The 140313-nt window shown below is 53.1% G+C and overlaps 2 protein-coding genes across 7 annotated transcripts; one reads left to right on the top strand and one right to left on the bottom strand.

The window, feature by feature from the left end:
* The first annotated feature begins 27653 nt into the window (after positions 1–27653).
* On the top strand, positions 27654–111283 carry EPN2 (epsin 2). Of its 6 annotated transcripts, XM_047708931.1 has the most exons (12): positions 27654–27823; positions 55254–55311; positions 64326–65090; positions 66865–67035; positions 87083–87195; positions 89008–89100; positions 90099–90273; positions 91107–91184; positions 103864–104037; positions 104633–104719; positions 106521–106736; positions 108443–111283. In XM_047708931.1, exons 3-12 carry the CDS (start codon positions 64496–64498, stop codon positions 108739–108741), a joined length of 2001 nt encoding a protein of 666 aa, XP_047564887.1. In that variant the 5' UTR covers positions 27654–27823; positions 55254–55311; positions 64326–64495; the 3' UTR covers positions 108742–111283. The 6 variants fall into 6 exon arrangements, with proteins under 6 accessions (XP_047564887.1, XP_047564886.1, XP_047564889.1 ...); XM_047708930.1 differs by lacking the exon at positions 55254–55311; XM_047708932.1 differs by lacking the exons at positions 27654–27823; positions 55254–55311 and adding an exon at positions 58032–58050.
* Positions 111284–115728: 4445 nt separating this feature from the next.
* On the bottom strand, positions 115729–128122 carry B9D1 (B9 domain containing 1). Its single transcript, XM_047708938.1, has 7 exons — positions 127930–128122; positions 126274–126342; positions 124608–124719; positions 120704–120800; positions 119958–120020; positions 116375–116442; positions 115729–116043 (listed from the first exon to the last, which is right to left on the bottom strand). Exons 1-7 carry the CDS (start codon positions 127990–127992, stop codon positions 115901–115903), a joined length of 615 nt encoding a protein of 204 aa, XP_047564894.1. The 5' UTR covers positions 127993–128122; the 3' UTR covers positions 115729–115900.
* Positions 128123–140313: the final 12191 nt, after the last annotated feature.

A 140313-nucleotide genomic window follows, 5' to 3' on the forward strand; every position in this document is an offset into this window, starting at 1 on the left:
ACTACCGGTTTGCATTCAGTACAGTGATTTTACAACTCACTAGAGTCACGATCCATAAGTGGAAATCCTCTGAGAAGATTTAAAATCACCCTAACACCATGCAGAAATTTCACCTGGACATAATCAACATATTGAAAGAGAACTAAGAAGGAAATGCTGTGGGGCAGCTGGGTGGCTCAGTTGGTTAAGCATCAGACTTCGGCTCAGATCATAATCTCAGGGTCCTGGGATCAAGCCCTGCATCAGGCTCTCTGCTTAGTGCAGAGTCTGTTTGAGATTCTCTCAATCCCCGCTCTGAAATAAATATAAAAATAAAAATTTTTAAAAGATTTTATTTATTTATTTGACACAGAGAGAGATCACAAGTAGGCAGAGAGGCAGGCAGAGAGAGAGGAGGAAGCAGGCTTCCCGCTGAGCAGAGAGCCCGATGTGTGGCTCCATCCCAGGACCCTGGGATCATGACCCGAGCCAAAGGCAGCCATTTAACGACTGAGCCATCCCGGTGCCCCAAACAAATAAAATCTTAAAAAGAAGAGGAAAAAGGAGAAGGAGGAAGAGGGGGAAAAGCTTTTCCACTATACTTGATTCTCACATCAAGAAGTGAAGACTAGGGGTGCCTGGGTGGCTCAGAGGGTTAAAGCTTCTGCCTTTGGCTCAGGTCATGGGGTCCTGGGATCGAGCCCCACATCGGGCTCTTTCCTTGGTGGGGAGCCTGCTTCCTCCTCTCTCTCTCTGCCTGCCTCTCTGCCTACTTGTGATCTCTCTCTGTCCAATAAATAAAAATCTTAAAAAAAAAGAAGAAGAAGAAGAAGAAGAAGAAGTGAAGACTATTTCCCCTCCCTTTAATCTGGGTTAGCCCAGACCAATGAAATGCACTAAAGTAATGTTGTTCTGGGTCTTTTTTTTTTTTTTTTTAATTAATCTCTACTCCCAACTTGAGATTCAAACTCACAACCCTGAGATCAAGAGTTGTGTGCTCCACCAACTAAGCCAGCCAGTGCCCCCAATGGGACCTCTGAGTCAAGACCTCAAGAGAACTAGAAGCTTCTGATTCCTTCCTCTTGGGATGCCCCCTTCTTGGCAAGAGCCACCACATTGTGGGGAAAGCCAAGAAGAAATATCCATGTGGAGGGAAACGGCCACTGTAAGCTAGCAGCCCCAGCCAGGACCAACTGCCAGCTCCATATTTCCCATATATGCTTCCCACATGAACACATTGCCAGATAAGTCACAGGACACCCAGGTAAGTTTGATTTTCAGAGAGACAATCGGTCATCTTTTAGTATATATATGGCTCAAATATTGCAAGGGATATACTTATGCTAAAAATTAGGGGCATCTGCTTGGCTCAGTAGGTTGAGCGTCTGCTTTCAGTTCAGGTCATGATCCTGGAGTCCTGGGATCGAGCCCTGAGCTGGGCTCCCTGCTCAGTGGGGGGCCTTCTTCTCCCTCTCCTCTGCCCCTCCCCACTGCTCATCCTCTCTCTCTCTCTCTTTCTCTCTTTCTCTCTCTGCTCTTTCTCAAATAAACAAATAAAATCTTTAAAAAAGATTATTCATTATTGGAGTGCCTGGCTGGCTTGGTCAGTGGAACGTGTGACTCTCTTGATCTTGGGGTTGTAAGTTCAAGCTCCATGGTGAGTAGAAAGACTACTTCAAAATAAAATCTTTTTTAAAAAGTTCTTCATTATTAACCTGTGGATCAAATGGAAGTGGGAGTCCTGTATTTTATCTGCTACAGGCACAACCCTATACCTCAAGGATCTGAGGGCTCTCTCTAGAGGCAAGAGAATGCCCCCCCCACCCCCTGCCACCACCACTACCACCACCACCCCCCGCCCCGGTGAAAGGCAAAGGGACAAACTTCAACCAATGAGGACAGATGGTACCCCTCACAGCCCTCGATGGGACCATTCTGAAATAGGCTCCACCATTTCTTGAGGCCCCTAGGGGCACAGAGAAGCACCTGTGTGCAATAGAGACCTGCTTCTTCTATGCTCTCCTCTTGTCCCCACTGCCCTCCCCCCACGCCTGCTGGTGCTCCCGAGGGTCATCGCCCAAAGAAACTCCTTGAACCCAGATTCTTGTCTCAGGGTCAGTTTTAGGAGAACCGGAACTGAGACAGTATGAACTCAATAGAGGTTAACTATAATAATAATAATGATAATAATAATAATAATAGAATTACTCAGACTTATTTTCTCTCACAGTGGGGGAACGTAACAGTCCCAGCTAACATTTCTTGAACAATTACTGGATACCTGCTCCAGGTGTGTTTTCTCACCAACACCCCTCTGAGGTGTCATTAAGTTGGTCTTACACCTGGGGGAAGCTGAGGCACGGAGTCATCAAGTGATTTACTCAACTTCTCACTGCTGGGATGCAACAGAAGCAGGTTTCCAGCCCAGGAGGCCCACTGCTACCCACACGACACCACAATGCCTCTCCAAGCCCCAGGATGAAACCCAAGCCCCTTGGCCTGGTCCTCTAGGCCTTTCCTGACCTGGTCCCTGCCTGACCTCCCTGCGGCTTGCACGCTCCTCTCCAGCCAACTTGAACCACCTGGAGGAACTCGTGCCTTTTCACCTCTATTCCTTCTGCGTTGAACACCCTTCCTCCTTGCAGCTGCCCCTTCCGAGTCTCCCTTCTGTATGCACCCACCCCAGGCTTGGTCAGGCTCCTCTGAGCTCCATGAGCTCTCAGTTGTCCCCATATGATCACACGGGCTGCTTCCATCTGAGGGCGGGGGTCCCCGTTGCTGAGTCCCCACACTGCCCAGCCCAGGGCTGGCATGAGGATGGGCAAACACCAGGGATACAGCAAACATTTGGACATGTGGGAGGAGGAGCAGACGGCTGAGGGAGAGGCACCATCCTGCCTGGCCCAGGACTGGAGCAGGGTGAGGGAGAGAGGGTGGGAGGTAACAGGGAGGCAGGATGTGGCATATTCATTGAGAAGCCAGCAAAGCTTAAGCCGCAGTCCCTTTCCTCTGCCAGGCCATCTACGGCACTGGCAGACGTCTTGAGATGGGATCCTGCTTTTTTTTTTTTTTTTTTTCAGTTTTCTTTATTTAAGTAATCTCTACACCCCGACATGGGGCTCGAACTCTCGACTCTGAGTTCAAGAGTCGCACGTTCCTCGGACTGAGCTAGCCAGGCACCCCGGTCACAGGCTTTTTGTAAAATCTGCCAAAGTAGGTTAAATGCCTCTTCTCACACTCTGTGTGTTAAAAAAAAAAGCCAATTTAAACATTTTCTGAGAGACATAGGTCAGTTACTGTGTTGCAATGTGTGTCACTCCACTTCCTAACGTTCAGCTGATTTACTGTATTTAATTCATTTTATCCTCTTGAGCAATGTTCCTGTTGAAATATAATATGCACACGGAAAGGGTCTCGTGTCGTAAGCGTCCAGCTCAATGAATTTTCACCAGATCGAAAACCAGAGGGGTGACCAGCTCCTGACACCCCGCAGGGGTGACCACTTAGCCCACCTTCTCACCACACAGACTAATTTGTCTGGTCTTGAACTTCACATGAGTGGACCTCACTAGTTCCTGTGGCGGCATCATTGTCTGTGGTATGAAAAAGCCACCATTCACCTCCTGTCCTCCGCTGGTGGGCATTTAGGCCGTTTCCAGTGTGGAGCTGACCAGAATAGTGTCAAGAACATTCTAGAACATGTTTCTCGGTACGCACACTTGCTCATTTCTTTTTTTTTTTTTTTAAAGATTTTATTTATTTATTTGACAGAGAGAGATCACAAGTAGACGGAGAGGCAGGCAGAGAGAGAGAGAGGGAAGCAGGCTCCCTGCCGAGCAGAGAGCCCAATGCGGGCCTCGATCCCAGGACCCTGAGATCATGACCTGAGCCTAAGGCAGCTGCTTAACCCACTGAGCCACCCAGGCGCCCACACTTGCTCATTTCTGTTGGTGCTGACACAGTGGAACAGCTGGCTCTGAGGGTGGCCATGGGTTCTCCCTCACGGGGTAGGATGGTGCTGCCAAGCTGTTTCCCAAAGTGCCCACACCAGACAAGGAAGCAGTATTGATCACAGCTGCTGAAGAACACTTCCTTCCATTCTGACTCTCCCTTCATCCCAGAGTCTCTCATTTTGTGCTTGTAGGGTTATATTATTTTTCTTTTCTTTATTTTTTAAAGATTGTATTTATTTATTTATTTTTTGAGAGAAAGAGAGAGCATGGGGGGGCAGAGGGAGAGAGAAGCAGGCTCCCCACTGAGCAGGGAGCCTGATGTGGGGCTTGATCCCAGGACCCTGGGATCACGATCTGAGCTGAAGGCAGGCGCTTCACCGACTGAAGCACCTGCCTTCAGCCCGAGGCACCCCTATATTCTTTCTCTTATAGATGGCTTCCTAACTTATGGAAACTTCAGGCCCCACAAAATCTTGCTCTCCCCCAAGTGATGGCTTTGTAGAAGATGGGAAGGTTCTGAGTGAGCTGGGAGCCGAGAGAGGGTCCTGAGCACAGTAGGGTCTGAGGTTTGGGGCACAGGTTGAGGGAAGGAGGCAGGTATGGGGGCACTGAGGATAGTATTTTAGGAATCATCAGGGCTTAGTTGGTACTCAAAGTCTCCAGATTGAGGCCACCCTGGGAGTTAGTGTAGACAGAAAAAAAGACCCAGGATGTGCCCAGGGGTGCCCCAACACTAATAAAGAAAGAAGGAGGAACGAGCCAAGGACCACCCCCCCTCCCCCACCCCCAGGGAATTGGGAGGAGAGACCACTGTAAGGAGGGCCAGCGTGTTGCACACCCATGCCATCCCACCACCGCCCGCTGGCTGGCCACTGATGTCTTCCCCTCCCTGTGAAGCCACCCCCACCCCATCCCACCCAAAGTATCACCTGCACCGCGCTGGGTCCCCCTCCCAGCTTACTTCTATAAAGCTCTATAACTGCCATTGCGCTCCGTATTTGTTTATTGTCTGTCCCCTCCGTGTCTGCTTCCTGAGGCAGTAACTTTCTCCTTGCTGTCACTGCTGTATCCAGCCCGGGATCTGAACTATCACAGGAGACAGGAACTGGTTGGGGAGTACACTTGGCAGAAGGGAGAAATAGGTGGAGACAGAAGGCGATTTGCCAGAGGTTACATGGAGAGGGCAGGGCAGGGATTCGGGTAAGGCCTGGCCTCCCAAGGTCGAGATCCCCCTGGCCCTCTTGCCCCGCTTCTGGACTTATTTGGTCCTTCTGGACTCCAGGATCCAAACTCCAGCCCAGAGGCGGGCTGGGTTCCAGGCGGGCGGAGACCGCGGCGCGATCTGGGAGCCGCCGCTAGAGGGCGCTGCCGACACGCGTCGGCGCCCCCGGAGGAGCCCGGTGGGCTGAACCCGTGGAGGAAAAGGGAGCAGAGGGGTACGGGTGGGGACGCCGTGGGGACAAGGAGGCCAGAGTGACGTTATGGGCGCTCCTGGGAAGAGCTTTACCGGCCTGTGGAGGGAAGCAGGATGATGACAGTCTTCCCACGAGATGAGTTTTTAACCCTATCCTGAAAAATATGTGGGAGGTGGAGTCTGAGAAGGACAGGGGGTTCCTGGTGGGGAGGGGACAGTAAAGACCCCTGCAGATCTCTAGCACCAGTTAAGTACAACTTGGTCAGGGGCCATGATCTGGTCAGGAAGGCATGAGCGGCCTCGATGGGTCTCTGGGCAGAGATACTAGAAATACAGAGTAAGGGCTGGGCAGGCTCCCCCAGCCCTGTTCACACACCAGGCCCCCTGGCACTTCCTGGGAGCATCAGCATTTAGACTTTTCTGGGTGCTCATGGTCTCTGTTGTGAGTGTGGGGACATTGGTGCCTCCCACAGAGCCTGGCAGGGGGGCAGACACCCTGGATGGCTTCACTGAGTGGCCAGGACCCAGGGGCTGCATCTACCCAAGCTTCAGTCTCCTCGCCTGTAGAATTGGGCTTAAGGTCTGAGGTCTGAGGCCCCCTCTAGGCCCTGGGTACAAGGTAAGCAGGAGGGATTGGCTCCTAGGGGCCCACTCCCAGCAAACTGTCCCTCTTGCTTCCTAATGCTAGAGTTTCTAGGTAAAATGTCAAGAATAATAAATAATAATAATAATGGCTTTGTTTGGTGTTTCTATATTGGGAGCTTTTCTTATTTTTTAAGTTCATTTGTTTATTCATTATTGAAGGATTTGCTTTATTCCTTTTTAAAAATTTTTATTTAATTTTTAGATTTTATTTATTTATTTGACAGAAAGAGATCACAGGTAGGCAGAGAGGCAGGCAGAGAGAGAGAGAGAGAAGGAAGCAGGCTCCCTGCGGAGCACAGAGTCCAATGCAGGGTTTGATTCCAGGACCCTGAGATCATGACCTGAGCTGAAGGCAGAGGCTTAACCCACTGAGCCACCCAGGTGCCCCCCAGGAACTTTTCTAAGTGATGTATGTATTTCTTCAATCAGTTAATGCCCCACAATACCCTGAGTAAGGAACGATTACCAATTTCCTTTAACAAATGAAACAGACTCAGAGAGGGACATGACTTATCCAAAGCCACACAGCTGGGAATGAGCAGTCTGGGTCCTTAAGGTCATTTGAGTGCCCCAGCCCCAAAGCAGGGATGAAGAGACCCCAAACTTCAGCCCTGCTCTGAGCATAGACACATATGCAGCTCTGGAGGTCTCCTCCCAGAGTGGGGCCCCCTTCATTCTGAGGACTGCTGAGCCCCAGAGCTCAGCTGGACATGTGTGGTCAGCCCTGGGTTGGGGGATGGTGGCTGTGTGGGTTAACATCCCAACTGACCACTCTCTGCTGTGTGATTCCAGGCAAGTCTCTTAGCGGCTCTGTGACTCAGTTTCCCCTTCTGTAAAATAAAGATAATAAGAGCACCTCCTTTATTTATTTATTTTTTTAAAGATTTTATTTATTGGGGCACCTGGGTGGCTCAGTGGGTTAAGCCGCTGCCTTCGGCTCGGGTCATGATCTCAGGGTCCTGGGATCGAGCCCCGCATCGGGCTCTCTGCTCAGCGGGGAGCCTGCTTCCTCCTCTCTCTCTGCCTGCCTCTCTGCCTGCTTGTGATCTCTGTCTGTCAAATAAATAAATAAATAAAATATTTTAAAAAAAAAGATTTTATTTATTTATTTATTTGATAGAGATCACAAGTAGGCAGAGAGGCAGGCAGAGAGAGAGAGAGCGGAGGAAGCAGGCTCCCTGCTGAGCAGAGAACCTGATGCGGGGCTCGATCCCAGGACCCTGAGATCATGACCTGAGCCGAAGGCAGAGGCTTTAACCCACTGAGCCACCCAGGCACCCCAAGAGCATCTCCTTTAGAAGATTGTTGTGAGGGGGTGCCTGGGTGGCTCAGTCAGTGATGCCAGTGACTCCTGATCTTGAGGTTATGGGTTCAAGTCCTAGAGTTTACTTAAAACAAAGGAGGGGGGTAATGGGAGGATAGAAAGTATAGGGAGTGGGCGCCTCGGGGGCTCAGTAGGTTAAGGGTCTGCCTTCAGCTCAGGGATCATGAATAAAATAATAATAAAATAATTAAAAGGGATCTTCTATGTGTTAACTCCCTGAATGAGGGCAGGAAGAGGGAAATAAATATGTTAACATGGGGGCTCGAACTCCAACACCATCAAGGGCAAGGCAAAGAAACATGAATGAGGGTGCCTGGGTGGCTCAGTGGGTTAAGACTCTGCCTTCGGCCCAGGTCATGATCTCAGGGTCCTAGGATTGAGTCCCGCATCAGGCTCTCTGCTCGGCAGGGAGACTGCTTCCTCCTCTTTCTCTCTCTGCCTGCCTCTCTGACTACTTTTGATCTCTCTCTGCCAAATAAATAAATAAAATCTTTAAAAAAAATGAATGAGTTGAGGCGCCTGGGTGGCTCAGTGGGTTAAAGCCTCTGCCTTCAGCTCAGGTCATGATCCCAGGGTCCTGGGATCGAGCCCCACATCGGGCTCTCTGCTCAGCAGGGAGCCTGCTTCCTCCTCTCTCTGACTGTCTCTCTGCCTGCTTGTAATCTCTGTCTGTCAAATAAATAAATAAAATCTTTAAAAAAAAAAATGAATGAGTGAAGCCATCGACTTTAGGAAGGGATAAGGGACTGCAGCAAACAGAGTCCTATTCTACCTAAAAGGGCAACCCTAATCAGAATCAACAGATTGTTGCCTTATGCAAGTGGGGGCCCTGAGAGGTCTGAGCTCCACTTTCCAAGGAGAAATGGGAATGTGGTGGCTGGTGGGAAAGGGGGGAGGTCAAGGCGACTGAGCCTGGCCTGGGAGTGTTGGAGCTAGGGAGAGGTTGGGGAGGAGTGGCAGACACACCAGCTGACCCATCTATCTGCCATTCCTAATCCCCCTCTCTGCTGTTGCCTTCCACTTCACAGAATGGAAAAGATACATGACTCACTTTCCCACTGTCCTTTGCAGCCAAGAGTGGTCATGTAACACAGCTCTGGCCAATAAGTCTTGTTGTGGGTGGGTGTGAGTTCTTCAGGATAAAAAGGGACAAATGCTTTCAATTAACCCTAAATTTAATCATCCCTCTTCCTTCTCATCTTAAATGTGAATGCTGATGAAATGTCAGGAGCCTTGGCAGCTATCTTGTAAAGAAGAGGGAAAAGCCAAGGTAATTGCAGAGACACCAGCCCTGACACCATCCACCTGGTAAAACAATGCCAGCCAGAGCTTATCTCCAAGCTCACACTCTTAACTTTACCGAGGATAGTTATTTGATAGAATTCAGAAGAGGAGAGAAAATGAGAGGCTGGACAGAAGTCAGTGGAAAGCAAAGGTCAAGGCAGAGACGTTTTGTTTGAAAGTAGATGTCTGAGCATGTTTTCATTATAACTAATACTTATTGAGTGCTCAGGAAGTGTGGGGCATAGGGATTCACACAGATAAACTTATTTCTCATCACAATCTTCTGAGCCAGGAGTGGCTTTATCCCCCATCATCCTCAGAGAACGCTGGCCCAGAGAGACAAAGCAAATTGTCCGAAGGTCCCAGAGCTACTAGGCAGGGGAGGTAGGATCTGAACTCAAGTACATGGAGTCCAGCCAAAAATGGAATCTTGGACTCAGTGGATCCAGTGAGCAAGGATCTGTTCCTCTTAGAGCCTCAGTCTCCCACTGTGTGAAATGGGGCTCATTGTCTCACCTTGTGTTGAGGCATCAGGAACCTGCCTTTCTGTGGGTGGCCCTGGTGTGGACCGAGGCAAGAGCGGATGGTGTTAGGGTGCGGGATGGGTGCTGAGCTGGGCCAGCAGGGTGGACTGGCATCAGGCAGCCCAGCAGGCCAGGGGTGGCAGGCTGCTGTCTGGTGCTGGGGGGTCAGTGAGGTCAGCGCCTCCCCTTCCAGCTCTGTCTCTGCCTCCCTCTGCCCCACCAGGAACCCTGCCAGGAGCAGCGGCCACCCACTGGGGTAGGAGTGTGTAGGCACCAACAGCTGGGGGCAGGGGACCTGGAGGGAGCAAGCTGGTCCTGCTCCAGGGTCAGCTGAAGTGCTGGAGGCTCTGTGACCCCGCTGGCCTTCTCTGGGCCTCAGTTTCCTCCTCTGTAAAATGGGGCTGGAACTGCACCTTCACCACCTGTTGAAGATTTACAGATCATTGCAAGGCCGCAGGGCGGTGCAGGGACAAGCGTGCAGGGAGCCCCAGAGCGGCCCGTGGGGAGGAGTGTGCGGGCTGTGCAGCGAAGGGGTCCCTCCCAGACCGATGTCACTCCGGGTCCGCCCCAGTTCCCGCCCGGAGCATTTCCGGGCGGCCTCAGGAAATACCAGACCCCCGCCCCACGCGGTCCCTGTGGGACCTCGCGTCACCCGCCCCCGAGCTGCCGGCCAGCTCCTCGCCCGCCCCTCCTCCACCTCCTTCCGGCACCGGCCTTTGCTCACATCTCCGTCCCAAGGGAATGCCAGCTTTCTTGGGCCCGGCGGGCCTCGAGAGTCGAGATTCGCCCGCTGCTGCCATCCGAGCCTTCTAGATGGTCTACATCTCCTCGTTCGTCCTCCTCCAACTCTTTACTCCCGCGCTGGGAGAAGGCAGGTGGAGGGCAGGGCCGGGGAGGGCTGGGGCGTGGGGACTGGGCTGCTACCCCCTCGAGGCAAGGCTGCTGTGATGCGGGGCGGGCGGGGGGAGTTGGGGACATTCTGGAAACCCAGAAGAGGAATCAGCGAAGTAATCGGGGAAGGCTACCTGGAGAAGGTGACCTTTAAGTCTGGATTGGAAGAGCAAAGCGTTAACCAAGGATAAGTGTTTCAGACAACAATTCATTTATTCAATAAGGATTTATTGAGCACCTATTTGTGAGGGTGCCGGGGGCGAGTCCCTGGGGTTTGGGCAGGAAGCATGATAGTTTTGTGCTCTTGTGGGTTTTGCACTGGGGGAGTCCAAGGAGGAAGGAAACTGGCCAAATGGGCACAGGGCTACTGAGGAAGATGACAGGGAGGGTTGGGGCCGGGGTGGAGGGGTTGCTTGTGCTAGTCTGAAGTAGGTGGTCAGAAGGGCTTCCTTTCCCTGAGGAAAAGGCATCAGAATGGCTGGAAGCATGAGCAAGGCTTAGCTAGGCAAAGAGGGAGGGTGGGGAGGCTTCAGATTAGGGGGGAGGTGGAGGAGGGGGAAGTGCAGGTTGGAGGTTGGGAAGATGTAGGAGCCAACACTGCCAGGTGGCGTCCGAAATAGTAGCTCCATTGGATCAACAAAGCCAATGGATCCAGGCAGTGAAGAGACTTGCCCAGCGTCACATGTGGTAGAGCCAGGATTTTGAGTCTGGAGTGCAGGGGCAGGAGCTGCTAACCACAGGGGGCCCTATGGCCCCTTGAAGCTGACCCACCACTGCACACCCCTCTGGGAGCCCCGGCCAGCCTCCCCTACCTGCCACCTAGGGCCCCCAGGGGCAGGTGCTGATGGAGGGGACAGCCAGCTGTTGATAGAAGACACTGCCCTGGGGGGCGCCTGGGTGGCTCAGTGGGTTAAAGCCTCTGCCTTCGGCTCGGGTCATGATCTCAGGGTCCTGGGATCGAGCCTGCATCAGGCTCTCTGCTTGGCAGGGAGCCTGCTTCCCTTCCTCTCTCTCTGCCTGCCTCTCTGCCTACTTGTGATCTCTGTCTGTCAGATAAATAAATAAATAAATCTTAAAAAAGAAGAAGAAGAAGAAGAAGAAGACACCGCCCTGGGACAGGCAGGGGCGGAAATCGCCGTGGGATGGTGGAGGCTGTGGTGGCCATGATGTGGTTTCTCCAGGGCCCCTGTGGTCACACTCAGGACCCTGTGCCTGCCTCCTGTGGCTTCTTCGCCCACAGAGAGTCCTCCCCAGGGCCTGTTCTGTTTCCCAGAGCTTGGGCTGGGAGTCTGGATGGGACCCTCTTCAGTCCCTGCAAGACCTCCCTCCCTTTCTTTCCTGGGAGGCTGGGATTGGTCTTCATGTTTTGTAGAAAAGGAAACTCGGCTTCAGAGAGAGACAGTGGCTGGGCTGGGGTCACACAGCCAAAGAGCTGAGCCAGAAGCCCTCAGCCATTGGCTCTTCCCCTCGCCCCCCACCCCCCCCTCCACCGGCAGTCTAGATTTCCAGCCTCCTAAAGGTGAGTCCTGGGATCTCATCCAAACAAAAGGCTTGAACTTGAATCCTTGCTCTGCGTGTTTCTGGGGATTCCAAATGAAGACATTCCATCAGTCTTCAAACATTTGAGCTCCTACTCCAAGCCCGGACCCCTTGCACAAAGGATGATCCCCTGAGAGTGTTATCTCTGGCCTCCATTCATAGATGGAGCGGGTAAGGACACAGAATTGGGGTTCACATACCTTCTACTGCCAGCTCGCTGTGCCCATTTCAACCTCCTATGCCTCAGTTCCCTCGTTGGTGAGATGGGATCATGACGGTGCCTTCCTCATTGGGTTGGTATGAAGGTTAAATGAGATAATATAGGGAAGTGCCTAGGAGAGGGACTGCTATGGTGTATGTCTGGGCTTTGCTGCTATTATTAGGCACCTACTGCATGCTGTGACCCTGCACAGACCTGCCCCATCCTTACAGTCACTCACTGATGAGGGCAGTATCTTCAAACCTCTAGTTCACAGATGGGAGATGGAGATCCCACAGGTGCTGAAGTTTGCCCAGAGTCTCGCAGCTGGTGAGACGTGGTGTCAGGACGGAAACCCAGGCTAGGCTGACTCAGACATCCCTGGGGCCCTCTGCCAACACGGCGGCTGTGACTCAAGTTTGCAGGAAGAGGGGGAGGAGGGTGGGGTAAGTGGGTGCCAAGGGGAATCCAAGGCCTCTGTTTTCTCAGAAGTAGAAGTATGTTTGGTGAGGTCTGGTGGAGCCAAGGAGAAGCCAGTAAGGGGCCCGGGAGTCTCCTTGACACAGCCAGCTTGACCAGGCTGCGGGTAAACGCGAGCTCCGTGCAGGGGCAGCTTTATTTCCACCTGGGCCTCTGAGGCCCGGACCTGGGCTCAGTCCCCAGCACCACGGAGGATGTCCAGGCCCGGGAGTCCCCAGCCCTCTTTGGCTCCACCCTAACCTGCTGGATGACTTCAGGCCCAGGCAAGATCTCTTAGGCTCCTCCAGTACCAGGAGAGGGAGCAGCTGCGAAAAGAGAGCCCCCGCTGGCCATCCTGCCCCTCTCAGAGGGGCGAGGGACGATAAACAAAGACATCAGTGTGTAACATAAGTCAAGTGGTGATGGATGGGGCGAAAGTCCGCACAAAGCAGGGAGGGGTGGGGGAGAGCGATGTGGGGGGTGGGGAGAGAAGGGCACCATCCTGGGGGTCCGGGAAGACTGACCGAGCACTGGACTGGAGGGAACGCAGGACAGGGCATGTGGGTAGACATCTGGGGGAGGGCATTCCAGGCAGAGGGAACAGCGAGGGGACAGCATCGTGGACACGGGTCTGCAGGGGGATGGCTGGGGTGGGGTGGGGCAGGATGGGCAGGGCCTTCTAGCCACGGGAGGGGCTGGGGATTGGATTCTAAGGGTCCTCCCAGTCCTTGGAGGGTTCGAAGGGGGTGGCGCGATCTCCTTTGGTCTTCCCAGCCACCTCCCGCTGCCAGCAAGGAACAGCACCCCCAACTGGAGGGAGGAATCCGAGCAAGTCTAAGGCCTTTTACCCAGGCTCCCGAATCCACTATCTGTGTTGGGGGAGGGGGCGAGCTACAAGCCCCTCCCCAGGGGACCACAGTCCATTAACCCGGGGCTTCTATCACTCAACAAACATATTTAGACACTACCCCTGTGGCCCGAGCCTTGCCGGGGCCAGTATCAGCCCTCCCTCAAGAAGCTGACAGACCACGGAGAGACAGGAACTGAACTGTGTCACCATCTGGGGCCAGGTACTAGGAGGGTCTGCAGCCCGAGAAGGCCCTGAGCAGGGCCCGTGGCCATCACGGAAGGCCTCTAAGGCAGGATGCCTACCGAATCCTAAAAGCCTATCAGCACTCAGCCAGGTCGACTGTTAGAAGGGGGCTGAGTGGTGGAGAGGGAATTCCAGGCAGGGGGAACAGCACACAGGGAAGCTCAGAGGCAAACATAAGCAACTCATCTTAAGGGACCCCAGATGACTGGTGGGCCTGTGATGTGGGATGGTGGGGGAGCCGTGATCACAGATGAGCCCAGACAGGGTAATGCCTTCCCCACTCTGGAGCTCAGTTTCCTAATCTGTTAGGATTAGGATCCTTCTGAGTGATCAGAAGGAAGCAGGAGACCAAGGATGGGAAGGGACCTCATGCTGGTTGGGCAGGTCCCAGCTGGCCCACTTGTCCCTCCTGCCTTTGTCTCAGTGTGTGGGAGGCTCTGATCCAGCAGCCTGGACCAAGAGAATGGAGATACAGTTTTATTCTCATCCTTCTGCTTGGGGCCTTCCAGCTAAGAACATTTACAAAAATTAATAGCAATATGGTTTTATGTCCTTAAGTTGCATTTCCTTTGGATTAAAGAAAGAAGTCTAGAGAAGAGAAGAAGGGAGGGAGGGAGGGAAGAAATAAGGACAAGGAGGCAGGAAAAAAAAAAGATTGGGAGATTTGGTGGTCCCTAGGACCACCCTGTTTCAGCCCCAACATCACACAGTCAGGGCTCAGAAAAGGAAGGTTGCCCCAGTGAGCGGAGATGAGGCGGGGAGAAGGCAGCAGGGAGATCCGGTCTGGAGATGCGGTCCACGGTGTCAGGATAGACTGGTAGATCCTGATATTCCACTTGGCCCAGCACTGAGGACTGCTCTCTTGGCATTCTTCCAACAACACTGACTTACGAGTTTCTGATTGCCTACTCTGTGCTGAGCCTTAGACTACATGCTTTCCATCTGTCACCTGAGCACAGAGAAGCAGGCATTATTGGCCCCATTTTATAGGTAAGGAAGCTCGAGGCTCAGAGAGGAGAAGTGACTTGTCCAAGTTCACCTAGCTGGCAAGTCACCGAGTTTGGATCCAAATCCAGGCATCTCTGTCCCCAGGACCTGTATTTTCAACCACTGACATGGCCCCTATAAAGAACCAGATTAGGGGCATGTCTTCGCAAAGAGAAGAGCATTCCCATGGAAAAGCTGGAGAACTTAAGCACTTCTCCCATGTATCGCAAAAGGTTATTCCTCTCTGCTTCTAAAACGTTCTGGATTCTCTTAGGGCTTCAATATGTTCATCTGTGAAATGGGCCAGTAACCTGGCCTGATGTGAGAATCCTGCCGGCAGGGCCCTGATTCCCTGGCAATCAGCCAAGTTCGGGGCTTCTGGGACCAGCTCTGTACAGCTCTGTGCAGAGCGCAGAGCCTGACGCAAGGCTCGATCCCACGATCGCAACAGGAGGCAAAATCAAGAGTCAAGGCCCACAACCAATGAAAGCCCCAGCACATTCATACACACGTATCCTTTGTAATCTTAGGTAGACAAAGCAGGCATTATCGCTATCCTGTCCACTTTGTAGTGAAGAAAACTGCAGCTCAGAAAGGTGGAGTGAGGGGGCACCTGGGTGGCTCAGTGGGTTAAGCCTCTGCCTTCGGCTCAGGTCATGATCTCAGGGTCCTAGGATCAAGCCCTGCATCAGGCTCTCTGCTCGGCGGGGAGCCTGCTTCCTCCTCTCTCTCTGCCTGCCTCTCTGCCTACTTGTGACCTCTGTCTGTCAAATAAATAAATAAAATCTTAAAAAAAAAGATATTAAAAAAAAAAAGGTGGAGTGAGGTATCTGAGCTCACACAGCTGCCAAGACCCTTGCACCCGGGTCTTAGGCATTCCAGATCTCTGTGGCTTCACCCACAGCACCATCATAGCACTTTTCTGCCAGCTTCACCACCGGCTCAGTTCCCTCTGCCCATTCCCGAATTCTCCAAGCTGCATCCTGTCCACTCAAGAGGGTCTGTTTTTCTTCTGGGGAACAAGGAAGGGGATCGGGACTCTGAAACTGGAGTGGAAAGCAAGGAACAGAGCAGAGCGGTCTGAGCACCTGTCCCCTTATCCTCGCGTGGGCTCTGGCAGATGTCTCATGACGCGTGTGGCACTCGGGTGAAAAACCCCTAGGACAGGAAAACTAAGATCCACAAGAAAGTGAAATAGGTGAACAAGTGCAGGAGTTAGGACTTGAACCCTGGCTTTCTGATTCCCAATGTCATGCCTTTAGTATTGGAGGGGGCTGCACCCAGAGGGTTGAAGGTCATCTGAGTCTTGATTTGGACTTTTCACCCGGAATGATTAGCTGATGGTGATAGAAGGCTCTGATGGCAGGCCAGGAGAGAGCAAGGGCAGGACATGAGTCTCGGGGCCATGATGTCGTCTATTTCTGCCTCTCCGTATGGAAGACAGCAGTTTTTTGGGGGATATAAGCAGCTAGTGGTTTGCTATTACACGTAGCTATTACACGTAGCAACTCTCATATGGTTGAGAGGGCACTAGATGATTACAACTCAGTTTTAAGCATAATTTTAACAAATTATTTATTCAGATCTGAATTGATATCATGAGTCATGGAGAGGCGCTCTGATTGAGTAAGTGTTGCCAAAGCTCTAAGAGGTTGGTTATGTTCCCTTCTTAATGATTTGAATGGAGGGAGGCCCAGGGTGGGGATGGCATTTCATGGATCTGGGATAGACAAGGTATCCCATAGGGAGTCTTTGGTCATAAGAAAAAAAAAAAAAAACGATTCTGGTTAACTAAAGAAAAAAGTGGAAGGAAATTTCTTGGAAGGAGATGGAGTAGCTCAGAGAGTCAAAGGCGAAGCTTGGAAAGACCACCACCCAAGGCAGCTCCAGGATCTTAGAAGGGAGAACTGATGGGCATGACACTGCTGTGGGGTGGTCCATGAAGGAAGGACAGATGCTGGGCTGTTACTCCAATGGAGGACCCCTTCAGGTGGCAAGGATGTTAGCTAATCTCATCCACATTCCCAAAGATGGCACCTGTAGCTGGCAGGTGGGACCAGACTGAACGAGAAGGCATTTTGCAAAGGTTAACTTCAAATTCTTCCTTGGCTCTGAGAACCCAATATAGGTTGGGGCTATCTGACGTCCCAATAACCTAGAGACAAGACTAGGGTTGCCTTTTCAGAGCCCCTGTAAGGAACCTGCAAATAAATTTGCACAGGAGTGCAAAGACAACGATGATCAAGGATACACATTAGCATTGTTTCTAGAAACAGAATGCAGGGGATAATATCCACCATTTCCCTAGGGACTGGTTAAATACACTAAGCCATTATGAGTGAGGAAGTTCTTTTTATGTTTATATGGAAGAATCACCAGGAGATATGCCAGTAAGTGAAGGGGGCACAACGCTGTGCGTAGAGGTAGTTGCCCTATGTGTAGAGTTTGGGGGGGGCAGTTTGCAGATACACAAGAACATGTAACTAGCGAGAGAATCCATATGACACGGTCACAGTAGTGGCCTCAAAGGAGGGGGACTGCAGGTCTGGGTAGACAGCAGGAGGAAGATTTGTTTTTCACTGTATATCCTGACAAACAGTTTGAAAATTTTCTGTGCATGTCTGCAAAAAGACCAACAACACCTTTTATGGCTTTTATGGCTGACTCAGAGGAGTGTGCGACCTTCGTCTCGGGGTCCTGAGTTTGAGCCCCACGTTGGGTGTAGAGATTACTTAAATAAATAAAAGTTGTTCTTTTCTTTCTCTTTCTTTCTTTCTTTCTTTCTTTCTTTCTTTCTTTCTTTCTTTCTTTCTTTCTTTCTTTCTTTCTTTTTTTTAAGATTTTATTTATTTGACAGAGAGAGAAGGAACACCAGCAGGGGGAGTGGGAGGGGGAGAAGCAGGTTCCTCGATGAGCAGGGAGCCAGATGCAGGGCTTGATCCCAGGACCCTGGGATCATCACCTGAAGCTGAAGGCAGACACTTAAATGACTGAGCCACCCAGGCCCCCCCCAATTTTTTAAAATAATAAATAAATAGACCCTTTTACTTGGACTGGTTTTATTTATTTAGTTAGTTATTTAAAGACTTCAATCTATTCACTTGACAGAGAGATCACAAAAGCAGGGGGAGCAGCAGAGGGAGAGGGAGAAGCAGGCTCTCAGCTGAGCAGGGAGCCCAACGCAGGGCTCGATCCTAGGACCTCCAGATCATGACCTGAGCATAAAGCAGACACCCAACCAACTGAGCCATGCAGCCTCCCCACTTGGACTGGTTTTAGATTTACAGAAAAGTTGCAGATACAGCAGAGACCATTCCCCTATACCTGTCACTCAGCTTTCCCCTAGTTACCATATATTACCCTTATCCATTTGTCAGAACTCAGAAATTAACATTTGGTACAATACCATTAACGAGTCACAGAAATTGTTTGGATTTCACCACTTTTCCACCCATCTCCCTTTTCTGTACTAGAATCCCATCTGGGATACCACATCACACTGAGCTGTCTTGTCTTCACAATCTCCCTTTCGTTGGTGAGAGTTTACTGGTCTCTCTTATGTTTCATGATTTTAACAATACTTTTGAAGAGTGCTGGTTAGATCTTTATAGGATTTGTGCACATACACTTTTAGGATTTTTTTCATTAAAAAATTAATTTATTGAGAGAGAGAGAAAGTGGGGGAGGGGCAGAAGTGGAGGGAGAGACAGTCTCAGGCAGACTCCTTACTGAACATGGAGCCTAACATGGGGCTCGATTTCTTGACACTGAGATCAGACCTAAGCTGAAATCAAGAGTCAGATGCTCAACCAACTGAGCCATCCAGGTGCCCCTAGGATGATGATGATGATGATGATGATGATGATTTTAAGATTTATTTATTTGAGGGGTGCCTGGGTGGCTCAGTGAGTTAAAGCCTCTGCCTTCAGCTCAGGTCATGGTTCCAGGGTCCTGGGATTGAGCCCTGCATTGGGCTCCCTGCTCAGCAGGGAGCCTGCTTTCCTTCCTCTCTCTCTGCCTGCCTCTCTGCCTACTTGTGATCTCTGTCTGTCAAATAAATAAATAAAATCTTTAAAAAAGAAGATTTATTTATTTGAGAGAGAGCTGAGGGGAGGGGCAGAGGAAGAGAGAAACTTAAGCAAAGTCCGTGCTGAGCACAGAGCCAATGCAAGGCTCGACCTCATGATCCTAAGATCATGACCTGAGCCCAAATCAAGAGTTGGGTGCCAAACCAACTGCACCACCCAGGCTCTTGCCCCCAAGATTATTTTTTTTTAAAGATATTTATTAAATACAAAAGAAAAAAAAGGAAGAAGAGAGAAACAGAAAAAAAGATAGGGAAAGAAAGAAAGGAAGAGAGAAAGAACGAATAAATGAAAGAAAGAAGAGAAAAGGGATAGAAAGACTTTGGGGTTTCTCTCCAAAGAAAATTTTGCTTGAGGCAACAGCGAATGTGCCAAGAAAGGCACAATGATGCCAGTCTGACCCAACAGCTCTAGTCACCTGGTTCCCAGGCTAGTCTGAACTGCTGTGTTAAGAATTGTCTCTGTGATACTGTTCATGATCATAGGTGCAAAAATCATCAACAAAATAGTAGTAAATCACATTTGCCAATACATTAAAAGGATCATACATCATGACCAAGTGAGATACATCATTTCAGGGATGCAAGGATTGTTTAAGCACCTCAAATCAATCACCATGATACCCCACCTTAACAAAACACAGGATAAAAATGATGTGATCATCTCAAGAGATGCAGAAAAAGCATTTGATAAAATTCAATGGCCATTTATGTTAAAAACTTTCAACAAGGTGAGTACAGAGGAAACACATTTCAGCATAATAGAGGCCACACATGACAAACCCACCACTAACATCATATTCAATGGTGAAAAGCTAAAAGCTCTTTTGGGTCACCTGGGTGGCTCAGTCGGTTGAACATCTGCTTTCGACTCAGGTCATGATCCCAGGGTCCTGGGATTGAATCCTGAGTAGGGCTTCTTGCTCAGCAGAGCCTGCTTCTCCCTCTGCCTGCTGCTTCCCCTGCTTGTGTTCTCTCTCTGACAAATGAATAAAATCTTAAAAAAAAAAAAAGCTAAAACCTTTGCACTAAGATAAGGAGCAGGGCAAGGATGCCCACCCTCACCACGTTTATTTCCATAGTATTGGAAGTCCTAGCAACGGCAGTTAGGTAAGAGAAAGAAGTAAAAGGGATCCAAATTTGTAAGGAACTAAAACTGTCACTATTCGCAGATAACATGATATTGTATATAGAAAACCCTGAAGATTCCTCCCAAAAAACTATTAGAACTAATAAATGAAGTTGCCAGTAAAGTTGCCAGATACAAAACTAATATATAGAAATCTATTGTTTTTCTATGCATTAGTAATGAACTGTCGGAAGAGAAATTAAGAAAAACTTCCATTTATAATTGCATCAAAAAAAGAATAAAATACCTGAGAATAAATTTAACCAAGGAGGTGAAAGACTGTATTTTGTTTGTTTTTAGGATTTTATTTATTTATTTGAGAGAGAGAGTGTGTGAGAGAAAAAGCATAAACGGGAGGAGCAGAAGAGGGAGAGGGAGAAGCAGATTCCCTCCTGAGCAGGGAGTCTGATATGGGACTCCATCCCAGGACCCTGGGATCATGACCTGAGCCAAAGGCAGATGCTCAACTCACTGAGCCACCCAGGGACCCCAGAAAGACCTGTATTTTGAAAACCATAAGGCACTGATGAAAGAATTTGAAGATGAAACAAACAAATGGAAAAATACACTATATTCATGGATTGGAAGAACTAGTATTGTTAAAATGTCCATTCCACCCAAAGCAGTCTACAGATTCAATGCAATCCCCATCAAAATATGAATGGGATTTTTTTCCCATAGAACTATAACAAAAATAGTCACAGGAAGGTACTGTACAACATAAGGAATAGAGTCAATAATGTTGTAATTACTTTGTTGATGACAGATAGTAACTGGACCTATCCTGGTGATCATTTTGTAGCATATAAAAACATTGACTCATGATCTTGTACACTTGAAATGAATATCATATTTCATATCAATTATATTTCCATTAAAAAAATAATTTTCTCTGTGGGATGACAAAGAGGGCTCCTGGCAGCTCCAGGCTTCCCCAGTCCTATTGTCCACAATCTCAGAAGCTGAGAGGGCCACTTTGTTGTTAATTTTAGGTAAAAATCCTGGGGAAAGTGCTCATTGGCTGGCTTGGGTCACATGCTCATCCCTGAACCAATCACTGTGGCCAGGGAGATGCAGCGCTCTCATTGCCCGGCCAGGGATAGGCCTGCCCCTGGACTGATACTGGGCAGGCGGGGGCGGTGCTCTCCACAAGCTGCGCCAGATAAAAGCACTTTTATCACTTTCTTTTGAGGGGCAAGAGTCCCGTGCTACCAGAAGCCAAGTAGCCAAGCTCTAACATTCCTAGCATGAGAATTCCTAGCATGAGAATCTAAGGGCTACTAGCGTCTACATGGAATCACAGGTGGCTGCTGTTATAGTTGGCTGACCTGTGTGCCTGCCATCATCAAGATCAAGCTCACCACACTGCATCCATTGAAAATTCCAGCCTCCACTCACCCCCGTGCCTCCAGCTCTCTGATTGACTTATTTCAATCAGCATAATACACTTACTTCCATCCACATTGTTGCAAATGGCAAGATTTCATTTTTAAAAATATTTATTTATTTATTTATTTGACAGAGATCACAAGTAGGCAGAGAGGCAGGCAGAGAGAGAGGAAGCGAAGCAGGCTCCCTACTGAGCAGAGAGCCCAATGTGGGGCTGGATCCTGGGACCCTGGGATCATGACCTGACCTGAAGGCAGAGGCTTTAACCCACTGAGCCACCCAGGTTCCCCAAGATTTCATTTCTTTTTTTTTTTTAAGATTTTATTTATTTATTTGACAGACAGAGATCACAAGTAGGCAGAGAGGCAGGCAGAGAGAGAGGAGGAAGCAGACTCCCTACTGAGCAGAAAGCCCCACGTGGGGCTCGATCCCAGGATCCTGGGATCATGACCCGAGCTGAAGGCAGAGGCCCCAACCCACTGAGCCACCCAGGCACCCCGATTTCATTTCTTTTGATGGCTGCGTAGTATTCCATTACATATATATGTAATGTAGATAGATAGATAGGTAGATAGATAGATATGTTATAGATAGATAGATAGATAGATATAGATATCTCACATTTTCTTTATCCATTCATCTGTTGATGGACACCTAGGCTCTTTCCTAGTCTGGCTGTTGTGGACATTGTTGCTATAAATATTCGGGTGCACGTGCCCCGTCGGATCACTACATTTATATCTTTAGGGTAAATACCCAGTAGTACAATTGCTGGGTCATAGGGTAGCTCTATTTTCAACTTTTTCAGGAACCTCCATACTGTTATCCAGTGTGGCTATACCAGCTTTCCCACCAACAGTGTGGGAGGGTTCCCCTTTCTCCGCATCCTTGCCAACATCTGTCATTTCCCGATTTGTTAATTTTAGCCATTCTGACTGGTGTGAGTGGTATCTCACTGTGGTTTTAATATGCATTTCCCTGATGCCGAGTGACATTGACCTGTGCCTCTATCTCTTCTCTGTGTCACACCCCTGCATACACAAAAATAAAAATAAAAGATTAAAAAACAGTGTCTTTTTTGTACTCTTCACCACTATAAAGGAAAAAGCCTGAAGATTAATAGCCAACAAGGAACAGAAATGTTGCCTCATAAGATCAGAAACTATATTTAAATGGATGCTATGTTTTTATTGTTGCGTATGATGCCCTAGGGAGGAAAACTGATGAAGGCCATTGAAACTTGTTTATGAGGTGTGATGAGAGCTTTGGAAAAAAGACATTGTGAAAAAAAAAAAAAAAGACATTGTGTAATCCCAAGCAGAATGATCAGTTTATTGATTGATTTAGTAAATAGTACAAGTATAAAAGCACAGAATTGTCAAAAATTTAAATGTGAACTGGAAATGAGGTTGTTGACCATTATTGTCGGGAATTTGGGTATGGAGTGATGAAAACCCAAGTCAACCCGCTGTAAGAGGAAAGGGAGTTTATTAGAGTGGTGAGCATTGCTGCATACCTCCCCAGCATCTGTTCCCCTCCCATGAGTGCCCCCTCCCCAGCTCTGGGGGTGAATTCCTCACCTCACGTTCCCCACAGTTGGCTTGCTCATCAGCAGGCAATCCAAGTTCTCCTGATCACAGCAAGCCTTGAGTATTGGTTTGCTGGTTGCAAGAAAGAGATTGTTTGCTTCTGGGTGGCAGGACTACAGATGTGAGACATTGACCCGCTACCACCAATTTAGAGCCAGTCAAGACACCAGCCAAGGAAAATAACAATATGCCTAGGGGGCATATGGCATATGTGAAAGAAATGGAGCCAGAACCTTGATCATACTGTACCAGAAGCCCTAACTCTGGAAATTTTAGTTAAATGAGCTAATTGATTCCAATTATTATTTAAGGCACTTTGAGTTTGGTTTTCTATCAAAATGGCTCCGACTGATGTATTGGCTTGTGTGCTAAAAAGTCCAGGGTGAAAGCTTCAGGAATGGCTGGTTCAAGGTGCTCAAATAATGTCAGTAGAAATCTATCTTTTCACTTATCTCTGTGCTACTTTCATTCTCAGGCTGAGTCTCACAGTGTGGAGCTGCTCCAGCCTTACATTCCACTAGTTCAGCAACGTATGGGAAGAGAAGTGTCCTTTCAGTGGCTTCTACAAAAATCCAGGGCTTGAGTCTTATTGGCCTGTTTTGAGTCATGTGCTGGTTTCTGAGCCAATCACTATGGCCAAGGAGGGATGCTCTGATTGGCTCAGCCTTTGTTATACACCCACTCCTGGAGCTGGAGGGTAGGAACAATCTCTCCCCTTAGCCTCTTCAAATTCCTCTCAAGAGGTTCGCTTTGGAATCAGGAGAACCTGGGTTTTCCAATACTGTTGCCTTTTAGTATTGTGGTCAAGGACAAATGGAATCTCATCTATAAAATGGGGATAAAGATGGTCTCAAACTCAATCAAAGCTGTTATTAAGAGGAAGTGAGATGATCTATGCAAAGCATTTCCACAGTGCTCACTGCTTTGTTGTTATTATTATTACTGTTTCCTAACTCCAGGACCTCCACTTCCAGGAAGGCTGCCCTGATTACTCCCTCCCAGGAGCTAAAGGAAACTTTCTCCCTGTGAGCTCTCACAGCTCTTCGTCTTGTGATTTTCTATGCGGTGTTTCAGTTTCTGCTCTTGTTCATGATTTCTCTTTGCCCTTTTAGACTTTCAGCTCCTAGAGGAGCAGAAGCTTCACCTCCACATCTTAATAAGAACTAATGCTAACATGCATCTAGGGCTGGTTAAAAAAAAAAAAAAATTCAACCGAGTAAGTTTTAAAGATCTACTGGACTTTTTAAAATGATTCATGAATTAAGCAGCACCTGACCTGGAAGCAGAGGAAAGCTCCAGAGCAGGTGTCCAAAATGGAAGGTTAAGTGGGAAGCATCATTCCCACTTCACAGATCAGGAAACTGAGGCCTTGGGGGACCAGTGAGATGGCTAAGGTCAAGCAGCATATCAGTGGTAAGAAGTCAGCTGTTTCTGTATTCCCAGAACAGGGCTCTTTCTGCTGGCCAAAGAGTTTTGAATCTAGAGTTCAAACCTTCGGTGAAGATCCCTGGGACCTCCTTCTGCACCTCTACAGGGTGACTGTTACAGGATTTCTTTTCCCTTTAGTCCCCTTCGTTCTTGGTCATACGCTTTGAAGAATGAAGAGGTAGACCAGATGAAGAGTGCTGGGCAACAAAGCAAGGTTTACTGATGGATGGCTATGGAGCAATAGCACAAATGTCCCAAAGAGGGAGGGGACCTGATTGGGTTGCCACCAAAGTTTCTAAGTCTAGGGGTTTGGGGGGGGTTGTTTTATTATGATTAACCCTCCCTGCTCCTATCATCCAGTTGGGTTTTTGTCATCTACCTATCAGAGGGGAAAGGGTGGAGGGTTCCTTCTAGATTGGTGTAAAATCCTTCTAAGGGTGGTTTCCTCTTAGGATGGGTGGGAGGGCAAAGGACCGTTGTCCCCGCCTGCCTTTCTTCCCACTACCCTGCATTAATTCTTTTCACTCAGCATGCCCTCCTTCCTAAGACATCCCTTGGCCTGCATGGCCATCTCGATGCTTTTGGAACACCACTCTGACCAGTGCCTCACTATGCATCTGGAACCAACCTCCAAATCCTAGTGAAAGAGGAATTTACCTCCATTTTGACCTCAAAGGTTCTAATTAAGTTCTTCTTTCCAGCTTCTCTTAAAAGACCCCGCAAAGCATCCCCTGGGGGAATGGAAGCTATCCCCTTCAAGCAATAAGAACACCCTGAGCCAGCAAGACCTCACCCACAGGTGATCTACTCCAAGACAGTGATGGACATATCTTTACTGCCCACCTGCGGGGACCCACTGACCTTTATCCCACATTTTCTTTGCATAAACCTGGAAGTATTTTCAGCACTTTGGAGACAGTTTTTGAGAAGCGAGTCCACTGTCTTCCTGGTTTGGCCTCAATAAATAAATTCCTTTCCTGCTTTAACTCTGCTTGTCTCTCTGCCTTTGGATTTTGTCAGTGGCAAGTGGTGGGACCTGGTCTGTTTGGGACTCCCAGAGCCAGGCACCCGTGTACCCCTGGGCCCTGGCTCCATGAGGAAGGGCGGATGAGCTCCACCCCTGTGCCCTGGGACTGCTTTGGGTTTAGGCACAGTGTCTGGCTTATCCTGTAGCCTCTTCTGTAAGACTGTTTCCATGCTCTGGACCAGAACCTGGGTCTGAATCGCAGCATGGCTGTCTGCTGCTTCTGTTTCCTCATCTGGAACTAGGGGGACTAGGACTGCTGACCTTAAGGGTTCACAGTGAAGGTGTATTCAGAGAGGGACCATGAAAGACAGTGAGATGCTTCACATCTCAAAGCAGTTCGGGAAGGAGACACCTCTTGGAGGAATGCAGGAATGTTCCCTCTGACCTTGCACTTGGGTTGTGGTCTTTCGGCTTCAGAGGGCCCTGCTCCACTCCCCAGCCTGGCTCTTTCTCCTGCTCTCCAATTTCCTTCCTGGGCTGTACTTAAGATCACTCTCTCTCTCCCTCTTTTTTTTTTTTTAAGTCTATTTATTTATTTGTTATTTATATATGTGATCTCTACACCCAACGTGGGGCTCGAACTCAACCCCAAGATCGAGCGTTGCATTGCTTCTCTAACTGAGCCAGCCATGCACCCTGCACCCCATGGTCTCTTTATCTGTATCCAGGTCTCTCCCCAGAATTTGCATGTTTATCTCTGCGGCTAGGCAGACTTGTTAGAGGGGGGCAGAAGGCAATGGGCTCTACACGCGGAAAAACTGGCCTTGATGACCAAGTCCTGGCATCTCTCCAAACCTCAAATTCTCATCTGTAAGATGTGGACAATAAGACTGCTCACCTTGTGGGGCTGTGGTGAGGTTTAGGGCGGCCGCTGTTCAGTGTGGTCCAGCATCCAGCCGTACGTGGCTATTTAAGTTCATTAATTAAAGTTAAATAAGGTCTTAAAGATTCAGCTCCTTGGGTCACATTAGCCACATCCCAAGTGCTCATATGTGGATGGCACAGCTAGAGAACATTTCCATCATTGCAGGAAGCACTACGGGGCAGCTCTATCTAGGGAAAGCCCTCGAGCCCGCACCGGGCACCCACAGGGTGAATGTGTAATTCATAGGAAGCTACAAACTCTGGGGACAGGACCATGGTTTCATGGAAAGCTCTCCTCTTCCAGAAGGCCAGTAAAGAGTGAGTTGCAGCTTACGGGGAGCGTTGGACTGGTTGAGGGCCTTCTCCAGGAGAGGGGTGGGCCAAGTTCAAAACAGGGAGCTTGGGTTCCTGCCACGAGGCTAATTCACTATCCCAGTGGAGAAGGGACATTGAGCAGTGGGAGGAGGTTGCAAACCCCGGGGAGGAATTTCTAACATCTGGAACCACCAGTGTTGGGCTTTGTAGAGGAAAAATGGCCACGTGACTTCACAACTGCATTAGTCTCTGCGTTTCTCTCTCCTCATCCCCCTCTCCTCCCCTCTCTCTCCTTCCCCTCCCTCTCCTTTCTTTCCTCCCCTTCCCTCTGTTTCTCTCTCTCTTCTCCCCTTTCCTTTTGCTCTTATACTTTTCCCTGAGAAAGGAAGTCTAGATTTCAGCTTGGAAGAACAGAAGGGAGGTCTTCATCCATTGGACTTCTTCATAGAGAGGAGGAATAAAAAGCTCAGAGAAGTGCAATGACTTGTCTAAGGTCTCTTAGTAACTGAGGGCAGAATGGGACTCAGAGACACAGCTTCCCTGAAAGCCAGAGCTTGGCAGAGTGTTGATGTCACCTGGGCCTCCTTGGAACACAGGCAACAGGGATGGTGCTGTCTGCCAACCCAGCGAACTCTGAACCACACCCCAGAATCTGCTCTGAGGGGTTTCTGCTGACCCCACCCTGTCTGGAGTGGGTTAGTCAGCCGTGAGGTCCCAGGAACCTCTCCAAGGTCTGCCTCTTGTCCAGCTTCGTCTTCGACTCCTTTTGAGCCTTGCACAGAGCCTGGTGCCTCATGGGCACTGGATGAACCAGATGGAAGGGGCAGCTGTGTTGCTTTTGTGAGTTTCAGGTTCGTGTAAATTCCTCATGTGAGGTTGACGGTGAGCCAAGGGCTCCCCATTTTTAGTGTTAAGGATCCCTCTGGCTGTCTAGCAAAGCCAATGCATCCCTTCTCAAATTTTTGAGTGTGTTTGAAGAATTAACACACGTACGGAAAAGGGCACACACATGAAATGTACATCAGTGAATTTTCACAAAGTGAACACACCTGTGACAACGGCACTCAGCTCAAGAAACTCAAAGTGACCAGCGCCCCTGGCCCCTTCCAGGCTCCACCTCCTGAGAGAAGCCCCTGTGGGAATAATGTTTTCAAGTGCACACTGTAAGGTTCAGAACCGAGTTTCCGCGCTGGTGGAGGGCTCCGTGTGCGTGCCTTAGGGTGGTGAGATGCTTGTAGAGTATGGGTGGGGGGTTTTGTGGAGAGGTGTCTGAGTGCGTGGGTTCGGGTATGAATTCGCGAGGGTTTGTGGGCGATTGTGGGGGGTCCTCGAGATGCATGCGTGGAGTTTGGAGGGACGCTTGAGGGATTTGGGCGTAGGTCGAGGGGTGCGGCGGGAGCGTTCGGCACTCTGCGCGGGGTCTTGGGTATGTGGGGGGAGGTCGCGGGGGCGGGGCCTCGGCGGGCGCGGGGCCTCGGCAGGGTGGAGGGGCGGGGCCGGCGGGCGCGCGCACGCCGCCGGCGCGCCCCCTCCCGGCCGCCATGTTGGCTGGTGTGTGGGTGTCAAACGGAGCTAGACGCGGCGGCGGCGGCGGCGGCTGCGGCAGCGGCGGCGGCTGCGGCGGCTCCGCGGGCTCCGGTCGCTCCCGCCTCACCAGCGCTACCCGCGGCCGCAGCCGCGCACCCAGGCAGGCTCGGAGGAGCGGAGGTGAGCCGGGGCCCCCGAGCCTCGGGGGGCGGGAGCGGGGCCCCGGGGCGCGGACCCTCCCCTCCCCAGGGCACGGACTCCCTCACGGCGCCGCTCCCCTCCAGCCAGCCCCCCAGAGCATGTACCCAGGTGCCCCAGCTGGGTCCCCACCTCAGGTGGGATCCCTTTCTTTCCCACCAGGCCCCGCCCCACGGGTTGGAGCATGGCCCCCTCCCCATCTGGATCCCTCTTTTCGCTGCAAGGAGTCCCCCCCCCCCCCCCCCCATTTTCCTATCTGGGAGCTCTTCCTTTTACATCCTCCGGAGTCTGGGGCTCTCCTCTTACTCCCACCCCAGATCCAGGATCCTCCTCAGGCCCTCATCCTCTACCTTTCAGCTTGGAACAACCCCGCCCCACCTCCCCAGAGCACTTTCCTCCCCTCCTCGGGCCAGGCGCCTCTTTCCTCCGGAGCCGAGCGCGATCTCCCTCCCGCCCCCGTGCACAGCCCAGCCCCGTTTCCTTCAGGAATCGGGGGAGGGGTCCTCTCTGTCCTAGGATCCGGTCCCGTCCCCCCTCGCCTTCGGGCTGGAGCGGGGCCCTTTTCCCTCCGCAGGGACCAGGTTCTACCTCCCCACCCCCGACCCCCACAGCACAGCGGGGACGGGGGCGGCAGAGCCTGGTTCCAGCTGCCTTTTGTTCCGCGTGGGATGGCAGAGACCCCGCCCGACCGTCCTGTTCGGCTAATCCGGGTGGGTGAATGGGTGCGTGGGGGCCGGCCTCTTCAAGGAGACCCTTCCTCTCTCTGCCCGTGGGGCGGCTCCCCCTGAACCGAGCGCGTTCGGAGAGGCTGGCCTTTCCTAGAGGACTCTGTGCCAACAGGTTTTTGTTTGCGACTGAAGTTGGCCCAGTGGCTTTGCGGGGCGGGTTGGGGAGGATGGGGGCAGCTTGCTCTCCCCAGAAACCCCAGCAGGGGCCTGTGAAAGTCCATTCCGCCGCCCAGGGGCATGGCCTGGGGTCCCTTCACTGATTTGGCCCGGAGATGCATCTGAAGTCTGCGCTTTAAGAGAGGATGGGGCCTGACCATGCGGGGCTTCAGGTGGGGGAAACTGAGGCCCAGAGATGTGGTGATTTGCCCAAGGTCATGCGGTGATACCGTGTCACTGCCGGAACTGGAAGCTTGGTCTCCGGGGTGCTCTCTCCACACATTTGAGAATTTTTTTTTAAGAGAGATCTTCAGGATAACACCCCCTCCTCCTTTTTATTTTTAACATTCACACAAGATAATGGGCTGGGAAAGATGTGAAGTATGAGTTCTTCCTTTCTACCGCCAAAAAATGCCCTGTGAAAGAAGAGGTTGGAACAGGGGATTAAAATAATTGAAAAAGGTGAATTTTAATTACCCCCCTCCCAATTACGTAAGATAATGAGGATTTGGCAGAAAACATGTACATCTTGTAGCTCTAGATACCAGATGATAGGTGCTGGCAAAATCATATACTGAATGCTGCACAGCAGTGATTGAGTTCGTACTGATAATTAAGTTTTCATCTGTATTTAAATGAACATCAGAAGGGACTACAGGTTTTTTTTTTTTTTTTTTTCTGACTTGTTCTTGCTCCAGTGATTGTATTTGGGATCCGTGATGGTGTCAGAGAAGCCACCAAGATCTGCTCTTTTCTCTATTTGTATTTTTGCTTTTATATTTTTAAAGCTTACTAGTTTCTTTAGTTTTAATATGGGCTTGGTCATGTTACCACTGGGCTTTCTTCTGTAAGCGTTGCATGAGATAATAGTGGCCAGTAAAGAGTTAGGGAAAGTGCAAATTATTGTTAAGACACGATTCAGGATTGCATCCCACAGGGCCCTGGACCTGGAGCAAGTTTGGATGGTCCTGTGGGATGTACTGATCTCTCCCCCTTTACGCAAGCTTTTTGCCTCCTTGAACCTTGAGTTTGACAGGTGGGTGGTTTGATGGAGAACTCTGTCCCAGCAAGGTGTGTTGTGTCAAACACGGTAGCCGATGTGCAGAGATGTAACTTGCAAGTGATGATACCTAGCTTGGTGTATGCAGCCTTGGAAATGGCCCATCCCTTGTAAAAAAAAAAAAAAAAAAAGCCTTTGTAGAAGTATAATTGATGCCTCCTAACATAACTGTCTTCCCTGGTAAGGTGCGAATTTCCCAAGTTGGGATTCTGATAAGAGTCCTCCAAAAGTAGATGGAGGGTTTTTAGGACTTTGATTTGTTTTAATGGCTTGATTTGTTTTAATGGCTTCCAGAACTTAAAAGTGGGCTCCCCCCTCCCCCACCGCCGAAGATTGCATTAGGATGAGGGTAACTTCCAGTTCTTTGTGGACTAAAGGGCCAAGAAATTTTCATGCATGGAACTGTCCTTTCATACTCTTGGGAAGTGCATTAAAGTTTTTAAGGCTTTTTGGCAGTTGTTCCTCCTGTCCCCCAGAACCTTCCTATCATACTGACGGATCATAGATGACTGTGGTGTTTGTCCTTTCATGGCCTGAGTATCTGGTGACCCTGAGCCTTGCAGAAATGAAAGGGCTTGGATCACCTGGGTGGCTTAGTGGGTTAAGCCTCTGCCTTTGGCTCAGGTCATGATCTTAGGGTCCTGGGATCGAGCCCCACATCGCATGGGGCTCTCTGCTCAGCGGGGAGCCTGCTTCCTCCTCTCTCTCTGCCTGCCTTTCTGCCTATTTGTGATCTCTGTCAAATAAATAAAATCTTAAAAAAAAAATGGAAAGGCTTGCATTTGGGGAACTTGAGGTTGGGGGATATGAGGAATTTTCTAGTTCAGACCCTGCCCCCATCTGTCTGCTGAACTCTCTTCATCTGTTCAGTTTAAACGAACGTCTTCTGTGTAGCCTTTGCCAGCCAGCTCCATCATTGCTTCTCTCCAAGCCTCAGTGCCCCCCCCCCCCCAACAGTCTTTGGAGCGAGCACATAACCACTTGGTCTCTGTACCTGGGGCTCTTGTGGCACTGTGACATCTTTAAGGCCAGTCTTGCTCTGCTTCTCCAGCCCCACTCCCAGTCTCTGACACATGGTAGATGCTCAGTAAATGTCTGAGATGTGAATGAGTTGTCCTGGGCGGGGGCGGAGGAGCAACCTTTTATTGATCCCCTACTACAGGGTTCACGGTTATCTCTTGCTCTTGCAAAAACCACTACTGTTGGTCTAGCTGTCATATGTCATATGGGTCTGTCATGTTACGTGACACATGGGTGTCATCAGCCACAGGCATATTATCCAGCTTCTGCAGTTGAGGAAGCTGAGTGAGGCTCAGAGGCTTAAGCCATGTGCTCAAGGTCACACAGCTAGTAAGTGATGGGGCCTGGATTCGAACGGGTTTGTTGGATTCGGAGATATTCTTATACTTGCTTTCTCATTTGAGAAGCCGAGTATCACAGAGATGAGAAACCTGCGTCAAGGCCTACTGCAAGTTGATGGCGGACTGAGTCCTGTGGGACGATGCAACTAAGATTGAGGAGGGTGGGAGAGAGCACATTTTGTTTTTGTCAGCTGCACTGTGAAATGACTGTTTATGTCCATCTGTTGAGTTGTTGAAAATTGACATGCTTTCTGATCACTTTGTCAGTGGAATTTTCTTTGGTCTGATTGAGCTTATTCGCGGTGTCTAAGAATGGAAACTTACAAAAACAAATAGAGTGAAGTAAGTGTCGGCCCTTAAGTGAGTGTATTGAGTGTAACCCATCTATGGACTTTTTGACTAGATCTATTTTCCTGTCATGTGGTTAAGTTTTTTATGTCTTGAAATGCAAAGTTGTGTCAGCAGACTTTTTTAACGTAATTTCATTTTGTCTTCACATCAACATAGAAATAGGATGACAAAAAGGGGCACCTGCACAGCTCAGCCTGTTAAGTGTCCTTTTCTTATCTTAGCTCAGATCTTTAAGTGACCTATTCTTGATCTCAGCGAGATCTTGATATCAGGATTGTGAGTTCAAGCCCTCTATTGGGCTCCAGCTGGCCAGGAAGCCTTCTTTAAAAAAACGACAAAAACCAAACAACCATATAAGATGGGATTACCCCACCCATCTTCGAGTGGAGATAGAGACCCAGAGAGGTTAAGTAACTTGTGGGGAACTGGCACAGCTGGGAGTCAAACCAAGGTCTGGGTGATTCCCAAACCTGGCTTCCTACCCCACCAGCCCCTCGTGTTAGGTATGCTTATCTAAATTATGGCATACACTTGTGATCTTGAAAATCACCACCAAGTCAATGTAGAAGGCTGGGAATGGCGAATGAGAGGACTTTTTCCTAACCTAGGATCTGTGAAAGCCCTGTGGGTTGAATGTCAAGAGTTTAATGAACCACTTGAACTGATAGAGGCCAGATTTAGGATTAGATTAAAAAAAAAGGCCTGTGTCCTTTGAACCAGATCGGCAACATTGTTAAAATGCTTGGTGTACATGCATTGGATTCTTTCTGGTGACTCATTCCCAGCATCCCCAGGTGCTGGAACCTTTGTGCTTGGGCACCGACAAGCCTTCCTGTCGGTCAAGGCTGCACTTCAAGCGCTCTGGAGACAGAACAGGTAACTTCTCTTTCTGTTCAAAGCAGTGCTAGGCAGCGGGTGCACAGAGGGCTGTAAATGAAGGGACCAACCCCCCCTTCTTTTCATGGCAACCCCGCTGATAAATGGAACAGGGAAAAGCAGGCTCGTCCTGAGGGATGGCTGACCGTCTAAGGCTGATGCATGATGTGGATTTAAAAGCATCTATAATTAATCACTTCTGAGTGCAGGCTTCAGCCTTCCTCTCACTCCTACCCCTCTTAAGCTAATGTCATCGTCGCATCACGGTGGCTCAGTAGCGGAGGGCACCAAATGGTACAGACAATTTGACTACAAAGGCCATGTGAGAAATAGCTTTGGATTCAGACGTGGGTACAAATTGGTCTCCTGGCTGGGTGGCTTTGAGCACTCTAATCACTGAGTTGTGTTTTCCTCCTCTCCCAAGTAGGGCTAATAATAACCATCTTGCAGAAGAGACTGGCGTTTCTCAGACTCCAAGCGTGCATTGGAATCACCCAGAAGTCCTGTTAGACACATTGCTGGGCTCCACCCCCAGAGTGTCTGAGTCAGTAGGTTTGGGGTGAAGTCTGAGAAAGTGCATTTTCAGCCAGTTTCCAGGTGCTGCGCATGTTCCTGGCCCCGGACCCAGATCTGGGGACCCTGGCCCAGAGGACTGAATACGAAGGGGGTGCCTGACTGCTGGGACACTCAAACACAGCGGTGCTTTTCTGCCTCTGAAATGTGCCTGAATCGCCCACAAGATGATGGCATGACCCTTGAGAAGGGAGTTTCGTTTGTCAAAGAGATGTTTTCACTTTTGTTCTTCTGTGATCAGAACCGGGACTGTGGGCCCAGGCATCATCACTGTGTGAGTTAGTTGGGGAGTGTTCGTTCATGTGAAGGGGCTGTAAGACATCAGTGCCCTTCGGAGGGGCAGTAAATCTAGGATTCTGTTAGAAAAGCCAGTTCATCGTTCCCACACATCAACAAGACGTTCACTGTCAAGGCTTTTTAGAAATGCAGCTGAGAAAGGGCAGGGCACCAGGAGACTCCCACGGGGCCATTAGGGATGGCCACTGGTGTTAATGGAAGTCAATCCTCCTCCCTCCAACGGTTCAGATTGATTTAATATTCTTCAGTGTTTAGAGTTTGGTGGGGGGGATTGTTTTCCTCCAATAGTAATTATCAGCTTGTCCATCAAAACCAAACCTGTGTGTGTGTGTGAGAAAGAGAGCCCTGACAGTTTTTGAATGTCTTCTATGTGCCAGGCCCTATGCTACTCCTCTTATGCACAATATTGAATTTCTGTCATCCTGCAGGGTCATTATTTCTCTTTTTGCATATGCAAAAACTAAGGCTCAGAGGGGTTCAGCTGCCTGCCTCAGGCCACACAGCCAGTTAAGTTACCCCAGCTGGTATTTGCTGCCACCTGTGTCAGAGTCAAAACCACATTATTTCCACTCCCTCACTCTACAGCCCTGCCAGGTGCTCCCACTGCCTCGCTGTACCTGGGAGGTACGCGTTTCACAACAGATGAGCAGACTGTGGCTCAGAGGGGTCAGGCTTGTTCCTGTGCCCCCAGTCAGTCTCATACCTATCCGTCTGGTTTTGGAGCCTCACGAAGCTGTTTCTATGACAACCCCTCACCTCCCTGTCCGGGGCCATGGGAAGTAAATTCAAAGACCTCTGTCTGCCTGGTGGCATACAGCAGGGACCTGGGAGGACCCCAGCTGGGTTGGCTGGGAGGAAATCTGTGTGGGCTGGTAAGGGTTTTTGTGTTTGCAAAACTGTGTTAAAATAATTGCCCAAATTGCTCTGAGGAAAGGGCTCATTTCTTTTTTACTCTGTAATCCTAAAGCTCTGCACATTGGCTCTGTAAACATGACACATGGGGATTAAGGACTAAAAAAAAGTCTCCTGGTTAATGCCGGTTGTTAAAACGTGATCGGGTTCCTGTAGAAGAACTCGATAGTCTTAAAAAGTTCTACAATTAAAAATATAAAGTGTCTCCTTCCTCAGCGGGCAATTAACTGGGTGATTTTTCTGGTCTTAACAGTGTATGTGGAGGTTGGGGTGTGATCGCTTTCCCAAGGTTTGAAAATGGCCTGCAGCTCCCAAGCCAAGGAATGGTAAACAGCTATGTGTCAGTACCTGCCCTGTGCTCTCGGGAGGCCCAGGAGGTTTGGACTCAAATTTGTTGTTTTGTAAACTCTCTGAGGCTGAGGTGAATAAATCGTGAGAGCTAGAAGCTGGGCTGTTCAGAGTCTGCACCCTTCCCCTCCCTCCCCCCAAAAGTCATAGTGGAGGAATAGTGACAGCCTGAAAAGTCACATTTTTACTTGAAAGCAACCTCTCCATGAGCACCTGTTTGATATCCGTTGCTGTCCTGGGGTACAGTGACTGTACTTTGGGTCCAAAAATTTGGGAAACAGAGGACAGGGGAAGAATTTTGATGCTGCTTTATGAGAAGCAGTCCAGTTGATGTAGACGTATGGGCATCAAGTCAAGGACAATTTCATGACATTAGAGCAGAATATTTGAGGTCGGCGTCGGCCTGGAAAATATGCAGCATGTGGTCTCTAGTCAAAATGATGGGTGTAAATGAAAGGCCATGTTTCCTGCCACTGATTGAGAAGACAAAGTTAACGTTTGTGAGACAATTAGAAGCTGGTGGTTTGCTGAGCCATGATTTTGATTTTTTGTCAGGGCATCGAGAATGGAGAAGAGTCTGGAAGGGTCAGGGAAGACATCAGGGAGAAGGTGGGATTTGAGGTGGACCTCAGAGGACAGGGGACAGGGTCCAGGTTCAGAAGACAGATGGGAAGTCATTTCAGATGGAGGGAACAGCAGGGGGCAGAGCTTGGGATGGATTGGGGCACCCCACATTCACAGAGGCAGTTCTGCTCTGTGGATGCCTGCTGGGAACAGTGAGGACTAAGGTGGCCGGATGGCCATAGACTCTGATGAGGCAGTGGCCCCGGGATTCGGTGCTGTTAGCAGTAGGGAGTTCAAGTCTTTGGGGGAGGGACCCTGGGGCAGGGCCTGACTGGGCAGGTTGGTGAAACTGGATGGGTCGCAGTTCCAGAGAGAGCACAAGGTATGTGTCAGCACAAAGGGAGGTCCTGGAGCCCTGGTGTGTTCGGGGAGAGGCAGGGGCCCTGGAGGCCTTGGTGCTGGCTGGGAAGTGTGGATGGGACAGCCTGCAAGCCCGAAGTTTTCCTCCTTGGCTGTACCTGCAGATCACATGGCCTGGGAACCTTTTTTAAAATGCCTGTGCTGGGGCCCCACCCCAGACCCGGGAGGGAGAGCCAGGAGGTTTTTTAGAAGTGCCCTAGATGATTTTCATGGTTTGCGTGGGCTGACGAGATGAACTGTGTGCTCAGGGGAGCCTCTGGGAACGTCAGGGATTAGAAGTGGGAGAACATTGGAGCCAGAAGCCTGTGCAGCGAGGAGATGTGGGGTGCTGGGCCCTGAGCTACTGTGGAGGAGCTGAGGACCGGCTGCGGGAAAGAGGGAGGGGGCGGCAGAGAAGGTGGAATCGTGCCAGGGACAGATGACTCCCTGGGCTGCTGGAGTTTGCCTTTGAGCTGCTTTGCCAGCAGGAGCTGGTGTATAGCCAAGACGGTAAACCCCGGTGAGGGTAGGAGAAAAGATTGGGCCCCACCTGTTTGCTGATCCTAAAGATAGTTGTGGTTCAGAGTACCCGACTGAGGCAGATTCACTTTTTTTTAATTTTTAATTTTTAATTTTTTTTTAAAGATTTTATTTATTTGACAGAGAGAGATCACAAGTGGGCAGAGAGGTAAGCAGAGAGAGAGAGGGAGGAGGAAGCAGGCTCCCTGCAGAGCAGAGAGCCCGACTCGGGACTCGATCCCAGGACCCTGAGATCATGACCTGAGCTGAAGGCAGAGGCTTAACCACTGAACCACCCAGGTGCCCCGGCAGATTCACTTTTATCAGTGGAAGATCAGAAGGGAGATTTTACCTGGTGCATCTGATGCATGTCACCATATTGTAACTTGGATGTTTCCAGAAAAAAATTAGTTTGTGGTCCATTCCATCTTTAGTGTTTATTGAGCACATATATACTGTGCACCGTAGGATGGGAATGCATCCGTGAAGAGCTGTGTGTTCCTGACTCGAGTAGCTCATGTTCTGCAGAGAGCTGCTCCTGATGGAGAGAAAGTAATGGCAGCCCAGGGAGGGAGGAATGGAAAAAGTGGTATCAGACCCCGAGAGTGAATCTGGGTGTCCCAGAAGGCTTCAGAGGAGATGTTAGGTAGGAAGGAAAAGTGGGAGCTCTGGGGCACACCAATGAGAGGCCTCTGGGCCAGAGAACTGCGCTGCCGAGGGCCTGAAGGGCGGCTCTAGCCTGGCTGAGCAGGGCGGGCGGGGAGGAGGAAGGGCTGGATATGCGGCAGGGTGCGCTGAGTCGCAGTGGCTTTCGCACAACCTTTCGGTGGTTGAGTGGGCAGTGCTCTGGGTCCTCCACTTTGCCTCTGATCAGAGCAGCTCTGCGCCGCTCTGAACGTGGGAAACTAAAAAGAGCTCCTTTGAAAAGTGTTCCTCTGCTGTTTAAAAAAAACCCAAAGTGATCTCATTGCTGTCGGTGCCGGGGAGTCACTGAGCCAGAGGGTGCCCTGTGGGTGGCTGGCGGTGGGGCCTGGAGGCTTCCCCAGGGAGCTGCACAGCCCTCCCTTCTCCATGCTTGCAGGAGAGGGCAGAGTTGAAAAGGGTTCTCAGCCCGTCCACGATACTGTAGGCCAGTGTCTCAGGTCCTAGGTGGGGTCTGGGCATGTGTCTGCGTTGCTTATGGCTAGCAGGTCCGCTGGGAATGGAGCTCCCGATGCTTACACTCGAGCAGCTTTGATTTTTTGTTTTTTTTGGTGAGTAAGCTTTATGCCCAAATGAAGCTTGAACTCGTGGTCCCGAGAGCAAGAATTGCATGCTCTACCCACTGAGCCAGCTAGGTGCCCCAGGCAGCTCTGTTTCTCCAGAAATCCCTGGAGAATTTTGTGGGTGGGTTTGAAGGTAAGGGACCTAGTGGTTAACCCTGGGATGCGTGTCAGAGAGCTCCTGGGCCAGGCGCTGTGCAAAGTACCCAGGAGATTCCCAGCCTTCAACTCTTCCTTGGAGTAGACTGGACGGAAGTGGTTCATGGGCCCCATTCAGCCCACAGATGTGTTTTGTTGGGGCTGTACTGTCCTTTTTTTAAAAATGAAATTTGGTTGTTGTATTAGTTTCCCATGGCTGCTATAACAAATGATCACAAATGCAGTGGCTTAAAATGGTCATCCTGCGAGTTAGACTTCCAACACAGGCCTCAGGGGGGTAAAATCATGGTGTAGCCTGGACTGTGTTCCTTCTCGGAGGCTTTTGGAGAAGATCTGTTTCCTTGCCTTTTCCAGCTTTTACAGGGTGTCCATGTTCCTTGGTTCATGGGCCCTTTTGTCTTCAAAGCCAGCAGTAGCTGGTCCTGTCCTCATACCGCATCACTCTGACACTGACCTCTGCCTCCCACTTCTGCTTTTAAGGATCCTTGCCATTATATTGGGCCCACTGGATAATCCGGGCTCCTGTCCCTGTTTTGAGGTCTGTCCCTGTTTTGAGGTCGGCCGATTAGAAACCTTAATCCCATCAGCTATCTTAATTCCTCTTTGCCGTGTAACTGGGATTAGGATGTGGACATCTTTGGGAGGCCATTATTCTGTCTACCAGAGTCGCCAACATGAAATCAGGAGATCTTACATAGCCATCCAAACTTGGAGCTTCATTGACAAATCAGAACACTTGGCAGCCAGGGGCCTGCACTGTTGCCTGGCAACAGTGGGTCAGCGCCAATGTCGGCGCCATCTCTGGATGGGGTTTCGTGTGCCCGTTCTCCACAGCCCCCACCCCTCCCATGATGCCTCCTCATTTCCCTTCGTTCCCTGGGCCCTGCTCTGGAGACCAGGGCCTTACACAGCGTTGGTCATGGACGTGTCTTGGGTTCAGGGTGGTAGAGCTCGCCAGCCTCCCTGTTCGATGCCTTCCTCCTTGCCCTCCCTGCTTTAGACGTTTGCCTCGCACCCTCCTCTGCCTGGCACACAGCCACCCCTCCTCTCCATGCCCCCCTCTCTGTGACCCAGGGCTCTACATTCCAGAGCATCTCTGATGCTATTTTCGGTGGTATTGTTTGTACCATAACCCCTTGTCTCCTGTCTTCTCCTTTTCTGGCACCCAACACTGGTACATTCTGGTGCCTCCCATTTGATGTCTTGCACTGGCATTTGTGAATAGCTAGTCTTTATGATGCACCTTTAGAACAGTATCCATCAGAAGTCAGGATCAGACAACATTTAGTCGAGCACCTACTACAGGCCACGCACTTTCCTAGGTACTGGGAAGACAACAGGGAGGGAGGGAGGGATACCTGCCTGGCCTCCCACCCCTCATCTAGTTCTGGAAGATGAAGGAGAGGGAGGAGAAGCAAGTGGATAGGCAATTGAAATTTTAGCCTCCTGTTGTAGCATCCTGAGATGAGATGAGAGCCTGGCAGCATCCTGCTTCCTCGGTGCTGGGAGGCGAGCTCTGTCTGCAGCGGTGGGGGTTCCATAGCTCTGTTAAAGGCATTCCAGTGAAAGATTTTCCTGTTTCCTGACTGTAGCTGATAGCTGAATTAGCTGATAGCTGGATTCGGGGCAGGTATCTTGGAAGTCTAGATAATGTATCGATTTGCAGGTTGAAGGACTAGGTCAGATGAGTCCATGTGTTGCTGCCTGGCAGTGTGAACTGGGGCTCTGGTTCTTTACCGGGGAGCCCTGTATGTGGCCTCTTGTGGGTGGGCCTGCCCCGGTGACCCTAAACTGTAGAGCACAGGGGAAGGACCCCAGGTAGAGCCACCAAAACTTGACAGCCTTGGAGCATCTAGTTCTTTTTACCTCTGTAGAGCATTATCCAGGATATGAAAGATTCGGGAATTGCTTGAAAACAAAGCACAACTTACCATTATGGAGAATTTCAATCATATAAGTATAGAATATTTGAGTGTGCTCATCTAGGATCCTGCCCCCTCCTCCGTCTTCGATTATTTTCAAAGCAAATCCCAGACTTACATCATGGATAAGTGCCTTGATACACATCGCAAGCAGATAGATACGGGCTCTTTGGAAACTTGTTTTTAAGAGAAGACTGATCACCTGCCATCCTAATTTTGATTTTTGAATGCTCTGGGATTGAAGCTGACTTTCTGCACATGTGGAATAATGATGCACTTTTTTAAAAAGATTTTATTTATTTATTTGGCAGAGAGAGACACAGCAAGAGAGGGAACACAAGCAGGGGGAGTGTCAGAGGGAGAAGCAGGCTTCCCGCTGAGCAGGGTGCCTGATGTGGGGCTCGATCCTAGGACCCCGGGATCATGACACGAGCCAAAGGCAGCCACTTAACAACTGAGCCACCCAGGCGCCCCAGTGATACATCTTTATACAAAATCTTAATGTGGGTTGAGTTTTTTAAGCACTTCTATTAGAGCAAAACAACGATTTTTATTTTTATTTATTTATTTATTTTAAAGATTTTATTTATTTATTTGACAGAGAGAGAGATCACAAGTAGGCAGAGAGTCAGGCAGAGAGAGAGAGAAGCAGGCTCCCCGCTAAGCAAAGAGCCCGATGCGGGGCTCGATCCCAGGACACTGAGATCATGACCTGAGCCGAAGGCAGCGGCTTAATCCACTGAGCCACCCAGGCGCCCCCAAACAATGATTTTTAAAAAAAGATTTTATTTATCTATTTGAGAGAGCAAGGGAATGGGCACACACAGCACAGGGATGGGGCAGAGGAAGAGGGAGAGAGAGAATCCTAAGTAGACTCCATGCTGAGCATGGAGCCCAACGAGGGGCTTGATCCCACAACCCTGAGAACATGACCTGAGCCGAAATCAAGAGTTGGATGCTTAACCGACTGAGCCACCCAAGCGCCCCAGAACAATGAGAATTTTCCCATTTTAATTTTTTTATTGTAAAATACATGTGACACAAAATTTACCCTGGTAGCCATTTCAAAGCGTTAAGGATTCAGGGGTATTAAGTATATTTACGCTGTTGGGCAGTCATTACCACAGCGTCGTTCACAGACTTTTTTCATCACCCCGGAAGGAAACCCGTACCCTTTAAGCAGTTGCTCCTGATCCTCCCATCACCCAGCCCCTGGAAAGGACTGATCTGCTTTCTGTCCCTAGGATTTGCCTGTGCTGGGCATTTCACATGCATGGCATCCTCCATACGTGACTGTCTATGTCTGGCTTCTGTCACTTAGCCGAGTTTTCCAGGTTCAGCCCTGGGGTCACGTGTGTCATTCCTTTTTATAGCTGAATAGTATTCCATTGTGTAGTTCGACCACAGAGCATCTGCCCGTCCGCTGGTGGACACTGGGGTTGTTTCTGCCTTTGGTGATTGTGAGTAGTCACCGCTCTAACTTGTCAGTGCTCACTTTGAAACGTGGTGATGCAGTGCACGGACCAAAAGAAAACGTCACGAATAAGGGGTAGGAGGGCGGTCACTTCTTGAATCCTTTGATTTTAACACATTTATAGAGAACTTCTTCCCGAGGTATATCATACATAACAGCAAAGTATATGATGTGTAAGGGACTCGGAGGCCTCTGTTATTTTTTGATTTTGGTGGCCGTGAGGCCTGCTTATGGCCTGCCAGTCTTGGGAGCTCTGAGAGCTGAGAGATCCCAGCAGTGGGTCTGAGGGTGAGCAGTGGCCTTTCTCTGCATTGGCACTGAGAGAAAGGCTTGCTCTTTCCGCTCCTGTGTTATGGGGACAGTCTCAGTGTTCTTGGTGTTTTCATGAGTCACTTCCTTTATTTCTCTACTTCAGTAAACAGCGTCTGTGCTCTTCTGTTGTCATGACAAGGCGCTGGAGTTCAGGGGAGCAGGCTAGGTATGTCGTGGTCAGGAAGACAGAGTGAACTTGGTGGCATATTTTATGTGTGGACCTTGATTTTGGGTAGGCTTTTATTTCTAGCATGGATTTCAAGGGCAGCCCAGGATACACCCATTGCGGACTGGTGGGCACCCTTCCGAAGGCTGCCCTGTGGGGTGAGAAGTGGCATACGCTCTCATTGCATCACGGTGTGTGTCCTCCTTTGGAGGGTCTCAGGGAGGCGTTCATCTCAGGTCCCAGGGCAAGGAAGAACTTCTGTGAATCTGCTTTATTTCTCGCTTGTGGACAGAGAACCCTCTTTGCTTTGGCCATCAGGAAGCTCAGCTCAAAGTCAGTCCGTGCTAGCTCCGGTGTGGCCTGTACTTTGGGTTCTAACCCAGCATCCCCCTCCTTTCCTCATTGCCTGGATTTCTTTGTTGAGGTGCTTTTCATTGTCCTCGGGTGTCTCTAAGCCAGTGGTTTTCTGCTTGGCTCCTGTGCTTTGTTGGAATCGCCTGGGGAGTTGCCTTTTTTTTTTTTTTAAATGCCAGTGTTCGTGCCCCACTACCTTCTGTTTTAATTGTTCTGGGAGGGGGCCTGAGCCCAAGTATGTTTACAAAGCTCCCCAGAGATTCACATGTGTGAGTTGGGAACCCGCTACTTGAGGCCATTTCATATTTGTTTAGCAAACAAGGCGGGGGTAAATAGACAAGGAAGGAATCTGGGAGGACAGCCTTCCCCAGAGTAGGGTGGTTTAAGCTCAGAGACGCTGGGTAAAGAGGATTATGTGGTGTCCAGTGGTTTTCCTGCCAGTGGAACCAGTGGGAAAGCTCCGAGGGACTTCTCTCTGGGGCCAGAACCGCAGAGGCCCTCACTCCTGGACCAGGGTTGGGGAGGAGCCTGGGGATTTGACTCTGAAGATCTCAGGCCTGCCTAGGGGGAGTACGGCTTTGTAACCAGGTCTTTTGGGCCATTCAGGACCCACATCCCATGCTTAGGACCTAGTACGTGCTGAATTTTGATTTGAGTTTCAGTCTGCTCTACCAAAATAGATTGTCTATAATACGGTATTTCCAGGCTGATTTTCTTTTTTATCCTGAGTCTCAGAGAATGTTTAGGGTGCCTGTTTTAGTGGTCATCGAAGAAAATTTGAAAGTAGGAAGGATCGGACTCAAACTTGACCTGTGGCCTTGTCACTGCAGTTGCTATTAGTAGCTAGGTTTGTTTTCTCTAAATTGTTGGTTTGTTTAGTACCCAGGGGTCTTGACAGCCTGTGCGACCATCACCAGGATGGTACAGAGCTTTCCCTTGAACGACCATGGTGGGAAGAGGTGGTTTGTCCCCTCTTCCATTGCTGGGGGCAGCGGCGTCTGCAGCTCCCAGAGGTGCCAGGAGGCCGAGAGGAACTCTGCTGGCTGGAGAGGTTGATTAACCAGGTGGCTGTGGGTGATGGTGGGCGGGGCTGTTGGTGCTGGTGCTCAGATGGGGAAGCATGGAAGGGAGCGGTCAGTGGGGAGGATAACTTCAGAGCTAGATAGGGGAACCAAGGACCTGTAGCACTGCGCACATTTCAGAGACTTCTAGAGAGGCACACCGGCCTCTCTGGGCCTCAGTTTCCCCATCTCGGATGTACATTAGAGAGTAGACTAAGCCATACCTAATCTGACGCCCAAATGTCGTCTTTTGTTCTTAGGTAAGAGCAGCGGCCAAGCCAGCAGCACTTTTGTTCGCTGAATGTGCTTTTCCCTTTGGTGATGGTGAGCCCATGATACGTTGCTGAGGTGGCGTCAGCCTGTTCCTCCCACACAGTTGATTGCCGCTCTCTTCAGAGGTCCCCAGAAGAGATAGGGCGCCTGCGTGGCTCAGATGGTTAAGCATCTGCCTTCGGCTCAGGTCACGATTTTGGGGTCCTGGGATCGAACCCCTGTCAGGCGCCTGCTCCGTGCAGGGCCTGCTCCTTGCCCTCCCACTCCCCCAGGCTGTGTTCCCTCTCTCGCTGGTTCTCTCTGTCAAATCAATCAGTCAATCTTAACAAAAAAAGAAGCAGCAGCAGCAGCCCCCAGAAGAGGCCACAGGCCAGTTCCTTAGGAAACGTGTTTGCCTGAGGTTCACCAGCTCACTCTGATCCAGTCCAGAGAGCTGGTCTAGGTCGTGGTCAGCTCACTCACTTCAGGGAGACCCGTGACCCGTCTGCGACGGTCATTTCCTTCCGGGGCCCTCAGCATTGGCATCACGTGGGGACACGAGAGGGGTGCCGTGAGCAGGTCTGCCGCACCGGGGGAAGGCCCCTGATTCCTCTGCCCACCGCTGCGACGTACGCCTGCCCGGTTCCTGAGCCATCCCCCGTGGAAGAGGTCAGCTCTCCCACAAGGCCGCCTGTCCCGGGAGGAGGGCAGGCCCTTGCTCTGTGCTGCATCTGGCAGGGGGCCTGGTGGCGGGGGACGGGGGTGGCATGGGGTAGCCTCACCACTTTGAGTTTGCGTTTGGGTGCTGCGTCACACTACCGACTGGTGAATATTTAAGAAATCTTTTTTGATAGAAACTTAAAAACTATTATCAAGGTCTTTGTTTTTGTTCTTTTCAAATTGGAAGAAGGAAATCCATTTAAAATTTGGAAAGGGGGAAATGTTGTCTTCTTTAAGAGAAAAAACTCACTTTGTCACCCACTGGCTTGCGAATTGAGGCCTCAGAAATGAGATTTCTAAAAAAACTGCCCTGTGAGGCTCATGGAAAAATAATTTAAATCAGTCAGCCTAAGGTCGCGCTCCTTCTGGGAGGTCACGTGGAAACACGGTTTTGCTGCTGCTTTTGTTGAAGATGAGAGAGCGCACTACCTCCTTCACTTCGCATCTTTTGAGCACTGAGTCACTTCAGAGAGAAATTTCCAGACCAATGAGTATCACCCCTTTGAGGGCCAAAGCCTGTCCTCACTTGCAGCTTTTGTTTTCAGCTTTCCCCCCTTAGTTCTCCAGGGACCGAGAGAGAGAGAGAGAGAGAGAGAGATGGGCAGGGAGGAGGGCTGCCTGCCGGGGAGCTTGCACTGTCTGGTGGGTCCAGAAGGTGGGGTGCCCCTTGCCCTGGGGGGCCTGGAGGAAGAGTCTCTCCTGGCCTCACCTCTCACTGCTCTCCTCTCTCTGCTTGCCACACTGGGGACCGAGCGACTTATTTTGCTTGGAGTGTGCTCTGCGGGCCGCTCACCCGCCTTGACCACCCCCTTGCCCAGTCCACACCTGGTCTGTACCCTCTGGGCTTCCACCGTAAAGAGTCAGCTGTGTTTCCTGCTCATGGGCTGTGTCATGTGCCGTCCTGGCAGACACCCGCTGCCTACCTGGATCGACCCGCTTGCCCTAACACTCTGCTGCTGCCTGGCTGGTCGCCAGTGCTGGGGACTCTCTTGCTGCTCAAGTTGGGAGTGCACACGTCTTCTTGTTCTTCCCTCCCTTCCCTTTGCCCCTGCTGATCAGAGAGAGACCTGTTCGGGGCCTGGGCGGGCATGGGGTGGAGTGGAGGTGAGGGGTAGGAGGGGTGAGTAGGGATGGGAGGGTGGGGATGGGGGTGCACAGATCTCTGGGCAGTGCAGGGGAGAGTGCAGGTTGGAAAGGGGTGTGGACAGTTGGGAAAGAACACCACAGGCCATTTGCAGCCTTCTAGGTATGAAACCTGCAGAGCCTGGCAGAGACCGTGGCGGGGCTGGCTGCTGGTGCCTGCCCTTGAGCTTTCCTGGGGTTGTGGGGGCTCTCACAGGTGGGCCAGCGGAGGAACAGAGGGCCTGGGTGACGCTTACTCCTGTCCTGCTGAGGCCACCAGCATCTGGGACCTGCTGGCCAAGGGCTTTGATATTGTTTTAATGAGGATAGGGCTTACATTTTTTTTTTAAGATTTTATTTATTTATTTGACACAGAGAGAGATCACAAGTAGGCAGAGAGGCAGGCGGGGGCGGGGGGAAGCAGGCTTCCTGCCGAGCAGAGAGCCCAATGCGGGGGCCCGATCCCAGGACCCCCTAGATCGTGACCTGAGCCAAAGGCAGAGGCTTAACCCACTGAGCCACCCTGGCTCCCCTTACATTTTTTTTTTTTTTTACGTTTCTTTTTCTTTTTATGTTCTTTGGAATAGACCACACGTTGACATAGGTCTAAAATAAAAAGATACAAATGTATACTTTGAGAGATCTTGTCCTTCACCTCTGATGTCATCTGCCTCATTCCCCACCTCCTTTCTCCTTAATAGATAACCCCTTTCAGTAGTTTGGATATCCTTCTAGTGTTCCTTTACACAAATAAGACAAACACAAATTCTCAGACTTACATCCTTCCTTCTCCCTTTTTGTTCCCGCACCTAGCCTCTACACCTTGCTCTTTGACTGATTGTAGCCTGGAGACTTTTCTACGTCAGTACTTGGAGAGTCGTCGCCATTCTCTTTGAGCTATGTAGTATTCCCTTTTCTTGGAGGAACAAGAGTCATTTCTCTTGTTTTACTTCGTTTTCTGTTCCATCCCCTCTGCAGCGGCATTCATGCACCTACACCCAGTCACCTTACCTGCGTCCTTTCGGGCACCTGTAGGTGGACCTGAGGGTCGGGTCCCTGGGACATCGCTGGGGCAGGGGCGGGTAAACATGTTTGTGGTTTGATTGATTTTGCCCGCTTGCCCTCTGCAGGGCTGGCTGCCGTTGTGCTGCATCAGCAACTGTGAGTGCCCGTTTCCCCACAGCCTCGCCAAGAGAACCTATAGTCAGATGTTTGGATTTTTGCCAACCTGACGGGTGTCCAAAGTATCTCCATGTGGTTTATTTTTGTTTGTTTGTTTGTTTGTTTTGCTTGCTGCTTGGTGTTCATTTTCTACTTGGTGGAAGGCGCACGGTTATAGGGTGTCAGGAAGGCTTGAGAGTGGCTTGGGTAGTAGGAGTGGGGTCCTCTCAACTTCCTTTTTGGTGTTTTGCTATTTTGATATACAAGAACCCAACTGCTTCTGCTCAATGTAGTTTTAATTTAGATTTTTCTGAAGTGTTTAAAGACCATTTCTATTTTTGCATGGACAGTTCTTTTCCCATCTTGAGATGGGGTATTGGTTGTTTATTTCTTAATTTCTGTGAGCTCTTTAGGTTTTCAGAAGATGAGTTTGTTGTGTTGTGAGTTGTAAAAATTTCTCAGGCTAGGAATTAATTTCAATTAGCCAGACTTTTTCCAAGTACTTCCTTCCCACCCCATCTCCTGTGTTTAAGGATTCGGAGTGTGGCCTTGGGACAGAGTCTGGTCTCTATTGGGACAGAACCATGACCCTGGCTTCCTTCCATGATTTTTAAGTTAATTGACCGCAGACACATTTTCAACGTGAACATACAATAGTGTAGAAGCATTTGGAGTCTGCCTGGGGATGGGCCACTCGATGCTGTGAAAACAAGCAGTCCCTCGCGTGTCCGTGGCCTTACTTGTCCTCTTGCTGCGTGTCCGGCGTGTGTGGTCATCATAGTCGTTCATGGGCCCAGGCTGATGGAAGCACCCTGTCTGCTTTTCTGTTATTGGTTAACAGCTTTGATACACAATTTATATACCATGCAGTAAAGTTCACTTGTTTGAAATGTACAGTTCAGTAGTTTCTTGTGTATTCAGAGTTGTACAACCATCCCTCACAGTTGTATTTTACAACATTTCATCACTCCCCAAAACACCTCATATCCATTAAGCAGTCATCCCCTCCCCCCTCTTCCGTCAGCCTCTGGTCTCCTTCCTGTCTGTGTGGGTGGGCCTGTTTTGGGCATTTCATGTAAGTGGGATTATACACTCTGTGACCTTTTGTGGTTGTCTTCTCTTCAGCGTATTTTTAAAGTTCCTCGTGTTGTATCACGTATCTATACTCCACTCCTTTTTAAGGCTGCACAGTGTTCCATTTATGGCTATACCACATTGTCTTTATGCATTCATCTGCCGACGAACAAAGGTCTTTCCACCTTGCTGCCATAAGCAGTGCTGCTGTGAACATTGGTGCACAGGTTTGCGTGTGGACACGGTTTCCCTTCCCGCAGATAGATAAGGAGGTCCATCTTCAAGGCCTCCACCATCACCACCATTTGAGAAGGGAGTTCAGAGAATCACACGCTGGCTTTTAAAGTGTTTGACAAAAAAACGCCACATGTCACTTCTCGCACAATTTATTGGCCGGTGCCATGACTGACCTGAGAGGGGGTGGAGAAACGCAGAGGGATCGACTTGGAAATACTTGGTGAGTAGAACTCATTACTACAGCGAAGAGCAAGGGGCTTTTGTGGGACCCAGGAGAGCGATTCCGCAGGTCAGGGGACAGGTCAGGCCAGGAAGGGTTCATCAGTCAGGAGGGAGCTCCAGGGTAGAAATTACCTGGAACGAAATGGGTCAGCCTTGAAAGCTGGTCCTTTGGAAGACCTCAGATCCTCCAAGGAGCGGCTTGGGAGGGAGCATGTGATGATGGTATGGGAGAGGAGAAAGGCAGCCTCACCGGAGTAACCTTAAATTAGCCCAGGTTAAGGACTGCGCTCGTCCCAGGTTTCCACAGGTCGTGTTGTGGCTCTGGTAGGGTCACAGATTTCCCCCAGCTCATGCTCTGTGTTACTCACCTCTCTCATCTGTAAAATGCCTCCCCTGCAGAATTCGGGCACATAGTCAGCACAGAGTATGTTAGAAGCACAGCCAAGGGGCTCCTGGGTGGCTCCAGTGGGTTAAAGCCTCTGCCTTCGGTTCAGGTCACGATCTCAGGGTCCTGGGATCAAGCCCCACATTGGGCTCTCTGCTCAGTGGCCGTCCCCTGGCCATCCCTAAGCTGTCCCCAAGCCATCCCCAGGCCTCTGGTTCACATTTTCCTTGTGAGGCATAAGCGTGCTGAAGAACTGCCCTGTTCTCACAGCCGCTTATCCCCAGGGTGGCCGGAGGAGGAGGAGGCTTGGGTACTGACGTGGCCTGTGAGGATTCCGAGGCAAGTAAACAGTTCTTCCTCAGCCTCTGGCGCAACAGATTTCTCAACTGGAGTGTTTTCTGGGCCCAGGAGAAACTGGGCAGATTTGTGTATGCGCTCAGGCCTCCGTGCTGGAAGTGCCCCCTTTTATTATTTTTCTAAACAAATCAGGACAATGGCAGTGTAAACATTGTTTGAACAAAAGCGTTTGGCTAATGGAGATAAAACCAAAAGGAAAATAACAACTTTAATTTCTTTTTGGCTTTTGTGTTTTGACATTTGGCAGCATACTTTAATCTTTTAAGAATTAGGGGAAAAAAGACCTGGTTTGCAGACTGCTGTTTGTTTCTGCTTGTTCAGTTTAGTGTGAAATTGACTCAAAAATCCGCCCCCCCCCCCCATCAGCTTGGTCCTGCTTTACTCTTCTGAGTTGGCGATGGGTGGCAAGGGGCCACGGGCCTGCTAATGATGTGGGCAAGCATGGAAACTAGTAGAAGCCAAAGCTTTCACCAGTTCTCACAACCTGTTCCTGTCCACTGTCTCATGGTGTCTCGCGGGGTGCCATTCCCATTTTCCAGAGAAAACTGAGATTCAGTGATGGGGCCAGATAGTGGTGGGGAGAGTGGCCATCATTCCACTCTGCCTAACTGTTATTTCTGAACTACAGCATCGACAGGTCGTGTTTTATATTCTGTCAGAGCATCTGGAGGTTTGGTAGGTGGGGGGAGGTACGGAGAGGAGCACAGGATGCCGGGAGGGGAAGTTGGGGGGAGCGTGTGAGCAGGTGGGGCTGGACTCGGTGCCCTGTGGAGTCATTCATTCCTGTGGCAGATGTGTGCCAGGCGCTGTGCCAGGCCCTGTGAGGCAGGCAGCAGTGTGGAGACAGTTGGGGCCTCTGTCCCACAAGAGCTGCAGTCCAGAGGTCGTGGGAGGAAGGAGGGAGAAGTGGAGGGAGAGCCGGAAGCCCTGGCGGGCAGCAGGTGGTGGATCCTCCAGCAGAGGATCCCTGGTGGGAAGGGGAATTTGGGTGATGGGTCCAGTTTTGCCCTGAGACTGGGGAGGAGGTAGCATATGCCTTGGAGCTATGGGGCAGGAAGTTCCATGGGGCCTCCCTCGCAAGAGTGTCTGAGCCACTGGTCGGCGTCACTAGGAGGAGGCCGGGCTCCCCCAGTCACCCGCTGCTGCTCACGGCACCCAGAAGCATGCTCCTTGCCTCATCCTTTGAATGCTCCTCTGTCCCTGCTGATCAGCAGCACTCCCGGCACTCCCAGCTCTCCCCTCTCCTGCGCTGGGAGTTCTTCTTGTGTCTCCTGGCACCCCTGCCCTTGTTGGACTTTGCCCAGAGACTGCCAGCCTCCTGAGTTCCATCCCAGTCCCTGATCTACCCTGTTCTCCCCAGATGCTCTCACACGCCCCTCCCAGAGGGACATGTGGACCCCAGTACCCCTCCCCAGCTCTAGGTGCTGGCTGCCACGGCTGGCATTCAGCCTTTTTCATGCCTGTTTTGCCAGAACCTCCAGCTACGTTTGGCTGTTTGAAATGAAACCACTGGTTCTGGCTCTTTCCTTCTCCTGAAACTTGTAAACCCTTCCCACCTTTATCTTCTGTGCAGGGAGCCTCTGTCCTCCTGGCTACTTCCACCCCCACCTGTTGGACCCCGCACTGACATGTGGCCATCAGGGTTTGAGTCTCCTGCTCTGTGTTTAAGTCCGAGGTCTCCTGCCCTTTTGTTGCCCTGCTGCACCCACATTCAGGCCCCAGATCCCTTCATCGCCTCCCTTGGGGTCGGCGTAAGTCCTCTTCCGTCCATATCACCCTCCCTCTTCCCCACCCTGGCCTTCTCACCCTGTGCTTCTCGGTCAGGATTCCAGAAATACTCTTCCAACAGCGTCATTCCTCTGCTCCCAAACAAAACAAAAGCCAGCTTCCGTAGCTTCGCTCCGGCAGTATTTCCTAAAATAATTTTAAGTGGTGCGCACTTGAACGTTACTCATTTTCACAAGTTATCTTAGAAATGCTGTAGTACTATGGCAGTTGAGAAAGTTCAACGTGGACTGACTGTGTGAACCAGCAGGTCCACTCCTCAGTGTATGCCCAGGAGAGCTGAACATGTCCGTCCGTGCAAACACTTGGATGCAGATGTTCATAGCAACACTATTCGTGATAGCCGGTAAAGGGGATAACAACCCAGACGTCCTCCAACACAGATGAAACATGTGTCCGTACGGGGGAAAATTATTCAGCCGTGAAAAGGAATGAAGTACTGATACATAATGCAACACAGACGAACCTTGAAAAAATGTTTGGTGGAAGAACAAGACAAAGCCAGAGGTGGGATGATTTCCATTCATCTGTAATGTCTGGAATGGGCAAATCCCTAGAGACAGAACGTCTTAGAGGCCGGGGGAAGGGTCTGCTCACGGGTACAGGTTTCCTTCTGGGGGTAATGGTCATGTCCTGGAATTAGCGGTGATGGTAGTTCAGCGCTGTGACTGTGCCCGGTTGTAGGTGTGAACTGACACTCAAAGATGGTGAGTATTATGTGCTCTCTGTGATACCTCAAAAACGAAACACGAAGGCCCCCCTCTTCCAAAATGCCATCACAGTGATCCCTGATCTCGTCATATGTTGTTAAAGTGGGTATTTGAATTTAAAAGTAAGTGGATTTTTTAAAAAATTATTGATTTTTTTTTAATGATTTGTATGTATTTGTTAGAGGGAAATAGCACAAGCAAGGGGAGCGGCAGGCAGAGGGAGAAGCGGGCTCCCCACTGAGCAAGGAGCCCGATGTGGGACTCGATCCTAGGACCCTGGGATCACGACCTGAGCCAGAGGCTTAGCCGACTAAGCCACCCAGTTGTGCCAAAAGGAAATGGACTTAAAGAAAAATAGTAAACCGACAATAGTGCCACGTATAGTAGGAATTCAGTGAGATAGTTCCTAAGACAGTGCCTGGCACACAGTGCATGCTGTGTGTTATCCACTGTTGTTATTGTTGTTACGGGGATATGGCAAAATCTTGAAAGTGAATAAGCACAGTGGGCAAGTCCAGATTCCGTCATGTGCCGATTGAAGCCCTGCGGCCTCCACCAGCCCGCCTGCCCCCTGCGGACTCCGAACTCCCACGTACCCCCCACTGTCTCTGTGCTCTGCCTGCATGGCCTTCTCCCCCACATACAGAGGCTCGTGCCTCTTGTTCTTCAACCCCACTGCCTCAGATGCACCTGCCGTATCCCGCAAGCCGGTCCTGATCTTCTTGCTAGAGCACCCAGCTTGTAACCTGCCTTTGCTCTACCCCCAGCCCAGACCAGAAAGCATGCCTTGTGCTTCCCTAACAACAGCTCCCCACCCCCACCCCCCAGGCCTGTGGGCATTGTTCTTTTTTTCTTTTTTTTTAATATTTTTTTTTATTTATTTGACAGAGAGAAAGACAGTGAGAGAGGGAATATAAGCAGGGAAAGTGGGAGAGGGAGAAGCAGGCTTCCTGCCAAGCAGGGAGCCCGATGTGGGGCTCGATCCCAGGAGGCTGGGATCATGACCTGAGCCGAAGGCAGACACCCAACCACTGAGCCACCCAGGCACCCCCTGGGCATTGTTCTTTACACACTGAGTGTGTAAAGAGTGCTTGTTCAACCATTAATAGATCTGCTCTGTAACGATAAAGTGATGTTAGAAATTAGGGCAGCAAAAATATTTTTAAGATATGCAGAGAGATTTGCACACCCTGTAAATGGGCTGAGCCGTTCCTTCGGCTCTCAGGAACATACCCGGGAACAGCTCTGCACGTGTGTCCCAGGAGACAGAGGCACAGACCAGACTTCAGACGTATCCGTGATGGCAGAAATTTGGAAAGAGTTTAGATGCCCATGGACAGGACAGTGCGTGGGTCAGTTGTTAAATACGAACATGAAATGGGTAGACTGCAGCCTGTCATACGGAGGAGCAATGTGGATGAATCTTAGAAACTCAGCATTGAATGACAGAAGCAAGCTGTGGAAGACTTACGTTATTTGGTTTTATAACACTTGTGGTAAAATTATATTTTTTAAAAAATACCAGGGACTGAAGAACCCAGAACCTGAACTGTATGCCCAGGGCAGAGGAAGTAGGGAGGGGAGGGACCCCTCTGGGTGGGCATTGCGGTTGTGCAATGCCCTGAGGAGAATGTGGGGGTCACGGGCCCCTTTGGTTTGTGCCTCACATGTGGTTTGCACTTAATCTTTTATGTGCATCCAATAGTACATAATAAAAATCGAAGCAAACAAGAGGAACAGCAAGAAGACATTAGGGCTGGCTCATGCCTTTTCTGGGGCAGACTCTGACATTTAAGAGTTAGAAGGAACATTTCCTCCTAATATATCCAGTCAGTATTGCAGAGTAAATAAAACACTGGGAATGTGTCCAGCAGAGGAGGAAGGAGGGAAATAATATTTTTATTTTGTACCAAAAAAGGAAGTTTACCTTTCAGCATTGCGACCCAGTCTTTTCTGAGTGGTATTTCAGAGAATGGCAGCAATTTCAAAGGAATAATGTAGATTTTTTAGGTTGTTCAAGTTGATGTGACTCATTTAGTAGGAGACAGGGTTACAGCCAAAGAGACATCATTTCTTAAGGATGTGAGTTCTAAAGAATACTTTTTTTTAAAAAAAGATTTTATTTATTTGTCAGACAGAGATCACAAGTAGGCAGGGAGAGGCAGGCTCCCTGCTGAGCAGACAGCCTGATGCAGGGCTCTATCCCAGGACCCTGAGATCATGACCTGAGTCGAAGGCTGAGGCTTTAACCCACTGAGCCACCCAGGCACCCCAAGAATACATTTTTAAATTTGAATTCTATTTTATTTATTATTATTATTATTTTTTTTTTTTTTTAAGTAGTCTCCATACCTAGTGTGGAGCCCAGCCAGGGGCCTGAACTGACAATCTCAAGATCAAGACCAGAGCTGAGATCAAGAGTCAAACTCAACTGACTGAGCCACCCAGGTACCCCTAAAGCACATTCTTAGAAATAGCTTTGGAGTTTCTGCGGTATTTCCTGACTGGTTTCATTGTATTGCTGGCCTACAGAGCCGTATACCTTTCAAGGGGAAGCTTTCTTTGAAAAGCATTAAAACCTGCTTCCTTGGTTGGCCACACTGGTAGGAGCTGGGAGTGCCAGAGTCTGATCCAGGTGCAGCGTTAAACTGCTCTGGGCCTCGGTGTCTGCATGTAGATGGGACCTGAGACCCTTCTAGGTCCAGCGACTTTGCCCCTGCTCACTTGGCCTGGTGAGCTGGCTGGGGACAGGCCCTCTAGCTCAACGGTCGCTTCTCCCCCGTCTTCTGGCCTCTTAAACATGTAGGCAGGAGGTGCCTTCCTAGACTTGCAGCTTCAGCAGGGACAGGTTCATCGCTGTCATGACTTTGGGTGCTGGACTGGCGTGAAGCCAGAAGGAATCCCAGTATGGGACCAGACGCCAGAGGCCTGGAGTCACATCCTGGTCCTAACCTGTGCCAGCAGTGTAGCTTGGTCCGGTTCCCGAGCCTCTCTGGGCCTCAGCGTCCCCGTCTGTAAAATGAGGGTGGTAAGAGTCACTCCTGCTTGGACCATTAGGAAGACTTCATGAGGTCACACGTCTGGTCTTGAACTTGCACAGCCAATGGTCAGGCCTCAGGTACTGGTTGCTGGCTTCTCTTGGAGAGGCCTCTTCTCTTTTTCTTTGCTCTTCCAACGGTATTCTGTGACAATTACTGGTCTCAAAGAATGAGCCAGTCTGAGACCTTTCTGGGAAATGCCAGCCGCAAAGGGCAGGAGCTGGAACGGAGACTGTGTTTAACAGGTGGTCTGTGTGCTCGGGAGGGAGGTGGCTGTGCACCTGGGCAGACCCCAGGCACCCGGCACATTTCTCACCGAGAGGCTTCTGTGGCCTTTCCGCTCCCGCTTGGGGTGTTCTCTGTGCGTTGTCCTCAGGGACAGGCCGAGGAACATCACTCCAGATGCTGTCCCCTCGGTGCTGCCGGGGACAGGAGGCAGGCATTCGGACACCGATGGTTTGCCAGTGTCTGCCTGGGCAGCTGCTGGCTGCAGCCGACAGGTGTGGACGCAGAGGCCAAGGAGAGCTCATCGGCCTGCTCAGCTCTCCCCGCTGGAAAAGGAAGGATGTCGGTGCTTAGGGTCGGCCTGAGAAACCCCTGTGTTAGCCCTCGCGCGCTGGCCAGCCTTGCTTCTCAGCCCAGGCCGTCGGGAGTGGTCTCTGCTCTGTGGCTGTCGTGCAGCCCCGAAGGGTCCCGGCTTGGGCGACTGTCCGCTCTCCTGACGTGAGCACCCAGGAGGCTCCAGGCAGGGCAGTCCCTGCAGTGAGCAGCTGTTTTGAACTCCTGTGATAGTGAGCAAAAAGGGAAACGGGTCATTTTTCAGATTTTCTTACTGGCTGCCCCTGGCTTTACCTGGTGCTCATTGTGTGTGAGGGGAAGATAGGCAGGACCCTGCTCTCACAGAGGTCGGGGGTGGGGGGCACGGGAGATAAGCAGGTGCACAAGCCAGAAAATGCCCAGTAGAGAGCGGGGCTCTGCTGAGAATCAAGGCTGGTGACAAAACAGGGCGACTGGTGGCCCAGGGCGGCGATGCTTAAAAGTGGGCTCTGGTGAGGAAGCCCGTCCAGTGACGGTGGTGGGAAGAATGCAGGCGGGAGAGGCAGCAGGTGGGTGGGGTGTGTGGCGGGGCCAGTGTGTAGCCCAGGAATTTCTGTGAAGTGACAGGGAGCAGGCTGTCCCAGTAAGAAGGAAAGTGATTGCAGAAGAGGGTGTGGCACACGGTGGCATGGGAAGAGTTAACGTTGGAGTCTCCTCCTTCCCCACCTTAGCCCGGGCCCAAATTTAGGATAATTTTGGCCTCTTGTTTTTTTTTCTTTTGCTGAGGTGAGCCTATCCTCTGGTCTCTGAGGCTCTGGCCTGACCATGCGCCATCTCCCTGCTTCTTGGGGTGGGGGGGTGGGGTGCCCTGGGGCCAGCCTTGAGGGTCCCACGTATCTGGTGTCTGTGGAAGTTACTCCCCCTGCTGCGCACAGAAATCCGCCCTGTTCCTTCACAGCCGTGGTGAGGAGAGCCCCACACGACCTCCCGGAACAGCCGCCGGTGGCCGGACAGAGGTGAGTGAACCAGTCATTTTCCTCCTGGCTTTGCTTTTGCACTGAAAAGGGTGGAAATACCTGTTCCGTTCCTGCAAGGCTCCTCTTGGCAAGCTTGAGCTCCTTTTGAGAAGTGTTAGGTCACCACCGTGCCTGAAACCAAGTCCATGGGGTCCTGGCCGAGGGGACCCCTAGCTCACCCTCACTTTGCTTCCGTGCTCTTTCTGGCTCCTCAGGAGATGGCGGCAGCCCAGGACTTAGTGCCATCATACTGACCAGCCAGGGCTAAATTAAGCCCGAAATCATGGGAATTCTAAATTTTCCCATGCAGCTTTGCATTTTTTTCAAATGTCTCAAGCTGGAGCCTTGCACTGCTCAAAGTGTGACCCATAGCTGGGCCTGCTCCGCTCTGTGGGCTGGGTGTGGCTAGCTGTCAGAAGTCCCCGTTCTGCGGTCCCCAGTCCCTGGGCAGCATCGCTGTCTTATTAGTGGGTATTTCTAGTAGCAGAGTCACAGCGTGTTAGAAATAGAGACTCTCTAGCCCAGGGGTCACATACAAGCTGCCTTCCTGGGAGAGGGAAGGGCTCTGAGGGCTACGCTTCACACTTGCAAAAGCCCTGCTATTTGGCCCACCATTGAGCCCTCCCTAGACCAAGAGGATCCTTGGCCAGAATTCTAGCCCTGCAGTCAGTGACCTGTGGCTGGGGCTGGCCAGAAGCTTGGGCTCCCCGGGACACCATGGAGATGGCAAGGGATTGAGCCATTTGTCAGAAAGAGGGTCTGGGAAATTAAAGGCCTTAGGGAGAGCAGCTGGTCTGCCTCATCATTTTAGAAGCGAGGAGGCCAGTCACTGGCTTGCTTGGTGCCTCAGAGATCCCTGGTTTCCTGTCTCCTGATTCTGTGCGTCTACAACACCACATTGTTTGCTTTTTGGCATGATTTTTTAAGAACACTGTCCGTGATTGGTCACTTGCAAAACTACTTTGAAGAATAGAAGGGAGGTAGGGAGCAATAAAGAATTTTCTTTTTGGGGCACCTGGGTGGCTCAGTTGTTGGGCTCAGGTCATGATCCCAGCCCCACAGCTGCTCAGTGGGGAGCCTGCTTCTCCCTCTCCCACTCCCCCTGCTTATGTTACCTCTCTCACTCGTGCTCTCTGTCAAATAAATAAATAAATAAAAAATCTTAAAAATATTCCGTTCTTTTTTCCTTTGTTGCGTGTTTATGCATCGCCTTGGTCCAGCTGTCAAGGTGTTTGATCCTTGACCCTGCAGAGGAAGTAGGGCTTGACACACCCTGTCCCTGATCAGGGAGTGAAACTGTGTCAGGCTGTGTCAGCTGAGGGTGCAGCTGGAATGGCCAGAACAGGGCTCCTGACCCTGGTTCACGTGATACATACGTATGTATGTGTACATATACACTTATTTATGAAAAGATTTCATTTATTTGAGAGGAGACGTGTGTGTGTCTGTGTGTGCTAGTGCACAAGCCAAGTTGGGGGAGGCAGAGGGACAAGCAGACCGTGCACTGAGCGTGGAACCGGACACGGGGCTTGATTCCACGACCCGAGCAGACACCAAGAGCTGGACACCCATCCGACTGAGCCACCCAGGCTCGTTCCTACTGCCCACTTCCACGTGATCTTGAAAAATGAGTGCATTTCAACACCTGTGTAATCTGTACCCACAGGCTGCTCGTCTCTGAGACCCCGTGCTCGGGGCTCGTTGGTAAAGAAAGATGAAATTCCTCGTGTGTGTTTTCAGTCCTTCTGCTTTTGGAAAAATTAAGAACACGGAAAGTCGTAGGAGGCTGTCTGCTTTGTTCCAGTGACTGTCAGGCCCTGGCAGAGGCTGCCTAGGAGGCTCTGTGCGGGAGGCCCTCCTGCCTCGTGGGCGGCCTGGCCCTACCCAACGTGGGGGCCGGAGTCCTTCACCTCCACCTGGTGGTAGGTTAACGGACCCCCCCTTGGGGCTTTTGTCCCCTAGAAGGGAGTGAGGAGAGGTGCAGGGGCAGTTTAAGGGGACCTGCTTTATCATCTGGAAGTCAAGTCTAACATGTTTGTTTTCCCCCTACCCTCTAAGTATATGAATGGAACAAGCCTTTTTTTTTTTTTTTTTTTTAAATCCCACTTTTTGGATGGTGATATAAAATTCCATTTCTCTGTTCAGCTAGTGAAGAGAACATTTTTTTTTTTTTTTTTTTTTTTTGCTGAGTCTCACCATTTTTCTGGTGGATGTAAAGGGTTTTTCTGTTTTTGTTTTTGTTTTTGTTTTGTTTTTTCCTTTTCATTTCTCCCCCTGCATGAGTGATGGTTATTAGGCTCCGAGTTACTGCGAGCTTTTGGCTGATGCAGGCTCATAATAGTCCTTTCTCTTTAGTCTGAAGTGATTACTGTGGAGAAGAATGTGGCACTGTCCATATTGTCCTAACTGGACCGTTGTCTTCTGGAAAGCGGCTCGGTTTGGTCATGTGAGCTGTGGTCTCAGCCACCCCTGACTGAGCCTCCTTGTCATGGTCATGGTACCCTTTTCCCCAGTAGGAAGGTGGAGATGTTTCCTCACTCATGGATTGCACGCAGAGGAAAGTGAAAGCCAGTTAGGCTTGCACAGTGTTCCAGAACTTACTGTTCATGTGTGTCCTACGGTGACACCATGGCACTCGCTTCAGGATATTCAGAAGTCCCCACAGGCGCTTGGTCAGAGTGTCACATCCCCTCAGCGCTGCCCACTGAGGTGCCATGTGTGGGGAGCCAGGAGCTGCTGGTAGGTGCCCGACTGCGGGCGGCCCTGGTGAGACTCTGTAGGAGAGGCGGTGGTACCCCCTCTCGCTGCTCTCCCTGTCATCTGCCCGGAGGAGAATTAAGTGCACATGCAGTCACGGGAGACCGCCAGGCACAGATAGTGTGGGCTGTCATCTGGGGGGATGATTGTCCGACCAGGGCGCTCAGTGATACTTTCTGGTCTTGCCTGGACTGTCACTGTCGGATCGGTTGACCCGTGACTGGTTCTGGGGTGTCGGGAGAGCTAATTGTTGCTGTTGTCTCAGAGCTGGTCCTGACCCCCGATGAGGGTCCCCGATCCCTGAAAAGCCACTGCAGAAACCTCTTTAGGGATGTGGCGGAGACCTCAGCAGATGGGGTGAGAATCCCCCCTCCACATCCCAGAAGCCCCTCAGGGAGGAGAGACCCACCTGGGCAGGAGAGAGCCTCCTTCTGCGGGGATTAGGGAACTCAAGATTCGGAAGGAATTTCCCCACCCAGTTCCACAAACCCCTGGAGCACATTTCCGTGGAATTCTTCTTGCCTCCAGGGGCACCACTCTGGCCTTGGAAGTTTTTGTTTGTTTGTTTAGTTTCTTTCTCTTGGCTGTTTCATTCAGCCTGTTTCCAGTCTTCAGTGTCTTTTGAATTCTGGTTGTGTTTTCAGAAGTTTTCCTCCCCGGCTTGCCCCTGCAAATGTCATGATGCAGCTCTCGCCCTATCATTAGCCGGTCTGACAAAGGGTGATGGCCAGACCTTGGCTGGGGTGTCTGCATTTTGAGGAGTGACGAGCCTCCGTGGGAAGGACGCAGCTCCTGGGTCAGCCTGAGGTGACAGGTCAGGTGTGACGGAGGAGCGGCTGGTTGGTATTCCTGTGCTTCTACCTGAGGCTTGTTTGGAGGCTCAGGGGAGGCCCCCTCACCGTATATCTGCTGTTTGGCTGTGCTCAGGCTTCTTGATCACACATTGCTGTAGGTCACAGCTGACCATGTTGGCTACTGCTGTAGAGACATGCAGAAATGGCTTCTGGCGCAGGTGGAACCAGCGGTTCCAGCCCTGTTCTGTCTTGCTCCTGCTCCTTCCCTTTGCTCTTTGCTTGCTTGGGCGTCCCCTTTAGACTTAGGGAAACCTTGGGCCTCTGGTGGCTTCTGGCAGCTCAGGCAGCCGAGGCTGGACCGTGCGCCTGACCCTGATCTAGCCCCCAGGGTGGGAGGCTGTGATACTCTGATTGGGGCTGCAACTGCCCACCTCCCCCGTGGAAGACCAAGGATCTTTCTGAGACAAGGGGATATGGATGTTGCATAGGCAGAGGCAGCAGATTCCATTTCTAGAACAGAAATGAAATATTTCTTCGGCTTAAAGAAACTTTTCTAGTACTAGGACCTGACTGTAGAAAAATGAGCATTTCCTTCTATACTGAAGCGACTGTGGCTTTTGATCCAGAGCTCCCAAGGGTCTTTTGGAAGGCCTGACAGTAATGTGCATCGCCCATGGTGAGACTTCCCCAAGCCAGCTGAAACGTTCAGTTTTGTTGCCGTTTTTAAAATTCTATCAATTCAGCGAGGTTACTGGTGGTCATCATGTGCATTAGAAGCCTTGATTCTGTTTTAGTTTTTTTTTTTTTTTAAGATTTTATTTATTTGACAGACAGAGAGCACAGGTAGGCAAAGAGGCAGGCAGAGAGAGACGGGGAAGCAGGCTCCCTGCTGAGCAGAGAGCCGGATGCGGGGCTCAATCCCAGGACCCTGAGATCATGACCTGAGCCGAAGGCAGAGGCTTAACCCACTGAGCCACCCGGGCGCCCCGAAGCCTTGATTCTTAATAAAATGAATGATTAATACAGTTTTGGAACATGCTCTTCAGGCTGGGGCTGGAGTGGGGGGGGGTTGTGGGGGGGCCCCTGGTCATACCGTCCAGGGAACTAAACGGACGTCCTCTGGCCCCTGTGCAGAAGAATGTGTTGCTTTGAATAGAAATTCTAACTTGTCTCCATTCAGAAAATATTTAAAGTTGTAACAGAATTGTACAAACTTTATCACTTACAATGAAATAGTTCTACGTAATTCCTGATGATAGAAGTCAATTTCTTTTATTTTTTTTAATTTTTAAAATTTCTTATTAGAGCGAGCACAGGTAAATGGGAGGAGGGAGATGCGGAGAGAATCGTAAGTAAGCAGGCTCCACGCCCAGTGCAGAGCCCGGTGTGGGGACTGATCTCATGATCCCGAAATCATGACCTGAGCCAAAATCAGGAGTTGGATGCTTAACCAACTGAGCCACCCCAGTGCCCTGATGGAACTTCCATTTCTTAAGGCGTTTCTGGTTCTGATGTTCTGATGGTATTTGTCCCAAGTTGTTGGTATGTAATTTATGGAAATGAGCCCCCCTTCTTTTTTTTTTCCTTTCTTTTTTGCTGTCTTGGTCTTAAACCTTTTGTTTGTTTGTTCGTTTAAAGATTTTATAGATTTATTTGACAGTGAGAGAGGAAACGCAAGCAGGGGCAGTGGGAGAGGGAGAAGCAGGCTTCCCGAGGTGCAGGGAGCCCAGTGCGGAGCTTGATTGATCCCAGGATGCTGGGATCATGACCCGAGAAGAAGGCAGACACTTAACCTACTAAACCATCCAGGTACCCCTTGGTCTTAAACCTTTAACAAAGTTTATTTTTCCCGTGATTTGGCAGCCCCCTCCACCTTCCCCATATCTGAGCAGAAGCTCCTTATAAATGATTGGGTGTTTGGGAGCCGACCACAGCTTCTCCGGCTGGAGTCAGGAGCCCAGGAGGTAACACATGGTCCTGTGCTGGTTACTTCAGGCTCAGCTGGAAAGGGAAGAAAACTGGCAGGTTGAGAGGGAAAGTTCGGAAGGCAGGGCACACACACTGCTCAGAAAAAGCAAAAACAAAGCGAAACTTAGGTTCTGGAAATAGCGCAGGGTGGATGCTTGAGGGCGGAGTGTGTTCAGGCCTGGCTTTTGGGAGGACGTGCCTGACAGATGTTTGCTGGGAGAGGAGATGTTTAGGTGTTGACAGCCCAGTCCTGAGGTTGGGACAGGGGAGAAGTTTTAAAATGGGAAGAGCAAGGTCTGAGGCCCACATGGACAAGTGCGACGGAGCCTCCCACGTCCCTGTCTTCAGTTGGGGCCGCCTGGGAGAACCTCAAGTACATGCAGCCAGGGCTGGGGTCCTGCCGCCTGCTCCCGTGTCGCCAGATTCTCTCACGGCCGGAATTGGCGGTGTCTGTCTCCAGAGTCTCCCGGTGAGGTGTGCATCACCTGGTTGGCCTAGAAAATGGTTTCGTGGAGGCGCCTTTGGTGTCCTTTCTCCTGTCGGGAGTTTCTCCTCCCCACATCTCCCCATTCTCACCGTGTGCCCATCCTGAAAGCCGCTCTGGTCTATGATAGCTTTCAGAAAGTGGCAGGCAGCCGTTCCAATTATACGGGCTTTATATGTTTTTCTGACTGTAAGAAATGTTTTATTACCTTTTTCCTTCTTCTTAAGGCCTAAACATTTCAAAGAGAGTGCTAACAGATGTCTTTGCAAGTTGAGCCTGTTAGAGAAAACCCCTGCCTAGGTCCGCAGCCCTGGGTTCTCGGTTGTCTGAAATTCCTTTGCTAGCTCGTGTCTGGCAGGGCAGAGGGCACTCCGGCCCTTGATCAGAGGAATTGGTGCCTTTTCTTTGCCACCAGAGGCCCAGGAAGCTTGGTGGATGCCCTGGCTGAGCCTCATGGCCTCCCCCTGACCTCTCCAGAGGAGGACACTGGGCCCAAGGTGGCTGGACTAGAAGGGCAGCAGAGCCTGGGGCATTGTTTCTCCCTCGGGAATTTATTTTTGTTTTTTTTTTTTGTTTTTTTCTCATTATAGTTCTAACCATTTGAGGCCTTTTAACCAGGAGGACCATGTGCTGTCATGCTTAGAGCTGCTTCCTGACCTGGAGGAGGGTGGCAGAGGACCTCTTCAGCGGCGCATCCCAGCTCCTCCTGCTTCTCAGAGGGTGGGACGGTTGCACCTGCTGCGCACCAGATGGAGGGACAAATGGAACTGCCTGGTGGCCCCTAGGCATTAAGCACACCTGAATGTGACTCCTGATTCTGATGAGTATTTGCGCCGTAAGTTGGCCAATGCTCATTAAAAATCAAAGGGTTCTTTTTTGCTTTCTGGGGCCCATCCCATCTCTGCCAGCGGCGAAGTTTGCTGTGAATGAAAAACTGAACTGAAACAAATGTGCAGGTCACCGTGAAAATCTTTATCCCTGTCCTTTGACAGGCTTTAGAGGGTTTATCAGAGCAGGCTGGATCCGTGGGGAGATGGAATACGGCCACCTTCTGCCGAAGCCCCATTCTGCAGCTTCGGATGGAGACAGAATGCTTGGCGTAGTTGAGGCTGGAGTGGAGGCTGTGTTCACCGTAGCAGATGTATGGGTTGTCAGCAGGATGAAATTGTGTGAGCTGGCTCTTGTTTGTATGGTCATATGTGATAAGTGATCATTGCGTTTCCCGTGGCTCTGCACCCCCCATCCCGCCACCAGCACCAGCCGTAACAATTTACATTTACTTCGTTATTTTTTTGATGTTCCCGTTGCCTGCCTGAGGCTTTAGATGAGGAAGGAGGGGGCTGTCGGCTGTTTCCCTGGCAGAAGCAGCACAGGAGCTTGGTGTGGAGAGCGAGGACCACTACAGGAGGAGGGAGCAGGTGCTACCCCCCACACCCCCCAGAGAGCTGCTTTGGAGGAGGAGACCTTAGTCAGCTTGACCTTGTGACTTGAGGTCCTCCTGCTCTTCATCTCTACCTTACTGGAGGGTTTTCATGAGCATGAAGTGAGGTAGAGTCTGGCCCAAGGCTGCTTTGGCTGCTCCACAGCCAGAAGAGCCCAGAATGTGTCCAGCAGGTAGGAGTGGGGAATGGGCAAGAGGAGGGCGCTTGCTTTGTGTCCAGACTCCAGCTGTGCTGCTCTGTCTTGGGCAATCCCCGAGTCTTCTGGACCTTAGTTTTCTCATTTTATAGATGAGGGATAATCTGCATTACCCCCACCCCACCCCCCTCCCACGCCAAGCCCTCTTCATCTTTGAAGACATAACTGTGAGAGTTATTTCTGGCAGAAACTCCTTCCCGTGGCTGCCTTCACAGCCTCCAGCCGCCAGTGGAGCTGGTGGTTCAAGCTTTGCATCCTCAGACCCCCTGTGCTCACCTCTATCCCCTGCCAGACTGTGGCCTTCCTGAGGACAGGGACACTGTTTTCAATCTGTTTTGTAAATTTATTCAGCACCATTTCTGTCCACGTCAGTGACAGTGTTGGGTGCTGGGTGGTCACTGGTGAACAGGACACTTTTGGACCAAAGGGGGTTGTCAAGAGATGTGGACCTAGCTCTACCCCAGTAAATATTCAGTAAGAATTCCAGAGAAATTCTTCTCTGGAGAGAGAGGATTTGCGTTCGTTGGGGAGGGCTGGGTGGACCCATTACTGTGTAACCCAGGGCCTCAGTTTTTCCCCTCTGAGATGAGGGGAGTGGGCTAGAACCAGATTTTTTTCTAGGGTTGTATGAGCTCAGGCCGGGTGCTGGAGACCTCGAAAGCCCAGCAGAAGGCCTTGGCTGTGCTCTGCCAGAGTAGTTGGAAACCTTCATAAAAAGTCAGGAGAAAAGTGCTCACAGAAAACGTCCTGGGCAGGTAGGAACACGGTGGACCAAGGCCAGACGTTGAACAATTTCAAAGGCATAGTTAGGCATCATAGGGGCACCCGGCTGGCTCAGTCAGAAGAGTATGTGACTCGATCTCAGGGTCATGAGTTCAAGCCCCGTGTTGGTATAGATTACTTAAAAAGGGAAAGAGGTATTGATGGGCATTTTTTAGGTAAGCTACACCTGAAATGAGGGGCTTTCTTGCTCCCACAGATAATTTAAAATTCGTCAGGACCGACTGCCTCCAGTGTTAGGATTCTTCTGTCACTGGCTTTTGCTGCGCGTGAAAATACAACCCAGAGCAGAGCCATGCCAGTGGAAGTGTTTTGAAAATTAGAACGACGGTCAGAACATTTACTTGTCTGCCAAAGGCTTGACCTCAAGTTTAGATTTTATTCACTGTTAACTTGTAATACTGATTTTGTTGTAATTTTGGAAAAGGTGGATCTCTTTCCTCCTCTGGAGGCTGGGGCATATCCACTCATCCCCGCACTCCTGATCCTGCCAGACCTCTGTACCTGCCTTTTACAGAAAGGGCTGAGCCAAGCCTCCTCCTGTCCCGGGGGAGCTTGTGCTACAGGGAGTGTTTCTTTCTTTCTTTCTCTAGGTCATGGCTTCTGGCTCCTCGGACCTGAGGCTTCAGTGGAGGAAATGACTGCCCAGGCTCGTGCTCCACGCCTGTCACGGAGACTGAACCTTCGCAGGGCACGAACTTGCCCAGTACAGGAGCGTCTCTGTCTTTGAAGGGCTTGACATTTGTCACAAAGAAACGTGAAAATGGCGACTTCCTCTATCAGACGGCAAATGAAAAACATTGTGAACAATTACTCGGAAGCTGAAATCAAAGTGCGGGAAGCCACCTCCAACGACCCGTGGGGCCCGTCCAGCTCCCTGATGACCGAGATCGCCGACCTGACCTACAATGTGGTGGCCTTCTCGGAGATCATGAGCATGGTGTGGAAGCGCCTCAACGACCACGGCAAGAACTGGCGGCACGTGTACAAGGCGCTGACGCTGCTGGACTACCTCATCAAGACGGGCTCCGAGCGGGTGGCCCAGCAGTGCCGGGAGAACATCTTCGCCATCCAGACCCTGAAGGACTTCCAGTACATCGACCGTGACGGCAAGGACCAGGGCATCAACGTGCGCGAGAAGTCCAAGCAGCTGGTGGGCCTCCTCAAGGACGAGGAGCGGCTGAAGGCCGAGAGGGCCCAGGCTCTCAAAACCAAAGAGCGCATGGCCCAGGTCGCCACGGGTATGGGCAGCAACCAGATCACCTTTGGCCGAGGCTCCAGCCAGCCCAACCTGTCCACCAGCTACTCGGAGCAGGAGTATGGCAAGGCCGGGGGGTCTCCAGCCTCCTACCATGGCTGTGAGTAATGGAAACGCTCCCCACCCTTGCCAGAGGGTGCCGGGCACAGACATGGAAGCGCTGGGCGGTGGGCAGGGTGGGTGCCCCTGGGGTAAGCCAGAGCTTGCGTCTGTCCTCCGTTCTCCACTTTTGGCTGTCTGGGCAACAGTGTCGGTGGTCTGCACCCATTTATAGTTGCAGGAGGGTGTTGGGTCCCTCGGCTGCTCTGGCTCAGGAGTCTCAAGATCTTCCGCTGCCCTGTGGTCCGATTCAGGACCCTTGGGCAGGGCTGGAGCCCGGCGATTGGTACGTAGGAGGAAATGGATGCTCCTTCTTGATAACCTTGTTTCTTTAATCTGTTAAATGTTGTTCTGATGCCTGGGCTGTGGGTCTCCCGACTGGCCCAGGGCATCACTCTCCTTCAGCATCCCAGGGGAGGGAGATGGGAGGTCTGTGTCTCAGTCAGAGAGGGAGAAGGCAGAAAGCTCCACAGGGGTCCGTGTGAGCAAGGCCTTCTCCTCCGACATGGGGATGAGTGTTCTTGGTGATTTGCTTGCATGGCTGGGGCTGTTCTGGGTGGGGCCGCTCTGTTTGCTCATTTGTGCATGTGGGAATCTGAGGGGTCTTTACCCCACATTCAGACGAAATTTCAGGGAAGAGATGTGGAGTTCAGGGCCTGACAGAAGCTGGTCTCTGTGAGCCATGTGGGCTTCCTGGGCATTCACGAAAAGTGGTCCTGGGAACAGGCGCCCCTCTGCTGTCCCAGGGCAGTGTCAAGACAGGTGGCCTGTGCGGGGGTGGCGCACACACTGTGTCTTTCTGGCTGAAACAACAGAAGGCCCCCATACCACCTTCCTTTCTGGAGTCAGTAACACCGTGTCGCCATAACAGCACATTTTTTTCTCGTTTTAAGGAAGTTGTTTGTCGCCTGGCAGACTCCCCTTGGCCCTTGTTTAGTTGGTGGCTCTGTGACCAGGCCACCTACTAGTGTTTCCTGCTTGCGCGCTTCCGTGTGACACCCTACTGCCACCAGCAGCATTTCGAGAGATGTGGCGGCTGGGAGATTTGCATCCTCAAGGCAGACTTCCTGCCTCTAGGAATTCCAAATTCTTACGAAAGGCTCAGAGAGGTTAGCATTTTTCTTGTCCTGTTTCTAGTTACTGTTGTTTCCCTCTTAGTTTGAACTGCTCTGTTGAAGCAAAGATTGTGACCTTCGGGAAACTGCCTGATATGAACTGTGACCTGCCTCTCCGCCAGGGCCAGGTTGCCTCCCAGAATGAAGATTGCCCTATAAGGAGGGAAGTTATTTCTCTCATGTAGCCTCTCCGTCCCCCGGAAAGGCCCGCTGTGGGTTGAGTCGGTCTCAAGCTGCCTCTTTGGGAAGTGACTGCGTCTGCGCTGTCCCGCCATGGGCAGCTGCTCTGCTCTCCACATCACTTTTGTGGTCACTTTTCTCGAGAAGCCAGAGGATACAAAGCAGGAGCTGAGACAGCATCCCATTCATTGATAGCTTGTGGGATAGTCCAGGTGCAGGATCCGAATCGGGCTCCAGTCACAGGTCCTGCCGGCCTTCCGCTGGGCTGACTGCTGCTGCCACGGACCCAGCTCTCACAGTTTCCGGTTCCCTCAGACCTTGAGCTTGAGCTGCATGTTCAGGGTCAGAATGTGGTCAGCAGACTGTTGGCCACCCCTGAGCGCGTGGGGCTTCGGCCCCAGCCCACACTCTGCCACTCCCACTCCCTCTAATGGCGTGTCTCTCTCTGTGTGTATGTGTGTGTGTGTCCCTGCCCGACAGCGCCCGAGGCCTCGCTGTGTCCCCAGCACCGTGCAGGGGCCCCGCTGGGTCAGAGCGAGGAGCTGCAGCCGCTGAGCCAGCGCCACCCCTTCCTGCCGCACCTGGGGCTGGCTGCCCGCCCAAATGGCGACTGGTCCCAGCCCTGCCTCACTTGTGACCGTGCAGCCCGAGGTGGGACGGCGGTTTGCTTTTCTCCTTCCTAGAAATGCTGGGCAGCTTGCTGGGGGTGTGCTTGTTGGGTCCAGTACAGCCAACTCTCTCCCTATCTCCTCCTGGGCCTCTCCATCCAGCTTCCCGCGGACCCAGGGCCCTGTCTTCCTTTCTCCCTAGGCGCTCCCCTCTGACCATCTTTGTCACTTGGTATAACTTCTGCTGTCATTTGGCTAAGGCACGGGGTGATTGCTCTTGCTTTTCCCTGTGTCCCCACGCCCAGAAAAATTGGAGGGGGCTGTGCTGTGGGCCAGGCCCGGGTGTAGTGGGGGCCGGACACCACTTGGCTTGTTGAGCCAGAAAAGTGAGGTTGACATCTGACAACGCCGGGCAAAGCCGAGGCCCTCGGTGGACAGTCGCTGGAAGCCATCGTCCTTGATGCAGTGATAACGTGCCTTGATGAGGACAAAATGGGATTGTTCTCGCTTCTCAGTTAACTGCCATCCTTCCAGAAATCCCCATTACCGTGGTAAATGGAGAGTTAGCTGTACTGTCAATTCTAGGTCACAGTGAAGATAACCCAATTCAATGGGTAACTAAAAGTGGGGCTTCTTTTTTGACTAATTAATAATGTATGGTGGTCAGAGTCTACAACTGTTGCAGGTTAAAGGTAAAACAGATTTTTTTTCCTGTTGCCTATAAGAAAACGTTCCCAGTGCACTCCAGCCCCCAAGTGGGGCCTGGCTATAGAGAAGAACGCTGTCTGTTCTCTTCTGCTCCTACAAGAAGGGGCACAGACGAGGAGCCTTTGTGTGACTTCCCTGATAAGGTGGCTAGCCTTTATTCAGCCCTGGAGACAGTTACGGTTCATTCATGCCTCATTAATATTATAGCTCGTTTGACTTGGGTATGCGGGTGATCACTGGGTTTAGCTCTGGGGTGTTTTCCTTTGCGCTCCTGTCTTCCCCTCACTGTTTTATGCATGATTTTGTATGGAGGACCAGCCTTGCACCGCAGAGAGTGCAGACGGTCACAAGTAAGTCTGAAGGCTCACGCAGAGGTCTTTCAGATACGTACCGTTTCTTCCCCCAGGTCTCTGTGGGCTGTTTTGGGCAGGCTGCCTGGATTCCCCAGGACTCCGGGGTTGAGTCAGTAACTGGGAAGGTCTGTTTCGAGTCTTGGGTTCACTTTCCTGGGTTGGCTTTCCTGGGACGTTTGTGTATTAACCTCAGGCGGACCTGCCTCAGCCTCTGTGCCGACCCTCCCGCTGTGGCTGGGAAGGACCGCACCCTGTGTCACCGGGCGGGCCTCGGTCCCGTATGCTTCTCTTCCACCGGATACCTCCCCTGCACACACACGACGGGCAGGTGGCTCCAGGTACACAGCTCTTGTGCATGTCTCTCCTCCTTTGGTTCTGGCAGAAATGAAGGATCAAAACGAGTAGGTCTTGTTTGACAGTTTCTCATGTCCCAGAAGAGTTTGGGGCGGAGTGTTACACGGTGTCACCGTGTCATCCTTTACCTGGTTAATGCGTGGGTCCCTCTCCATATCTCACACGCTGCCGGTCCCCGAGGCTGTTGCGGGGGGCAGGACCCTGGCTGGTGACGGCTATCTGTTCTTCCTTGGCCCCTAACCAGGTGTTCAGTGGAAGGTAAGTGCCGATTGTATGCACAGCGGCCATTTCCTTCAGACATACCGGCTTGGAAGGCAGCAGTGGGGGAGTCAGGTGGATGCTGGCTGTTTGGGAAGTGGTCTTCTGAAATACAGGCCGCAATGTAGGGGAGACGAATTGGGGGGCACCCTTGGGACCCCAGACCCTGCAGGGGAGGCCTGGTGGGTACTGGTGCAGAATCGGCATGAGGAAGAGGGCAGATAGCTGAGAAAGGCCCTTTGTGGGAGAGCAGGCGCTGTGGGGAGCCTCCTCTCACCTTGGCTGCCGCTCTGACCCACAGAAATCATAATGATGTTTGAGGGGACCTTCCTTTCATGTATCCTGTCCATCTGATCTCCCCGTACCTCCTCCCTCCCACTTACCTCCCACAGACATCTGTAGATCTGACCTTGGAAACCTCTCGAATTCTGTCCCTTCATCTCTAGTCCCATGACCTCAATTTAGTGTCCACTTTCCTTGATTGGTTTCTTTGCTGTTAGCCTCCCCCATCCGTGTCCACCTGGAGAGCTCCTCTAGATTCCAGGCTCTCCCAGGATCCAGTGCAGTCTTTGACATGGCAGACAACGCCCCTCATGGTCCTTGGCTGGCCTCTGATGGCTTAGATGTGTTGAGGTCTGCCGGGAGGGCTGCCCCCAGGCTCGCTGTCTGTGCGGCCCACCCTGGCTGCGCTCTGGCTCCCAAGTTCCCGTGTTCACTCAACAAGTGTGTATTGAGTTCCTATTGTATGCCTAAGCACACAGCACAGAGCCGTCTGCCCCTCCTCATGGGAAGAGACACAATAAACCTAAGACATGATGCAGCACGTTCTAGGACGAGTGCTCTGGGAAGCAGCCCACAAAAACCAAATGACCCAGTCGAGCCTGGGGAGGAGGGAAGGTGGTCTGCAGTGTTAAGGACGGTGTCAGAATAAGCCTTGTTGAGAAAGTGATGTTGGAACAAAGGCTAAAGGGGGATGAGAAGTGTGCTGTGTGAAGGTTTAGAAGAGCATTCTAGGCAGTGCAAAGGGCCTGGGGTGGGTGTGTTCAGGGGTGTTTGCAGACCAGGAAGGCGGCCCCAGGTGCCGGGAACTGAGTGAGGCAGAGTGGCCGGTAAGGTCAAGGCAGGGGTATGACAGAGTGTGGGGTCGGGGAAGGTAGAGGGCAGCTTCTTAAACTGCCTCTGGTAGGGAACAGCTCTTCCAATTCTGGATGGGCTCAGCCTGATACTTTGTATCAGTGATTAGATGTTGTAGCAATGTCAGATTGCTCTAAAGCTTTCTGACTACTTTCTCTCACTGTGTTTTCTCCTCCGGCTGTGTGTTGGGTGGGGAAACCACCCCCCTGATCCAGGTGGGTGATGGCAGGGCTGTGGACCTCTTAAAGAGGAGCTGACAGGCTTGCTGGAGGACGGGATAGGGGAGGGAGCAGTAGAGGACTGCTAGCTGAGCCAGTGGGAGATGGTGGCTGTGAGTGGAGCAGGTTGAATGGCGTTGGGGTGATGTTCTGGACATGTCAGAGTGCTACTGGACATGCAGGTGGAGGTGTGGAAAAGGTCCGAAAAGTCTAGGGCCTGCGGGAGAATTCGGGGCTGGAGAGGCCTTCAGCTCTTTGGCCTCACCTGGCGTTCTTGTTTCCTTCCTGTTCCTGTATTCCCTGGAGCCCCAGCTGCCCTCCCCACCCAGGGCTGGGTCTGGGGCTTGCCTGTGATGGCTGCCTGTGTGATTTTTTTTTTTTTTTTAAGATTTATTTATTTATTTATTTGACAGAGAAAGAGAGAGAGAGATCACAAGTAGGCAGAGAGGCAGGCAGAGAGACGGGGGGAAGCAGCCTCCCCACCAAGCAGAGAGCCGGATGCGGGGCTCCGAGACCCCGAGACCACGACCTGAGCTGAAGGCAGAGGCTTAACCCACTGAGCCACCCTGGGGGCCCCCGCCTATGTGATTTTGATAGGTAGCTGGTGCTCAGGACTGCTGTGTGAAGGGGAGGCTGTGGGGCCCAGGGGGAAGGCCTTTTGGGCTGAGAGGTCAGGGTTTGCCAGAGACCACACAGACAGGGCAGCTGGCTTGGGTCGAGCAGGCTGGGAGACACCTGCCTGTTACCCCCCCTCCCCCCCCACGGCCCACTCTGGCTCTGTCCCCCCTCCTATGTTCTGTGGAGCTGGTTATGACATTCAGCAGACTGTGGAGAAATTGCAGAAGTTCTTGGGATGGTGGCCTAGGGAAAAGGGGGGCGGATAGGAGAATGATCCCTGAGTCCAGGTGGAGACTTGAATATAGGATTGCCGCTGTTCTCTGATGCGCACAGTCCAGTCAGGGCGGGCCTCCCGCTCGCCTGCTCTCTCTCCTGGGTCGGCCTCTGCAGATGGAGGCTGGCCCAGGAAGGGAGGAGTACCCGGCCTGGCAGCCCCCAGAGCCAGAGCCACACTTGCCTTGCTGCAGCAGGAGCGTGTCCTGTGGTGCTGGGCACTGTGGATTCCTGGGCGGGAGACCAGCTGCCAGCGTTCCTGTTCTTAGAGAAAGGAGAAAGCAACAAGGAAGACAGAATAGAAATGCTCTTTGGCCTCTGATTCCCTACATGAATTGGAACCCACCCGAGAACCCAGAGCCAGAGTGGGCGGTTGTCTGCTTTGTCCCAGGTTCCCGATACCACCTGCGGCCAGGTCTCAGGCTGTCCTGATGGGTCCATTGTCTGGGTGACGCCTTCGGCGGATGCAGCAGCTTCCTGTGGGGTGGCTCAGCTCTGCTCCTGGGAACATGTCGGTGCCTCCTTCAGGTCAGCCCGTCTTTCGGGCTGGGCGCCCCTCACACAGGCCGGCACCCCCTCACACGCCGTGGATGGTGACTCCCCGAGTGATTACTAGAGATGACGAGCCTTTCGTGTATTTGTCTTGCTTCTCTCTAGAAAGGGTTGGATTTGCCCTCCAAAACGCACGCAGTGCCAGATGATTAAATAGATCCAAGGAATTGGGCCGAAAGGAAAGGTGAGAAAGTAAGAGAAGGCCAGAGTCATGTAGGAGGGCTGGAGAGGGATCCAAATTTGGCTTTGAACTTCTCAGGCAGCAGTCCGGAAGAGAACAAGTGCTCTTGAGCTTCTGGGCAAGAGTCTAGGATCCAGGTCCAGATCCAGCGCAGGAGGCCAGGTGCTCCCGGTGCAGGGGGAGAGCAGGGCTCGAGAGCAGCCTGCATGGGCCCTCGCAGGGAGCCCTTGGTCCGGACTGCGTTACCACAGCAGGGCCACCACGCTGGGCCTGAGCCCCACTCTGACAGCCTGGCCTGAGTCCAGGAGAGCTCCTGGTCTCTCGGAGTGGGGGGATGGCACGGCCTTCTCCCTCCCTCCACATGCTCAGCCATTCGTAAGCCCATTAGGGAGAGTCTGAAAGCGGCCGTGTGCACTGGTTCACATGTGTGTGGGGAAGAGCCCAGAGGCTTCAGGCCTCCGGAACTCTCCGGGGAAGCTGGTTCTCCACAGCAGGGGACCTCAGGGGAAAACCAGAGTCGCTGCGGGCCCCAGCCCTGGCAGCCAGACTTTTGCGAGGGCAGCTGGAGCGGGTAAACACCTGTACACGCATTTTAATACAGATTTTTACATTTTAGTGCATTTTAATTTTACTACATTTAATTTTAGTAGTTTTAATACATTTTAATTTATTTTATTTTTAAAAAATATTTAATTTATTTATTTGACAGATCACAAGTAGGCAGAGAGGCAGGCAGAGAGAGAGGAGGAAGCAGGCTCTCTGCTGAGCAGAGAGCCCGTTGTGGGGCTCAATCCCAGGACCCTGAGATCATGACCTGAGCCGAAGGCAGAGGCTTAACCTACTGAGCCACCCAGGCCCCACTACGTTTTAATTTAAATACAATTTAACTTAATACATTTTAAGGCATTTTAATACAGACTAGGCAGCCGAGAAAGGGAGGCCTCCGTAGGTCTGTTTTTGAAAACTTGAGGATGTGGGACTATATAATAACAATATGTTATTGTTTTAAAAAAAAAATCAGACCCAGCCAGCCTGTCCCTCCCGGGGTGAGGACTTGGAAGGGGCCTGGGTCAGCTGAGGCCTCCTGAGAGTGGAGGAGGAGGAGGGGAGTGAAGCTTCCAGGTGTGGGGCTGGGTGACAATGCTCAGAAACCAGGTGGGGGACACGCCCAGGGCTGAGAGGTGGTTGCTGGCTGACAGCCAGATAATTGCCCAGTGGTTTCGGGGATAAGCCAGGGACAGCCACCAGGTGGAGAATGTTCCCAGCCCTCAGCGGCCTTTCACCTGGTGGCAGATGGTTCTTCAGGTGGGATGGACTATGAATCTGGTGGGAGATGGGATCCAGTTTACTTCCCTTTTGCTGGGGTAAACACGTTCTGTAAATCGGGGACCCCTGCATCTTAGGCAGGCAGCCCGCCCCAGGGCAAAGGCGGGTGCTGGGCTAGCAACACTAAGCTTACTCTGGAGCTAATCTCTTCAAGTGCAGATAGAATCACAGAGGAAGCCGCTGAGTACTGCCTGTAGTCCTAGTCCTACGGGGGTGGTGGGGGTGGTGGCCGTGTCACTGACACCCTGTCTGAGGGTTGACACCAGCGATGCTTATTCTTGCCACGAGGGCTGGGTCCTTCATGGGGTCTGAATGTGCCCTGTGAGGCTGCCACTCAAGTCAGCAGCTGCGGGAGACAGTCGGGAGGCTGAGCCATCAACCCTCCTCTGCTTTCCCCTGTGACTGGTCCTTCTGCTGCTGCACTTGCCCGAGGGGGTGGGTGGGGCACCTTGTTGATAAGGACAGGGCATTGAACTTAACTCAGATCTACTCCATCATAATGGTAAAGCTGGAATTTGAACCCAAGGTTCCCAGAACTCCAGTACTTCCCAACAAAAAAAGTAATGTTTAAATTATTCTACAAAATAGATGAATATACAGTGTACACCTAGTGCAATTTTAAGGTGGTTTGGCCCATCTCATGTAATTTTTTTCTTACATTAAAAAAAAAAAAAGATTTTATTTATTTATTTGACGGAGATCACAAGTAGGCAGAAACGGGGTGGGGGGGCAGGCTCCCTGCTGAGGAGGGAGCCCTATGTGGGGCTTGATCCCAGGACCCTGAGATCATGACCTGAGCCGAAGGCAGAGGCTTAACCCACTGAGCCACCCAGGCACCCGCACCCCCTTACATGGTTTTTGAAAGCAGGGAAACCTCTTTAAAGTGTTGGGTAATGGGGCCCAGGTTTTAAGGAGCTCCTATGATTGTCAACGTGAGACTAAGACACAGCTGTCCAGATTGCTGACAGGGGACAATTAGTGAAGGATCAGTGCTGACTTGTGCCACAGAAAGTTGAATTATGAATACTATAGTTGTATCTGCCCGTTTTTCTTCAAAGCCACCTTTGTAGTAGAGGTAAATAACTCTCAGTAAGTGGAGAATGAAACGGGGAAAAAGGTTTAAGTCAGGGTCGCTAACAGTCACACAGCTGTGACGGTGTCTGAGTCATGGCTGCCCAGTGGCTGGTTACGAATAGTCAGCCTCAAGGGGGCATTTAAAAAATAATATAAGCAGAAATAAGAAGGACTGTCTGAAGACAGATTTCTCTTGGTATGGGAAAGTAGACTGTGTAATGGACTTACAATCACTGTAGAGCGTGTCACTCTCTTATTTTGTCTTCACAGTATTTTTTACTATCTGAAATTATGAATCAATTTTCTGTGTCCCTGCACAAGAAGACTCCAAGAGCAGGGCACCTTGTGTGTGCTCATTGCACACTGCCCAACCCAGGAAAGGTGTTCAGTAAACACTGAATGAATGAACGGGGGCTAAATAAGAATTTATTTATTTATTTGAGAGAGAGAGAGAGCACAGAAGCAGGTGGAGGGACAGAGGGAGAGGGAGAAGCAGGCTCCCCACTGAGCTGGGAGCCCAACTGGGACTTGATCGCAGGACCCTGAGATCATGACCTGAGCCGGAGGCAGAGGCTTGGCTAACTGAGCCACGTAGGCACCCCCGAACAGATGCTAGATAAACCTTAACTTTTCTCTCTCTCTCTTTTTTTAAGATTTTATTTATTTGACAGAGAGATATCACAAGTAGGCAGAGAGGCAGACAGAGAGAGAGGAGGAAGCAGGCTCCCTGCTGAGCAGAGAGCCCGATGCGGGGCTCAATCTCAGGACCCTGAGATCACGACCTGAGCCAAAGGCAGAGGCTTTAACCCACTGAGCCACCCAGGTGCCCCTTACTTTTCTCTTCTTTTCTTTTCCTTTTTTTGGTGGTATTTCTGTGTGTTGTGCTCCTCTCTCTTGGTATCTGCCCAAGCATGAGCCTTAGTCTCTTGGAAATACATTTTATGGGCTTTTCCAGGAATAAAGAAATACTTTATGTCTTTGTGCAGTAAGGTTGAGTTTAGCAGCAGTATAATTCGTAGACACTAGTTTTTGTTCAGTAATAAAACGCTGTTCCTCTTTTCTTCCAGCTGCCTTTTCTCTTTTCCCTCAGCCACCTGCCCTCAATCTGGCTGCCCTGAGCTTTTTAAATGTCCCAGAGCCTGGGCTACACGTCTGACCAGTGACGTCAGAACCCCGGGGATGGGCCCAGGCTTCCCAGTGGGCGGAAGTTTCTGGTGATCACAGTGTGTGCCTGGGGCCAGGCACCGCTCCTCCAGCGGTCTGTTCTGTGTCAGCTTTTGTGGAGCTGAAGGCTTCTGTTCCTCCGCTCTCTCCAGCTGATGCCCAGTGCAGGGCCCTTCCTGAAAGTTGCCGTCAGCAGGGGTGATTTGGACTTGGAGCAGCTTGAAATTGATGTTGTCTATGGAATCAGTGTCGTCTTGCTGACTGCTAGTCTCCTACTGGACTAGCTTAGTCTGGCACCCTTGACACCAGCTCACTCGGTGGCCCACCTCTCCAGTACTAACTGGTAACCCAGTGTGGATGTGAACTAAGAAACTGCTGGTTGTTTCATTATAAAAAGTACCATGTCGGAAGTTCAAAAAGAAGAGAAATAGCCTATAATCTTATTCCTCAAAGACAGCTGCTGTTCACGTGTTGGCGTATTTCCTTACGGACTTTGTCCCAATCGTTTTCTTTTCCAGGATTGTACCCTCGCTAATGCAACTTCGAGTCCCTGCTTTTTTGTCTCATAATCCTGTAACGGGAGCATTGTCTCCCTTCCTCCACCATCCTGTAAACATTTTAACAGCTGTACTAGGCATTCCACTGGGTGGGGCTTCCTAGCTCATCCTGGCCTGATGCTGGACGGGCCTTCACTCCTCCAGCTCGCACCAAACAGCTCGGCTGTTTTCCGTGCCAGGGTACCACTACCTGGACCATGAGCACCGGGGGTTTCCAGCCCCTGTGTATGTGGTTTCATGGTGGTCATCTTTCTGTGGGCAGAGCACACAGGTTCGTGATGTAGAAAGGAACTGAAGGCCAGATCAGGACCCACATCCCCAAAGGGCAGCTGTCCTGACAGATCTGGGTCACACGTCTGAACAGTGTTCCGTGAAAACAGAACAAATCTCATGTTTGTACTATGCAGACAATAGGACAAGATACAAGTGCCATTTATAACCACATGACGTTTGCAAAGCACATTTTTCAAAACTTTAAGTTTTACTTTTTTATTTTTTTTTAAGTTTTATTTATCAGAGGGAGAAAGAGTGCACACAAGCAGCGGGAAGTGGCAGGGAGAGAGAGAAGCAGGCTCCCCACTGAGCAAGGAGCCTGACTTGGGGCTCGATCCCAGGACTCGGAGATCATGACCTGAGTCAAAGGCAGCTCCTTAACCGACTGAGCCACCCAGGTGTCCCCAAAACATTAGCCTTTTTCTCTTACTTATTTTGTAAGTCTGTGTGGGCCAGGGGCAATGCTGAGTACCAAGGGTCTTACATCACAGTCAGCCACTGAGGCCTTGCCCTTGGTGGGCTTCCCGTGTCGGAGAGACAGACACATCTAGGGTGTACCGGTTGTGTCTGGGAGGGGACTGGCAGGGGGCTAAGAGCTTCTGTCCATGTGGCTGTTTGCACACTGCGCCTAGCGGGACGGGGTGAGCTGGCGGAGAGGTGGGCGGTCACCGCAGGTGGCAGGAATCCCCATGTGACAGAGGTTGCCCTTCAGCGGACTCTTTACTCAGGATTCCCATGAGAAATAATACAGTTGGCAGTCTGATCTTTTCGCCCAACTTCCTGTGTGCATTTTCCATGTCGCTGCATAAGTTAGCCTTAGTTTGACAGGTTAAGCCTTGGGTAGGTTACTTAACTGCTGCAAGTTTAAGTCTTTTAATTGGTAACCTAGGGGTAAGGGTAGCCTCTCCTGGACTATTGTGTAAGTTACCTGTGCTGACATAACGCTGTGCACATACTCCCTTGCACAAAGGAAATGTACCATAAATGGATCATTTACTATCCTCGTTGTCATCAGAATTGCTGTTTTCAGGTTCTCAGCAGTGTAAATAATGCTGCAGTAAACTTTGGGCAGAAAGCATGCTTTTAAAAGGAGTCCTTAGGGGTGCCTTGGGTGACTCAGTCCTTAAGCGACTGCCTTCGGCTCAGGTCATGATCCCAGCATCCTGGGATCGAGTCTTGGGTCGGGCTGCCGGCTCAGCGGGAAGCCTGATTCTCCCTCTACCTCTCCCTCTCCCGAGGCTTGTGTTCCCTCTGTAGCTGTCTCTCCCTCTGTCAAATAAATAAAATCTTAAGAAATACCTAAAAATAAAAGGAGTCTTTAGATTCAGTGTGGTCTTCAGTATAGAGTCTCCGGCAGTGAGATGAATGGGAAATTGTGTGAGCGTCCTTCTGTCTCCCGAAGCATTACAAATGCTTTCCGAACGGGTCATGCCCGTGTGCAGCGCCCTCCAGCATGGGTGACTGTCCTCGGTTGACGGCTGCAGAACTTAACATGGGTACTGTGATTTGTTCTTTTTTAAGATAGTCACAGATTAATTTTTTTAAAGATATATTTATTCATTTTAGAGACTGTGTACGCATACTCAAGGTGGGGGGAGGGGCAGAGGGAGAGAATCTCAAGCAGACTCCCTGGTCATGGGGCTCAACTCTCACGACCCCAATATCATGACCTGAGCTGAAATCAAGAGTCGGATGCTTTTCCAGCTACGCCACCCAGGACCCCCAGATCATCACCAATTTCATAGATGGAAGCCACTGTCAGAGTACTCATTTTATTTTTATTTATTTATTTTTAAAATATTTTATTGATTTATTTGAGAGAGGGAGAATGAGAGAGAGAGAACACAAGAGGGGCAGGGTCAGAGGGAGAAGCAGACTCTCCACCAAGCAGGGAGCCTGATGTGGGACTCGATCCTGGGACTCCAGGATCATGACCTGAGCCGAAGGCAGTCACCCAACCAACTGAGCCACCCAGGCGCCCCTAGAGTACTCATTTAAAAGAGAAATTCTAGGGGCGCCTGGGTGGCTCAGTGGGTTAAGCCGCTGCCTTCGGCTCAGGTCATGATCCCAGGTCCTGGGTTCGAGCCCCGCATCGGGCTTTCTGCTCAGCAGGGAGCCTGCTTCCTCCTCTCTCTCTGCCTGCCTCTCTGCCTACTTGTGATTTCTCTCTGTCAAATAAATAAATAAAATTTAAAAAAAAAAAAAAAAGAGAAATTCCAGGGCACCTGGGTGGTTCAGTGGGTTGAGCCTCTGCGTTTGGCTCAGGTCATGATCTCAGGGTCCTGGGATCGAGCCCCACATCGGGCTCTCTGCTCAGCAGGGAGCCTGCTTCCCCCTCTCTCTCTGCCTGACTCTCTGCTTACTTGTGATCTCTGTCTGTCAGATAAATAAATAAAATCTTTTAAAAATAAAAAAAATAATAATAAAATTAAAGAGAGAAATTCCATCTTGGTCAACGTTCATGCTTCACCCTAGGCCTGCTTACAAGTTTGGGTGCCAGTGTTCACTCACCTCCACTGGGACCAAGTGGGCTTCCGAGCACCCCCCCGCACTTCCTCCCAAGCCCCTGCCTGGAGATCTGTGGGCGCCTGCAGGGCTCTACCCGGAGAGTGACTCTCACCACAACAGGAATGACAGGGACTCCTGGGAGAAGAGTAATGAGACGGGATTGCTACCTGCCCCACCTCGCAAGCTGGTGATCAGGTCATGGAGAGAATTTCATCAGGAGCCCAAAGAGAACAGCACAAACTTGCTCTTTTATTTTGAACAGAGGATGGGCTTTGAATCCCACAGACAAATAAAAGGACTGCCTTTTGTCTCTGCTCCGCCCTCCCCCAGCTCAGTCTCCAGCCCCGGCCTGGGGAGGAATGTGGCCATTGTTCCCTTCCACCCCGGTTTCAGCTTCTGCCTCTGAACTGGGGTTCATGGCACCACTGTCTCACGGTGCTGGAGAGGAGTGTATGAAGTGTGCCCTTGGAGGTTACAGCTATTGCTAGTTTTCCCTGGAAACCCAGCCTGAAAACGAGCCAACAGGTGTTTGGCCTCCTGCTCTGTGTCTGTGTGGACGCCGATGTGGCCCCTGTGTATGCGGAGCCTTGGGCCAGGTCAGGTCGGGAGGTGGCCGGACTGCAGGCAGGTCCACAGTGTAGAGTGCATAATACTGATTATAGAGGGTCAGAGAAGGCCACCTGCTCTAAGTGCTGGGGTGAGAGTCGGCAGGGATGGAGCCAGCAGGAGTCCTAATGGCATGATCCGGGGAAGATGCGCTTGAGAAGGCGGCATTGGAGCTGACAGTTGGGATGAGGAGTTTCTCCTTTCCCGTTTGAAGAACAGCAGGAGGGGTACAGAGGCAGGAAGGAGGCTTCTAGGCCCAGTGTGGAGGCTGGCAAGCTGGGTTGCCTGGGAAGAGGACAGGCTGGTGAGCAGCCTTGGGGAGGAAAGTCAGTCCTGGAGCTGAGGGGCGGTGCTTCCTTGTCCTGCGTGACGAGGGTGCCCACGTCTGTGTGTGCAGGCAGGTGGTGGGAAGACCCTGAGGTTGGACTGGGAAAGCCTCTGACCATGACCGGGCAGCGTAGAACAACACCTGTTTGGAGGCCAGAGGTCAAAGATCAAAGTGTCCTCAGGCGCATACTTCTTTGAAGCCTGGAGGGGAGAATTCTTAACTTGCCTTTCCCTAGCTTCTGTTAGTGGCCGCAGTCCTTGGTGTCCCTTGGGCTGGCAGCTGGCAGCACTCCAGTCCCTGCCCTCCATCACGGGCAGCCTCCCCTTGCCTGTGTGCCCACGCTCGGGTACCTGTGACTCTTCCCCTTCTTGGAAGGACACCAGCCTTACTGGATTTAGGGCCCGCCCTGCTTCAGGATGACCTCATCTTAGCTAATGACATCTGCAATGACCCTGTTTCCAAAGAAGGTCGTGTTCTGAGGTACAGATGGTCAGGACTTCACTGGGACAATTCGAGGGACCCAGCTCTGCCCGCAACACCTACGTCTGCCCCTTGCAGACATAGACCCTGAAGGCCTGCTTCAGTTGTGAGCTGTGCGCCACGCTGGGCAGGGTCACAGATACTCTCTGTGGCCTCAGGCTGGACGGTCAGGAGCATTTTCAAGTATAATGGACTCTCAGTGAAATGTATCCCGAATGCAGCCACTGCTCACCTGCAAAGCTACCATCCCACCCCATGCTCCCACTGTCTCTCCCTGGGACCAGTCAGATTGCATCACCGCTCTGCATAGACCCACGTTCTCCAAAGTCCCTCCACGAGCCCCGAGAACCACTTGGCTCCTCCATCGTGGCCCTCCGGGCACCCTTAGCCTTTACCAGCCTCATGGCCTCTGCCCTCCATCCCGAGTGTAGCTCCCGCCTATCTTGGCCTGGCCTCCTTCCCCAACCCATGCTGCTCCAGTAGCTCCGAGTGGCCTGCCCTGACCTCTGAACACAAAGATCCCAGCTCTCCTCTGCCCTGGGCACCCCATCCCCCTGCTTTCTTTATTCCCGTGTCATCTGTCCTTATAGGTACACAAACTCCAGGAGAACAGGGACTTCCCTCAGACCTAGAGCAGCACGGAGCCTGGTGGCCACTGAGTGTTATGACTGAGAGTCTCACAGTACTTTTAGGATGTTGGGCAAGCATGGGGTTTGGCCCTAAGACTTTGCTTTGAATTCATCTGTGAACAAGTCATTTAGCCTCTCTGGGCTCTAGTTACCTCCTCTGTGAAAAGAGTGGCATTAAAAAACGAGGCTGTGGGACGCCTGGGTGGCTCAGTGGGTTAAGCAGCTGCCTTCGGCTCAGGTCATGATCCCAGCGTCCTGGGATCGAGTCCCACATCGGGCTCCTTGTTCTATGGGGAGCCTGCTTCTCCCTCTGCCTCTGCCTGCCACTCTGCCTGCCTGTGCTCGCTCTCTCTCTCTCTCTGACAAATAAATAAATAAAATCTTAAAAACAAACAAACAAAAAAAAAAAAACGAGGCTGTAAGGGTCAGACTTGGTCTCTCCCTGGCTGAGTGACCTTGGGTGGGTCCCTTCACCTCGGAGCCCCAGCCCTGGTCTGTAAGTAGGACTGAGGGTTCATCGAGATACTAGGGAGAGCTGTAGGACTATCATGTGCCAGGCGCTGGTCTGATGCTTTCCACAGGTTAGCCCACTGGGTCTAGGACACAGGTACTCTGGCTCCATTTTGCAGATGAGAAAACAGAGGCTCGGAGGATCCTCTGCCTAGGTGGAGGTCGCGGGGTGAGAAGTGGTGGAGCCCCGATCCGAGTGCAGGCTCTCAGACCTGCTCTCCACGCTGGGCTGTAGCTTACTCGGAAAACGCTCAGCCCAGATCGGGCTGCAGCAAAAAGACGCGGCACGCATAACCGGGACAGACGTGCTTTCCCGGGGCTAAGTGTCGGAAACGCGCGCCCACGCATAGCCACTCGGAGTAGGCATTCATTGGCTTTCTGGGTAGAATCATAAGAAAATGTCAACAGCTGTTTCCTCTAGGGAGAGGAATGGGGGCAGGATGAGAGGTGTGGCTCCCGCTTCCTTTTATGCTGTCGTGTTTAAAAATAAATTACGGGCATCATCACAATCCACCCGTAAATACTCAGTATGTGTCTCCTCCCCAAGAGTGAGCGACGGTGCCCTTATCCCACAGCCCCAACATTCACCAGTACCCAGTCCATGCTTAGGTCTCAACCAGTACCCAGTCCATACTCGGGTCTCATCAGTTGTCCCCAGCATGTCTTGCAGCTGATCTGTCTAAACTGGGGACCCCACCCACCCGCCCCTGTTCCCCCGAGGACCACAAGTTTCCTCTGACCATCCTGTCCCTTTGGTCTGTCTGCAGCAGATGGTCTTTTTCTCGTGACCTTAATATGCTAAGAGACTGGGCCAGTTGTCCCATAGAGCGTCCCTAGGTCTGGGTTTGTTCGGCTCTGTCCTCGCCCTGTTGTTCTGTGAGCCCGGAATCAGTCTAGGGTCTGGATTGGAGTCAGATCAGAGATTTCGCCCGAATTGTCCTGGGAGGTGGGTGATGTCATGTGATGGGCAGAGGGTGGCCACAGCATGGGGGGCTGTGGTTTGTCCCTCTGTTGTGAAGTCACACACACACACACACACCCCCTTTGGTCTGAAAGTGATCTGACTAATGATACTGGATGCACTTTTCATCTTGTGCCTTTTTGACTTTTCCAACCATGTGTGTATATTTTTTTCTCTTTTAATGTGACCTGGGGTGGTCTGAACTTATTTCCTCATAATCTGCCTCAGTTGACTGAAGACCGTCTTTCCCACTCCTCCCTGTGAGGAGGTAAGATGAAGACCCTGGAGGGTCTTCTGTGGAAACAGGTTTTGGAAGCCTCAGCTCGGGCCAGGCTGCTGAGTGGGGGTGGCCGAGGTTTCACTGGTGACTCGAAGTGGCCCATAGAGCCACAGGAAGGTGTCACCACATCCAGAAAGATCCAGTAAGCACTTCGGTGCAGTTCAGTAATGAGGAAGGAACTCAGCCGGCCGGGGAACCGGTCACTGGAGGGCGGAAGCTGGCTGTGGGGTCAGTGTCCACTCCCCGTCTCCCCGCTTGAAGGACCATGGCCCCAGTCCCGTTCTCACGGAGGCCTGGGAAGGGCCAGGGTATGACGGGGTACCTATTTACAGCTTCTGCTGTGTAAGTTGGGGAGTGGGAGTGCCAGACAGCTCCAGCCCCTAGGTAGTCTGGTGGTCATGGGTCGGAGCAGGGAGACGTGACCTGGGGCAAGGCCCATTTTCTGGGGAGAGCCAGCTGTGTGTTGGGCATCCCTGGCCCCTCCCACAGACCCCGTTTGTCTGCATTTCAGAGATGTGGGTATGGAACCTGGAGAGGGCAGGCCATTTATTTGCATGTGACCTCCCTGCTAGTAAGTGGCGAGGACAGGGTTTGAACCCTAGCATACCTATCTGCAAACACGCCCAGGGTTATAAAAGGTGGCAGCAGTGTTAAGATCCAGATGGGGTCTTCTCCGGCCCCTGAGGCCCGGTGACCTTCCATTCTTCCCGAGGTGTCAGCTCTGCCTTGTGCGCCCAGGATTGGCTGCTAACCTTGTGTGGGGCTCAAGTGGCCGGAGTGCTTTATCCCAAGTCCTGCTGGTCACTCACTCAGAGCCCTTGCTGGTCAGGTCATGTTCAGAGATGTCTGTTACCTTTTTTTTTTTTTTTTTTTAAAGATTTTATTTATTTGACAGAGAGATCACAAGCAGGCAGAGAGAGGAGGAAGCAGGCTCCCTGCTGAGCAGAGAGCCCGATGCGGGGCTCGATCCCAGGACTCTGAGATCATGACCTGAGCCGAAGGCAGCGGCTTAACCCACTGAGCCACCCAGGCGCCCCCCCCCCCTTTTTTTAAGATTTTATTTATTTGACAAAGAGAAACACAGTGAGAGAGGGAACACAAGCAGAGGGAATGGGAGAAGGAGAAGCAGGCCTCCTGCCAAGTGGGCAATCCCATGTGGGGCTCAAACTCAGGACCCTGGAATCACGACCTGAGCCAAAGGCAGACGCTTAACGACTGAGCCACCCAGGCGCCCCTGTCCCCTTTAATCAGTGTGACTGCAGACGTTGCGTAGTGCTTTCTAGGAAGACAGCGAAACGCCCTGAGAAGTGGTGATTTCCTATTTTCCTGTTACCTTGACTACTTCGATTTCTTCTTTCGCAGTTGCCCAAGATTGCCCAACTGAAGCCTCTTTGTTAGAAAATCTTCTAGCCTTTGCTTGAGGGGTGCGTTTGGGAACCAGGGTCCCTCCTGCAGCCCGGGGCTGGCGTGAACACCAGACAGGCTCGTCTCCCTGCTGTGGGAGATATTTCTTGGTCTTCCTCTTAGCCTGTATTTGGAGGGAAAAGTTGGCCTTTGTAGGCTTTCCTTCCTCTTCAGCCCTTCCCCTGGGCTTTCTCAGCCTGGTACCAGGCCGGAAAGCATCAAATTGAGGCCTGGCCAATGTTTCTGATTCTCGCCGCAGCAAGTGAGGACTTTGACGAGTTCCTTCAGGCGGGATCCGTACACAGAAAGACGTCTTAGTGGTTGGAGAAGGGTGATGGCCTGTGTGTCGTTCCGCTAGTGATTCGCCTACGCTGGCAGTTCCCAGTCTTCCCTCCAGGAGGCGGCCGGTGGGAAAACCGTCGCTGGGCCACCTGCGTTTTCCAGGAGTCCCTGTGAACCGTGGACCTGCAGCCCCTCGGAGCTGGGCCAGGCTCAGGTGGTCACAAAGGAGCTTTCAGGCCCGTCTCACAGGCACATCTGTGTTCTCTGTCATGTACGTGGGTACAAGGGGCCCTTTTTGGGGGTCGGGCTGCCGTCACTGAGGCAAGAACGTTTCCACGGGTGTTGTCCCTCGCAGCCCGCTGTGCGCAGCTCAGCTGATTCTCGGGGCTGATGGCTGTGAATTCTGCCATCTGTGGAACTGAGAGCCATACATCCGTTGACAAAAACCACAGCGTTTAGGGGAATACCCTTTGTCTTTAATTTCCACATTGATGTGGTAAGCTATTTCCGCACGTGCTGGCTATGCATTATTCGGCAGGCGTCCGTTAACGGCAGACAGGAACATGTCCATTTGCATTTGAAGCCAGTCTGGCCTTGCAGATGTCAGAGGACAAGGGAGGCTCATTTCTCTAGAAGGTCCCTGTTGAGAGCCCCGTCCCATTCATCCCTGGCGGCGCTGAATCGGGCCCTGTGGCGGTACAGCCAAGTGGCAGCTTCCCCTGCCAGGGAGAGCCAAGATGGGGCTCATTTTTCAGAGCCCTTTTTCGGGGTGTGGGATGGGATATAGGTCTTCTTTATGTACTCCCCATTTCCGTGAGGTAGTGAATGAAGGTGCCGAGTGTGCTGTGTTCGTTCTAAACAGAGAGTTCTGTGACGTGCGCTTCCGAGATCATCAGGAAGGAGGCTGGGAGCAGGCAGCCCGGTGGTCAGGGATCTGTGTGGGAGCCACAGTCAGCTGGGAAGAAGCCTCCAGAGCCGTTCCCCGGTGCTGTGCGGCTTCAGTCCCAAGCAGTCTGGGTGGGGACACCTTTGCTTCTAGGTACAGGAAAAGGAAAGCCCAAGACCTAAGCACTGTGACCCATCGGTGAGGCTTGGGCACAAAACCAGCAACAGCAAAAAAAAAAAAAAAAAAAAAAAAAGGCTTTTGTCTTGGTATGTTGTTAATGAGCCAGTTTATTAAGGTGGACTTGACATGTTCTTACCATCTAGTTGTATTTTTAAAACAAGTACTTTGGAAAAAGTAATGTGATATAACTACCTGGGATTCAACTTGTCTTTCATCTTTGTCTTGTTCATGGAGCTTAGAGTAGATGTGGGGCAACTGTTTGCTGGCTTTTTTTTTTTTCCTGTTTCTTTGACTTGACAGTAAATCAGAGCAAATGCACTGTGCTTCATGACATGGGACTGTTTTGGATGAACTCTTAACAGCTGTATGTCTTGTGTGTGTGACACAAAACTTGTGCGAGAAAGCATTGCCTTTCACAGTCTCCTGCCCTGCCCTGCCTCCTGCCCCTTGCAGCCCTGCCTGGTCCTCCTATGACCCTAACTATACCTAGCCCTCTTTTCCTGTTTTGTTTCCGATAACCAGAGCCTAGCCAACTGGAAACCTCACCTTCCAGGAATCATTCCTGACCTTATTTACTTTCTCCCAAAGAGGCAGTCCTAAGCAGCAAATTCAGATTGGAGTTTTAGGTGGGAGCAGCATTTGGGTGAGTGAGTGGTAATGGTTGGGTTTGCTGGAATGGACATAATGAAAGAAGGAAGAAAACTGATACACACTTAGAGCATTTTCAAGCAAGTACCCATCTGCCACGAAATTGAATTCTCCATCTGTCCGTCCATCCATCTCTGCATGCTTCTGTGCATCTGGCCAGTGGGTATTTGCCAGCAGCTCTGCCAAACTTTGAGGATGGATGTAATGGTGAGAAGACAGGTGTGGAGCCTCCTCAAGGAGCGTACCTTCTGGCATGATCTACCAAACGTCAGGATAGGGGAAGTGCTGTGGCGGGGAGGGGCTGCTGACCCAGCACCAGTGAGGAGGGTGGTCCAGGAGGATCAGGGCATCGGGGCTGAGCTCTGAGAACGGAGGAGTTGGCTGGGTGAGCAGAGGGGATGGCGTGCATAGAGGCTCAGTGGGGAACCATTGGAGGCAGTGGGACCTGGCTTTGAGAATTTCAGAGAAGCCGTGGATCCTCTCCTGTGGTGAAGGCAGAGGTGGCAGCGTGCTCCCAAAGTTTTGTGTCTGGTTTCTGGAGATACCTACACTCCCTGATGCACCGAAATCCCGATGGCCGTGTGAGCCCCCACGTTTTCCGTCTGGGGAGGCCCAGGCCAGTGTGATGAGTGTGAACGCATAAAGATGCCTTTCCTGGAGGTGTCCTGCATCAGCCAGGAGTCCACATCTCATCCCTTCAGTAAAATTGTTTCCAGGAGCTGCTTGCAAGTGTTGATACTAGCTAACTTATTGAGTTGATACTAGCTAACTATTAATTGATAATAGCAAAAAAAAAAAAAAAAAAAAGAAAGTGTTTTTCCCAAGTTGATGCAGTTTTACATAGAAAACAAAAACTTTTGGGGTTGCTGCAGAAACACTTGGGCTTCATTTTCCATGGTTTTTACCACCATGAGATCCAAAGTGAGATTCTTAAAATGTTGTGGGAATCTTGAGTGAAGTTCTTGGTCTAGCCCTGTGCTGGTATGAATGACACTCTCTGATCTGGATGTTCAAGAGCAATACTTCTGATCTTGTTAAAAAAAAAAAAAAGGTAGTTTCTCTCTTTGAAGGAGGGCAGCTCTGCAGTGAAGACAGAGGTTCTAATCCTCCCTTGCCCTGGAAGGCCTCTTGCTTGATGGCCGCGGGCCACGTGGCTTACGTCCCTGAAAATCCACGTGTTGGCGTTAACTGGATTTTAACCTGGACGTACTCGCAGACCTTCCCTGTACGGTTCCCACGTTGTTGGGCTTTGTGGGTGTGAGGTGGGGATGGAGAGTGGTCTGACCGGGTGACCGCGAGCTGGAGCCTGTCCTGTGCATGTGATGACTTTGCCTTTCCCCCACAGCCACTTCCCCGAGGGTGTCCTCTGAGCTGGAGCAGGCCCGGCCGCAGACCAGTGGAGAAGAGGAGCTACAGCTGCAGTTGGCACTTGCCATGAGCAGAGAAGTCGCTGAGCAGGTTGGTGCCAGGCAGGTGGGACTGCACGCTGGGGGGTCCCCAGGTGGGGCGTGGGTCACAGCAGGGACAGTGACAGACGCAGGCCCTGGCCTCATTGTTTCCCGAGATGGGACTGGGCGTTGCCATAGCGGTGTTGGTGCCACCCACTGCCACCACACCCCCACCCCCGGTCAGGGAGGCGTCCTTTTTGTGGGCCAGTGGGTGAGCTGGTCACAGGGCTCCCCAGAAACACTGCTGTAGACACAGCCACATATCGTGGTCCCTTCGTGCAAGGCATGTGGGCTTAGCCCCCAGGGAAGGCAGTTTGGAAGACAGGTCAGGAACATCTGAATGCTGAGAAGCAAGGCTGGGAGGGAAAGCTGCAGGTAGTTAAGAACCCTTATTATGTTTCGACGACGGCTGTTTGTGCAGTTTCAATTCTTTTCTCAGTTCCTGTTTTTCTCTAATAATCACGCCTGCCTTTAGCATGGAGAAGGAGGGAAAGGCGTGTTGGAAATGACCTTTCAGAGCTGTCGTCCCTTTGGTCCCAGTGATCAGGTCTGTCCCTGCTGACCTTGGGTGAGGGAGGGTGGATGGAGTCAGGTAGCACGAGGCTCTCTGTCTCCTAGAAGTGATGCACAGATGCAGATATTAGGGAGAGTTGGACGGAAGTGCAGAGGTGGCTGATCTGTGTTGCTATAACTGGAACCTCCTGAACCTCAGGGGGGTGGACAGTTTCTGTTACAGCCTCCCTGTTCACAGTAGGGAAAGCCCAGCCATTAGATCCGTCCCTGTGGATGCCTGGCTCTGTCCCAGACGGCCCGGGAAGAAGGAGCAGGAGTGCAGGGACGGACAGACAGACAGAGCCCATTTTCGTCCATAACTCATCTCTGTGATTAATCATATTTGTAATAAGTAAAATGCAAGGAACTTATTTCTGATTCGTGATGACATAAAAGCTAGGACAGCCCAGTCTTCTGCATGGGGTGACTTCGCCTTAAATGAATATTAATTAGATACAGGTGAACACGTATCTTAACCAACTGAGCCACCCAGGTGTCCCAGTGAACACGTATCTTAAAGAACACGAGTTTTGGGCTGTACAACTCCACTTAAGTGTGGATTCTTGTCAATAAGTACAGGGCTGTAAATTTATTACCTGTTTCTTAATTTATTAATAACATTTTTTCAGCTTAGTTTATTATAAGAACACAGCATAGTCACACATACACAGAATATGCATTCGGTGACTTACTTGGGTTCCAGTCAGCGGTTGGCTCTTAGTAGTTAGGTTTTTAAGGAGTCAACATTTATATGTGGATTTTCAGGGTGGGGGTTGGTTCCCCTAATGCCCGTGTTGTTGGAGGGTCAACTGTATAATGAATCCTTTCTTTTTGAAATCCTAGAAATAAACATGCAGTGATAGGTGATTTTCACCCTCTTCCTGATTCCTTTCTGGGCTCTCAGGCTTTTGTATTTTACAAGGAGATGCATTGCTTCTTTAATTAGAATATAAAGCCATTTTCACTTTAAGATAAAAGCATTGGAGAATAAGTGTTCCCTTTCCCGGGACTTGGTGGTGTCTGTGCCCCTCCCCCCCATCCGTCTGCCCAATGGGACCCCAAAACCAGGGAAACCATATGGGGCGGGGGGGGGGGCGGGGGATGAGCCCTCTGGGCCACACTCGCAGGACAGAATAACTGTATTACAGGTTGTTTTCTGATCTTCCTTTGCAATACTGTGTGGTCAGATTTTGTTACCCATGTTCGCTTCGGGTGTTGCTTTGTTCTGTTCCGCTCAGTGATGTTGTTACAGTGCCATTGTCCTCTGCAGGAAGAACGCCTCAGGCGGGGTGACGACCTCAGATTACAGATGGCCCTAGAAGAAAGCCGAAGAGACACGGTTAAGGTTCCCAAAAAGAAGGAGGTAAGCGCCTCATTGGAGAGGTCAGTGTGGGAGCTGGTCCCACCGTGGTTGCCGAGTTTCCAAGCCCAACCCACAGGGCAGGACGCCTTCTGTATACCCCTCTGTGATGAGCATGAATGAGGGGAAGATGTGACTGAAAATACCGCCGCCTGTGCCATTCCTCCAGAGGCTCTCCCGAGACCAGCCGGAGAGAAGGCGGGCGCTGACAAGGGGCCTCCGTGGACCGGGGCCTCAGTTTTCTCCCCTGTACACCAGCGAGTGGTAGCCGTGTGGTCAGGTGACTGTTACAGGAGCTGAGCGTCTGGTGCTTTGGAGCAGAGTCCTGGCACAGGGAAAGGCTCAGTAGTGCTGGGCTTCACAGCTGTCATCAGCCTTACCCTGCGCCAGGCTGCCCGCATGGGGCCTGAGGCGACCAGGACATGATACTGCTCCCACAAGCTCCTCTGGTCACAAGACAGGCTCCCCACCCCCCGCCCCCATCACCGTGCCGGGGTTCTGGTGGTCTCCCATATCACGGTGCCACAGGGTCCCTGACAGCAGCTCTGGTGGTTGTGGGAACTGGAGGGCAGGGCAGGCCCTGGGAGAGGGGGCCCTGGATGATGGCTGGCTGGAGGGGACACCGAGGTCAGTGGGTGGGGACAGCATTTTGGAGGGATGCTGCAGCCTGGTGCAAAGCCTGTGTTATCCTGGAAAATCCTGGGGCTGTTAGCAAATGGGTGGGCTTTGAGCCCAAAGTAAAGGGCTCGATGTGGGTGGAGCCTGGGCTGGAGTGGGGAAGTGGGTGGAGCCTGGGCTGGAGTGGGAAGTGGGTCCGTGGGGTGGTGGGCTGGGTGGGGCAGGAGATGGGAGGACATGGGGACCTGCTCAGTTTCCTCTTGGCCCCGCTCAGAGGGCTTCTAGTCCCAAGAGGGATGGTATTTACGGCAAATGGCTAACTCATAGATATTTGCTGTTAACTCTAGCAAAGTAAAACCTGTCCCCTCTCTTTGTCTCAAAAGCATGGCTCCCACCCACAGCAGACTACTCTGTTGGATTTAATGGACGCCCTCCCCAGCTCAGGCCCTGCTGCCCAGAAAGCAGAGCCTTGGGGCCGGTCAGCCTCAGCTAACCAGACAAACCCTTGGGGCGGGCCGGCGGCCCCAGCCAGCACTTCAGACCCCTGGCCACCGTTCGGTAAATACCCTCCTCATTTGTGTCCCCTGCCTGCCTGCTAGATGTGTGAAGGGCCTTGGGGCTGAGCTTCCTGCTCTCTCACCTGGTGGAGGTGGGAGTGGGGTAGGTCTTTGGTGATGGGTGCCCAGGCTTCTCTAGTCCCCCTCTCAGGTGTTACCGGACTGTAACACCCAGTCCCGTCCTCCTGATGACTGTGGTACAGTGCTCTCCTGTTTTGAATGGTTTTCTGCTTCGGTAGAGGGAAAGCTGACTTCCTCTCTGCTTCCCACACACATCAGAAATGCCTTGGCCCTCTTCTGGGACATGTGTCCAGTCTCTTGGCCTCAGAATTGCACCCAGCACCCCAGGTAAAGAAGCTGTAAGACACAGCATGAAACATCTCAATCAGGTTACTGTAATTAGTGGAAATTAGGATGTGAGTACTGTGATCGCTAATGAAAAGATACATTTGCTGTCCTTCTGCTTGCTTGTTACTTAAAGCAACAGTAAGTCTGTTTACTAGGATAAGTGGATATTTTAAAGTTCAGTTTAATGCCAGATGTAAGAGAATCTGTGGGAGAATATTTGCAACATGAGTGTGATACAATCAGTATAATCTGGGTAGAAATCTTGGGCATGGGGTTTCCTGATCGCTGGACGCAGGGCTTGGCCTGCAGGCTTGGTGGTGGCTTCCAACCCAGCCTGCTGCTCTGGGAGGTTCCCTCTGGGTGCTCCAAGCCCTGCCAGCCTCAGCTGATCTGTTTAGGAACTTGCATTTGTATATTTTGTGGCAACTTGCCTGTATCTCTTTGGGGTCTCTGTTTCCCCAAACTGGAACCGTCTTCCGTATTCAGCTCGGTTCCGTGGATGTTTGCCGAAGTGTGCCAAATGCCAGGCTCTGTCGTGCTATCCAGGGACCCAGACACAAACAGGTAATGGTCTTGCTTTCAAGGTCTTGGGCAGGTGTGGGCAAGGTGGGAATACCAGCATCCTGGGACGGGACTTAGTTCAGGAAGCTGGCAGGCATGTGGCAAGGGTGTCCCCAGTGGGGGGTTGGCCTTGTGAGAGCCGAAGAGTGTGCAGTGGTTTTGTGTGTGTGAGACACGCCATGGGGAGCAGGGGCGTGGGGTCAGGGCTCTGCCCAGTCGGGGCTTGGCAGTCATGTCCAGAAGGCTGTGTCAGTCCCAGATGTCCTTTGGCAATGCAGTTGGCCTCGGGGACCTGGGCAGATCCCCAGACTCCCTTTGGCAGGAGCCCTCTGGGCCTGGAGTCAGACTGCAGGCCAAATGGCCTACAGGTCTCACTCACTGAAAGCCAGAGTCGCATGGCGGCAGGGAGCTTGGCAGTTCATGTGGTCGGTGGCCTGTGTGCTATGGCCCCGGGGAGCTTGTGGGCTAAAGTCTTGCTTAGCCTACATGGGGATAGCAAAGGCAGTTCTGGAAATGCCCACCTGGGCCCCTTCCAGACAGTGGCTCTTGACTTTTGTGCTAAATCTGAAAATAGTTCCTCTGTAAGGTGCTGGCCTCCTTGAGTTATGGGTAGGATGTTCCTCAGGAAAGATTCTCGATCCCTTTCACAGTTGTGTAATGGGTCATTATGCAGACTACACGTTTTTCTAGCGGCCAGGAGAGAAAGCAGTCTGGGTGGAAGCCAGAGCGGAAGAGGATTGAATTGTGCTGAGTCAGTGGCTGATGGGAGGTGGTTGGCGTGGGGCCTGGGGGTGGGGTGGGGGACAGACTTCCACTGTCTACCTTTTTTATACTGTTCCACTTAACTTACTAAGGGTGTGTGTTACCTGGTCAGGAGAGACAGATTTATGAGTTTTCTGTGAAGGAGGTGGTTCTTCCCTTCCTTTGGCTGGTGGACGGTACTGTGTGCCTCGGAGCTGGGTGTCTTGAGCACACCTCACGGGATGCTGGGGTGTCTTCTGGTGGGCAGAGCGGGGCCACCTGCTGTTGGGGTTCTCACATCCCTGCACGCAGCGGACACCAGGAGCCAGCCGGAGACAGGGACAGAGCCCAGGAGAGGCAGCTGGCGCCCAGTGGCAGCCAACCCTCGCCGAGGGATACTGTGTCTGTGGGCGGACAGTGCGGTAGTTCGTAGCCATTCATGGTACCGGGCAGCCCTCACTGCTGATCCTGGGACGTTTCCGTCACTCCGTCCGCACTGAGCAGTCGCTTCTTGCTGCGTCTCTGTCTGCCCTGTGGCAGCTGCTGGTTTCTGTCTCCGGGTCTGTTCTGGATGTTTCAGACACGTAATGGAGTCGGACCTGATTCGGCCTTTGTCTCTTTCACTGAGCATAACGTTTTCAGAGTTCATCCGTGTAGTAGCATGTGTCCCTCTGTTGTTCCCTTTTTTGGCTGAATGATACTCCGCTTTATAGACAGACCACATTGTGTTTAACCATTTAATAGCTGATGGACTTCAGGGTTGTTTCCACTTTTTGGCTATTGTGAATCCAATTCTTTAAAGAGAAGACTGAAACCTAAATTTTCCAAAATCTATTTTTAAATGGTCACAATGAATTTTAAAAATTGAGAACATGGTTGGGGAATATATCTACGGGGGGGCGGTCAGTGTGGTTTAGGCACAGCTAGTTTGGCATCTGTTGTCTCCTGCCCAGCCCAGGGCCCTCTCCTTGGTTCTGACACACTTTGCATTTTAACCAGCGACCTGGGGAGGAAACGGGACGCCAAAGCCCAGAGAGGCCGTTCATTCCTCTGGGGCCACAGGGCAAGTCACGGGCAGGTTCAGTGCTTATCATGCCATCTTGGACCGCAGCAAAAACCTTCTGTGGCCAAGCAGGTCCTGGAAAAGTCACCTCCGATTCTAGGGTTGAGAGGGAACCAGTGCTGACATGTTAGCTTCTTTGCTTCCTATATTTTCTGGGCCCTTGCTTGTACGTCGTTCAGGTCATACTGTATCTACAGTTTGACAAGTAGGTAGGAGTATTTCCATTTGCACTGTGTCATGAGCGTTGGAGGCTCCAGTGGGACAGTGCTGGACTGGGACACTGTCATGCAGCAGCTCAGGGCTGTCCCCAGAGGTGGTGGCGTTCCTGCGCTCCGCTTTCTCAGCTCTCCTCCATCCTTCACAGCAAGACATGCTGTCAGACGTACCGACAAGTCGCTAGTGAAACCTGCTTGGGTGTGTTTCCTGGGCCACCCCATTGCCCGGAAACACATTCATAAATTGGAAAGATCGAGAGTCTCCGCCTGAGCCCTGATAGTTGTGCCCTCTGGATGAAAGGAGCACTGTTTGGAAAGCCGCTGTTTGTAGCCAGCCCTGCCGTTTCCAGTTCTTTCCAAGTGGCACTGGGAGCCACTCGGTCAACCAGGCCTTGGGAGGAAGTGCTGAGGGCTGAGTGGAGGGCGGTTGGCGCCCACTGGGTCGGCTAGGCACTTCCTCTGCTCCAGATGCACAAGCAGCCAGCTGGGGAGACAGGGGTCCGCAGCCTGGTGATTCAGAAGGCCTTGGCCGCCATGGGCCCGCTCGCTGCCCAGGCCGGGACAGAGGCCGGCTTCCGCCCCAGGGGCAGCAGGTGGTGCTGCTGCTGGTTTCTTGGTGACCCCCGCCCCTCAGTTCTGTGACCCCACCATGTGATGGCCCCCCTGGCACATGAATATTCATATGTGAGGCTTCGGAGGAGCTGGGCCGGCGGGTGAGGGGCCCCAGGACACGTGCTCACTATGAATGGGCCCACAGAGGACGAGGCCGGAAGCTGCTTGATCTCTCTGCCCTGGGTTCCATCCTCCTTTGCTCTCATTCACTTGCGCTTTCAACAAGCATTTATTTATTGGGTGTGTGGCATGGCCCGGGCCCTTTCAAGGACGTGAAGGACAGAGCACAGAAGAGCCTTGCAGCAAAGCTACTGTCCATTCATGGAGGAGGAAGGCAGGGGGCCGGGTCCCGCAGCCTCACTGTCAGCAGGCGTTCACTGGGGCGGCTGCCATGTCAGCCCCCGCTGCCGCCTGCTTTCCCACAACCCTGCTTAGCTGAGCAGTCAGCCACTGTGGGAGAGCCCGCGTAGCCCACGTTCCCTGTCTCCCCCAGGTTTGAGGGGAGCGAGGTGCCACGGTGTGGTCTCTCGTGACTTGTGGCTGCCATGGAGCAGACAGCACGGTGGCCCAAATGCACGTAGGTCCCCGCCACCACCCGTGGAAGCCTGCCAAAGCTCCCCAAGCCAGCGCTGCTTATCCAGGGTTATCTGGATGACTGGCCAGGGTTTGAACCAAGGGCATCTTTCCTTCCGCATCCAGAGCTCCCTGAGCGTGGTGGCCCTGGCAGGCCCGGGCTGCTTTCTGGGCCTTTGCAGGATTCACAGCTCTTGGCCACGCTGTGGGTTTTGTTGTTTGAGCAAGTTCTCACAGGGAAGCAGGGCCTGTGGGAAGTCACCGTAAGGGTCAAAAGAGGCTCCCAAACAATATTTGGGTGGCATTGCACAGCAGTGGGGGGGCTCTGGGTAGAAGCCTCGCTTGCAAGCTACCATCTCTGGGGACGGCCCCGGCCGCCGGGTGGCAGTGCCCAGCCCAGCACGGTGCTGGCTCCAGGAGGAGGCGTGAAGGTGTACACAGCATCGGCGGCCTCGCAGGTCTCAGTGTTCGGGTGGGTAGAATACTTCCAGAAAGATGGCAGGACCTGGGTTCAACTCTTACCTATCTGTGTTTGTGAGCTTGGGGAAAAGCTAGCATGTTTGGAGCCCCATTGTCTGAGAGAGGGTCTGGATGCAAGCCAGAGCTGCCCTTGCACACGGCACGGCCTGTGTGCGGAGGCCGGGAGGGTAGCGGCCGAGGGCCGGGGCTGCCCGGGTTCTCGTGAGCGCCGGGTGCTTACTTGTTACCTTGGTAAACTCCTATGTGCTGTTGAATGCCCGCTTCAGGCGTCGTGCTCGGGAAGACACGGTCCCCCGGTCCACAGGACTGCCTCACCCCATCCTGCGGTCACCGGCCTCTGGGACCCCCTGTGCTTACTGCAGTGGATACATTCTTGGGGCTCTCGCAGAGGCTGGACCTGAGCCTGGGCCTGGGGAATGCCGACCAGCTGTTGCTCAGGTAGAGCAGGGTGACTCCGAGGACCTCCCATCTGTGGGGGGCAGGGCTGGGCCCCACTGGCCTATGTGTCCAGCTGACCCTCCAATGGTGGCCCCAACTTCCGAGAAGCCTTGGTCGGGCACCTGAGTGTGCAGGAACTCAGCAGCTCTCCCTCGCCCCGGCTGCCCATTCTAGTCACCTGGGGAGCTTCTAAGACTCCAGATGCCCAGGCCCTGCCAGAGTCTGTATGTGTGAATGGAGGAGATGGTGTGTTGTCCTGACATCGCTGCAGAGATTCCTGAGGATGACCACAGCTCAAAGCCACTTCTCTGGGGCCTCTGAACAGCCTGGTGAGGGACACGCTCCCCAGTCTAAGGTGTGGGAGCGCTCTGTGCACTGTCGGAGGCCGGATGGCTCCCGCCTGTGGAATCGTCCAGAAGACGCGGCCACTGAACTCCAGTGTTCACAGACGCCTCTCTGGAGGCGGTTTGAGTATAGGAAGTGCAAAGTCCCTCCAGCCCCGGGGTTCTGTGGTTCCCCTGACCCTTCAGGGATTCTCTTCAGCCCCCGCTTAGCGGCTGAGCGTCTTGGGTGTGTGAGGCTCCGTTCTGAGCCCAGGGAGCGGGAGCAGAGTGGGCCAAGCGGACCTGGCCCCATTCTGTGAACTACGCCCTGGCTGGGGAGACAGAGTCCCACATGAGCAAGAGCAGGGGGCACGGGCCTTATGACGGGCTTGGGGCTGCTGGGTGGCTGTGGCCTGAGGTCGTGTGGAGGCTGTAGGGTGGCGCTTGTGCCTTCATGCAAACACACACACGCACGCACGCATGCGCGCACCCAATTCCTCCACACCCTCAACAGCTTGGGGAGGCAGTCCATTTAGGAAACTGCCCTGCAGACAGCTTCAGGAGAGATGGGGAACTTAATGTCCTGGCTCAGAGATCATCACCAGGACCCCACCCGCTGGGCCCGGGACCTCTCTCCTCTGGCCTCAGCAGCCCCAGGTCCTGCTGCCTTAGGGCCTCCCTCGTGTTCCCAGTCCACAGTCCAGGGATGGGGAGGATTTCTCAGTAGCCCCTCTACCATCCGGGGTTTGGGAGTGGGGCGTTGGGAGCAGCAAACTTGGCAGGATGACGTTAGCTGGTGGAAACCCTCCCTTGTTGCCAGAGCAAGGTCATTTCCACTCGGACTGGGACTTGGGAGTAAGCGAGTCTCCCAAGGAAAGTCAGGGTGTCTTTCAGGAGAAATGGGGAAGGGTGCTAGAAAGTGACCTGGGAGTCCCCTGACGAGGGCGAGGAGGGAAGGATAGTCGCTCTCCCACAGTGCCAGGTGGTCAGGGTTGCACGGGAATGCGTGTGAGACTCCGAGCCATGTCCTTCTGGTGCAGGTGAGCTGGCGGGGGAGGAGGTTGTGGAACGGGTAGCTGGCGTCTCCTGACACAAGTGCGTTCAGTTGTCGCGGTTGCTGGCGAGCAAGGGGAGACTGCAGAAGCTGTGTTAACACCCCCGCTCCCATGGGAAGCTCGAAGCAGTCTGGCCCAGGTCTTCCTGTGGACCCAATCCCAGGGCTTCTGCACTGCATCCCAGACGGCTCTGAGCACACAGCCCATCTCCTTGCACTTCTGCTCTCTCCTGGACATAGTTTCTACTGTGTTTTTCACTCTAGTTGATCTGCAGAGCCCTGGCCCCGCGAGGCACCATGTGGGGACAGAGCAACAGCCTGTCCCCACAGTGTGATTCCAGCTGGGCCCAGTGTCCTGCTAGGCCCTGTGTCACGCCCAGCAGATGTGGGCCTGGGGAGAGCAGTTGCCGTCACTGTGGCTCTGTGTGCGGTTCTGAGAAGACCAGGAGGGAAAGATCACAGCAGCTTCTTGAGGGAGGCAGGTGTTTCTGGAGGCCTCTGGAGCGTTTTGGGTCTGAGGCAGCAGCAGCCCCAGTCCTCACAGGAGCTGATAGTCTTACGTGTCCCAGGGATGGTGGGAATGAACATTGCAAGTCAGAATCTGCCTTGGCCCGTGTCCAGCTCCCAGCGTTACTGCGGTTGCAGTGACAAGTCTGGGAAGAAGCAAAGGCAGCCTTTCCTCCCCTTCCCTGCGCCCCTCCCACTTGCTGTCAGCCAGAAGTGAAAAGACAGTCAAGGTGGCAGCTGATACGGGCTGGACAGGCCCGCTCTAAAGGCACTCAGCATCTCAGGGGCCAGAAGAGAGAAAGCCAGCACAGTAGAACGCCTAGCAGCGTTCTGAAAGTTTCTGAAAGTCAAGGACCATCCTCCCCACATGTCCGTCTCTGCACACGGCTGCTAGGGGTGCTAAGAGGGGCATGCCCGGGAATGGGGCTCTGGGCTCTGGGTCCTCCTGCAGGCCTGGCGAGCATCCCTGGTCTTCTATGAGACTGGCAGTCACTGCCCTTCCTACCTGCCCTCTCTGAGCATCGGAGCTCAGCCACATTGTCCCAAGTGCTACCCTTCCACCTGCAGGGGGAGGGGCTCACCTGTGCCCCGAGGTGGGGGTCACAGCCCAGGGATACTGTGAGGCACGCGAGTGCTCTGAAAGAAGGCTGAACGATTCTAGGAGTTAGTGAAGGCAAGAAGAGGGGGAAAGATGGGACCTAGAGGCCTAGAGGCCGCAGGCAGTGGACGTGCCCTTTGGTGCGTCTGGGGAGAGGTTGGGAGGTCAGTGTGGCTGGGGAAGCAGAGGCAGAACGAGGTCATCTAACACACATTCTCTTTGGAGTTCCAGAAGAGTTTAGGTTTGAAAAAAGAATGATTGAGGGTTTTTAGGTTTGTAGCAAGGTGGTACTTCTCAGATCCAGGAAGCCTAGTGATTCGTAAGCAGGATATAATAAAAGAACTCCCCACATGCTAAACCCACAGGGGGCAGACGGTCCATGGAAAAGGGGGGCAAACCCCTGAAGCCCATGGGTTGAGATCTTCAGGGTACTGGAAGAAAAACTGTCGCCTTGGATTCCCAACCTAGTAAAAAAAAAATCCTCTTTCTTCCAAGAACGATGGTAAAATGCATTTTAAATCTTGAAACACCAACAAAACAACCGTGACCCTCCAGAATTGTATATTCGGTGAAGATGTTCCTTAAGAAGGAAGGTAAAACACGACATTTCCAGGTAACAGAAATGTTCCCAGCTCCTTATTGAGTCTTGGGGGTTCTGGTTATCCTGGCTTCAGCCAGGAGGTGGCCAGGAACCCACTCAGGGTCACCTCAGTAAGCAGGAGATGCTCGTAGTGCCTGGTCACTTAAGAAATGACAGGGGTTTTGGGAATTCTGTGCCAGGAGTGGGGGTGTGCAGACCAATATGTATATTTCATTGTATTTCACCACAAGTAGTGAGAATGTAACAATTTGGGCAGCATGGTTCATGAGGTCCTGGATTTGTTGTTTCCAGTGAGCACACACGTTTCGAATATTGGCAAAAACTTGATCGTATGCTGGGCGTAAAGGCTAGGAGCCTCAACCCATTTCTGGAAATTGGGAGCACCCAGAGCACCTTTTCTGAGCATAATACCCTCGACAACTAAAAGAAAACTAGAAAAACTCCATACACTTGACACTTGAAAAACACTCCTGAAATCTTGAGTCAAAGAAGAAATGATAACGCGAACCAAAAATGTTGAGAACCAAAAACAATAAGGTAAATAGACTTATTTCAGAATTCATGGGGCGCCTGAAATGACAGTGTGAGGGGAAGTGACAGCTTTTCGGCGTTTACATTTGTAGCATTCTAAAATGCCTGCCACCCAAATAAAGTGGAAGAAAAATACGGATAGGAACAGAAATCCATGCATTAGAACAGACACACAATCATATCCACAAAGACAGATGTTGGTAATTCGAAAGTGTAATAAAACAGACAAATTCCCTTGCAAGATTAATTTAAAAAAAAAATAAAGAAGGGGCGCCTGGGTGGCTCAGTTGGTTAAGCATCTGACTCTTGATCTCAGCTCAAGTCTGGGTTTGAGTTAAAGCCCCACACTGGGCGTGGAGCCTTCCTAAAATAGTAAGAGGAAAGGCACAGACACTATGAGGAGTGAACCACGGGAACATAACTGCCAAGAATTCCCGTGGAGTGAGAGGCTGTTTGATCAACGCTGTTCTTACAAAACCCGAAAACTTAAAGAGGATAAATTTAGAAGGAAAACTTAGCAGAGCTGGCCAAAGAACAATAGAAAAACCCCAAGGTAGGGATCGTGCTATAATCATTAAAGGCATTGAGTCAGGGCTCAAAAATCCTCCCCACCCAGCGATCCACCCAGAGGGCTTTACCTGGCAAATTCTAACACATTCAAGAAACAATTCCACCTTTATACAGACTCCTTCAGAGGGTAGGAAAGTGGGGAGTGTCCCTCCTGGTTTTATGAGATGAGCATCACCTTACCACCAAAACCAGACGGGACATACCATGTGAGAACAGACCTGCCAGGCCACCGCTAGCTACGACCACAGACGCAAAAAGCCAAGCACAATTGCAAATCAAAACTGAAAAATATACAGACGATACAGTACATGATGAGAAGTTTTGTTCACAAGGAACAGGTCCTTAGAAGACGTATTCATGTACCACATCACAGACCAAAAGAGAAGAACTGTGCTGTCATCTTAATAGGGCCAGAAACCGGTTGGCAGAATTCATCAGCCGTTCATGGCAAAAGTCCTAGCGAAGTTGGAGTGATGAGGATTTTCCATGACCTGATAAAGGGCTTCCAGAAGGAAGAAAGCCTGCAAGTGGTAAATGCAACTGTTTTAATTTAAATTGTTGAAAATGGATCCTGATTTTGCACACTCATGCTTTACGTTGGGCCCAGTCAGCACAGTGGCCCCAGCCAGCACAGTGAAGCAGGAAAAGAAAAGAAAAAGTATAAGGACTGGGGAAAATTAGACCATTATCATTTGCCAGTGATATCATCATGTACATAGACTATCCAAAAACTCGCATAACTCTGTTAGAATCAAGAGGTATAAGAATCCTTAGAATAAATGATTTGCATTAATTTTAATTATTAGGTGAGAGTTTAGTAAGATTGCAGGCTGTAAGAATCAGTGTATAAAATTAAATTTTTTCTGTATACAATAAACGAATAAAAATGAAAATTTAAAAATATACCAGTCCTGGGGCACCTGTGGCTCAGTCAATGGTTAACCATCTGAGCCTTTGGCTCAGGTCATGATCCCAGGCTCCCGAGATCAAACCCTGCATCAGGCTCCCTGATCAGCCGGGAGCCTGCTTCTTCTCCCTCTGCTGCTCCCCCTTCTTTTCTGCTTGCTCTCTGAGATAAAATCTTTAAAAATATATATGTGTGTGTGTGTACACACACATACTTCAGTCCTTAGAAATAGGTATTACAGAAGTTATACAAATGAATCCCTTATAGAAATAAAAGATTAAAATAAGATTTTCACTGACATCTTTCACTTCAAATCATTCATTTAAAGAAGGACTTAAGTCCTTCTTTAAGGAGATGTCCTTCTTTAAGGAGAGATGTCCTGTGACTTTGGTTTTTCAGAAGACTTGCTGTTAGAGTGACAAGAACTTACTTCAAACTGATCGGAGATTCAGTGCAACTCTGACCAAAATACCAGCAAGGTTTTTGTTTTTTTAATTTAAAATTTTTTTAAGTTTAATTTATTTATTTGACAGGAAGAGAGAGCAGCAGCAGGCAGAAGGAGAAAGAGAAGCAGGCTCCATGCTCACCAGGGAGCCCAATGTGGAGCTCGATCCCAAAACCCTGGGATCCTGGGGCACCTGGGTGGCTCAGTGGGTTAAAGCCTCTGCCTTCAGCTCAGGTCATGATCCCAGGGTCCTGGGATCGAGCCCCGCATCGGGCTCTCTGCTTGGCAGGGAGCCTGCTTCCTCCTCTCTCTCTGCTTGCCTCTCTGCCTACTTGTGATTTCTCTCTGTCAAATAAATAAATAAAATCTTTAAAAAAAAAAAAAAAAAAACCCTGGGATCCTGACCTGAGTGGAAGGCAGGTGCTTAACCAACTGAGCCACCCAGGCTCCTGCCCCCCACCCCAAGGTTTTCTTCCCTTCTTTTCTTTTTTTTTTTAAGATTTTATTTATTTATTTGTGAGAGAGAGAGAGAGCACGAGCAAGCACAGGCAGAGTGGCAGGCAGAGGCAGAGGGAGAAGCAGGCTTCCTGCCAAGCCAGGAGCCCGATGTGGGACTCGATCCCAGGACACCGGGATCATGACCTGAGCCGAAGGCAGCCGCCCAACCAACTGAGCCACCCAGGCGTCCCTTCATTTTTTTTTTTTTAATTTGACATGATTTTAAAATGATTATGGAAGAGCAAGGGGCTGGAAATAGCCACGATATGCCCGAGGAACAAGATCGAGGTATCAGGTACCAGAGAGCCATTTTTATTATGATAAGAATATCCGTGAGGACAATCCAGAAAGCCCAGGGGTGAAAACAGAGTGGTCAGTGGATCCGAAGGGAGAGCCCAGGAATGAATCTGTGAAGCCAGGACTTGTCATGGAGGCGGCAGTGTGTGCAGGTCCGTGGGGAGAGAGTGGTAGGACGACTCGGGGTAGGAAAGCATGAGATCGAATCTGTATTTTGTGCCATATGCAAAAATCAGTTGCTAATGGGGCAAACGCATGAATGTGCAAGGCCAACTGTAGTAGATCTTTTGGATGTTGCTATAGAGGAAGATGGTTGAGGTGTAGGGAAGCCTTTCCTAAAGGCCAGGAAAAGCACAAATTACAAAGAAAAATACTGATAGGTTGCACCCCGCCCAATTTCAGATCATGTCTGCTCATCAAAAGTTACTTTAATTAAAAAAAAATTTTTTTTTTAATTTTAAAAGATTTTATTTATCCATTCGTCCGAGAGAGAGAGAGAGCAGGAGGGAGAGCTCAAGCAGAGGAAGGGGCAGAGGGGGAAGCAGACTTCCCGCCGATCAAGGAGCCCAATGTGGGACTGGAGTCCAATGTGGGATTTGATCCCAGGACCCTGGGATCATGACCAGAGCTGAAGGCAGCTGCTTAACCAACTGAGCCACCCGGGTGCCCCCAAAATCTACTTTAAGGAGAGAAAAGAAAAGCCACAAATTGGGAGGTAGTTTCCTTGCTTTTGCAACCCAAGTAAAACCCTATTCTCACCTATTGATGAGAACTCTCAAATCAAGAAGAGAAAGATAAACACCCAAAGGAAGGCAGAGAAAGATTGGGACAGGTGCGAATCACAGAAGACCCTCAAACAAATGCAAGAGGCACAGCCTCATTAAGGAACAATGAAATGCAAATCGAAACAGCCAGGTGATCTTGCACGGCCCACCAGATTGTAATGTGTCAGAAAGTGAGCAGGAGGCCTTACTGAGGTGAGGGGCCAGTTGCTGGAGTGCCAGGACTTGTGTGCACACAGCATAAGGCACGACCTCGCAGAGACCACGCTGGGGTCACCCGGCAGAGGGGAAGGAGCTAAGAGCCAAGGTCCTCACTGGTACGAGTGCGCAGGACAGGAGAACAAAGAACAGCACCACCAAAGCAAAACCAAGCCAGTACCTTCAGCAGACTGACCAGCTGTGGTTCCTCCCCGCCCGGTCCCCGCTAGACTGGAAGGTTCTAGAGCAGGGAAAGGGAACCAGTTTCAGCAGCACGTCAACACAGCTGACATCTCCCATAGCCAGTGCGCTGTGAGCAAAGCCTGTCACACAGAATGTGTGCAGTGTTTCCATTTGTGTAAAGTGAAAAAAGTGGCACAGCTGATCAGTAGTGTCTCAAGGTACCTCTGCAGGGTAGAACCAGAGGAAAGATCAAGGGGGGGCTAACACAAAGGAAAGATTGGGCTTACAGGTGTCATGGAGCGGGGAGGCCCTTCTCCTTGAAAGGCAGTGGTGACCTTTAAACATTGGCTGTGACCGTCCTCAAAGGCGAAGCACGCTTGGGGCGTGTATGCACTTAGCCTGAGTAAGGCCACATCTACGTATGACAGATGAAAGGTACACACAGCTGGATGGACGCCGCCCGTTAGGTGTGCTCACGTGTCCCTGTTATACTCTCTTAAAAAAGGCCAGTCGTGACCCCATAAACTGGTTCGTCACTCACTGGCTGAAAACACCGGCTATGCACATAGACGTTTGTTTACTGTTCCCTCGCACAGTCCTCATCTGTTTTATTCACCCTCTATCAAAAGCAGAAACCAGTCAAAGCAGTGGGGGACGGGGCGCATCTGGGGCCCGCGACTGCAACGGCGGATGCCTGGGCAGGGCTCGCTCTGCACAGGAGGCCGGTGGACTCTGGGGAGGCGGGTTTGGACGTGGCTCGGAGCTGTGTGTGAGACCACGTGTGGCAGCCACTTGGGAAAGTTCTCAGCTGTGTGCCGTCTGATACCTTCCCAGTAGTCTGGGCCCAGCACACCCCACCCCCAGGGTGGGAACCCCCATGGCTGTCAGCCCCGGCCTTCGGCTCAGTCCAGCTTTGCAGGCCTGGGACAGCAGCCTTAGGGTAGCTGCCTGTCCTGACATGGGGCAGACCCGGATGTGGCTCACGTGGCCCAGTATCCTTTCCTTTCTCACCCCAGCTGCCCAGAACTTTCTGAGGACGTAGCTGAGCCTACTCTGCCTTCCACAGGTGCCAAGCCAGCTGCCTCTGTTGACCCGTGGGGTATGCCCACTGGCACCAGCACACACTCCGGCCCAAAGGGCTCGGACCCCTGGGCGGCCCCGCAGCAGCCTGCCCTGAGGGCTGGGAAGACAGCGGACGCCTGGGCTGCAGCCTCGGCCACCAAGCCCGTCTCATCCTCTGGTGAGACCTCGCTCTGCACGGGCTCTGAGAGCCCCTTTGGACACACTGCTGTCCCCTGTCCTGGCTCCTCGGCATGGGACCTATGGTGGCCTGCTCTTGCTACCTTTGTCTCTGCGGCCTTTGTCCCCAGCCTACCCCTCAACCACCACCAGTGCCATAAGCCCACTGTGAAGAGTGAGCCTACAGGCCCTCGGGGCACCTGAACCGCCATCCAGAGGGACTTCCCTAGGGCGCCTGGGCAGGCTGCGCTCTAGGCACTCCTTCCAGTAGCTTCCTACGGGGGCCATCCACGTCGCCAAACCCGGCTCAGAAGTCTCTCTCCCCTGCATGAGCCCCTCCTTCAGTTTGGGGTGGGGCTGGTGGGAGCAGGGGCAGTCAGACGCCCCCACGCCGGGTTGTGGGAGGCCAGGATTCTTGGCTCGGCCCCTGCCCAAACCAGCCGGTGACCCCGAGCTGCCCTCTGGCTCTCAGTTCTCCCCCAGGAGTGGGGCTAGCGATCCCTCCCCTGCCTGCCACCAGCAGCCCTAGGTTGTAGACCGGGACGCAGAATCATGGGGAACTACACTGCAGTCACCAGCCTCTTGTGTTCCCCCAGGGGCCTTTGATCTCTTCAGTAATCTGAATGGTACCATTAAAGATGACTTTTCTGAATTTGACAACCTCCGGACTTCAAAAAAAACAGGTATGTGAAGGTGGTGGTTGTTTCTATAACGTTCTGTGCATTTGACCAGTTATGGCAGAAATAATCAGCTTTCAGAACCTCTCAACTTTGCGCATTTTCTTTGTGTCTTGATCTTGGGAGCTGTAAGTGGCTGGTTGCAGGAATTCACACATCAGAGTGAAAAGTCATGCGGTTGAGATTTTTTTTCACCCTCTCCTGGTGTTGGGCCCATGCTTCCGGTCTCATTCACCTCTGGGTCTCGGCCCCGCCCCTGGGCCCCTCGAGGTTGCCTGCAGAGGTGCCCACCCCCCCTCCCCTCCCCGCCTCTCCAGCCCAGCCTGGGTCCCCACCGCCCCATCTGAACCGCTGCCTCCATATCCCTTCGTCTTCCCAACTTCCCTCTCCGCACGGTGCCCCTTTTCCAGACAGCGCCTGCTCTGGGCCTGGACAGGGTGTCTCTGCCTCTACTTGATCACCCCAGGTTGTGGCTTCCACCCAGCCCCTGTCAGAGCCCCAGCCCAGTGCCTCTGGGCTGCAGGGTATCAGGGTGGGGAACAGAGAGTCCAGACTGGGGGAGGGGGCCAGGGACAGAGCCAGGCTGCCTCTGTCCACCTCCCGGCCACATCTTCCAGCACATGGAGCAGCTTTTCTGCTTCACCTTGTGCCCCCGCCATGATCTCCATCTGCCCCTCCACCCCCTCACCTCCCTCTCTCCTCCCCCCACTGCTTCCCCCAGCGGCAGCCATAGGCCCAGCTGGCCTCCCATCTGAGGTCTGTGCAGCCTGGTACCCCTGACCGCTGCTTAGCCCCCTCTCAGCTCAGGGGACCAGAGGCAACTTAGAACGTGCTGCTTCTTGGGGTCTTTCTTTTGCTGCATTAAACAAAATTCTGGGGCGCCTGGGTGGCTCAGTGGATTAAGCCTCTGCCTTCAGCTCAGGTCATGATCTCAGGGTCCTGGGATCAAGCCCTGCATTAGGCTCTCTGCTCGACAGGGAGGCTGCTTTCCCCCCTCTCTCTCTGCCTGCCTCTCTGCCTGTTTGTGATCTGTGTCTGTCAAATAAATGAGTAAAATATTTAAAAAACAAACCAAAAAAAAACCCAAAATTCCATGCATCTCTTCTGCAGGCTGGAGTGCAGCCTTGCGGTCATTGCCTACCTGGGTGCGCTGCAGCGAGAAGGCAGTGTGGCCCTATAACGTGCACAGTCCCTCTGTGCACTTGCAAACACTCACCCCCGATTCTAGAGCTGTTTTCACTATAGAAAATTTGGAAAAGTGTATGGAAGAAGACGGAACTCCTCTGTAAACCTCCCTCCCCCCGCTGCTGTGTTGCCTTCCAGCGCTTTTTCTGAGCTCTGCTGACATGGTCTTTGCTTTTCTTCTCTCTCAAGAAATTCATGATCATTGTAGAAAATTGATAGTGAAAACACACGACATACGTCTTCTGCGTGCACCTGGCCCGCAGCCCCAAATACCATCCTGATATTTCTGGAGGACGGGGCCGTATGCACTTTTGCCAACTGCTGCTCTTCCTGTGACGTGATCCGGCCCTCTTTCCCCGTCACTAGGCCTCCTGTCCCTGCACTCTGGGTTTGCGTACACGAACAAGGGTTCTGTACACTACCCTGTGGCTGACTGTCCCCGGCCAGGTCTGTTGGAAACAACACTGCCGTGGACATCCCCATCTTCTGTGTGGTGACACCGGTGTCCCCCAGAATGTGTGTGTCTTTGCGTGGGATGCTGCTGGGGTTAGCAGTGTTGCATGAGGGTCTCGGGGCCATGCCCTCCATCCTCACCGTGCTCCTGTGTGTTCTTGTCTTGTAGCTGAGGCCATGGCCTTGCCGCCATCCCAGAACAACGGAACTACAAGCCCAGACCCCTTCGAGTGCCAGCCCCTGACCTCCACCTCGAGCAAGCCCAGCAGCGCCCGGAAAACACCCGAGTCCTTCCTGGGCCCCAATGCGGCCCTGGTCAACCTGGACTCGCTGGTGACCAGGCCAGCCCCGCCAGCCCAGTCCCTCAACCCATTCCTGGCACCAGGTATGCTCACTTCCTGGGGCTCCCTCTGCTTGTCTGCCCTTTCTGACCACGGGTTTGGGGCTAGCCTCGGGACTTGACCTCTCCTCCACCTCTTGCCTCTCCTCCGGAGATCTTCCTGCCTTACCCAGGAAGCATGCCCAGAATTCCTGGGCCTCTCCAGGGCCTGGGGGGTGGGGCATGAAAGCTGACGTGTGGTTGGGGGAATGGGTGGGAAACAGCCCCTCCTCACCATGGAGACCACTGAGCAGAAGCTGCCCCACACTTCGTGTCCTTGGCCAATGAGACCCTCCAGCCAGCACCACTTCTCGGTCAGCTGCGGGAGGGCAGCGGCGGGGAGAGGAAGAGCTGGGGTTTGCTGTCCAACATTCCCCTTTCAGGGGGCCCTTTGCAAGGGGCCCACAGACCCTCACTTTAGCCATTTGAGGTGCTGGATTCTGTCTTTCTGGGGCTGGGATCCCTGCCCTCCCACCTCTGTATCTATCCTCTCTGCCGTTAGGCTCTGTCTAAATGCCTGTTCTCCCCCTCAAAGGCTCTGTGGGCTGCAAGACAAGCCCCCCCTGCCCTGGCTTTAGAGTCTGGGGTCCCTGGGGCCGTGGGGTTCCCCAGTGTGTCTCATTCAGGGCGTTCAGTCTGAGAGCCTCCCTCAGACCATGGAATCTGCCGCCCAGGCCCGCGGCTCCTCGAGGACCCTGCAGAGATGGACCCCGGGTCTTAGAAGCGCTGAGGGTGGGGACTGTAGCCAGTCCCCGTGGTCCTGAGCAGGGCGAGGACATGGTTGCCCCTCGCTCCCTGGGTGGAGCCAGATCTGAACCCCGTGTCCCAGCCAGGCTGGCTTGCCTGCCCGGGGTCCCGCCATCCCGCCACAAGGGGGGCTCCCGGCACCTCCGGGTTGGCTCAGCTCTGGTGGGGCTGCTCTGTTAGGAGCTCTGTTAGGAGCGGCGCTGGTGCTGGAACGCCGGCTGTGCCCTCAGCGGAGCCTGCCTCCCCCTAGGGTGGGCTGGAGAGCGGGCAGCATCTCCTGGGGGAGCCTGAGGGTGTTCCTCGGCGGGCAGCCTATGTGCTCAAGGGCTGGGCTGCTTGGAGGCTCCGTGCTGGTGGCGCTCGGGGGCTTTGGCAGAACACCAAAGACGTTTTTGCTAAAAGCTAGGGGAGAAAGCCTTGACGATGTATGGTACTTTCTGGAAACGCTGGATACGACAGAGCTGCCTCCACTTCTTGACTGCAGGGCTTCTCAGAGCCTTAGTCCTGCAAGCCCTCAGGTCCCAGGGTCCAGGGTGGAGACTGGCACTCTCTGGCCGCACGCTGAGGATCCCCGCTCCCTGATGGTGCCCCTCTTTCCCGGACACCTGGGGTCACAGAGCTTGACAGATTAGGCGGGTGGGGCCAGCTGTTTGTTGCTGAGGGAGACCTGAGGGGCCAGCTCTGAGTAGGCACGCTCCTGGCACTGCCTCAGTCAGGCTTGGTGACTCCGGATGAGCCACTCGGCTTCGAACAGCCTTGGTCTCCTTGACTAGATGCTGGAGATGTAGGCAGGGGGCACGTGTGCCGTGCGTTGGCTGGAGGCCGGGGCTCTGCAGAGCAGCAGGCACTACGAAGCACCCAGTCCCCCAGAGGTGCACACATGCTCCTGGTCGCCCCCGTCTCCCGCCCTTGGACTTGGGGGTGGGTCTGTTCTGACTCAAGCCACTGCCCCACCTCTCTCCCAGGTGCAGCCGCCACCTCGGCCCCTGTCAACCCCTTCCAGGTGAACCAGCCCCAGCCGCTGACGCTGAACCAGCTGCGGGGGAGCCCTGTCCTGGGGACCAGCACATCCTTTGGGCCTAGCCCAGGTGTGGAGCCCATGGCTGTGACCTCCATGACCTCCACGGCCCCACACCCGGCTCTGGGGGCTGGCGGGTCCTCCCTGCCGCCCCTGGGCCCCGCCGCGATGAACATGGTGGGCAGCGTGGGCCTTCCCCCCTCGGCAGCTCAGGCCACTGGCACAACCAACCCTTTCCTTCTCTAGTGCCCGGGCCGGGGCCCCACCACAGAGCGCATGCCCAGAGCCTCCGTGCCTGAGGACGCCGAGCAGGGACTCTCGATTGTGGAATGGTGTCCGAGAGTGGGGGTGTGGGTGTTAGGGCTTTCCAGTTCGGGCTTCCTGATAGAAGGGTTGTCTGCACAGCCCCAACCCTCAGACTCAAGCAGCGGCAGGCCTGCTAGACGTCAGACGTGGGTCTCCGCGCCTTCCGAGGCTGCCCACCCGCCTGTCCCCAGCCCGCTGCCTGCGGGAGGGGCCCAACCCAGTGGCCTCCCCACTTCCTCCCGAGCGCCGAGGTCCTGGTCCTGGAGACCGGCTAGCTCTCCGGGGCCCAGGACGAGGGGGCGGGAGTCGTCAGCGTTGACCTCACCCTGAGCCTCAGCCTGAGGGCCTCTGGGATGCTGCCTGGCCTGGGCCTAGGAACGGCCACCGCCGTTTCCTTGTGACCCACCCCCCCCCCCCAGCCCTAGCGACACCCGAGGCGGTCCCAGGTGTGGATGGAATGAAGCACCGGCTCAGTGAGATGCTGACCTTCCGGGGAAGTGGTTGTGCATATTTTATTTTTCTTTGACTCGTGTGTGAGTTCAAAGCAAACCCCACCACCGCGGAACAACTCTTAAATTAAATCCACTAGAGCAAGCTTTAAACTAATCTGAGCATAACCCCTGCCACGTGGCTCTATGCTTGTATACGTTTGCACATAATTTGTTTAGTACAGTTTCATATTTGAGTTTGCAGAATTACCTAATAGTCTTTTTTTGGCTAATATTTTTATAACGTGGTTCTTATTTAACTGTCTAGTTTTGATAGAATTTACCAGGTCTGGCTGAATTAAGATATTGGCACGTGTCATGTGAGTGGTTTAAACCCTCTTATTTATGGTTTTAACTCTAAGAAAATTTAAATAGGAAGCCAAAAAAAAATGCCTTATGGAAAAAAAAACTAAAGCAAATTCTTTATAGGGAAAAATACGGGAATTTGATTACACAGAAAAGATGATGTTTATTTAAAAAGAAAAAAAAAAACCTACAACAGCAACAACAACAAAAACCCAGCCTCCAGTTGCCTTTTCCTTTCTTTTACTCCCTTTTTTGGTGACTTACCCAACAGATTGAACCGCAGCCTTCTGGGCTGGATCCTGAGAGAGGCTGTTTTTCTTACTGGTACACCAACATCAAGTTAAAGGGAAAAAAATCTGATGGATGGATGTGACACACCAGTTTTTATCTGCTAATTCCCTTTTATAACTGAAGGCATGCACGGATCAACAAGGACTTCCGTTTCCAGTGCAAATCGGAAACGGAAGAGGCATCTTGAACCTTGTGTGTCTGTGATCCTCTCTGTCTTAATCCGCACTCAGGGTAAGGATGGGGATGGCGTGGAGACAGCGGGCGTCTTCAGTGCCCACGGCTCCCCGGGGCCAGCCTCCTGCTAACTCCAGACACACACTGCAGACTTAAAATTCTCATCATCTCTTGTTTCCGAGAGAAAAAAAAAAAGTCATTCTCTCATATGGATTTTTAACAAACATGCACTAATATTACCTCCCTTTCCCAACTCCCTCCTTTCCTCGCCCCATCCACCACTAGAAGAAAAGTATGAATTCATGAAAGAGCAGAAAAGACGTGCTTCTCCCCAGGGAAGGAAGCCCCCCCCCCCCGCCCCCGACACACACACCCCCAACCTGCCTCTGGTCAGGTCACCTTGCCTGTGGGCGCTGCAGTCTCGCTTTCCACTGTGGACTTCACCCCAGCTCCAAGGGCAGCTGACCCCCTGGTGTTCCTCCGCTTCCCGTGGCCTGTTCTGGGAGGAGGTCGGACCCTGAGCAGGGCACAGGCCTGGAGATGAGCAGGCGGAGTCCTGAACAGCCTTTTTTGGCCTCTCCTGTTTCCTCATTTTAAAAGCTCACCCATGCCGCTCCCCAAGGCTGTCCCCCGGCCGGAGGAGCCACCCCCAGAGGTCCTGACCGGCCATGCCTCTGCCAGAGCCGGAGAGCTGGGGCTGGACCACGGGCTGGAGCCCACTCTGGCCTCCTCCGACCTGGGGGAGCATGGGGACAGGGTGGGGCCCAGCAGGTGGCTCCCCCCGGGAGGTGCTTTCACTCACATGGTGCGAGCCCGGACCCCTTCACAGGCCAGTAGCCCAGACCTGACTACTGCGTCGGTGATTCTTTTTTGTAAACAGTCAAGAGCCCTTCCTGACTTGACTTCGAGGCCCCAGCATTCTAGCCACTGGGCCACCGAGGCCCCACGAGACCCACTGCGCCCCCTCCCCCCACCCCCTCCCACCCGGGCACAGGCCTGTCCCAGGCACCTTGTCCCTGTTGCCTGCTGCACTGATCATGAAGCTGCCGGCCGCTGCCACGCGTGTGACGCAAGTGCCGTCATGCTCCCTCCCGATGGGCACTGGGGTAGGGGGCGCCACCCAGCCGTTTTCTCAGTCCCAGGGGCCGGTGGCTGGTTTTGAACGTGTGTTGACTATTGATACTTATTTACTGTACAAATATAATTTATCATTTGTATCATGATGCGGTTTCTGGCTGTGTCCTTCCTTGCCCCTGTCTCTGTCCTCGTGCCTGTGTGAGCCTCTGTGGTCAGGGGAGGAGGCTGCCTGGGAGGCAGCCCTCGGGGCACCACGACAGGTGGTGGGCAAGGCAAGGGCCTGGGTGGGTGCCCCTCCCCACCCGCGGACTTGGGATCCTGTGATCAGAGGCGGCACCACAGCGGAAGGACAGAAACTCCTTCCTTTCCAGGCAGGGATGGAAGAGGTGTTTGGACAGCAGGAGGATGTACGGCAGAGGCCAGCATGGGGTGGGGAGGGAGGCCTGGGCCAGCCTTGTGGCTTCCCATTTGAGAGGACCCCCCCTAGCTCTGGCCTCTGGGGCCGCCCTGGCCCTTGGTGGCCACTCAGGGAGCAGGACTCAACAGGCGTCCTGGGGAGGGTTTGCCCCAGCTGGGAGCAGTGGGGCCTGCCACTCCCAGGACAGGAGAGGGGGGCCTCTGTCACGGTGCTCTAGGCTACGCTGCCCTGTCAGTGGCTTAGCCATCCTGGTCTACGCTCACAGAGTCTGTTACCGTGTAGGCTGGCTCTGCTTCTGTGGGCAGTGAGCAGAGTGAGAAGTGTGTGAGGTCTCGTAGAGGGCCAGGGCGGGCAGGGGCTTTGACTGCCTCCCTCATCAGCACCGGCCCCGGGGGCGGCAACTGGGAGCAGGGGTTGGGGGAAATGCAGGCCTCCTTGGTGTCCCGGGGGCCGGGAAGTGGGTTAGGGTCACACACAGCTGGTCTCTGCCACAGCTGGCCTTCTGGTCACCAAATACTAATTTCATTCCCCTACACGTGAAGCATATCCTTTCCCCCAAGGGAGGCATCGTAGAGTCTCTTAGAGAATCACAGGAGATCACACATGGCATAGTTTGGGGATAGTTGTCACACAGCAGCAGATAACAGGCACGCACATAAAATTCCTCCTCGCTGCCTTGCCCCATGCTTTTTTCAGCTTCCTGGTCGCTCCTGTTGGGGCCGTTGGGGATAATGGTAGGAGTGAGCTTAACTCCTGAAAACTGATGCTTAACCAGGTGGCTGAGTTGCTTGGCCCCATGAGAAGTTTTTACTAGAACTTGAGTGCTCGAAGCATTTTTCCTTCTCATCTCTTCCCATTTGCCTTCTGGACTCAGTAGTCTCCTTTCCCAACCTTTTGAGGCCCCCAAAGTTTTGGATTCTCTGTTTCTGTCATTTGGCCTTGCAAACGGGCCTTTCTTTGCCTGAGCTTACTGCCTTCCCATGCTGGCTTTCCAGATGCAGCCCGCAGCGGCCAACCCGCCCCATGCGTCATATCACCCACCTCTGCCTGCCCCTGGAGTTGGCTCACCAGGCACCGAATCTGCCTCCCATGTTGTTGGCACAAGTCTTACCCAGTTTTGTGCTCGCATAATGGAGCTCTCCTGCTGTCCAGCCTTTTCTCTGTGCTCTGCCTGCCTGTCGCCCAGCTGCTAAGCCAATACCACATTCCCTCGGTTTGGGTTTGGGTGATGGCAGAAATCCACTCCTGAGTCCAATTTCCTTATCAGACCGGAACGCTCTGCGGAAACCACCCCCAAACTCTCTGTGGCAGAACGCGGTAAAAGTAGCTCCTAAACTGCCCAGTGGAGACATTCCTGGCTGTTGCTGCCGTGTTCCGTCTTCAGGATCTGCTCTCCAGGGTGCCAGGGGGAAGGACGGAAGGATCGACCTGGGGAGCTTTTGATCAGAACTCTCAGTGCCGGACAGGCTTTCAACCCACATTTCTTTGGCCAGCGCTACTCCCAGAGATCCACCTGGATACAAGGGGCCCGGGGAATGGAGTCTTATGAGCATGAGGGGACAGAATGGACAGTGGGGGTTGAACTTGGGGCTGCCCACCTTGACTGTTCTTTAGGTAGATGGTCCCAGGTCTCCACCCCGCTCCCCACGCAGAGTGCCCGCAGCCTCCCAAGTTTCTGTCCTCCTGCCTTGACTGGGAGAGGCGTGAGGTGGCTTTCTGTGGCGGCGGTAGCCTTCTAGACCCTGACCGGGCGTCGGGCATACATTGGCCAAGACTCGGTGTGGAGTACACTTGAGATCTGTGCATTTCGGTCCACATCCGTGGTCCCGCGAGACACAAATGATGCCCACGAACAAATGCAGAGCTCCGGTCGCGGGCACGCATGCCACAACGCTCTGCTGTCTGCGACTTACTTGGAAATGCACTAGAACCAGGCTGGAGGGAAGGAGGGATGAGAACACAAGTGTGGGAAGGTGGCAGACAGCACGATGGCAGAGAACGAGAAGGGGGTGGGACCACTCCATCAGAGGTGCTGGCAGGCCGGGCCTGACGGGACAGGGGTTTCTGGGCAGTGGCGGGAGCTGGCCGACAGGCATGGCATGGGCAAGGATGGGGGGCAGGGGCAGGGGGTTGCTCAGCCTTTCAGAGCTGCAGGGGAGAGAGGAGGGGGCCCAGGTTTGGTAAAGGCCAACTGCATGATCCTGCTAGGTGGGAAGCCCTTGATGGACAGTGGGGGGAGGAGTGGGAGCAACTCGAAGGCATGGGGTCTCCTGGGACCTCAGGTGGGACCACAGCGTCTCTGGGGGCCCGGACATGGTGGTGGAACAGAGGAAGCTCCTGGATTTTTTTTTTTTTAAGATTTTATTTTTTTCAAGTAATCTCTATCCCCAGCATGGGGCTCGAACTCACAACCCCGAGGTCAAGACTTGCATGCTCCGCCAGTTGAGCCCGCCAGGCACCCCTCTTAGATCATTTCCGTTTCCTCATGAGCCGTTCAGCTGAGGGTGAGCACTACTGGAGATGCAGAGACACAAGGTGAGGCCCTTTCTCCGAGAGGTGAGGAGAGCTGGAGGAGGAGAGATGGGTTTGCCTGCTGCTGTGAGGGAGCCCTGGCTGTGGACTGAGCAAGGCAGTTCTGGGATGGCCACCATGACTGTGCCCCGGCCAACTGCTCGCTGTCACAGGCCCGTGGGGTGGCTAAACAGGGACAGGGGGACAGCAGTGCAGGATGGCAGTACCTGTAATGACCCCTGTGAATTATAAATCGGGCCAGGAGAAAAGGGAGGGAGGGGCTGACGGGCGGCCCAAAGTGGGGACAGGTGGGGGGGGTCTTGCAGGGCCCTGAGGCCATGAAGGACTGTTGGTGGGAGGACCACGGGACAGGAACCACCAGGAGGGGACGCGGATGATTGGGGGTGTATCTTGGAGGCAGTGGCATCACTGGTAACAAGAAATAGGCAGTGGGATGGGTGGTTGCTGAGGGGCAAGGCCAAGGTCATCACAGGGGAGGAGGCGAGGTGGTAGTATCCAGAATGGCCGGAGTAGAAGCCCCAGGGGAAGGTGGTCAGGTCTTCGGTGGGCTTCGGTAGTTGGTCGCCGACCCCGGGCGTCTGGGGAACTGGGACAGGGGAGATGGAGATGCCAGTCAGGGTCCGGACACAAATCTCGTCTCCAGGCCCAGGGTCCACAGGCCGGGGCAGCAGAAGAGGGCCGCAAGGGCCAGTGTAGGCATCGGCACAGGACCGAGATGGAGGGAACTTTCCATTCAGAGAAGAGGGTCAGAATCACAGGAATGTTGCAGACGCCAGACCACGAGTCGCAGAGCACACAGGGAGCCGGTTGCAGGGGGGCCGGGGGACCGGCTGGGCTGCATAGACTTCCGGTGTCCAGAGAGCTAAGTGAGAGGAGGGGCAGGGCAGGGTGGGCGCAGTGCTGTTGCAGGGCAGCGTCCATGGACGGCCAGGGCAATGGGGGGGGGGTGGTGAGGCTGGTGGTCTTGAGGCTGGGCGGCGGGGGCTTCGTGGCTCCCATTGAATCGAGCAGCCCCATGTTGGGGATAGAGATTACTTGAAAAAAATAAAATCTTTAAAAAAAAAATGCAGGTGGAGAGCAGATCAGGGGGCTGTGGGCCCCATGCCCGGGAGAGAGGGGGGACAGGCTGGGAGGGTGACTGCCACAGCAGTGCCGCGGGGACCTGTGTGTGGACGGCTCCACTACCCGTGTGCTGAGTGCTGGGTGCTGGGTGCAGGGGCCCACTCTCCTCCCCTGCCGTGAGCCCAGAGAGCTGGGATTCCAGCAGCTTCCAGCTTCTGGGAGGATTTCAGCCCTGGTGTCTGGGCTGCGGGAGGCCTCTCCCTGAGGCTACCATTGATCTGATTCTCTTCTCCTTGCACAAGGGTCACGTGCTCCTGAGCCCCAAAACCTTGTCATCTCCCTCCGGTGTTAGGGAGGAGTGTGGGGAGAGTCGCACAGACCAAGCGGGGCTGAACCAGAGCTCACAACCCAGGTGGCTGTCTCGTGTGCCTCTCCGGGCAGCTTCTGTGCCCTAAGCAGTATGGGGCGGAGGACAGGTCCTGGTCCAGCTCAGGGAGGCAGGCAGGCCGGCCCCAGTGACCTGCTCCCAAGGAGTGGGGGGCAGGGCCAAAGGGAGAGGAGGCAGCTCCGGGCCTGGGCTCTGGGGAAAGGTGATGCTTTATTATATAAAAATCTGCCCCCACCCTCCTAGCCCCCCCGAGGCTGCACATCAAGCAGCCGGATCCCTGGCCAGCTCTCCAGGACAGCCCTGCGTTCTCTGGCGGTGGCATGGCCAAATTCAGTGGCTGTGGCCATGGCCCAGTGGGGGCCTTCACCGGGGGATGCCCTGGGGCGGGCTGGGCCCCGTGGCGCCCTGTGTGTCAGGAGGCCCAGTGTCGTAGCCCAGCTTCCTCATGTCCTTGGTCACCACGTTGAAGAGGAGAGTGACAAAGCCCTGTGAGCGCACGCGGGTCACTGGGGAGAGAAGGCGGCATCAGCCAGGCTGCTCTGGGGTGTCCCAGCCCCAGCAGTCTCTCCTGTAAAATGGGAATGGCCAGCTGGCCCATGCCCCCCCAGGGAGGTATGGGGGCTGCACCAGGGACCGACAAACCTGGCAGACCCTCTACGATCCAGCCAGGCCCAGGTGGGAGCAGTGCTCAGGGGAGAGGCCTGGGGTGTTCCCACAGTCCATCTTGTGCGTGGCAGGTCCCCGGCTTCCACCCTGTTTCCTAGGGGTCCACCCAGGCCCTCCCGGGCTCCAGCTTGCCTGTGGGGAGGGGGTGGGGTTGAGGGGATCAAGCTTTACCTTCTCGGCCTTCACCCTGGGCCACCACCTTAGGGTCTGTGTACTCGGGCCGGCGTCCCATGAACCAGCTGGGAGGACAGGAGGACATGGGGTGAGCAGGTCCTCGGCCTGGCTATCCCTCAGACCGGCAACGTGGGCTCTCTCCTGGCTTCAGAAACCAGCAGCCCTCCAACCCCTGCCCCCAGGGCCCGGCCCTTCGCAGAACCTTTCCACACCCCCGCCCTCTGCTGGAGAAAGGTGAGGCTGGGTGCCACGGGCAGCATCCACAGAGGCCCAGCAGGCTGCCCCCCAGGCCTGAGGTGCTCTGTGCCCCACCCCTCCTTGGCTGCATGCCAAGCTTTCCCATCACGATCCCCCGTGGCTTTGAGGGAGATGTGGGGCTGGGGGCACAGTGGGAGCCCAGGTGGAAATCCCAGAAAGGGGACAGCAGCTGGGGGCGGGCAGTGTGACACGCCCTCCATCCTCCCGGGGGGAAGAAGGGCCCCATCCTGGAGTGGTGGGCAGAGGGGCCGGATCTGGGCTCTCCACTTTCTTTTTTAATAGTGTGGGATCCAGGACAAGTCCCTTCCCATCTCTGAGCCCAAGCCCGGCTTCCTCCCGGTGGTATGGAATGAACTCCCAGAGCTAGAGAAGGCGCTCTGGCAACTGCAGTGGGGCGGCGGGGCGGGGGGACAGGACAGTCCTCCTCTTATTCATGGCTCTCGCTATGAGGTTCAGGTGCCCCAAGCTGGATCCTCTCACCCCAGTCACAGGTGAGGGGTGCGGCCCTCCGGGACCCCCGACATGCTGGCTGTCCACCCGTCCCTCCCAGGAGCCCGGATCTGTAAACACCCCCATCTTCCAGAGGCTGAGAGCAGGACGGGCACGTGCCCGAGGCCACAGGCAGAGAGGTGTGGGCTGGATGCTTAGGGCTGCTGTCCCCGGGCCTGCCACTCCAGGCCCCACAGCCTGTCGCAGCTCCTTCCGGACCAGAGGCCGCGCCTCCGCCAAACCCACCAGAGCCCAAAACAATCCGGGTGCACATTCCCCGCGGGGTGGGCCAGGCAGGCGGGGTGTCACCGATCCAGGAGCACCTCCAGCCTGTGCTGGGGGTCCTGCGCGGGGAAGGCGGGGGGGAGGCCAGTGATGCAGCTGGGGGCAGTGGAGGCCCCAGGAGGCCCCTCGGTCTGTCTGTCGAGGTTCCCACATTCCCAGAGCAGGCTCCGCCCGGCCTTCCGGCTAAAGTGGCTGACCTGGGAGGGCCGGGAGGCCTGTGCTCCACCCCAGCACCCCTCCAGCACCCCCACCCTCCCCATGGCTGCCCAGCACCCTCCCCCACCAGCAGGCCCTCCAGCTCCACGCTGGAGTCTCCTCTTGGCTCAGGCCACCCCTCCTGGGCCAGCCCCCCGGCCCCCGGGGTGCAGCCTCCAGCGAGGGCACCAGTGTCCACTGGGTTCTGCCCAGGGGTGGGGCTCCTGTCTGGATGATGCCGGACAAAGCAGTGACTGCCCCCTGTTGTCGGTAGGCCAGTAAGGGGGCTCACTGGCTCCAAGCCTCAGGAGGGGGATGGGAGGGGAACTGGGAAGCTAGGGTTCCAGCCTGGGCTGGATGGCAGTCCACTGCGTCTGTGTGCCTCAGTTTCTCCATCTGAGGAGGGGGGGGTCTCTCCACCTCACAGGCAGGGGAAGCAGCCACCGCTCTGTCCTGAGGTCTACAAGGACAGGCTGTTCAGGGTGGAGGAGAGTGTCCAGCCAAGAGCTGAGGCCAGGAAGGACCCTGTGCGCTGGAGGACATGCGGGCTGCAGGGAGGGCCGGAGGTGAGCAGGGCAGGAGAACTCGGGGTCGCCCAGCACCCTCGCTAAAGTTGATCCTAAACGCAGAGATGTGCTTGATGTGTTTCTAAAGCAGCGTGTTTAGGAAAACCATTTTTGTCACTCTGTGAAGGCTGGGTGGGAGGTGCTGTCATGGGCTAGATAACGGCCCCAGCAGTCCTTGTCCCTGGAACTTACCAACGTGACCTTATTTGGGAAAAGGATCTTTGCACATCTGACTAAAATAAAGATCTTAAACATGGGGGGGTTGTCCTGGGTTATCTGGGTTCACCCTAAATGCCCCCTAAGTGTCCTTCTAAGAGGGGGAGGGAGAGGGAACACACCCAGGGGAGGGGGTGACACGTGAGGTTGCACACATGACCACAGAGGCAGAGACTGGAGCGATGGGCCCCAAGCCTAGGCAGGCCGCAGCCAGCAGAAGCTGGCCAGGAGCAGATGCTTCCCAAGAGCCTGGCGGGGGGTGCAGGGGTGGTGGGAGGAGCACGGCCCTGCGGGCACCTTGATCTCACCCCACTGATACTGGTTTTGGACTGTGAGACAATTAAGTTTCTGAAGCCATCGAGTTTGTGATCGTTGGTTACACCAGCCCCAGGAACTAATACAGGGCTGAGGGGAGGAGGGCAGGCAGGGGGGCTGAGCAAAGGCTGGCCTCTATGGACAGGCTCTGGGAAGATTTTGACCAAACCACCTTCGCTCATCAGACCATTCCCCACTGTCCGGACTGCAAACACACGCCTTCCCCGGGGGAGGCTGCCCACTGCCCCCAGCTGCTAGCTTCTGGCACTGGCAGAAACACCCAGAAACTTGTCCTGCATGGAGAACCCTTTTCTCAGAGGGACATAGCCCTGAGACCCAAGGTTCCCTCAGATCTGTGGGGTGCAGAGCAGCACAGACGCCACAGCCGGGACAGCAGCATGGGCTCAAAGCCCTTAATTCTTCCTGTCCCCACTAATGGGCACGGCCCCCATTTTCCCGACAGTTCCGCAGGTGGGTGCTGTCCCCAATACCGGCCAGGCCTGCGGCGGGGGGCCGCTCGTCAGCTGCACCTGGGCACCCGGGTAGCCTTCCTTCCTCCCCACCCCCATCCTGGCTGTGAACAGAGGGCCCACTCCTGGCTGACCTGGCGGGGAGCAGTGGGGGCTCACAGCCAAGCTGAGCGGACAAGAGCGTCTGTCACCAACCTCAAGGCAGTCGGCCGCCCTCTAAGCCTAGACGTGGATGTAGTAAGGGGAAAGAGGCTCCCTGCTTCCCTGGTGTCTCCCCCACACTCCCCTTGCTCACCACCTACCAGCGACACCACATCCATGCTGCTCCGAGCACACTAAGCCCATGGACCTTGCTCTGTTTCCTACACCTGGAATATTCCTTCCCCAGATCAGCCACACTGGCCCTTATCTCCGTTCTACTTTCTGTTCGGATGTCACCTCCTCCAAGAGGCCTCCCACACCACTGTATCCTCCTGTGTCCTTTTTCATGTTTTAATGTCCTATTACGTCATAAGCATCTCCCCATCTGTCGAGAGCTTTTGCTCTGCCCTGGCGCAAAGACCAGTAACGGGGCACAGAGTATAAAGGTGTCCGGCCTCGTGCGGCTGGACCAGCGGCTGACGGGAGCCCACGGCCCCCATTTCCCGGGGCCCCAAAGACGAAGCAGCTGGGAGACCCGATGAGGTTACCCAGTGCAAGTGAGGGAGGACAGGGACACCCCTCCCTCCCTCCGCTCTGACTCCCTAGGTCAGAAGCAGGCGCTGGCAGGAGGATGTCAAAACTCACCTCGTAAACTTCTGTAGTTTAGACGTGGATTCGGGGACAAACATGGGGATGGTCCTTTTGTGCCTGAAACAGATGTTTTCATGAACAGATGTGCTGAGTAACAGAAAAGTGGTGGGACTTTCCGAGCGCCTGGTAAGCAGGAGCTGCCGGAAACGGCCCAGGGTCCCTGCGGGCCCGGCATCTTGTCAAGGCTCGGGATGGTGCTGGGGTAGAGCCATCACTCCTGGGGGCCCAGCTTCCACTGGGCCCCTCAGAAGCCCTGTCTCCCACATCTCCAAATCCTCCACCATCTCCAAGGCCCGGTTTGGATGCCCTTCCTCCAGGAAGCCCCCCGCGATTCCCTGCGCCTTCCCCCCACTGCTGCCCCCTGCCCTAGTCCTCCCCGCCGAGCCTGGGGTCCTGGCCCTCACTGCCCAGCCCTCCCTCCTCTCCACATTGCCTCCCCCCACATCCTGCACCTTCTGTCTCAGCAACAATACTCCGGACGTTTGGCTGTTCTACTCTAGGCGAACTCCTGTCATCTGCATCCCAGAATCCTGTCTAGAGCTGTCACTGCGCGTCTCTCCGTGTCTCTACTCCTCTGGCAGCTCCCGCTGCCCAGGCCCCAGGGGACGCCAGCACACTTCCAGCCTAGCAGCAAAGTCTGTCCCAGGAAAAGCCCTGCTGGGGATGCCCTGGTCCTAAACCAGCATGGCCCAGCAAGGGACGGACTGTGGCCCAAGGACCTGGTCAGAGCCAGAACCCACCTGCCGGGTGAGAAAGGCACGTGCACTGCCCCGTAGCCTCGGACCACATCGTTCCCAAACACGTCTGGTCCGTATACACTGAGCACGATCTGCGGCCCTTGGGAAGAACAAGACAAGGGGTCAGCAGGCGGAAGGTGTAGGGCAGAGAACAGGAGTGGACACCGGACCCCTCCCCCTTCTCCACTAAGGGCTTCTGCCGACCCAGAATCCAGGGAGGCAGGCGGGGACAGCAGTGGGGAACGCGACAAGTGGGCGAGGTCCCTGGCGAGGCCCAGATGCCCGGCAGATCCTGTGCCTTGACAATACAGGGAGGACCCCCGAAGACACTCTTCTCCTCGCTCAAGGCACAGGGACCCAGCCGGGAAGTGAGCAAAGGGGCCGCTTCTTGGGAGCTTCCTTTCTGATACAGGTGGTCAGATTCAAGTGTGGGCTTCCCAGGTTTGCAGCCCACAGGGCCTGGCTTTGGGGTGCCGCGGGGGAGGTCAGAGGGAAAGAAAGACCTTCCTCACATTTTCCTTTAAGTGATCGCCGATCCCACCGGTTCCCTGTAAACATGGAGGTACATTGGGTCCTTTCTCCAGGGTCAGTCTATTCGTCCTCTGAAGGCAGGGGAGAAGTCGCTGCCTGGGGTGAGGCAGGGAGGCCTAGGCACCTGCGGCCTGTAGGACAGGCCTCAGGCCATCGGACAACTCACCTCCCAGCCTCTCAGGTCCCTCACCTCTAGGTGACCTCCGTGCCCTGCGTTAGGTGCTCGGTGAGCCTAAGACATGGGTTCAGGGCCTTTCCCATCACTCCCCCTCCCCCAGAGGGAGCCCCTATTCCGACTTGAAGAAAGCGCTCCTTGTAAGCCTTTCCTGCCAAAGAAGGCATCCCAAACATGGTACTTTGGTTTTACCCACTTTTTTAAGGGCTTTAATTTTGAGAGCGAGAGAGCAAGCGAGTGAGCGAGCACGGGGAGGGGCAGAAGGAGAGAATCCCAAGTGGACTCCAAGCTGAGCCAAAACCAAGAGTCAGACACTTAACCCACTGAGCCACCCCAGTGCCCTGGTTTTACCCATTTAAATGAATAAGTAAAACCTTATACAAATGGAATCGTAGAGTCTGTTTATTGGTACCCAGCTTCTTTAATTCAATGTCGTGTCTGTGAGATCTGTTCAGACTGTGTCTTGTAGGGGATGTTGCTCGTTCTCAATGCAAGAGAACATTCTGGCTCTGGGCAGACCAGGAGGACAGAGTTTGCTCCGGTGCCGATGGGCATGTGGGCAGTTTCTCCTTGGGGAGCCCCCAGGTGGTGAGGCTGTGAGCTCTCGTTCAAGCCTTGCCCCATGCACGCACACGGCTCTGCTGGGCACGCGTCCCAGACACCCCCACACCCCTGCCAGGCCCTGGAGTTCCCGTCACACCACGTCCTCACAAAGCAGGGCTCCTGGGGCACCTGGGTGGCTCAGTGGGTTAAGCATCTGCCCTCGGCTCAGGTCATGATCTCAGGGTCCTGGGATCGAGCCCCGCATCAGGCTCTCTGCTCAGCGGGGAGCCTGCTTCCCCCTCTCTCTCTGCCTGCCTTTCTGCCTACTTGTGATCGCTCTCTGTGTGTCAAATAAACGTATTTAAAAAAAAAAAAACAAAAACAAAGCAGGGCTCCTCAGTTTCCCTGATTGGAGTTATTTGGGCGTGGGCACGGGTAGCAGCTCACCACAGCTTGCCTTTGCCTTCACTGCAATCTTTCTCATTGAAGTAAAGCCCTTGCTCTGTTTCTCTGTCACTTGGATGCCCTCCTCCGTGAAGGACCTGCTCGGCCTCTTGCCTGTATTTCTACCAGTCTTTTCCTCATTGATGTGCCGTGTGTATGTGTGTGAATTCCGTGGCCTGTCTTTGCAGCTGTTATATTTTGATATTAGAGTAAAGAATTTCTTTTTGATATATCATTTTTGAATCACGTGTGTGCGCAAGAGAAGACACAGTCCATTTATTTTCATACAAAAAGCTACTGGTTTTTGCCTGTGTATCTCTTATCCAGCATTCACACCAACTTATTATTTCTAGTAACTTATCTGTGGGTTATTTTGCAAATTCTACACACATAATGTCACTTGTGAAAAATGACAGTTTTATTCTAATTCTTATGCCTTTTGTTTGTGGTGGTAGCAACAAGGAAATCGTTCACCATTTCACTTAGAAAAGCTAATGTTTGCTCTAAGTTTTTTGTAGATAGCCTTTATCAAATTAAGAAAGTTTCCTTTCAGGAGCCCCTGGTGGCTCACTTGGTTGGGGGTTCAACTTTTTTTTTTTTATAAGATTTTATTTATTTATTTGACAGACAGAGATCACAAGTAGGCAGAGAGGCAGGCAGAGAGAGAGGGGGAAGCAGGCTCCCCACTGAGCAGAGAGCCCAATGCAGGGCTCCATCCCAGGACCCTGAGATCATGACCTGAGCCGAAGGCAGAGGCTTAACCCACTGAGTCACCCAGGTGCCCCCCAACTTTTTTTAAGATTTTATTTATTTGATGGAAAGAAAGAGATCATGAGCGGGGCGGGGGTGGTAGAGGGAGAACCAGACTCCACACTGAACAGGGAGCCTGATGCTAGACTTGATCCCAGGATCCCGGGATCATGACATGAGCTGAAGGCAGATGCTTAACTGACTGAGCCACCCAGGCACCCATGGGGGTCCAACTCTTGATCTCAGCTCCGGTCACGAGTTCAGACCCCACAGTGGGCTCCACGACTTAAAAAAAAAAAAAAAAAAAAAAAAAAAGCAAGCTTCCTTCTATTCCTAGTTTGTCAAAGTTTATCATGAATGGATGCTGAATTTTATCATCGTTTCTACATTTATAGGGATGATCGTGACTTTCCTTCTTTTTAAAGCAGTGAATCACGCTGGTTGATTTCGGATATTATATAAGCTTTATATTTCTGGAATAAACCATACTTGTTCATATGTTATCCCTTTTACATCCTGCTAGATTAGGCTTATGAATATTTTGAGAGTTTCTGTAACCATGTTCAAGGTCGGGAACGATCTGGGGCTGGGCCGCAGCTCCCAGGCTCCACCAAGCGCTCTGAGGTCTCTGTCCAAGTTGCAGGGATTTTCCTGATTTTTCCGCCCCGAGCCCAGAGCAGCTGTCAAAAGCCTCCGTCAGCCTCTAAGTCACCTCTAAGGGAATCAGCAAATACTCTCGGGGCGATGTGAGTGGGATCACGTCTCTAGATTTCTATATTCTCCGGGATCATGGCCTGGTAAATCTCTAATACTTTGCTAGCTCTCTGAAACCTTGGAATAGTTGTGTTTTGTTTTTGCTTTTTACTACTGTATTTGCCTCTGTGAGCCTTCCTCAACAGCAGGAGATGGCCCACCATCCAGTGCCCTGTCCCAGGAAGCCTATGGAAGCGTTCTTACTCGTGGATAATGACAAGGAGGACCGCCAGGCAGCCCCTGCTTCAGAAACCCCATACCCAGCAAGCCTAGGCCCTAAGCCACATGCAGCAGAGAGGCTCAGACTGTGAAATCAGATGGGCCTGAAATCCAATCCATGCTCAGCTGCTAGATGTAAAGCCAAAGGCAAATGATGTTACTTTTGGGCCTCAGTTTCCTAACGTGAGAAAAGAAACAGAGAGTGATCTGTCCACCGCATAGGCCGAGCCCACCTGGGCCACAATGGCCATAGCCTGGGGCCGCACTGATACTCTCTGAGCTTCCTAAAGGTCAGCTCTGTCGCCTGTCCACGAACCGGGGTAGGGGTGGTGGGGGGGAGGTGGAGGGAATCGGCCAGGTGGCAAGAGAGCGGAGGACGGGGCTGTCGCAAGGGCCCAGGGGATGGGCAGAGAGGAGCTGGGTGTGGATGGCCCTGGGGGCACCTCCCCCCGCCCCCACCCGGGTGTCCCTGCAAGGCCCCTGTAGACTCACAGCCGTAGGGGTTCGTGCTCTTGAAGGTGACGTCGATAGGGAAGTTCCACACCAGTGCTCGCCGCACATCCTGGCTCTTGGACGTGATCTGTGAGATGCCCTCCTCCAGACCCTGTGGGGACAGGGACGGCGACAGCTGGTGCCCATGCTCCGGCTGCCACACCGCTTCCCTGACCTGGGTGGGCAGGTGGGAGGGCTGTTTTCCTCACTACCTTCTGCCATCACGCTAACTTCCCATGCCTGGAACTCAGGCACCAGGGCAGCTCCTGAGCCTCTCTGGGTTTCACTTCGTCGGATCTGGCTTTGTCAACACCCAGCCCAGGCCTGGGTTCTCGACCCTCGCCAGAGGAAGCAGCCGCGGGTCATGTCCCTCTTCGGTCATGGTCACATACGTCGGTGCACGTGTGTGGGCGAGCTTCTCTATCAGGAAACGAGGCTGGCCTTATGTCTTCCTCTACCCACCAACCTATTCGTAGCTCCCCTGCCGAGCACAACTCCTCAAACGAGATGTTCACACTCGCCGGCCCCCATTCTTTCTCGCTTCCCTCTCGAGAACCCATTTCCGTCTGACCACAGGTGCCCGTGCTACCGAAGAGCTTTTGGCAGGGAGCACCAGGGACCCCAGGGTTGCTGTATCTGCGCACATTTCTCTGTCCTCAGTTTACCTGACCCAGCAGCAGCACTGGACACACTCCGCCTGCGTGGCTTCTGGGACACCACAGTCTTTGGGTCTTTCCTCCTCATGGTGGGGGGGCCCAGTGTTGCCCTCGCCACTTCCTCTTCATGTGGGGGAGAGGGACTCCCAAACCCGCAGCCCGGTCCTCACTTCTGACCTCCAGAGCGCCACGGCCCAGCCTCCACTGCTGACCCTGCACCCCGGCTGGATGTCTACCGGGAACCTCAACCTCCAAACATGCCGGGCAGAGCTCTGGAAAGTTCTCCCAGATCTGGCTACCCAGTCTTCTCATCAAATGGCAGCTCTGCTCCCAAGTGCCCGGGCTAAGAAGCTTCGTGTTATTCTTAACTCCTTTCTCCCGTGCCCCACATCTGCCCAAGAGGAAACCCTGTTGCCCCCACCTTCACAATATACTGGAAATTCGAGCGCCTGCCGCACCCCTGGTTCCGCGCCTCATCTACGTGCTGTCTTCGCACCTCTGTTTCTGGCAGCTGTCCAGGGTCTCCCTCTCTGGCCCTTGCTAGTATGCTAGAACATACTAGAACACTGGTACTTATTGTCTGTCTCGCCACACAAGGTTGTGTGCTCCACAAAGACTGGGGCTCTCGTCTGGCTGTCTGGGGGAGACAGACTGCTCTGAGGCAAGTCTTGCAAGGAGAGCTTCTATTCTGCCTTCGGGCTCCCCAGAGTCCTCCCTACGGGCTAGGAGAGGGCTGGAGGCTCTATGGGCTGCCCACACGTTCCTCTTCAAGGCCACGTGCAAGCTCCCGGGACGGGGCACATGAGCGAGCGCAGCTTTGATCCCGGGAGCCCGCTGATGGCTGCATTCCCTGCTCCAGCTTTACCAGGAACAAAGTCATACTTGGAACCCCCTGAACTCAGTGTCTACCTCTCCATGGGTTCTGAACTGGGAATGGAAGGGGAAAGGTGGACACCTTCAGAAACCCCATCAGTCATGGAGCATAAGGGACACCCGAGGGCCCAGCTTACCGCCGTGGGGGCCCAGTCCTGGCCATACACAAAGCAGTACTTGCAGTAGAGATCATCATACTCCGGAAACTGCGGGAAGAAGCACACACAGCTTGTGATTACGGAGACCTGTGGTGAGGTCAACGTGTTGACTACGTAAGGGCAGCCAATAGGAATTCTGAGCACCAGGCACCTGGAGTGGGTCTAAGAAACAGCCAGGGCTGAGGACACGGGGTGCAGCATAGGGGCTGGGGCCCGAGATGTGGGAGTCCAAGAGACAGTCCCAGGCTGCTACTGCCGTTGAGCCTTTGCCTGAGCTCTGGCTTCTGTCTGGCATGCCCTTCCCATTACTCCATCTGGCAAACTCCGGTTCATCCTTCAAAACTTACCTTCCAGGGAGCCCGTCCTAACTTCCAGGCTGTTTTAAGCTCCCCTCTGCCCCCCCACCCCTGTCCTGGCTCTGTCAGCCCCTGGTCTTTTCCTTTATCAAAGCTCTGATGGCTTGTTTATTTCTGTCAACCCCATTTGACTGTGAACAGGGAACAAGTGTGATGACGTTTTTGTGTCCCCAGTGCCTGGCACAAGGGTCGGTCCAGAGGAGGTCTGAGGGAATGGTGCCAAAGTGAAAGGATGCTGTTGGGACATGAAGCCTACAAGAGACTGGAGCTCAAGGCCTGGAGAGAGGGAGGGACCAGAAGTGACTGGGAGGCCCCGGGAGGCAGGCATGGGTGCTGACAGTGCACAGACGTGATCCAGCCCAGCCAAGAGCCCCTAATGGGACAGAAGAGAAGAGGGGAAGGTAGTCATGGACACTAGGCCAAGGGGCAGGTGGATAGGGTGGGAGCATGGAGACATGAGCCCAATGAAACAGGGAGGCACGAGAGACCCAGAAGTTTACCCAAACCATCTCACTTAATCCTCACAATAATACAATAAACACCGTCTTCCAACAGCCTGAAAGGGTAATGCATCAAAGTTTTGGAGGCAGGCAGACCTGGGTTCAAATACCAGCTTTGCCGCTCTGTTTGGGCAAGTGTCCCATCTGTAAAATGGGGACGCTAATAATATCCACTTCACAGGGTTGTTGCGAGGACCGAATGAGCAGTGATGGGCACCAAGTCTGGCTCAGGGCGAATTCATGGTGAACTTATCTATCTACGACCAATGGTTCTTACAAAGTGTAGTAGCGTCCCCTTCTGTCAGACTGACCAGACTCTCCCCGGATCTTTCCACCACCCCGGGGCATCGCTGGATCAGATTCCAACAGACCACCTCCGTTCTGACCCAAATTCAAGGATCTGAGAGTTCAGAGCGCAGAGCATTCGAGGACCGAGGCCCAGCGTCCTGGTCGAGTCTCGGCTCCCCGCCTTACACCTACGTTAGGCTCCTGTCCGTGACTCAACGAGCTGGACACGATCCGAACGGGGTCTCAAAGTCTTGGCCGAGCGTGTCCTCGGCACGAGCTCAACCTCTCGAGGTCGGCTTCCACCCGCGCACATTGGGGCTGAGGATTCGCAGGCAAGCCTCTCAAACGCTGGTTCCCCTCCCCCGCCTAACCGTGGGAGACAGGCTCGGAGGAACGACGCACCTCTCCGAGGCCACGCGGCAGCCCTGGAGGTCGCGGGATGGGCCTCCGGGGAGAGTGGGGTAGGGCGGGCGAGGTCCACGGCCGCTCACCTGGGCGCTCTCCACCTGCCCGTTGACCATGAGTAGGAAGACGCTGGGACCCGCGGCCGTCATGGCCAGGCTGGGGGCGCCAGGAAAGGACCCAAGTTGCGCGCGGGATTGCGGAGAGGCTCCGGGTTGCCCTGGAAACCGACGGCGTGGCGCGTGGGACACGTTTCTTGGGATGGGACCTTCGCTAAGGCAAGCGTGTATGCCGTAGTGCGCAGGCGCAGCCAGCGGCGGCTGGTGTGGGGGCGGGGTTTCGGGGGCGGGGCTTCGCGGGCGGGGCTTCGCAGCCCCACCCTCCCCACCCTTCTCCGGGGAAGCTGGGGCAGTCCACGAGAGCTGGGTTAGAGCGTGGGCCTATTGCGTGGAACCTAGCCACGCCGCGGTATCAGACTACACTCCCAGGGAGTGTGTGTCCACTCGGCTTCGGCCCCGCCAGCCCCGAAGCGCAGAGGCACTCCCTGACTCAGGCCGGTCGGAAACCAAGTGATACAGATGCCTTCCGCCACGAGATGGCGCTGTGGCGCTACCGGGAGGACTGCGGAGGGGGAGACTGCTGGGCGCAGGTGCACCAGTACCACCGCGAGTCGGAAGTAACGCGCGAGGCCCGCTAGGCCCACCAGGGGCGGGGCCGCCCGGGTTCTGGAGAGTCCCCAGCTGGGGCCCAACAGCTGCGTGCGCAGGTCAGAGGGATGCTCCCTTGGGGGCTTTTGAGGACCCCTGCCCCCCCAAAGTTTATTAAACAAACTTGAGAGGGACCTCAAAAAAATCTTTAGTCCAAGCCACAGCTCCTCCATGTGAAGGGGGGAAACTGAGGCCCACGGAGGGCTTAGCACCTGGCATCCCAGCCATCTAGCCATCGGAAGAAGAGTGAGCCTGAGTCCACGGCTCTGCCAACTTAATGTTCACATGACAGTTACTCCCTGGCTGCCCGGAGTAGGTCATAGCTTCTGTTAACACATGTATTCTGTCCCTCTTAGCACTCACCATGGTTTATATGACTCGAGCTAGTGCTTGGCTCCCCTCCCCTAGACAGCCCGCCTGTTCCAGGAGCCCAGGGGCGACGCTGATCTTGTGTTCTGGTTTCGGGGCACATCGGAAGCCCTGGTAACAGTGTTAGATGAATGAATGAAGGAGAATCACAGAGGGGAGGTGGCTGGGCTACAGTCACAGCAGCAGGGAAGTAGCTGAATCAGGGTTCACTGCCAAGACTTCACAGACTAAAGAGCCTCAATGCCTCCTCTGTCTGGTCCTGGGCCAGTTCTTGGCCATGGTGTCCAAAAATGGCATTAGAGACCTTAGCTCTGCTCCAGGAAAGGAAGGGAGGCACAGGTGTATAGATTTCCAGGAGCTCAGGCCTCCAGCAGGGACCCCAGGTCATGATGCCCCTGCAGCAGCCAGTTGCTAACTTGGAAGCAGGCCAGGGGGCTCCCTTCAGGCACCTGTGCAGGAGAGGGAAGGAGAAGTTCAAAGTCAGCCCAGACCCACCAACCACTCCGGGAAAGGTGAGCAGAGATAATGAATTGGGGGAGGGGGCTGTGGGCAGCCAGGGTTCCCACGTGTGATGGAAGATGCTGAGGTTGCAGAGGGCAGATGGGTGCGGGCTCCAATGCGACCACACACGGAGCTCAGAGCTGGGGTGAGAGTTGTCTGCCTTTCCAGGGACTTGGCCATATCCCTTCCCCCACCCCTCATACCTTCTTTCCAGTTCAAATGCTCTCTCCCATGGATTCTACCACTCTTTCCTCCTTGTGGCTTTTGAGGCTCAGTATCACACAAAAGTCGGTTGTCAGCAAAATGCTTGTGATTATCAAATAACCAGGGCTTCCAGTAGTTTATAAGCCAACTGTGTCAGGGGCACCTGGGTGGCTCAGTCATTGACCATCTGCCTTCGGCCCAGGTCATGATCCTGGGGTCCTGGGATCGAGCCCTACATCGGGCTCCCTGCTCAGCGGGGAGCCTACTTCTCCTTCTGTCTCTCCCTCTGCACCCCACCCAGCCCACTAACCAAGTGATATGGAATGGGAGGCCCGGGATTGGGTGGGAGGATGGCCAGGCCTATCTCTCCCAGGTCTGGTAAGCTTAGGAAGGACTGCAGGAGAAGGGGCATCTTGAGGCCTGCTCAGGGCCCAGCTGGAACCCTTATCAACAGTTTGGGGAAGGGGGTGGCAGGGGTCTGGGTGCCCTGGAAACCCTACAGGTCTGGACAGTCAGGGTGGACACTGTGCAGCAGGGATCTGCTCTGGGAGGGTGGGGTGGGGGGTGGTGGGGGGTTATGGGGGGCAGACCCTCAGCCAGGACTGACATCCAGATTTGCCCATTTCCTGCCCTTCCCTGAACATCCTCCCGGACACTCCCCACTCCCACCTGCCTCTACTAGAGCTCCATCATCTCCTGCGTTCTCACAGTCCTCCCAGGGAAGCTTTAAGCCTGGGGAGGGGACCAGGAAGGTGCCCAGTGCCTGCCACAGGGGCTGGGGGCTGACTCGGACCTAGTCGGGTGTCCGTGCTCTCTCTCCGCCCTGCCTCAGCTGTTCCTGGGGCTCAGGGACTGTTGGGATTACTGCTTCTGCAGGAGCCCCAAGCTCCTCCCCGGCTGCCTGCCTCACCCTGGTCCAGCACCCCCTGCTACCTTCAACCGTCCCAGGTCTCCACTCCCATCCTGCAGAAATTAGCTTCAAATCCTTGGGCCCCTGCAGAGCTGCCACAGGAGGAAGGGGTAGGGTCGGGTGGCCAGAGGGACAGGCTGCAAGGCACTGCTGAGAGATGGTGGCCTTGGCCACCGGGCCAGGGCCAGGCCACCAGAGCCAGAGCCCTCACACCCTCCTGGGGACAGGAGCAGCTCCTCCACATGGGACATGCTCTCGCATGGGGCCCCTGACCCGGGACGTGTAGCCTTCCTCTCTTTCCTATCTGGCTCCCCACCTTTCCATCCAGGCCCCTGCTAAGCTCTGCAGCCCCTCTCCTACCTCTCACCCCTCCAGCTGGAAGTCAGACTGCCTGCAATGTGATCCTGTGTGACTTGGAGAAAGCTACTCAACCTCTCAGAGCCTGTTTCCTGGTTACACCCGGGGAGTTGTGGTCAGGATTAGATGTGATAATGTAGGTCAGGTACTTAGAGCAGACTGAAGCTTGATGTATTTTAACTCTTCTTATTATTAAAAGCACTTCTTGCAATACTCATGCCTTTTCATGCTCTTCCTTCTATCCAGCACATCATCTCTTTCCTGTCCATCCAGAGAACTCCTATTCAAACTTCAAAGCCCATCTCTGTGAAGTCTTCTCTGAACTCCTCTCCCCAACCCCTCACCATCTTCCTCCCAGGACAATTTCCTCACCCTCCTCCCTAGAAGCTGGTTGTAGGCGGGGTATCCAGCTCTGCTTGCTTTTCTCTCGAGACAGGGAGCTCACTCATGACTGAGGCAGCTGGGTCTCATTTAGGTAGCCCACCCTGTCCACCTGGTCCCACCCTCAGAGGTGGAGCCCCATCCACGTGGAGCTCCTCCCTGCAGACTAGGGGCCGCCCGCCCCCACCTGTCACCATCTCTGTCCCGCACCCAAGTTCCTGTTACTGGAACGCAAGCCTGGGTTAACAGTTTTTAGAGAATGTGGACTCTAAGCCCTCAAGGGATGGGTGGCCCCGCCCCCTGTCCCAGCCCTCTTCCCGCAGCCCCTCCCCAGAGAGGAGCAGCACCAGCACCACCAACATTTACACAGCCGGCCCTGGGTCTCATCCGTCCCCATGGGGTCTGTCTTCCTCCATCACCCCAGGACATTTCACCTCTCTGGTGTCCCCTCCCCACCACCCACACAAGGCTCATCTCAGTGGGCAAAGGGGTGCCTGGGGAAAAGGAAACTGCTATGACCTGGATGCCGGGGGTTGAGGGGGGTGGCAGGTGTCCCGCTTACAGACCCAGGCCCATCCCGGTGACTTGGGCCAGGGGCTCCTTCCCCGGCCTGCCTCCCGTCTCAGGGGACAGAGAGGGCAGCTGGCCACAATCCACAGCAGCGAGGAGACTCCCACCCTCCCCTTCCCAACATCCCACGGAGCTCTGGGGCGCCCGCATTGAGGGTCTCTCACAGCAACTCCACAGGAGCGGTGCTCCGTGCCCCCTACCCCCCCATTAAAGACGGGGCGGCTGAGGTTCAGAGAAGTGACTGGCTTGGCCAGATCAGTGTGTTGGAGGCCGAGTTGGATTCAAACCACGGTCTGGGCGACTCCAAGTCCTTATATCCTTCTTCTCCTGCCGTTATCGGTCCCCCTTCCTGGCTCAGGCTCTCAGCTGTTCTGCGGAGGGGCTGGCCCCAGAGATGCAAAGTTAGTCCTTTATGGCCCGGCAGGCCCTCTCCACCCCGTGTCCCTCCTGCGGCTGCCCCACCATCCCCTGCCCCCCAGCCTCACAGGACTGCACCCCTGCACGCACACCGCCTTCTTGCAAATTGTATGCATTTATATTTCATTGAGGTGGAATTCACAAACATGAAAGCAACCATTGTTTTGAAGATTTATGTGTTGGAGAGAAAGAGCGTGTGTGCTCACACCTGCCCGCACAATGCCGGAGGTGGGGAGCAGAGGGAGAGAAATAAGCACACTCTGTGCTGAGCCCGGAGCCCGACACAGGGCTCGACGCCACAACCCTGGGATCACAACCTGAGCCCAAATCAAGAGTCGGACGCTGAACTGACTGCGCCACCCAGTCTCCCCTAAAGTAACCATTTTTAAGGTAAAATTCAACGTGCCCTGTTGTCTTTCCACCTGCAGTTCCTTCAAGCCTGAAATAGCCCTTCCCCCTTTGCTACCTGAAAGCTTCTAACTGAACAACCTCAAGGTCCAGATAATTGTCCCCTTCTTCTGCCTGCCTTTTCTCTGGACCCCTCAGCCCCTCTGTCACAGCCCCACCACAAAGTGGTGGACCACACTGGACCACACTGAGAACTCCCAAGAGCGCCCGTGGAGGGAGGGCACATTGGAGCTCTTGTCGGATGATCGCGTGAACGAGTAAATGAGTAGAGGTCTTTGGGGGACCTTTTAGGGGGCAGGGCTGCAGCCTTAAGGACCAGGGCTGAGCCTGCAGTTTCCAGCCAGAGAGAAGGTGTAGATTCAAGTTAGGGGGGGCGGGGAGAAGACTGAGGGGCCCCAGCCTCCAGCAGCATGACAGAATCATTAGGGCTGGGTCTCAGGCAGAGCCCAGCATAGAGCGTAAGGTCCTCAGTTTCCATCTCCAACCTGTCCCCTGTTTTCGGTATGACCCTGGGTAAGTGATTGTCCTATTTTGGACAAAAGGGTCTGCATTAGCAAGAGAAGGGCACTGTCCTGACTTCTTCATTCTCCCGTTGAGTCCTTTGAAAGGCTGGGGCAATCCCAGTCCCCTTCAAACCTGGCCCGGGGATGGGGGAATGCTCTCTTAATCCCTGAAGGTCAAGGGAGGAAGCGACTGGAATGGCTTCTTCCAGGAGTTAACCAGTAGAGGGAGCTGTAGAGACGTGAGTCAGACAGCACCGGGTTCTAATTCAGATTCTGGCCCTCAGTAGCCGTGTGAGCTTGGGCTGAGGGCTTTGTGGCCCTGAGTCTCGGCTTTCCAGGCACCCCTATCTAGCGGGGGCACAGTAAGTGGGGACAGCGTCTCCACGGTGAAGACGGTGATGTGATTGGAGCCCATGTTGCTTGTAGACAAAGTTGACTTGCTGGCCAAATTCTGGAAAACACTGTAAGTCTTTAAAAACCTTTCATCTTGGGGCTGCCTGGGTGGCTCAGTGGGTTAAGCCTCTGCCTTCAGCTCAGGTCCTGATCTCAGGGTTCTGGGATCAAGTCCCACATCAGGCTCTCTGCTAGGCAGGGAGCCTGCCTCCTCCTCTCTCTCTCTCTTTCTCTACTTGTGATCTCTCTCTCTGTCAAATAAATAAAAAATCTTTTAAAAAAAAAAAACCATCTTTATGGGGCGCCTGGGTGGCTCAGTGGGTTGGGCCTCTGCCTTCGGCTCGGGTCATGATCCCAGGACCCTGGGATCGAGCCCCGCATCGGGCTCTCTGCTCAGCAGGGAGCCTGCTTCCCCCTTTCTCTCTCTGCCTGCCTCTCTGCCAACATGTGATCTCTGTAGGTCAAATGAATAAATAAATAAAATCTTAAAAAAAAATTTTTTAAAGATTTTTATTTATTTATTTGACAGACAGAGATCACAGGTAGGCAGAGAGGCAGGCAGAGAGAGGAAGGGAAGCAGGCTCCCTGCTGAGCAGAGAGCCCGATGCGGGGCTCGATCCCAGGACCCTGGGATCATGACCTGAGCTGAAGGCAGAGGCTTTAACCCACTGAGCCACCCAGGCGCCCCTAAAACAATTTTTTTTAAATAAAAACCTTTCATCTTTAATCTGGAGTTACACACAATGGCAGCCAAAGCCAGGCAGGGACCCGAAGCATGTCAGGAGTTCACACGGTGGCCACGCGGTGTGGCGGTGAGCCTGCCCGGAGCAGATAACTCAGCTGGGGCCTAAATACATCGAGGTCCTTTGTCTCGAACATCCAGACAGTCCTCAACTGACAGCATGGCTTGGCGCTGTCATCAGGGGACCCAGCTTCTTTCTAGCTTCCCTCTCCACCTTCTTTCCATGTGGCTTCTGTTCCCGTAACCACGAGATGGCCCATTCAGGTACAGAGGTAGGGCCGTGTTCTGGGCAGAGGAAGGGGGCAAAGACAAGGGGGTTCCGGCGAGACTTGGCACATAGACGGGACAGCCTCTACAAGCCGCTGATTGGATGAGGGCTTTCATCCACAACCCGTTAGCCAGCCCCACATCACAGGGCACGGCTAGCTGCAAGGGAGTCTGGGAACTTGAGTGTTTCTCTGTCCAGCCTCCCCAGGGTAGGACAGCAAGGGACAAGGCAGTTAGAATGAGTGTTGACTTAGCCAAGTCCTCACTTCCATCAAGAACCATGCCTGTTTCTGTTGACCTTAACAAGCGCATCTCCACTTCTAGCTTGTTTACCTCCTCTGTTCAAAGGCCTGTGCTGCCAGAAGTATTTCTCTGCTTTAAGAAAGCGAAAAAGCTCAGGCGTGGAAATGAGCAAGAAAATGATGGGAGCCGCTTCGCCTCAAGCAGTTGTTGAGGATGGGGGCCGTGTTTAGAATGCTGAATGAGTCTGGAAGGGGGGCACCAACCCATGCAATCGGATGACCCATTGATCAAAACATACCCAACCTGGGCACCTGGGTGGCTCAGTGGGTTAAAGCCTCTGCCTTCGGCTTGGGTCATGATCCCAGGGTCCTGGGATCGAGCCCCTCCTCAGGCTCTCTGCTCAGCGGGGAGCCTGCTTCCTCCTCTCTCTCTCTCTGCCTGCTTGTGATCTCTGTCTGTCAAGAGAATAAATAAAATCTTTAGAAAACAAACAAACAAACAAACAAACAAAAACATGCCCAACCAACCTGCTGGGACACCCGCTGGTGGGTCACACCGCTTCCCGCCGGCAGGATACCAGCCCCCGTTGTAAGTTTTGGATCCACAGTTGCTGCTTTAAAAACAGCTGGAGGGGCGCCTGGGTGGCTCAGTCCTTTAAGCATCCGCCCCAGGCTCAGGTCATGATACCGGGGTCCTGGGATGGAGCCCCGCATCAGGCTCCCTGCTCAGCGGGCAGTCGGCTTCCCCTCTGCCCCTCCCCCTGCTCATGTTCTCTTTCTCTCTCTCAAATAAATAAAATCTTTTTTTTAAAATGCTGTTACAGAATAAACCCAACAGAATGTAAGTTGATATTGTTTGTTGGCTCTTTTTTGACAGACTGTTGAAATTACATGCATTGAAAGGGGCAAAAAACACAAAAACAAACCAACTTGGGTTTTTACTTGATAACATGTAAAATCACATTGTAATCGGTAAAAGAAGAACGGGAGTTATGTTCTTACATCCTATGAGGCCGATAATAGGTACTTCTGACTGTTCTAGGATGTTCCTTGCTCATAGCTACAAAATGGGGTGCGTGGGGTTCCCAGTGCCACTTTTAGCAAGTGCTTTCCCATCCGTTCAGCCGCCTGATCCCCGGCAATAGCCCTGGAGTTTGAAGTCGGCAGCTCCCTCACGGGGAACAAAGCCACGAGGCTCCAAGACCCAGGGCGCCTCACAGACCGCACAGTGGGGTAGGAGGGGGCTGAGCTAGAATGCTGGCCGGCCTCAAGCGGGCTCGAGGGGGCGTGGCCGGAGGGCGGAGCAATTAGCCCCTCCCACCGGAGGCTCGCAGGCTGTTGCAATTGTTCCCACCGAGCCTAAAAACTGAACGCCAAGGTCATGAGAGCCCAGCGTTACCTCTCATTCAGTAGGTATCTATTGAGCAGCTCCTGTGTGGCAGGCACTGTGCTGGGCGCTTGCCATGAAGTTGAAAACAAGACAGGCACACTCCCTGCCCTCGTGGATTGACTGACTGGTGCCAGGGGAGACAAACAACTCAACAGGTGTCACAATGGTGTGAGACAGGGATAACTGCTAGGGAAAAAATAAATAAATAAAACAGGGTAAAGGGCTTGGGGGGGGGCACTTCCAGACAAAGCACAGTCAGTGCAAAGGCCCTGAGGTGGAATGCGCTGAAGAACAGAGAGGCAGCCTGGAGCTGGCTCATGCTGCCTTGCAGTGACTCACAAGAGACAATTGTGCACAACTCTGTCTTCAGGGATGTCATGTAGGCAGCATGAAATCAGCCACAGAGGGAGTATTTATACCATGGAAATTGGCAAGTGCTAAAATCAGGGCTTTTGAGTTTAAAAAAAAAATTTTTTTTTTTTAAGAAGGCTCCACACGGGAATGGAGCGCAACGTGGGGCTTGAACTCATGACCCTGAGATCAAGTCCTGAACTGAGATCAAGAGTCGGACACCTAACTGACTGAGCCACCCACACAGTCCATGGCTTTCGATGTTTTATATTTTATTTTCGTTCTATTTTTTTTCCCAAGAGCCACCTCAACAGCTAGCACCAGGGGTAGGAGATGGGTTTAGAGAGCTCACCAGGGCCTCTGAAGTGGTGCCAAAAAAAAAAAAAAAAAGGGAAGAATGTGAAGTGGCCTGGGTTTTACCAGAGTATGGGGCCACCATGTGAGGAAGAGACCATGGGTGTGTGTGTTGGTGGGGGGCAGGGAGCTGGGAGGCTGGGAGGGAGCTGGAAAGCTGGGAGGAAGCAGATGTGCCCATCCGGGTAGGATTGCCAGATTGAGCAAAGGAAACTATGGGATGTATGCAGTATTTCGGACACCCATAAGCAAAAAGCAAATCGTTGCTTATCTGAAAGTCTGAGGTAACTGGGCATCCTGTGTTTTAGCTGCAGCCCTGCCTGAAGGACCAGGCAAGAGGAAGCTGTCCACAGCTGATTCTGGAAGGCTTGCTGCCCGGTCCCTGGGTGGGAGCCTCACTTATGGCCATTCCCCCCTCCTGGGGTGTGCAGAGTAGGACCCCCACCAACCTCCTGCTGACCCAGCCCACACTCCAACTGACAACCCTGGAACCCTGGACCTGCGCACACCCGCAGCAGTTTCCTCCAGCTTTCCCCAGCAGATCCGATGGAGAACACTGAGCAGGGAGCAGATCCCAGATGGGTGACGGGGTTGATCTGACAGGAAACCAGGTGAGCTGCTGTCTGCATCCTGGACTCGGCCTCAGACCTTGGGGAAGCTGGTTCCTCTACCTCCTTCCCTTCTTCACGAGAGGGGCATGGAGGGCTGGGTGATGGACTTGTCCTCTGGGAGGAGGAAGCTCCCGCAAGGGACATGATCCGATCTGTGTTTTCCAAAAGGTCTCTCAGACTGCTGTGCAGGGACTAGGATATAGGAGAAGGAGAGGAAGCCGAGAGGACAATGGGAGACAACTATAGTGGGACTAGGCTGTAAGCAGGAAAGACGGCGCTTCTCCTACTCTAGCTCCCCGACTCACCCCACTCCAGCTCCTGTCTCCTGCCTCTCAACTACACCAGGGAAACTCCTGCCTCAGGGCCTTTGCACTTGCCCTTCCCTCTGCCCGGACTGCTCTTCCATCAAATCTCCACAGGGTTCATTTCCTCTCCTCCTTCAAATCCTTGCTCCAACGTCACCATCTCTGTCTGGCCTTCCCTGATTATTCTATTGAAAATTATACCCCCTCCCCGCCCCCATCAGTACTTCCTACTTCCGTCCCCTGCTTCGTTTTTCTGCAAGGTGATTGTGACCTTCTAAGACACCATGTAATTGAGTTGATTGATCGTGCTGCTCTCTTCCAACCAAAATCTGAGTTCCTCAAGGCAGAGATTTATGTCTGTCTCACATCCTGAATCCCCCCGAACTGGGATTTTATTTATTTGAGAAACCCACCCCCAAATGGTGTCTATCTGACATGTGCTAGGTGCTCTGTATCCTGGAGTCAGTGACTGCAGTTTCGGATTTGGGTCTGTAGGAGGTGGTAGATTGGAGGGGTAGATGGAGGAGGGGCTGGGGGAGGGAGAGGGAGGGATCACGGGTGACTCCCAGGTGCCTGCCCTGGATAGAGGTACCATGTCCTCTGGATGGGGAGCCAGTGAGCGTGGTGTTTGGCACAGGAATTGGAGGGCTTGTGGGGTGTCTGTAGGGAGATATCTGGGGAGCCCTGGCTGTTGGGTCTGGAGCTTGGGGAGAGGGCCAGGCTGGAGCAGGGTTCAAACTGGTCAGTGCAGAGATCTCAGGGAGGAACAGAGTGTGGAAGGGACAGGCACCCAGGCTGAGCCCTGAGATACCAACATTCTGGAGAAGGACAGAAAATTGGGGGGAGGGGAAATCAGGAGAGGGGAGTTGCTATGAGGTTGATGTTCCTGATGACATTCATCCTGGGTTGGTCTCCCCGGCAGGCCTGGGATCTTTCCAAGAATGGAACAGATACAATTCTCCACCCCACACTCTGGGCAATCACAGGCAGGCCTGTGACACAGGAGTGTCCTGGGCTGGGCAAGGTCAGCCTCAGTGTGTTTGCCAAACTACTGGGTTCCCCAGGGACCACAAAGGATGGCAGCCCCAATGGTGGGACTCCAGACACTGGGACAGCTGTGATGATATCCACTCCCCTCCAACCCCAGCATCCCCAATCAGATCCCTGGGCAGCTTGGGTAAGCTGAAGTGGTGGAAGCAGGGGTGAAGAGGGGTGCCCAGAAGCCACAAATTACCTCCAACTGCAGCCGTCTGGCCATGAGGTCAGGCCACACACCCAAGCTTTTGGGAATCAGGGATGGCAACTTTCTGGCAAGCTTCCTGTCCTCCCCTCCACCCAAACCACAGGGAGCTCACAGGCCAGCCTGGGGTGGGGGGGTGTCCCTCTCCTGCGGGGGGGGGGGGCAGGCTTGAAATACCCCCAGCCACACTGAGGTCTAGCTCTGTCATATCCTGTGTCCCGTGTGTATATTTCCATGTGGACATGTCCCTGCATGTGTATATTTCTTGTGTGGATGGATGTGTCTCTGCTCGCCTCTGTGAGTGTGAATGCAAGTGTGCATGCGAGAGAGTGTCCCCACCCCCCTGTGTGTGTGTGTACATAGCAGTGTCTGTGTCTTGTGAGTCCCTGCATGTATGAGTACAAGTATGTCTGTGAGGCTAAGTGGATTGGGCACCCATGTGGGCCCCGGGGGCTGACTGCTGGTGTGCATATGTGTCACGGCATGACTGTGCATGGCCTGTGGGGCTTGGCAATGCTGGGGATCAGAGGGACAAGCTGGAGCTGCCAGCCAGCACCAGCCTCACACCCGGCCCTGCTTGTCGCTGGGGAGACACTAGGCTTTGGGCCGTGCTCAGTCTTGGCAGCTGCTACCTTTTGGAAAGAGCTTGGGAGTCCCAAAGGCTGGGAGAGATGAGGAGGATGGTTGCACTGGGGAGACAATGGACCGCAAATGGGGGGTCTAGACCCTGCCCGGGCTGCCAACCTTCAGGGGCCCCTAGAAGAGGCCTGTCTTGGTCTTGGGCACTAGGACACCTCCCGCCTGCCCTTGTGCCCAGTAGATCTGGCTTTTCCCCTTTTACCTATGAGTTACCTACTCAGTACCTGCTCTCCACTTCTCTTCCAACAAACCCCGATTTGGAGGGCCGCAATGTGCCTATGGATGCACTGGGCTTCTTTCTTTCTTTCTTTTTTAAGATTTTATTTATTTATCAGAGAGAGAGAGAGCGCGCACAAGCAGGGGAACAGCAGGCAGAGCAGGCAGAGGGAGAAGTAGGCTCCCCGCTGAGCAAGAAGCCCGATACAGGACTCGATCCCGGGACTCTGGGATCATGACCTAAGCCGAAAGCAGCTGCTTAACTGACTGAGCCTCTCAGGCATCCCTGTACCGGGTTTTTCAGCCTCTCTTGCACCTGGGGATAGCCTATGACACAGTTCTAAGATGTAAGTATATGTCTGCTGGGGGCTACCAGGAAGGCGTTTGCTCTCATGA

The sequence above is a fragment of the Lutra lutra genome, chromosome 16, assembly GCF_902655055.1.
Source record: "Lutra lutra chromosome 16, mLutLut1.2, whole genome shotgun sequence".
Taxonomy (NCBI): Eukaryota; Metazoa; Chordata; class Mammalia; order Carnivora; family Mustelidae; genus Lutra; species Lutra lutra.

Excerpts from the sequence above, each read along its gene's own strand:
- EPN2 (XM_047708931.1), top strand. The coding sequence starts at position 64,496 with ATGGCGACTTCCTCTATCAGACGGCAAATGAAAAACATTGTGAACAAT. Across the intron at positions 90,274-91,106 it reads AGACCCCTGGCCACCGTTCG|CTCGGTTCCGTGGATGTTTG; the intron begins GTAAATACCCTC and ends TTCCGTATTCAG. Across the intron at positions 104,720-106,520 it reads CCGGACTTCAAAAAAAACAG|CTGAGGCCATGGCCTTGCCG; the intron begins GTATGTGAAGGT and ends CTTGTCTTGTAG.
- B9D1 (XM_047708938.1), bottom strand. The coding sequence starts at position 127,992 with ATGACGGCCGCGGGTCCCAGCGTCTTCCTACTCATGGTCAACGGGCAG. Across the intron at positions 126,343-127,929 it reads GGCAGGTGGAGAGCGCCCAG|TTTCCGGAGTATGATGATCT; the intron begins GTGAGCGGCCGT and ends TTCTTCCCGCAG. Across the intron at positions 116,443-119,957 it reads AAACTACAGAAGTTTACGAG|CTGGTTCATGGGACGCCGGC; the intron begins GTGAGTTTTGAC and ends CTGTCCTCCCAG.